Source organism: Dendropsophus ebraccatus, chromosome 8, assembly GCF_027789765.1.
Source record: "Dendropsophus ebraccatus isolate aDenEbr1 chromosome 8, aDenEbr1.pat, whole genome shotgun sequence".
In the NCBI taxonomy this organism is placed as follows: domain Eukaryota; kingdom Metazoa; phylum Chordata; class Amphibia; order Anura; family Hylidae; genus Dendropsophus; species Dendropsophus ebraccatus.
Window position 1 is genome coordinate 40009961 of NC_091461.1, and position 109752 is coordinate 40119712.

General features: G+C 43.6%; 1 protein-coding gene across 7 annotated transcripts; it reads right to left on the minus strand.

Annotated features, from left to right (window-relative positions):
* Positions 1–570: 570 nt before the first annotated feature.
* Positions 571–63751, minus strand: NT5C2 (5'-nucleotidase, cytosolic II). 7 transcript variants are annotated; one of them, XM_069980221.1, is made up of 19 exons: positions 63666–63751; positions 45392–45513; positions 35250–35323; positions 27405–27522; positions 26934–27029; positions 20640–20731; positions 18040–18097; positions 17388–17481; positions 17175–17228; positions 16843–16926; positions 12882–12923; positions 12152–12223; positions 10993–11100; positions 9826–9892; positions 7425–7595; positions 5555–5606; positions 4636–4696; positions 3579–3755; positions 571–3140 (listed from the first exon to the last, which is right to left on the minus strand). In XM_069980221.1, the coding sequence occupies exons 2-19, from the start codon at positions 45490–45492 to the stop codon at positions 2904–2906; spliced, it is 1758 nt and encodes a 585-aa protein (XP_069836322.1). In that variant the 5' UTR covers positions 45493–45513; positions 63666–63751; the 3' UTR covers positions 571–2903. The 7 variants fall into 7 exon arrangements, with proteins under 7 accessions (XP_069836322.1, XP_069836323.1, XP_069836317.1 ...); XM_069980222.1 differs by lacking the exon at positions 63666–63751 and adding an exon at positions 61592–61757; XM_069980216.1 differs by lacking the exon at positions 63666–63751 and adding an exon at positions 55352–55475.
* Positions 63752–109752: the final 46001 nt, after the last annotated feature.

A 109752-nucleotide genomic window follows, 5' to 3' on the forward strand; every position in this document is an offset into this window, starting at 1 on the left:
AATTCCTGATCTTCATTCCCATGCACGGGAGGTCATGCTACATTGTAGTAATGACAGTATGAAATTTGGAAACCGTTTCTCTGTCTCTCTCAGGAAACCATTGTTCTCAGGATAATGCTGTTAAGTGAATCCCCACCTTTCTCTACTACCATCATGTTGTTTTAGGTCCAAAGTTCTGTGCGAAATAATTTCCTAATTAGTGGTATACCAAGAAATGGGGTTAAAACATATGATTTTTGGCTGCCTGTAGTCACCACCAGAGGGAGCTTAGGCGCTTACCCTGTACTATTTACTGTACTAAAACAGTATGTTGTGAGCTTCACCTAGTGGTGGCTGCAGGCGGTTAAATAGCTCTCATATGTATATCTATGCAGGTGATTTGAAACCATGTATCAGAAATACAAAGCTCTGACAGCTATAAAGATATATTAACTTAGTTTTTCACTTTAGATATAAATTTCATTCCCGGGTGGACATGCATATTAGGGTCCCAAGCTATAGAACTGAAGATACATTTCCTGGTTACTTTTGGCTACATCCTGACACAATTATCAGCATAGGAGAATACAGGTCATCGGTATATGGTGTAAGATGAATGGCCGGAGGCGCCTTCTAGCTTCTGATGAGATACAACTCCTATCATACCTAGCCAGTCCTAGTAGGCAAGGAATAAAGATAATCACAGTACCGTCTTTGCTAAATAGCTTAAGGCTTCTTATATCTATTTAAATGTGAATGTTAAATGTGAATTAATTGTAGTAAAAAAAAAAAAAAAAAAAAAAGCACTCTGGGAATATGCACCAGACTTACCATACAGTTAAAGCTCTAAATCAATGGTCTGCTACCTCTGATTCCCAGCTGTTGTGCCAAGCTATGCTGGGAGTTGTAGTTTTAAAACTGTTGAAGGTCCACAGGCTGCAGAGCATTGCTCTAAATAAGTGTTCTTCAAACTGTGGCTCTGCAGCTTTTGAAACAATACAGCTCCCATCATGCCCAGCGCATGATGTAGTTCTAGTTTTGCAAGGGCCAGAGAGAGACAGGTTGGAGAACACTTCTCTAAATGGTAACTCTGAAATAATACGCTATGTTGGTCACTTTCAGTAAACGAAATAATGCAGCAAACCAGATAAGCAAGCCATAAGATGCCCTGTAGGTAAACCATGTCAAGGGCATGGCTTATATTGCAACTGTTAAACACACAAAACCTTACAAAAATGAAAGAATAAAAATAAGCAGGTTATATCTACATTAATACAAGGACAGCGAGATACGTGCAGAGTAGTGTTTTCATGAGATGATTTGGAGACAATTACAGTGGTCCATAACCAGATTATACCATTCATTGACTGCAATAGATTGCCAATGACGGCCATTACTAGAGGGAACTAGAGTCTCCCATGGCCATTGTTTCACAGTGTCTCCCCCAGGCCTCTCATCCAATACACAGAACTCCTGTAAGTACCAATGTTATGGGGGTGCACTACCAGGTCTGGTGAACACACACGTACGGTCATACGCTGCCTCGTATAAAGCTGCTCCAAAAAAAAGTACTAAAGAATTTCTGAATGGTGTCGTAAAACAACTCACAACAGTATATGCATCAACTTGAACTCTTCCAGCAGGAGGATTTTACAAAACTAGTTTTTCAGAACTTATCCAAATAGCTGCTTTGTGTTCATCAAAGCAAAAATCACAGCTTAGAAAAAATAAAAATACAGAATTTACACTGCTAGTTACATCTACAGCAGAGCTGTGTACAGCAAGCGGGGGGAGCCATTTTATGAACAGAAACAACACATCAAGAAGTAAATAGCCTATGAATGTATAAGTAATGTGTAATGCCACACATGTATAATACAGCACATTCCAGAGGATCCATAATATGACACAAGACATGTACCAAATCTAACCATTACAGGGGGCTGGTATACTAGGATGGTTTCCCATCAGTAGAAAGGATAGCATATTCCTTCTTAAATGTTGGGGTCTGATTAAAGGTACATACTCATAATTAAGGGCTATTTAAGAGATAACACTTGTGCATGGTTTTTCCTGCAGAGCAGAACTCCCATCCACCCAGTGTACAGAGGTCCAGATCTCATTATAGGAGGAGAGAGGATAGGACTTGCACTGTGTAGAGGGGATTCTTCATGATCACTGGGAACAAGACTGACAACATGTCATTTTTAAGGCAATATCCCACCTTATTGTTCTGTAGGAAATGCAGTTTTCACTATTTTTGTGAATATCTACGGTAAATGACCCAGAATGTACTGAATTACTCATAAATCCATAGGTTACTTGCTTAGACAATGGCTCCATGTATCAGGCTGATGTTTCTTTCTGGAGCTGAGAAGAGAATACACATGCCGTATTCCTCACAGCAGGTAAGGACTGTCCAACATTATTTGGTCATTGCATGGGTAGGTTACTATGAGAAGTTGGCAGGATACCACCACCAACATCCACACAGAAGCTATTACATAAACAGGAGCTACAAGCAGCAACAAATCTCTTCCTTAGAATTCTGCCTTCAGTACTGGGTATGATAGAATCCACCATACGTAGCATACAGGACATGTGTGCTCATGGCAGGTCTGAGCTTTGTTAGTCTCGGATGACATTAAGCAGGATGGCACTGAAGGTAAAACAATATGAAAACTAATGTGTAAATACTGTGCCATGTCCAAGTATCAGTACACTCTGGCAGAAAATGTACAACCTGGAGTCATCCACTGACTTGCATTCATAGATGATGGACGGGATTAACTAAAAAAACAAAAAGAGGGTGAAAAAAAAAAAAAGAATCTTTTGTGTTCATGGAAATTTGTTCCAAAAGAACAAAAAGGTTTCTTTGTACAATTATTACAGTTAGCTCCACAATATCCTCCGTGGGATAATACTTATTCTTCCTCTTCCTCCTCTTCTTCATCATCATCCTCATCATGGCAGTGTGTGATTTCTTGTGGGGCTTGGGGAAACAGGTTGGGAGGTTTTATTTCACTGATAGAGCGAGTCAGATGGTGCCGCTTGAAATCTGAGTCTTTGAAGTCCAACGAAGAGCGGTTCCTTGTGGCCATCGGTGACTCTGATTCATTGATATCCACATGAATATGTTCCACTGTTGATTCATGGGGCATCTAGAGAAGAAAGAATTTCAATGAAACTTGATAGGGACAGAATCCCCTGGGGAGACATGTCTCACATTACAATTGGTAGAACCAAAGGAAACCCTGGAAACTAAGCTAATTTTTTTTTTGCTAACAGTGTTTTAATAAAGTTATGTTACTTTGTAATATAACTTTATGGAATTTTTTTTTTTTAACATACATACTTCCGTTTAGTGACAGCAGTAAGTGGGCCCCCTCTGCTGCCAACAATGTGTTCTAGTGCTGTTGCACAGTGCAATGCAGAGCAGGGTTCCCGCACCCCCACCCATCCCCTGTTGGGCAGGGATTTGATAGGTGATGATGTCATCCTGTAGTTTCCAGGAGGTCAGTCACATAGGACAGGCTACTTTCTGTAGGAAACAGTTTACGAACAGGACAAGTGAGTGACAAGTAGCAGGTGGTACTCACCAAAACATGAGCGGCTCTAAAGAGGTAGCTGAATGGGTAATACAGGAGATTGATGAATGAAGCAGCATAGAGGTCTGCATAGCGCATCACCTGACTTGCAAAAAGAGTCTGGCGTGATCCACTGCGGAACAAACTTCCCATCATCCCATAGCACATATCCATGTCATGGGTGACTTTCTGCAAGAAACATAGTGTAACAACATTTGTGAATTAATCAGTTTTTTCTCATACTGTCTATTGCTGGTATTAATCTGATCATAGAAACTAGAGCAAGGGGCTCCTATCACTATTACTATACTACTGGTATGCAAAACAGGAGTCCGTGGAGCCTCGGTTACGAGTCTCAAAACACGGGATAGCCAGATATCACTAGTCTGTTGCCACTGGGTGCCTCCATGATAGGGAGAGCACCACACCACCCTGATAAATAGCCCCTTAAGTCCCACTCAGACATTGACAAAAAGGGAAACACCAGGGTGGCCCCTTTTTGTCAATGTCTGAGTGGGACTTAAGGGGCTATTTATCAGGGTGGTGTGGTGCTCTCCCTATCATGCAGGCACCCCGTGGCAACAGGCTAGTGATATCTGGCTATCCCGTGTTTTGAGACTCGCAACTGAGGCTCCACGGACTCCTGTTTTGCATATTTAAATTTTTGGGGGCATCAGTGGAGACTCTAGATTGAGTACTTCATTGGAATTTTTTTCACTGTTCTCCTTGAGTTCAGTGATAACTGTGTTTTGTTGGTCAATATACTACTGGTATGCAGTCACTGTAGAGTTAGACTAACAGAAATTATCTAAATGTCAGGGCTCTAGCTAGTAACATGTATTATTTTCTTTTTCATGTACGGTAATACTAGTGTCTAAATAAAACTCACTATTATCCTTTATAACACAAGGAAAGACGACAATGTAAACAAAACATAATGAACCATTAAACAGTTTCTCCTTGACGTTCGAATAGTTCTTGTATATCAGCAGACGTACAGCAGGTACAGTGACCTGATACTACATTCACTGCAAATCCAATGTTATACACAAAGCTGAAGATGTAATACCTTAATTCTCCTCTGGATGGAGCTAATGTCTGGCCTCTCATTGCTGCTACTGTCCAAATGCCTGCAAATAATAGCAAAGTGTTATTGAAATGTTTAATATAACAGAGTACCCAGAGTACAAGAACAGAGAAAACATTACAAAGTCTGCTGGGTCTGGTCTGGGGCCAAGAATGAATGCATAGGCCAGCCTAATAATGTAAGTAGACCTCATGCATTAAACATTTAGGTCCCATATTTTCCGAGGTGCTTTAATTCCAACTGCTAGGATCCCCAGTGTTCACAAGCCCCTTGCCAACCCCCCCATCTATGAATGGAATAGTGGTGGAACATGCATGCTTCCATTCACCCAATATGGGACTGCATAATACAGCTGGTCTACTTATCAATCCCAGTCAGTCTCATGAAATGCGAACAGAGTGCAGCGCACATGCTGGACCACCACTCTGTTGAGCTGGGGGGACAAGCGACTACTTCTCATTATCATGGGGGTTCCATCGGTTGGAGACACATGGATCAGATACTTATTGGTTGACAGAATAGGTGATAAGTTGTTATGTTAAGGTACCACCTCTGTTGGAAAGAACTGTGTCGCCACAAAGCTGGGCAATAACTAGAGATGAGCGAACCTGCCGAGGTTCGGGTTCTTATGAACCTGAACTCTTGGCTTCTGACTGCCCGGTAAGTAGAGAGGGTGGATACAGCTGGAGGACCGCCTGGAAAACTGGGATACAGCCTATGGCTATGGCTGTATCCCAGTTTTCCAGGTGGTCCTCCGGCTGTATCCACCCTCTCCACGGAGCGGGCAGACAGTGGCAGTCAGAAGCCAAGAGTTCAGGTTCATACGAACCCGAACCTCGGCAGGTTCGCTCATCTCTAGCAATAACCAATGACACATCCATATGCAGCTCATGCTACTTACTTATACAGTTCTGCTAGAAAGATGTCCAAGCTCTGGAGCTCTTCAAAAAGGGCTAAATTAAATAGAATAACAGAAGCATATGAAGCACATGAGGAAGGTTATCAATGGGAACTTAACAAAAAAAATGGTGTCTATTATAGGCAAACACAAAGATGCGGCGGCAAGTATAAAAACAAACAAAAAAAAAAAAAAACACCAAAGCAAGAGCTTTCTAAAGCACAGAAAGGTAGAGACACCAAAACGTGAGACACTATGAGGGAGACAAACTGCCCGATTCACGACAAGCACAGTCTGGATTTAACCCAAACGGCTACCGCTGGGTCTACTACTACTCAAATGGCAGGTCCCTCTGATAGCGAAGGAGTAATGGCTCTGCCATTGTGCAAGCTCAACTGGACATGCTGCATGTCAAATGACAAGTCAGTGAGCATATGAAGCGGTGTCAGGCGACACTCATGACGTGGGGACTAAGGACACTTCAGGGAACAGCCAAGATGGGGAGGAAACAAAGCAGGGTGAGAAAGAGCATAGAAAGTGGAATCGAGAACCAAAGAGCAAGGAGACACCGTACATGTGCGTATTTAAATATATACTGGTAAAAGATACATTTTATTTGAAGCAGCACTCGAGTAGGATTAAGGGGGGAAAAAATTAAATCTTACTTTTGGCATTCAGCAAAAAAGGTGGTGGACTCTTGACGAGGCACCTCATGCACATGTGATGCTGCAATCCTATGTAGGGTTAAAGTTCCTCTGGGTGACATGAAAACATGTCCTGCACAATATAAAGATTTTAACCCTCACCCTGCACTTCACTGGCAGGGCTCATTGTCTGACTGTAACCAATATGCAGATATAGAATCACTTGCTAATCTGCCCCCTCTTCACAGATACATAATATGTATACATACATTGACTAAACTCCTGTAAAATTGTATATGTTTACAGTAAAAAATACAAGCTCTAGGAGGAGGAGGGGCAGTGCTGCATCTTCAGGTAGTAAAACTCCTTATTTCTGCACAAGGACACTGCTGTGCATTGCCATGTTCTGGATTAGGTGGGTTATAGGGTTACCGTCACTTGAAAACTTTTGACAGGTCTGTGTGACATGTCAAAAGCCTTTAAAATCAGTTACAAATTGGATGTTTAAATCCCCACCAATTGCTAGATAGAGGCAAAAGAAGCATGTGGCTGAGCGCTGCTCACCCCATCTTGTTGTGCAGTCATGAGTGAAGTGCTCAGCCCTGCGCTTCTCCCAGTCTGCCTAGTAATTGATTGAGTTCTAAACACAAACACCCCAACTGATGTCTTTGTGACATGTCAAAAGTTTATTAAACTGACAGTAACACTTTAAGGCAAAACCTTAAAGGGGTTGTCTGCTCAAGTCAAGTGAGATTAGCATGTTACCCTATACACAGCCTGCAGAGTCAGCATGCAGAGAAAAGTCTATAGGCCTGCTCCTTTCCTATAAGAGCTTGTCTTAAGTTCTATCAAACATGTGTCTCCTAGTAATATAATATTCTCCTATAACGGAGCATGTAATAAAAGAATGCATTATCTTGTATCTATGCTCGACCCCTTCCCCAAAATACCTTGAATGCTGTAAATGCAAAAATAAACATATTAAATTGTATGTTATAAAACACTACAATTCTGACACATAGGGTTAAATAAAAGTTATCACCCCAATGCCTATAATATAATACTGCCATATATTCCAAGCCTTACATTAAATTGTATTACATATTAAATGCATTAGCTGCTAAGTGATGCTTAGAATTAATTGACAGCTTTGCCGCCTGCACTCTATGGCAGTATAGCCAGCTGATCCAGTATTACTCTAACATTACTATGGTTTTGGGGTTCCTTACAGCTTTTGTCGGTCCAGACGTGAAGCTCCTGTGCCAGCTCGGGAATGACTAGAAAGGTTCTCCACCCCTGACGCTTCTTAGACTTCAAAATGTCTCCAAAGATGTGATCACCAATATACAGTATATCTTTTCCCTTCGCTCCCAGCAGGTCACAGACAATATCAGAAGAACCTATAAAAAAAAAAAAAAAAAAAAAAAGGGTAAATTCATGGAATGACTGATCACTGCAGCGCAGGTATCTATTAGAGTTGAGCAAACCTCCAGCATGCTCGTGTTTGTCTGATCCAGAGCATTTGATTAGTAATGGCTTCTGAAGTTGGATGCAGCCCTAGGAAGTCCTGGAAACATCTAATGTATATAGTGATCATCCAGGAAGAAAGAACAATGTCCTACAGATTTCATCAGTCCCATATTGGGTAACCATAGTTAGAAAAATAGCAGTACTGCAAGTTTTTTTTTTTTTGATCAGCCAGGTTAGGGCCCTATTACACAGTGCAATAATTTGCAGAATCAGGTCGATTTGGCACATTATCGCTCTTTGTAATGACAATCAGCTAAAGAAACCATCATCGGCTGATCGCTGTTGTTTAAACCTGCTTATAAATCATCGGTTGCCAGCCGTGCGTCGCTACATGTAGTGGTGCGTGACCAACGACTGATGGCTGTGTAAACATAAAAAAGGTTATACTTACCTTTTTTCCCCCGGTGGCCTGCAGTCTTTGCAGGTGTTCCCTGCTCACCGCTTTTGGTCTGGTCTCTTCAGTCACAGGCTGCTCAGCCAATGACTAGCTGTGGCGCTGTCCCTTTTCGGCCAGTGATTGGCTGAGCAGCCTGTCACTGAAGAGACCAGGCCAAAAGTGTGAGCGGGGAACACAGGCAAAGGTTGCAGGACACAGGAAGAAAAGCAGTGGCATAGCTACCATAGAGGCAGGGAAGGCGGTTGCTATGGGGCCAGAGGAGGGAGGGGAACCAGGGAAGATAAGAGCCTCCTGTGTCCTTTTGCTTAACCCCTTATGTACTGCAGTGTGTAAGTGACCCAGTGTTCTCTTACATGCTGCGACACAAAAAAGGGTTAATAATTAGCTCTCTGCCTCACTACTCTAATAACCTCTAACCTCTGTTCTCTGAGCTCCTGCAGAAGTCAGGGGTTATCAGTGCAGGAGTAATGAAGGAGAGAGCTAATTGTCTTCTGTATTAACCCTTTGTTTGTGTTGCAGCATGTAAGAACACTGGGTCACTTCTTACACTGCAGTACATAATGAGTTAAGCAGAAGGTAGTCTGCTCCTGCACCTATGTATATAACCATGAGGCTCTAAATATGCTGCTATAGTTAAATACAGTGGATAGACAGAACAAGCAGACATTGGCTTTCTCCTCTGCCACTCTACCAGTCACTGTTGTGGCTGCACGCAGGATTCTGCCTCTTGCCCATGAATCCTAGCTACGCCCCTGGAGAAAAGGTAAGTATAATCTTTATTATTTTTGATGCAAAAAGCAATGGCTTTGGGAGCAAGGCAATGGGAGAAGTACATGGGCTCGATAAGCGAACAGATCGGCACTCGCTTACAATGTGAGGTTGGGCCGTCTAATATAGCCCTTAGGCTGGCATGGTTCCCAAGAATAACTAGAAACCAATTTATGGCAGCTTAAAAGAAAAACTGACATCATAGATATATACATATCTGTGCTCTTAGTTTGCCTTTAAAGGTACCTGGTTTTCCTGTATCTATTAAGGAATCCTGCATTCAGGATCCTCATCTTCTGGCCAAATTGGAGAGCAAATACAAAGTCTATCACTCATTCTGAAGGACTTGTCCAGCTCGACATACAGAGACAATATACTGATTGTAATGAGCATTGAGCACTTAATTTCCCCAGTGGGGGCGCTGCTGGAGAACTGAGCACTCACTGCCAGCTTTCCCCTCTAAAACCACAGCTGATTGTCCCAAGCATAGGATACTTTGTGCTCAGCTTATTGTCAAGAGACCCTTTCAAGTTAAAAGGAGCCTTCACTTCCTGGACAAAATGGTGATGTCACGACCCGACTCCCAGAGCTGTGCGGGCTGTGGCTGCTGGAGATGATTATGCCAGGGGGACACAGGACACTGGAGGGACACTTGAGCATCCCCCTGACATCATCCTCTCCAGCAGCCACAGCCCGCACAGCTCTGGGAGTCGGGTCGTGACATCACCATGTTATCCAGGAAGTGAAGCTTTGATGCAGCAGTAAGTGCAGGGAAAAAAAGCACTTTATAAGCATTTCCCGTAATAAGTGTTTACTGGTGATTTGTATAACTTTTGAGGCGCAATACAATACTTTAATAAAAATTTTCGCCGGACTTCGTGAGATGAGATGTAAAAATACAGGTGAAATGCAAAAATGTAAAATGTGGCTCATACCTCCAGAGTAGACAATTCCATGCTGAAGTGGTCCTGTGTAGGTGCCAATTTTCAGCTTGCCAGTGTTCTGTAGGGTAAAAGCAAATAAAAAAATGACAAACCACAACCACTAAAACATAGCACACTCAGTGCTGGCGTCTTATAAAAGGCGAAGTTACGTGTAAAGTAAATCGTACAAAAGAACACACTGTCCAGAAACAGCACAATTTACTATAGAATATATGGAAGAAATAAAATGTAATCATGTTGCAGTGTCTGTCTGGTATCTTTTGGAACAACCAGAAAAAAACAATAGTGATGTTCTGACATCAGAAAACACAAACCAAGTGCACATCCCCTGTCACATCCTAACGTACGCTGGTGTCATTAAAGAGAAACGGTCACGTCAAAAATGCAGGCATCGTGTTATACAACAGGAGAAACTGAGCAGACTGATATATAGTTTTGTGGTAAGAGATTATGTATACATTTATTTATTTTATTCATTTATTCACTTAAACCAATGCTTAGCCTGGGCTTAGGAGTCCTGCTGTCAATCACCAAGTATGACCACTCAGTGGACTCAACACCCAAGATAAGCAGAGGTTTAAGTGGGGGAAAAGAAACAGAACACTAGTTATACAGTGTTTTCTCACAAACATGTACACCGATCTGCTCAGCTCCACCTACTTTATAACATACAGTTTGTAGATTAGGCTATATTTTCAACATCAAGGATTCCCTTTAACAAATACAAAGCCTTTCCTAGCAGTACCTGATGGACCCAAAATGCTTCTATAGTGGGTTGACTTTCTTCTGCCACACCTGATGGGCCAGTCCCACCTGGCCAGGCTGTCACAAATTGCAAGACAAATCTGTGTGCAACTTACATCAATAGTGCCAGTTCAGCAAAGGTGGTATAATTCCAACAAGCACCAACGTACCCATTGCTGCCCTATTTTCTTTATGCTTTTCCTTCTCCCAGTTAAGGATCAAAGCTTCTTGATATCAGCAGTTTTTTTTTTTTTTTTGTTTTTTTTTTTTACAACTAACTATACATGACAGAATGTTTTTTACGTCTCCGTTGGCTGACAGCTGCCCACATCTGAAGGCCAGTCTAGGGAGATAAGCAGATTTGGTGTATGTCATAAGAAACACAAAGTGAAAAACGACAAGAGAGGCACTTACTGTATCTACTTGTCTCAGCACGGTTCCTTCCCCAAAAAACAGAGGCTTTCTTGCATCTACTAAAATTAAATCAAAATAGGACTGCCAAGGCCGATGGGGGCTCCCGGGCTGCATGAGAAAAAGCCAGACACACAAATTTCTATGACTTATTTCCAGTATAAGCAATAAATAAAAATATCTTGCTGAAACTACCCTGGATTAAAACATGTAGCTTAAAGCAGATTTACACACTTGACTATGAACATACAAGGCAGATATATGTAATTTACACATATATACACAGTGGTACCTTGGTTTAAGAGTAACTTGGTTTGAGAGAATTTTGGTTAAAGAGCTCACAGTTTTTCAAAATTGTGACTTGGTTTAAGAGCATTGCTTTGGTTTAAGAGCTCCCTGTACTGGGTGAGAGGGGGAGTGGAGGAGGGGCATGGTCTGCATAGCGGGGTCTCTATAGCAGTGTATTCTGACCCAGGAAGTCTCCCTCACCTTCCAAATCATAGCAGATCCACTTCAGCCTGGGGCTTACATCAGGGGACAAGACTGTGGAGGTAATCGCTTCAAAGCTGTAACCCCTCTCTCTCGGCAGTCTCTGTCAGTCCTGATTTGTCCATGCTGAACACACACCCCTCCCCATTGCTGTCTTGCTTCACTATTCTAGCCTGTTGTACTACACTACTGCATTATATGGATCTGCAGCTCCATCCTGTATCTACAAACTGCTGCTGTTTTTCAGGTTTATGCAGTTACTATACATTATACTCCACATGCTGATTGCTATACTGTACAGTAACTTATAATATCACATATTCAGCTTTGTCTCATTGTTTCATCTGTCCTACATGTTATTCAGAATATCAAATCATTATTTTGTAGGTGCGGAGCCAATTGTTTGCATATCAGTGATTTCTTATGGGAAAATTTGCTTTGGTTTAAGAGTGGATTTGGATTACAAGCTCGGTCCTGGAACGAATTATGCTCGTAATCCAAGGCACCACTATATATATATATATATATATATATATATATATATATATATATATATATATATATTGCCTGTCTTGCTGTCTTGTCTATTGTGGTTGCATGTAGTTAGATGGACTGTTAGTATAGTGTAACTATTATCCAGTGTTTCATGCCAAATAACAATTGTGGGACATGCCTGAAGAGAACCGCATACAAACACAGCCACCTCATGGGTTTCAATGGGGAAACACTTCTGTTGACTTTGAATCTGTAAATGGAGGTTGCAGGGCAAAAGAAAGAAAGTCAGAATGGGCCCCTTCCCACTAAGAGTTAAAGGGATGGTCTAAAAAAAAAGACAAAACTGTGTCCACATGCCTTATTGCATGTATGGGTGTTATGAGGCTCCTGAACAATGGGACCCCTCAAGGAGTAAGAACCGTGAGGAAGGGCCAATTCCGCTCTGGCAGATTCAACCTGTTTATGTATTACATGGATGATCATTTCTCTGAACAGCTACAAAAGGGGAACTATCAAAATCAGTTGTCTGCCAGTATGCCAAGCTGCTATGGTCACTGATGCACTGCAACCTCTAGGGGGAGCAACGTGCACATGAATTTTAACAGGTAGTGTGCCATTAGACTCTGTATAAGGCTAGGCTCACACCTGCACTATGGCTCAGTTTGCTCATATTGAAGCACAAGAACAAAACACAAACAGAAAAACAACCAATGGAGCCGCTGTATGATAGACCCACTGACTTTAATGGGGTCTGTCAGTTTTCTAGCTGGTGTCCATCACTGTGAACCACTTAAAGTTCAAATCAGAAAAAGTACAATCATATTTTACAGATCCTGTTTACTATGCTGAGCAGGTAATAATGTAAAAATATAGAAAATAAAGCATGATTCTACACCATAAAAACATACCTTTGGTCCATGTGCAAAGTCAAATAGGTAAGTCATAATTTTCTGGAAGAATAAAAAATAGGAAGAAATTTTTAATATTTATTTAATTAAATGTTTACTTATCCTTTAAACATGGCTCCTAGCCCCCTTCTTTCAGTAACAAAGAGCGTAGTTTGCTGGGTGACATAATGTGCGCAACGCCCATTAGAGTCAACCCACCTCACTTAGCTGTCCAAGATGCGAATATACCCCTTTTTTTTAAATTTAGCATGTCTGAGTCGGCATAGTAACATTTTTTTTTTTGTGCAATAATTGGCCCGTGTAAGAGGCTCTTTAGTGATATAATGGAGAAGACTAGCGGACTGCAACTGAATATAAATTACAGATTTTGAATTAGCATCTACTGAACTATATACATGTAAAAGGGCAGACTAGATAGACCAAGTGGTCTTTTTCTGCTGACAGTCTTCTATGTTTCATATTACTGAAGGGTACGTGGTGGTTTGGAGGAGTCCCTAAGGCCGCATAGTCATAAACTATTCTAGGACGTGTTTATAAGAAAGTGCATGTGTGACTTCTCATGGTCAGACCTTCTACACTTGCCTGTCATTTACATAAACAGTGCATGCTTAAAGTGATACTCCAACGAAAATCTTTTTCTTTCAAATCAACTGATATTCTCTGCTGACATCTCTGGCCGAGACATGAACTGTGTCTCGGTTTTCTATGACTCCCCATAGAAAACCTCTCCTGCTCTGGACAGTTCCTGTCTCGGCCAGAGATGTCAGCAGAAAGCACTGTGTCAGGCTGAAAGTAAGACAACATTTCCTGCAAACAATACAGCAGCTGATATTTTAATAGATGTAAATTACAAATCTATATAACTTTCTGACATCAGTTTATTTGAAAGAAAAAGATTTTCGCTTTAACCCCTTCAGGACCAGGCTAATTTTCGTTTTTAAAAGAAAGAAGCCTAGACCTCAAAGCTAGTGTAGGTATGCAGATGGGTAAAAATTGGTATGTGGAATGAAACTGGATAAATGAAAATCCACAAAATGACAAGAGCAAAATAAAAGCAGCTCAGGCAATGGCAACCCTAAGTAAAAAAAAAAAAAAAAGAGAGAGAGGAGCCTGGATGTCCAGGCAATATACCTAATGTCTACTTGATAGTCCAAATAAAAAGCAATTAAATATCGGTAATAAAAGTAAAAATAGTGAAAATCTCAAAGCATGAATCAATGCGTCAGTGTAAAAACCGAGATATAAATATAACTACTAACAAACACACATATTAGAAAAAAATATGCATATACACAGCACTGGCATACATTTTGTTCATCTATACATCCACCGCATGTAGCCAGGGGCCCTGCTACCAACGATCAGATTGAGAACCCACTGGCATTAGGACCCAGCGACTTAGCACCTCAGCTCCCTGCATCTATCTGAGAACAAGGCCATGCTACTGATCAGCTGGTGAGAGTGCTCCCCATGAACTTAAACTAAGCCTAACCTGAACTGAACCGGCCTAACAACATCTCCAAGCCGAGGGACGGGTGAGAGGTGCTGCCGTGCACTGTACCTCTATTTTAACACCAATATCACAATATTGTCTGGATTTCTCCTTTAACATCTCTCCCCTATGCTAATGAGCAGAGAGTCCATGGACTAACCAGGAGTCCAGCACCAGCACTCCATTTACTGCCAGCAATCCCAGGGTGGTTTCATTGCTTATCAGTGTGGTTCTACTCTCACTGCAGTGTAGTCCAGCTGGGACTTGTGGTACTACAGTGCAATATCAGCAATCCCAGGTCCAGTGTGGTTCTACACTCGCTGCAGTGTATTCCAGCTGAGACTTGTGACAGTACAGTGCCATTCCTGCAATCCCAGTGTGGTTTTATTCCAATTCAGTGTGTTTCCATTTTTTTTTTGCAGCACAGTCCAGCTGAGACTTATAGTTCTACAGCGCTTAATATATTCCAATGCACTATTGGTGTGTCTCTTTACCACGGCTGTGACTAGCGTAACACCATAAGGGCCCTATGGTTACATGTCACATTTTACATTTTAAACTATGTATTACTGGGTTTCCCCCCCCCCCCCCTAATATGTGTGTTTGTCAGTGTAAAAACTGAGATATAAATATAACTACTGACGCATTGATTCATGCTTTGAGATTTTCACTATTTTTACTTTTATTACCGATATTAAATTGCTTTTTATTTGGACTATCAAGTAGACATTAGGTATATTGCCTGGACATCCAGGCTCCTCTCTCTCTCTTTTTTTTTTTTTTTTTTTTTTTTTTTTTTTACTTAGGGTTGCCATTGCCTGAGCTGCTTTTATTCTGCTCTTGTCATTTTGTGGATTTTCATTTATCCAGTTTCATTCCACATACCAATTTTTACCCATCTGCATACCTACATTAGCTTTGAGGTCTAGGCATCTTTCTTTTATTCTCTGTTTAATATTTAGTCATCAGGGTAGTCACTGCCTAGTTGTGACCTCGGCCCCAGAGATTATAGTGAACTGCACCCACTGCCTTTACTGTCCTAATTTTCGTTTTTGCGTTTTCGTTTTTTCCTCCTTGTGCTTAAAAGGCCATGGCACTTGCATTTTTACACCTAGAAACCCACATGAGCCCTTATTTTTTGCGTCATTAATTGTACTTTGCAATGACAGGCTGAACTTTTGCATAAAATGCGAATGCTGCGAAACCAGAAAAAAATTATATGCGCAGTGAAATTGAAAAAAACCCCACAATTCTTTTTATTTGGGGGTGTTTCGTTTTTCCGCCGTGTGTCCTATGGAAAAACTGACATGTTATATATGTTCCTCAAGTCGTTACGATAACAATGATATGTAACATGTATAACTTTTATTGTATCTGATGGCCTGTAAAAAATTCAAACCATTGTTAACAAATATATGTTCCTTATAATAGCTCCATTCCCAGGCTTATAGCGCTTTTATCCTTTGGTCTATGGGGCTGTGTGAGGTGTCATTTTTTGCGCCATGATGTTTACTTTCTATCGGTACCTTGATTGCGCATATATGACTTTTTGATCGCTTTTTATTACAATTTTTCTGGATTTGATGCAATCAAAAATGCACAATTTTGCACTTTGGGATTTTTTTGCGCTTACGCCGTTTACCGTGCGAGATCAGGAATGTGATTAATTAATAGGTTGGGCGATTACGCACGCGGCGATAGCAAACATGTTTATTTATTTGTTTATTTTTATTTATAACATGGGAAAAGGGGGGTGATTCAGACTTTTATTAGGGGAGGGTTTTTTTTTTTTATTATTAACATCACTTTTTTTTAAACTCTTACACTTATACTAGAAGCCCCCCTGGGGGACTTCTAGTATAAGTGCACTGATCACTCATTGATCTATGCTGTATATACTTATACAGCATAGATCGATGAGATCAGCACTCGTTTGCTTTCGGCTACTGCAGCCGAAAACAAACGAGTGCCGAGCCAGGATAAGTGCCATCTTGGTGGAGACCCCGGCTGGCACCACACGGAGATCTCCGCCACTAGACACCAGGGAAGCGCTGGATCTGGTAATCGGATGCAGCTGTCCTCTTTGACAGCTGCATCTTATTACCTTATTAGCGGGCACGGCGATCGGACCGTGCCCGCTAATAGCCACGGCCCCGGGCTACATGAGGCACCCGGGACCGCAGCGGTTCAGAGCGGGGTCGCCGTGCAGCACCGCTCTGAACATCGGCACCCGCGGGAGGACGTACAGTTACGTCCTCGTGCGGGAAAGGGTTAAGTTACACCTCTAAGAGAATGGAATACTGATACGTGTCTATTCAGGTGACATGCAGCTGTTTTTGTATAACACTTCCTTTATCCTGTCCCTTTAAGTTCAATAACATTACCACATCAACTGGCATACAGAGGGCGGCAATCTCTAGCCAGTACCCTGGCAACGTAAAGTGATGGGAATGTTTAATTAGTACTTACGTCGGTATATTTATAGTCACTGTTTGTAACCAGAAAAACCTTTCCAACTTCATTCATCCGGCTTAGCAGGAGAGGCAGTTTAGGCTGGAAGTAGAAGAGGAAAAATTAAAAGCTAATATTCAAATATGAAGGAAAAAAAGGTCAAATAACTAAAAGTAATAAAAAAATAATCTATTTACCTATATTTTTCCAAGCTAAATTCTACAACAAAAAGCAGGGAAACAGTAAATCTGGAAGATCATGAGACCTTCTCTGGAATGTGACAACATCATTCCATGTATTTCCTTCCATCCAGAATTGCTGTTCTAAGAGCAAGGAAAAAATGTACTTACATCTTTCACAACATATTTTGGCAAATTCTCCACAGTCTTCTCCTTAAGTGATCCCTTGGGGGGAAAAAAGATGCATAAATTAAGCGTCCTGACAGATAGACATTCATTATAAGGAAGACGTGTCTATTAATATTGGTAATAGCAGTGTGCTGGATCCATCATACAATGTATCTGAACAGTGTGAAAAGGGTTTACTACAAAAATAACATCTACCTTGTAATGAACCCAGTCCACAGCATCCCTGACATCCTGGAACATGCTGCGGAATGACATGAAGAGATCTCCATCTTTAAAGCCCTTTTCGCAACTGCAGTATAAAAGGAAAAGAATGCACCGTGAGACTTAAAAGGGGAAATGTAATATGTAAGTGTTTATGTATACATGTAGCATGAGCCCAGTGCTGGAGAATTAAAGGGGGAAAAAGTGAAACTTGTTCCTGGGCTGGGGTTGTGGAAAAATAATAAACATCATATTACTCACCTACCTCGCTCTCCCCCTAGCTGCTGTGCAACCATTCCTGATGTTTTTCTGGTTTCCAGGTTATGTGCCGCCATGACCCCCCAGGATCTGCCCACTCAGCCGTTTAGTGACTCAGGGACTGACATAGCATGCAATCTCTGTGAAATGCAATATGCAACCAGGAGAAAGTGGAGACCAGAGGATCAGGGGTGTTAATGCAGCAGCTACAGGGGACCAGAGGAGGTGAGTATAGTACTAGATGTTTATTTTTACGCCCCCCAGCACAGCAGGAAAATTTAGCTTTTGCCTTAACAACCGCTTTTAAACTGAAGAATCAGCAAAAGCAAGTTACACTAGTCTTATATAGCACGAGATCACAGGCACTGTTATACAAATGAGTCCTTACCTAGTGTACCGGTCACAGTTAGTGAAGAAGTCAACAAGGCAAGCCAGCAGGTAGGTTTCTATGGGGAAGAGACATACTAAGAGTTAACTTTTACACAGCGGTAAGGTTGGAAAACAAAGCTGTATGTGTATTACTGAATCATGAGGTCACAAAATATACCAAGGAATTATTTTAAGCATTGCTGTCATGTGATAGGGGCAGGACATTTAGAATATCCTCATGAAGGGTAAAACTAATGGTTGTCATAAGTTTCCCCTATAAACCTGCCAGAACTAGAAAGCTAGTAACACTATGCTCTAATGAGGCTGCATAGCAAGCCTGGCATCCAAATGAAAAGGGAGGAGTAGATTCACGTCCTGTTTGTAAGTCAACTAAGCCAATCCGAGAAGTCAGCAGTGTTCTTAAAGGAGAAGTCTGGTGAAAATTTTTATTAAAAGTATTGTATTGTATGGCAATACACAGCGGGCTGTGGCTGTTGGAGAGGATGATGGCAGAGGGATGCTCAGTGTTCCTCCAGTGCCCTGTGTCCCTCGGTGTCCCCCTGCCATCATCCTCTCCAGCAGCCACAGCCCTGGGAGTCGGGTCGTGACATCACCATGTTATCCAGGAAGTGAAGCCTTGATGCAGTAGGAAGTGCAGGGAAAAAAGCACTTTATAAGCATTTCCCGCAATAAGTGTATATTGGTGATTTGTATAACTTTTGTGGGGCAATACAATACTTTAATAAAAATGTGGCTGAGGGAAAAGATGTCCACTCACCTCCCCGGTTCCAGCAGCGGGTCCCGCATCGCGGCGTTCCGGTCCCCGGCCGCTTCCTGGTGTCTGACGCGGGCCCGAGACGATACGTCTCAGGTCCACTCAGCCAGTCAGTGACAGAGGCGGGATCTGAGCGGACTTGAAACGGATCCCACCTCCTTTACTGACTGGCTGAGTGGACCTGAGACGTCACGTCTCGGGCCCGCGTCAGACACCAGGAAGCGGCCGGGAACCGGGCATCAAAGCGTTCCCAGCAAAAAAGTGCCCCCCCCCCCCCACTGGAGTACCCCTTTAAGGCCATGTTCACATGGCGTATGAGACCGGCCGTTCCATGACCCGGACGGGTCACCGAGCGGCCGGTCTCTAAAAAATCATCCCGGCTGGTACTGCAGTACCGGCCAGATGATCTTTATGGCCGTAGAGTTCTGATGTGCGCCCGCATCACAACTTCCCACTGCACAGTATGAAGCAAGCAGCCTGAGCCACTCGCTTCATAGTGTGCACTGACATGGTTTTCTACGGCCGCTATTTAATGATTAGTGGCCGCAGAAAACTGACATGTCAGTTCTTTGCGGCCCCGCTTGGGATCCCATAGAAAAACATGCAGGGTGTCTTGGCGTACAAAGTACGGCCGTTGTTGCCGATTGCAAAAACAGCCGTACTTTTACGCTGTGTGAACATAGCCTAAGGCTGTATTACATGGCATGATGTGAGGAGGAAGCGAGCAACGACCTGTCAGGTCAGTGCTCACTTCCTGCCCATTCCCCGCTTTCTGCATGTGCTATTACACGGACAGACCGTGAGCAGGAGGGGCTTGAGGATCGATCCTTATATTGTCCGAGTGGCCCATTGAAGAGAGCGGTGGCCTGCTGCCACCACTCCTATTACACGGAGCAGCAGACCTTCGCTGTCATTTAAACATGCTACAAGACATTGGTCAGCTGACATTGTGCACATTGGCTGACCGTTGCCTTTTAATGATCATTGGTAAGAACGGCTGGTAATTGGCCAATATTCGTTCGATGTAATATGGCCTTTTCTCTTGTTATATGTACTGAACATGACGGCAGTCATTGGCTCCTCTACAGATGCAGTAATGCCACACAGTATTCTGGGGCAGGCCCTTCCCTCCATAATAAACAAAGATCCCCAGTGCAAATTCTTGCAGTAGGTCACCCTATATCTCTCAAACAGCAGTGAAGAAAGAATACATATCTGGGTCAGACGCTCAACATTACATAACTCCTTGTTTTTCCAGACACAGATGCTGACACAGATTTCTATGTTCTGAAGAGGTTGTTACATGTACACAGAGCTACAGATACAAAGATATGCCTTCAGCCTACTTTTTGGGTCAATGTGTAGACAGAATAAACTACTCACAATTCTAAAGCTACCTTGTCCTTTACATGATCTCCAACATTTCTCATGTTCAATGATTCCTAGCTTTAGTAACAACCCATCACAAGATAGAATGGCATCAGGGGAGATTCTTTTTGGTTCCCAAAAAGTCTGAGAAGCTCTTAAAGGGAATCAATCAGCCCAATCGGAGCACGCAGAGATCGGTGACTAGATACGGGCGGGAAGGCACCCAGATGACCACTTCCCCGCCGCTGCCTGTCACGTGCCCAGGGGATTAAAAACTGCTTTTTTTTCGGTTATACAGCTCCTGCTGCAGACGCGGCTGCTGCAGGAGCTGTACACAGGGGTTCAGGGCACCATATCAGCCCTTTAACATGTGGTTATAAGTAATGCTGAGTACTGAACGGTCGGGCTGTCCACAGCTTTTCTGTTCCTACATGTAACAGTGATAAAAACCGTACAAGGTGTCACTGTATCGTTACCTGGAAGATTAAACAGGGTGTTGAGGATGTAGAACCGATCGGTGTCATCTCTCTGAATGAATTTATTTGGATACTGCTCCCTGGTTTCAGGCCTGTGGAGAAGAAGAATACGTTTACTCAAAAAAAATAAATAAATAAATAAATAAATAAATAAATAAATAATAATTAAAAAAAAAATTATATATATATATATATATATATATATATATATATATTATATAATATATATATATTATATAATATATATATATTATATAATATATATATATATATATATATATATATATATATATATATATATATATATATACACACATACATACACACACACACATACATTATCTAATATTTTTTTTTACCATTTACAAAATCATTTTGTGGAGGCAATACTTCTCTGGAGAAAACAAGCACAGTAGTTCTCCTCCAATGGGAAAAGAGCTAGCTCTCTAAATCCATAAATATAGGGCATGACTGTCTATCAAGGGCAAATCAAGGGCAGAGCACTGATTTCCAAGGAAACTACCTCCAGCAGATAGCACTAGAGAGCTGGCTCCTTTGCAGCATTCCAGAGATATGCTTTACAGCTGCCAAATCCATGTATGAAACCATAGTCAGAAAATGACTCAATGACTTTTAAGGGTAGCTTCACACGTACCATATTGCTGCGTTTTTATCGCTGCGTTTTTATCTCTGCGTGATTGGTGCGATCTTTACATGCGAGTTTGGATTTTCACATGAAAATCATGTGAAAATCAAAACTCGCATGTAAAAATCGCACCAAACACGCAGCGATAAAAACTCAGCGATAAATACGCAGCGATACGGTATGTGTGAAGGCACCCTAAAGGAGAATGTTGTGAACAAGCTCTGACATGTGCAGAGATGCTCTGGGAGGGAGGAGGTGCTGGTTCGACAGAACAGGAAGCATCAACCCACTGCAAATGTCACAGAACAGTGGCAGTGGTAAAACTGCAATATAAAATAATAAATATATAAAAATAATAATAATGATAGATATAGGTGATAGTTATCTGATCTGTAAGATGACCGCTGGTATCCCCAGTCACAAAAACAATGATGTCCGAAGTGAGCGGAGTAGCAGACGTTCACTCACTATGGCACTTCTACAGTATGATGTACTGAGAGTCCTATAGCAAGTGAATGGAGCATCAAACACCTTGCCATACATACATTATCCTATCAAGCCCAAGCACAGCTGCTTCTGAGGAAACACTGCAGTCACGTCTTGCCATTCCCCATCTCGGCCTGCGTCACTTATCAGATTTTTCTAAAAATACATTTAAAGTGAAGAACCTTTTCAACCCCATATCTAAAATTACACATGTCTGATCTCTCTGGCGTTTCCCAGACTTGCTGGATGATGATGACAAAACTGTGTGTTGACTTTCCCTATTAAATAACTAAAAACAGGGATATAATTATTGATTTCCAAGCCTGGGTATTGTGCCAAGTGGAGCCTGGCAGCACTCTTACGTCTTACAAAACCCAGCCTGGTAATGGAGGAGGATTACAGAATAACAGCCACAGATTTCACAAGGTAATTGAACAATACAGCATTGTGCTTCCTGTGTGACAGCTGTATGTGCGGACTATGTACTGTACATATGATGGGAGGAAGGACTACACTCATGTACTGTCCATAATCTAAAGTGCAGCAAAACAGCTAAGTAATAAGAGTGTAACATAAAAACATATGCCTCTGTGTGATGCTGAGCCAGCCCAATCTATGATCATATGCAGAGAGCAAACAATGGCCACAGCAGGTAGAGAGCGCCGTGAACTGTCTGCAAACAAAGGTCCCAACACAAAGGGTGACAGTCACATCAAAAGGAACAGCTGCAGGTTTGTGGTGACATTACTGACTGTCCCCCTCTGTACACAGCCTTTCCAATGAATGCAATGCTGGTTATAGCACTATGTGATTATACATGTATATGGCTGCAATGCTGGTTATAGCACTATGATTATACATGTATATGGCTGCAATGCTGGTTATAGCACTATGTGATTATACATGTATATGGCTGCAATGCTGGTTATAGCACTATGTGATTATACATGTATATGGCTGCAATGCTGGTTATAGCACTATGTGATTATACATGTATATGGCTGCAATGCTGGTTATAGCACTATGTGATTATACATGTATATGGCTGCAATGCTGGTTATAGCACTATGTGATTATACATGTATATGGCTGCAATGCTGGTTATAGCACTATGTGATTATACATGTATATGGCTGCAATGCTGGTTATAGCACTATGTGATTATACACGTATATCTCTGCACTGCACATACTGATGTAAAGTTCTTGATTTGAAACAAGTGGATTAATGTTTCTATGGAAATAACATACACAGACAGTAATAATGATATATTCTAGAACGCAGCATCAGACAGAACAGCTCATGCTACCATTACGAGCCCTGATAAGGCCGCACGCATTCTCCTCGCTGGTGGGGGAGTTGCCTCAGCGATTGTTTTCTTAGAACAACAAGTGGGCAGATTCCGGAGGTGGCATTTATATAGAAATCTAATCTTATCATTTGCAATGAATTTATATAAAGAATAAATGCCAGCTCTGGTACTAAAGGAATAACAATAAGATGACGTGGTTACCTGCAGAGACTATACGCCAACACCACATTACATGTAATAGATTGATAAATGGAATAAATCTATGGTACATGTTAAGTAGATAAAGTGTACAAATAAAATGCAAACTGTAGTAGCAGTAGCTCTTGTGGGTGTCCTGTGAAACGTGGGGGCTATTACATTCTATTCCCATGTCAATGCTAGATCATTACAGTATCACTGGTAATGTCACCTCTTCCAGACAGAGAGGCTCTTATTATTTTTGGCGGGCTCAGCCACATCAATCACCATCAGCCAAACACCTGTATGGTGGCAAGGAATGTTATACTCTCCCTGTCAAGACTAAATGACCTTCTAGCAAAAACAACTGTCTAGATGAGAAAACCCATTTAAGTTTTCGCATTGTGACTGTCATGGATACTGTAATGGCGTCATTGGGATCTTCATTTCATCACAGGGCCATAAAGGACTTGGGTAAAACTGTATTTGCAGATCATGCTCCCCTGTATGTATATGGCCAAAAAAATGTAAGGAACACAGAAAGCAACAATGAATGTATAAAACAATGTGATATGTCAGATAGCCTGGCTTTTACTTAAAGGGGGACTCCAGATAAGAAAAACTTGTTTTCGATTAAAAGTTATATAGATGTGTCTATACAATGTATTACTGTATCTGTGCGGTTCTGCCACACTGGTAGCTGATAGAAATCCAGGAAGTGAAAACAAAAAGGCCCCTGTGCAAATCCACATTGTCTCCTGCTCCCACTGCTCTCCCATCTTAGGAGACAAATCTTCCTCTGTCTCACATTGTGTGTGTTTGCTGAGATCAGGCTGATGATGCAGACAGGTGGCAGGGTGTGATGTCACAGGAGGCTTGGCTGGATCCCCCAATCCCCTGAGTGATTCACCATCTCTGACCGGCCAGAAGCAGCTGCAGCACTGATTTCTCTAATTGTGCAGAAGTGTGCAGTGAAATTAGGGCTGTGTTCACACATGTTGGAGTGTCATTGCAGTACTGCAGTATATTCACAAAAATGATGCAGTAACACAAGTAAATAATGCTAACCGGCAGAGAGGATCAGAGCCTTATTGTGGGGCTCAAGTTCAAAGATAAAAGATGCTTGATCATAATATGTGCGTGGAAATGAAAAAAAAAAATTCTAAAAGTTCTTTACTTTATTCCAATATCAGCGTTACAGGTAGAGAATACAGCATGCTGTGTGGTGTTACAGGTAGAGAATACAGTGTGCTGTGGGTGTTACAGGTAGAGAATACAGTGTGCTGTGTGGTGTTACAGGTAGGGAATACAGTGTGCTGTGTGGTGTTACAGTTAGAGAATACAGTGTGCTGTGTGGTGTTACAGGTAGAGAATACAGCGTGCTGTGTGGTGTTACAGGTAGAGAATACAGCGTGCTGTGTGGTGTTACAGGTAGAGAATACAGTGCTGTGTGGTGTTACAGGTAGAGAATACAGTGTGCTGTGTGGTGTTACAGGTAGAGAATACAGCGCCCTGTGTGATGTTACAGGCAGAGAATACAGCATGCTGTGTGGTGTTACAGGTAGAGAATACAGTGTGCTGTGTGGTGTTACAGGTAGAGAATACAGCATGCTGTATGGTGTTACAGGTAGAGAATACAGTGTGATGTGTGGTGTTACAGGTAGAGAATACAGCATGCTGTGTGGTGTTACAGGTAGAGAATACAGTGTGCTGTGTGGTGTTACAGGTAGAGAATACAGCGCTGTGTGGTGTTACAGGTAGAGAATACAGTGTGCTGTGTGGTGTTACAGGTAGAGAATACAGTGTGCTGTGTGGTGTTACAGGTAGAGAATACAGTGTGCTGTGTGGTGTTACAGGTAGAGAATACAGTGCTGTGTGGTGTTACAGGTAGAGAATACAGTGTGCTGTGTGGTGTTACAGGTAGAGAATACAGTGTGCTGTGTGGTGTTACATGTAGAGAATACAGCGTGCTGTGTGGTGTTACAGGTAGAGAATACAGCGTGCTGTGTGGTGTTACAGGTAGAGAATACAGCGTGCTATGTGGTGTTACAGGTAGAGAATACAGTGTGGGTGGGACCACAATGAAATCATAAATTACTGCAAATAATTCAGTAACTCAGTAATTCATGAAACTGCAATGTGTGAACACAGCCTAGATGTTCTGCAACAGCTTTGGGCTGGGAATAGGCAGGGTGGAAAACTGTGAAGAACAGCTGAGGGAAAGCATTGCATTCTGGAACCTGTAGTACTGTGTACAACTGATAAACCAGGAAGTGCAGAAACACAAAACAGACCCCCCCCCCCCCCCCCCCAAAAAAAAAAAAAAAAAAAAACACAAAAAAAACTAAATGCATTTCCCCTTTAACCCTCTCAAAAAGAAGAGATTAGGCAGAGTTATGTATCTGTAGTCTGAGTGGGTGCTGAGTGGTCAGACACATACAAAAAAAAGTCATGACCATCACCAAGCAGTGTTTGCAGCTTTAGTCTTAGGAAGCAATAGAGCGTGGAGACACAAGAAAGCTTGTGACTACTTACTGAGACGCAGCTGATTTTCCTAAAATAGCCATCATTGTTCTGGGAGTGATAATCATTACAGGTGCCATTATCCCTGGGTAATAGGCAGCACACAGGCACATGTCTGTGTATAGCAGGACAGGTCCTCCAGAACAATACATGATGCTCTTTGTTGACCACCTCCATCTTTGGACAAGAGAAGAATAATCTATACAGGGCACCCCTTACTACAGTATTATGCAGAGATACCCCAATCGGGTAGATGGAAATGGATGTTCTAAACTGGACGGCCTGTTTAAAGTCCATGATCAGTGGAGATTGATCCCAGCATGTGGGTAATTTGTAAGCAGCTTATTGGTAGGAGACCCCTTTAGAAAGTAAGGATTTGGAGAACCCTTTTAAAGGAAACCTGTAAACTTCATCTCCCTCGTATTCTTTAGTTCAGGTGTGGAGACACACATTCCATGTTAGACAGTACAGGTGATGAGGTAACCATACAATGCCCAGCAAGTTCTGCCATTTTCCAATTGATAAGACTTGTGCATCGTATGATGGTCTGGCAACTGTATAGCCTTGGGAGGAACACATCTTTTTACCATCTAAACTCAAGAAAGGGTGACCTTTCTTGAATGAAGCCGCCCATGCAGGTCTTTTGAACACCTAGTATCTACAACAGTTGCTGCAGGATGAATATGAATGTAACCACTGACTCAGAGAGTCATAAGTAAGGGCCAATGAAAAGACACCATCATCCTCGGAAAATGCCTTTAAGGACATCGTATTCTGTAAAGCCATGTTCTGCAGCACTTTCTTAAAGGGTTAAACCAGGAACGCTGAGTGTTCTTTACACAAACCCCCTAAACAACAGTTTTGTCAGCTCAGTGAAGCAATGTAGAGAAAATCAATGCCTTTCTTTCTGCTCTTGGTGGAACAGCATTCTAAAGAGTCCTCTCCCTGTTTATTTTCCAATTCCCCAATCACCTGACAAGCATCTGTATCAAGCCCGAAGGCATGGTGGGATAAAATGTCAGATGAAACCCCCACATGGGTATACTTGCCTACTTGGTTGACCCACACCATCACTTTCCACACAAGCATGTGACAATTGACAATCCTTCATGGTAATAACCCTTGCTGGGGTGGAATATAAATGACTTACCCTCTCATGAAGTTAAAGCCATGAGCACAAACAAGTATATTCCCATAGGCATCCACTTTCAAAAGATTTCCATAAGTCGTATCAAACACCAATCCCCTGAGGAAAGATATTTTTTATATGATTAGCTTGCAAATGTATTCACGTAATGTAAAGCTCAGCTACAAGAGCAGGCACGCCAGCGACTGGCTACAGATCCCTTCACAGAGGTGCACAAATACACAATATATTAAAAAAAGCAAAAAACTGAGATGGGAAAAAAAGAGTGACGGACAGATCATGTGACTGGCATAGGATGCGTTGAGTACCATATCACACAATACATGGTGGCATTAAATAGGTGGTGTACAAATGTAAAGGAAATATAATGCAAATGACTACAACCAGAGAAAGTGCTGAAGAGTATCAGATTTAACTTTTTCCAAGAAGTTCTAGAAGACGGACAGATGCTGTATATCGTGAATAGTAACTCACCGGGTAGGAAATGTTGGGTCATAAACAAAACTTAGAAGCTCCTGTGGATAGCCAATAGACACCAGTCTTTCAACCGTAAGGTCAAAGCCAAGAGATTCATACTCTGGAGACTTATATACTGAGAAAACATAAAATAAATACAGGTATCAGCTATATACTGTAGTGACTAATCTGATAGCAGCATCATTCACCCAACCCAGCATATGATGCACAATGTAAAAGGGAAAATCAAATAAACAGTCTAAATCACTCCAAATCAGAAAATTCATTTACAAGGGATCCAGTAAGCAAAGATCTGTGGTGCTGTTTGCAAAGTAGCTTTACTTTTTTCTATCAGTATTGTGAAAAAAGAAAGCCGTGTAGATTTCCTGTGGAGTGAAGTAAAAAAAAATAATTGTATGTTTTCTGACCCTAGAGAAAGTACAGTGCCGGACATGGCAACAATCTGATGTACAGAGCCTTTCAAACAGCACTACAGATCTCAGCTTCCTGACCTCCAGTGAGGACATCTTTGGGTGCACCATAGTCACCTTAAAAGGTTTATGCTACTTAAACACAATGTATTATTTCCTGAGTTTTTTAAGCTGTTTGCACAATGAATTAGAGGAAAGAGAGAGTTTAATACTTCCGTCCACACGGCGTGGCCCAAGTGTAGTTTCAGCTCAGCCGTGAGGTCTTCCGGATGAGACAATACATTGGAACACATTCAGAAAGCCCTAATATTCCATCCTTACGCTCTTTTTAATAAGTGGTTCCAGGTTAAGCAGCGACATATTTGAGTAAAAAATTGCAGAATTTTACCAATACCCAGGTCATGGCAGTGAACTCATTCAGCAAGATATATAGGGGGACATGTATTAAGCCTAAAAAGCGTATTTTTTGGCGTAAAGGGGCCAGGGGCTGTTTTGCAAATAAAATATTTGCATCTGGCCACTTTCCACCAGGTATGCCAGGGGGGCTCTAAGCTGGCGTAGGTTTCCTGCCGCGCGCACCGGATTTATGTAGAGGCAGTCCTCCTCTACATAAATCTCTGTACCATCAGAGCTGCAGGGACGTTTTTAAGTCCAGCGCAGAAAATGTCAGACTTAATAAATGTCCCCCATAGTGTTACATAAATGCATATTGTGAAAAATAAGAACCCTGTGAACACATTCAGCAAGATATGAAGCGGTGCACAGTGTTACATAGAGGCATATGCCGCCTGCTCTGGTGAAAAATACTGTACAAACCCTATGAACTCATGTAGCAAGCTGTGAGGTTACACATGGTGTTACACAGATACATGTGCTGTGTTTGCTCTTGTGAAATACATTGCATACCTCCAAGGGACTCAACCTAGTTAAATGCTACATAAATCTGGCCGGGGTCCACTAAACACAGAGGTGTATTATTTTTAGTTGGCCCCGCTTTCATAGAGTCAAATTCTTCGGCTGCCATCACAGCACAGGATGTTCTTAGAGTTGGAAAACAGGAACAGTTCAGTATAGAAAGTAGCTACAGTCACAATGATGGGGATAATAGGGACAGGACCGATTCAGGACAAGGTGATACAGACAAAGTAATACACTAGAACCCAGCCACTAGCTTGTTCAGGTGACCCTATAAGTCCTCACTTGTTCTGCATGTACTTATCCTGAACCATCATCACTTTTATGCAGTTCTGTTATACTCCCTGTTGCCCGACTTGAAAGGATCTGAAACCGTTTAGTTTTATTTACACTTGCACCAGACGTCCATTGTGACTGACCCCTCGAACAACAGATTTAGATGGCCCCTGACAGGGTTTCCTGTATTTTTAATGGAAAGAGTACTGCTGCACTCTACGCTTATTATCCTGCCCCTGATATATTTGACATATATTATACAGAGGCTATGAACAGTGGCATCCATCCTTTTTAAGGATCCTGTATCATACAACTTCCCTTCATTTGATAGGGGCTCAGCATTTGCTTCATGCAGTAAGAGAAAGGGAAAAGAGCCTGAGAACGCCTGGGCTAGTCTGCTTACTGAACAGTGCCTGAAAGGTAAATCAAAGCTTCCCTATCATCTCTCACCACCCATAAAGCTCAAGGTAGCGGTCTCTTGCATAAATGCACCAATGCACTTACTGCTGTGTGTTCAGTGCTGACATGTATTCCCCTCCCTTTAGCTTTTCAGTACATAAAACCTTACAACCTTCTCCACAAGTCATCTATAGTAGTGTACTCTGTAAATCTTCAGCCCAGCACAGAGCTAGCTAGTCCAGTGCACTTCTCTCTGCTATACCAAGGCATAATGCTGTTGGGAGGTATGTGTTGTGCTTTGATTGGCCAGACAATTGAGGTGGAGGAAGTCCTGTGGGTGCATTACTGAAAAACAGCCCAACTCTGATCCCATCCCCTACAATGGACACAAGTAGCTGTGGACCATAGAGAGGACTCTCTGGGACTCAATAACAACAGTTAGAGCACTTGAGCCACCTTGTCATCATGCTACAGGGTTAAGCTAATAAAATCATGCAATTTTATTTATTTATTTATTTTTTTAAATATGCTTGCTTTTTTTTTTTTTAGTTTACAGACGCATAACAGCCAAAACAAAACACTCTTGTGGCCTCCTTTGGGCTAATATATTTAGCATGCATGTCTGGAGATTTAACAGCATAGACGCTAAATGTAGATGCAAAACATAATGAAGGCCGTAAGAGAGAGATAGGCAGGGACTCTCTTTACCAGTCCAAATGGGTAGCTGGACACAGTATAAAACCCCCAGAGCTGTGGTTCAGGATGACTGTATATAGTATAGTGAGCTCAGCCCTATGCAGACATCTTTAGTCCAGTAGGATTTCTGTCAGCATTTTCCCAGCTAAAAATTAATTTAAAGATGTCCATAAATCTCCTTTACCAAACACTAAAAAGACCAAACAGCCAGTGCTAAGAGACTAAGCTTTGAGCAACCTTGTCCAGTGTTACCTGTCAGCTCTGACATCTTACTATATTGTGAATGATTTAACCGCAATCTGATTTCTCTCTTATATTCAAAGCAATTGTATTATAAGTGTGGTACAGCCAGCCTCTGCTTCAACGAATGAAGGGGGGGAAAAAAAAAAAAAAAGAAATCCATAAAACCACAAAGGCGCTTTTATCACTAACACTGCAGCTGTTTCTTTCTAAATGGACACCGGATAAGAGAGAAAAAGGTAATCCTAGACATCACTAATGTATTCACTTCAGCATGAAGCAAAGGGCAACCTGCAGAGCTGAATACACCCTGGATTAAAATGTCAGAATGGCCCCTCTCAAACACACCTTTTTTTTTCTTGCAAAAACTTTTTAAAAGACTTAAAGGACAACTCCGGCGCTCGACCAAAAAATTCTAATCACCCACAATGTCTATTTCATACCTCTTCATCATATACATGTGGTCGGCATCTCAAATTACCGCCGTTCCGGGACCCCGCCGCGCGCTGTAACACCGCTCCGTTACCCTCTTACTTCCTGGTTCGGCTGGGATGCGCGCGCAGCCAAACTCCCATGATTCCTTTCGCTCCAGACCCGTCCCTCCTATTCTATATGCCGCCTCTCCGTTCCTCCGGCCCGCCCACTCTGCACTCCCCTAATTTTCTTATTCACGCCCCTATCCTCTGCATACACGCCCCTAGTTATAGCCCCAGCCTTCTGCCAATGACGGCTGAGCAAGGACGTCACTGCCGACGTGAAGCGGTGGGCCGGAACGCTGGAGAAGATGGACAGCAGGCAGGACGGCCTCTTTGCTGTTACTCGTCCGTCACGAAGAGGCAGACCGCCAGGGCAGTGGTGTCGACAGTAATAAGGTAGGCATAGAATTTGATTACTTCCGGGTGTGGGGTCCGGGCCAAATAAGAACGGAACGGCTGAAAATCCAGGCGAGAAGCACAGTACAATGTTATATAACTTTGTACTGTGCTTCTATTGGGACAAAAAAGTTTAGCGCCGGAGTTGTCCTTTAAGTTTTTTGTTTTTGGTTTGCAGCCTTTTTTAAAGGACAGGATAACACAAGTGACCAGAGATACCGGTGTTGTTCTGTGTGGCTCTTGCTGTGTTGAAGCTAAGCAAAATGCCGTTTTTCTGTAAGTTTCACATTTTGGAACAAAAAAACAAAAACATTTTTGCCTGCATCTTACACACACAGTGTCATACTGCCCTGACTGCTTTCCTAGTGATTAAGTGAACCTTTGAATCAGCCCCAGTTCTCTTCCATTTCCTCCCCAGCACCAATATGTGAGATCATTGCCAGGTAGGGCAGGAAGCTGGATATGATGGACACATCACAACCAGCTTCCTACTGTGCAGATAATGCCTCAACAGACCTTACCCAGCACAGAGGTTACAGGACCTTTGATGATGTCATAGGCCAGTGACCAGTCACATGCCTGTGAGGAGACACACCAAGGGCTACAAGAGATACAGCGAACGGAGCTGTGGATGCATTTGTGTGTAGTAAAGTTGTATATGTGTGTAGCATTGTTACGTTTGTGTTAATAAATCAGTGTTCCTTAACTTGCGGCTGTTCAGCTGTTGCAGAGCTACACCTCCCTTCTGCTGTCAATTATAAAGTCATGATGGGAGTTATAGTTTTGCAACAGCTAGAGAGCCACATGTGGGGGACACTGCAGTAAAGATCCTAAACCCAACGCAAATAATAACCAAGCATTGCAGCGCTCTGCACAGTAATATGAGGATTGCAAAACAGGAGGAACATTCAGGCCAGTTTATGGCAAGCATAACGTATTACGGCTGCAGGTCTCTGCCTAACCACAGATCTGAACTAAATGCATCACAAAGAGGTCTCATAGGGACTATAATGCGGTCAGTCGCATCTATTACATGTGAAATTAGGTCAGACAGGACTCTAGACCATAATAAAGACCCAGAGATGCTTAGCTTGCCTAAATGTAAATGATGACACTTAGCTAAGGTCTTACTTAACCTCCTCTTCAATGCTGGACTGAGTTACTGACATTGACCCCTCCACTGCCTTAGCGCCACTTATGGGTTGCAACATAACCCCATTCACTGACATTAGCTGCGACACCGTGCAACCACGGCACAACCTTGTATAGATAAGGCAGGGTTCACACGTAGCAGTTTTATTAGTATTTTTAGCCAAAGCTGGAACCAATACAGAGAAAATCTATAACAAAAGACTTTCACCATTTTCTGTGTTTTGGACTCATTTTTGGTTTTGGCTAAAAAATACTGTGAGAACCCAAACAAAGAGGGAATAAGTTTGCTTGAGACCCCTTCTTCCATCAAAAGTGGAAAGCAGTTACCAAACTCCACTTAGTGTGGCAAACCAAGCATGTATTACATGATCCGCCAGGTATATAAATGGCCAGAATGTAATATTGCTATGTCAGGGTGTCAGCAGTCAGCCAAAGAGAAGACTGTTGTGGTAAAGGCCTCTGATGCCTACAGCAAAGTAGTATAGAGACTTAGTAATAATACCCTACTAAAAGTAGAGTTAGATTTAGCATCAGGAGCAGATAGCTCATCAAACACGGATGCCAAAAGGTTACAATCCGATCCCATTGACTTTGAGTGGAGAATCTGCACACAAAAAAAAACCCGCACTAGAACATATTCCTTTTTTTGGCGGATCAGATTGCGTACTCTCAATCTACTGATGGTGTGAATAGCCCAATTGAAATCAAGAGGCAATAACTCAAGTACATAAACGCGGATTTGCAATTGAGGACACAAATACGGAACGTGTTAATAATTCTCTTACTCTGTACTATGAGCTACGTCAATAGGTGCCAACTAGTAATAATTCTATCAATGGGCTTAAAGGATCTCTGAAAACAATATGTCCATGTGTAACTGGTTCACAGAATCAAAGGTCATGGGATGGCTTGAGCCATTGTTGGTGATGGGGGTGGCCAAGCTTGTTTACAAGTAAGCCCACCTGACTGACAGCTCATTTTCAGCCCGACACATTAATGTTTCCATAAGCTGCCATTTAATACCCCTGCTGGAAATGCAACCACTGTACTATCTCTCTAATGTACTGAATGTCGGAGAGGCGTGAACTTTGACAAGATTAAGTGGATCCAAGTAACTTCATACACAAGTATTGAAATAGAGTCATTGCGAGAGGCCAAAGCTTGACACTAGCTCAGGAGAGAAACGTCCTTGTTGACACTATGGAAAATGCAGAGAGGCTGTATAGGTATCTGGTGACTTAGCATTAAAACGCAACATTCGCCTACACACAATGTCACCAGACATCATGGACTCAATAGTCTGCATCAGTACAAATGTGGTGCATTGCAGCAATATACATTAAAGTTGTTCACTGGGCTGGACACACCATGGAAGCTAAAAGCAAAGATGATCATAGGGGATTTAGCTGTCAGGGGGACGATAATGTCCAAAAAAAAGGAAGAAAACCAAAGGTACTGAGAATAAATGATTGTCTATAGTTTACAGTGGACATGTGAACTCAATGCCTTTCTATTTCATTAACAAGTTTCTATATGGAAAAATAAATATAAGTTGTCTTGGAGCCTCTATCTGGATAATCTATACATACACACAGTATACACACACACACACACACACACACACACACACCCTAACACAGTATATGCAGATGACAGAGGCAAGATGTCCAACTTGTACCGTTCTTCTCTTGGCAAGTCAGTGAAAAGCCACCAGAAACAGTAGCTTGAACATGTAATACATGGTTGCCCATTTATCTGAACAAGCAGCACCTACTACCAATTTACCCTACAGCACCCACTGAAAGAGAGAAAATATCCATCAGCAGCTTCACAGAGTAAAAAGCTGATCATGGGGCTTATAGTAACTTCGTTATTTCTAAGACTGACACCTAAGACACAGTGCTTCAGGCCAGGAACACCTATTGTACAGTGCTTCAGGCCAGGAACACCTATTGTACAGTGCTTCAGGCCAGGAACACCTATTGTACAGTGCTTCAGGCCAGGAACACCTATTGTACAGTGCTTCAGGCCAGGAACACCTATTGTACAGTGCTTCAGGCCAGGAACACCTATTGTACAGTGCTTCAGGCCAGGAACACCTATTGTACAGTGCTTCAGGCCAGGAACAGCTCCAAGTCCCCAGGGTGGCTTCAGCAGCTTCTACCCGCCCTGCCGGCTTTTGTTTATAGGTAGAGATCTATTATTCATGGCCAGTAGGGTAAGAAGAAGCACTAGGAGGCAACTAGGTGAATTGGGATCCTGTTGTCAGCAAAAAGCCAAACTGTTAAGTCTGGTCTCCAGCACTATGTTATAGTATAGCAAAGAGCAGTAAGTGCTATTCTGTGACTGGCCAGAGAACTAAGAGAGAGAAAGTGCAGGTGTGAGTACTGCTAGCAAACAGTCCTACTTAGGTCGTGCCCCAAGATGGAGAGAATGAGAAATAGCTCTGCTCAGTGGTAATGATACAAAATTATAAAAAGGTAAACCTGTCCCTGTTTCCCACTGCCTAAGGTTGGGGCAGCATGAAAGTGATGATAGGTTCCTTTTAATGGCATATTGGCAGATCCTGTGACTATGATGGGAAAAAACTTTTAAAGGTCTTTATGCTTAGCTCTATCACCTCACAAAATTTATCAAAGATCCCATCAGATGTCATTAGATCTATGAGGAATAGTGTATGTTGCGTTTTATGTACTCAGGTGTGCAGTTTTCTTGTTATTGGGCCCACATAATCTAGTGCACTTCTTTACCATTACATTTCCCAGGTATAGTTGACCTAAATAATCATCTGTTCTAAGAAACAGAGACAATATTCTGGGACTAATGGGAAAAAAGTTATAAATAGCAGCTTTGTAAGGCCTTCAAATTCTTTCCATGCTCACCAGCAAGTGTATAATCCATATCAAATCCAAAGCACTTGATCTTTTCCATGGCTAGACTTCTGTTCACAAAGACCCTGCAGGACAAGAAAAGAAAATTACACATGAGAGAAGATTGGGGGCAGAGATATGACCTTAAAGGCTGCCCGCCGAGGCAACTGGCTGCCCGGATATTATTTCCTTCAGAGGTCACATATACCTACAGTAAAGATGCACCCATGTCAGGGACACAACCTTGTAATAAAAGTGTTTCTGCAGAAGGTACACACAAGCCATAACAGAACTGTACAGTGCTGTACAGAGGACATACATTGGCGCCTGTGCCACTGTGCTCACAATCTAACCTCCGTATGGTTTGTGAACCCAACGCTATTGATGACAATGCTTATCACCACTGCTTTCTATTCATAAACTCAACAATTTTATCCTTCTGTGTATTACTAAGCAACTGTGATCTCCAATGGCAGCCCTGTGCATTTAAAGGAAAGTGACAAAAATCTGCTGGAAGTCACAGTCCTTGAAGTGTATCTCCACCGTTTGTTAGAGACATCATCTCATGGACGAGAGTTCAGAAACAGGTTACATGGGTTCACGATTAACCACAATCTCATTAGTTCTCATAATAACGCATACATTTTTAGACCTTAAATAGGACGGTCCTACCTGAACCTAACCTGACATACCTAAACAGGCCAAAATAAGAAAGTGCCTGGCACTTACACAGTCGCATACACACAGGTCCTTTTACACACAGATATTGGACAGATTTTTGAAGCCAAAGACAGGAATGGATTTGAAATGAGGAGAAATCTTACCTTAATGACCTTTTCTCTGTTTTTACTTTGTTCCTGGCTCTGGCTTCAAAAATCTGTCAGATAATTATCGGTTTGTGTAAAAGGACCCTAAAATGCACATCTTGAGATTAAAAGATTTTTTTTCCAACCTGAAAATTTATAAAGGAATTCAGCTCCCCAGCCCCCCCCCCTAAAATTATTGAGGGACAATATTCCTTAAGAGTCCAGCATTATGTTATATATCTTTATATTTTTATAACTTCTCTGCCTGATCTGTATACCTACCAAGATGCATTCCTTCACTTCACCCAAACCAAGTAGGTGAAGACGACACAAGGTTATGGAGTCATTTATACAAAATTAACAAAACATGGAAAGGGCCAATAAAAAAGAAAAAAAATGTATGTATGTATGTATGTATGTGTATATATATATATATATATATATATATATATATATATATATATATATATATATATATATAAACACACACACACAAACACACACACATACAGTATATATATAAAATACATGTGTATACTTGTATGCAGCTTGTCATTGGAAAGCTCAGCTCCATCATTTGCTAACTGTATGCAACTTCTTGGTCACTAGGTGCCTACCCACTGCCAGTCATTAGGGTAATTCAGTCTCTTGCACCAGAGAGACCAAGAAGCAACACAGGAAGTGGGGGCGGGCTTAACTAGTGCTATGTGCAGGAGAAGGCCTCGACCATATGAATACCTATCTGTCTCTTTCAGCAGATTCACACTATGCCTGAAAGGTAAAATCATCGCTTCCCTCTTATCTCTGACCATGCATAAGGTTCTGGGGAACATTCCCATGTGACATTATCAGCAGTTCACTGCTTGGACCGGATTGCTTTTGTGGTATAACCCCTTTCTTACTGTAATCCCATATCCCCTTCTCCATTTAGCTTGTCATCAGCAATTTACAGTTTAGATTCTGTCTGTTCTTGTCCCTTGCTGTGATGCTGTTGCCATTTCCCTTTCTGCTCACATAGCATCTTGCAAAGCCAGTGCATCAATAACCTCCTTCTGTGGCCACATGCCATCTATAGTGCTGTACTGCAAAGAATTACCCTGCAGTGCCATTTTGTGTGCTATGTTATGGTAAAGCAGAGAGGAGTACGTGCTGTACTATGATAAGGAAGTCCAGGTGAGTGCCATACAGGGGACTGTAAGGGGCTTAAAGGGGTTGTCCGGCGAAAAAAAATTATTCACAGAATAACACACATTACAAAGTTATACAACTTTGTAATGTATGTTATGTCTGTGAATGGCCCCCTTCCCCGTGTTTCCCCCCACCCACGCTAGACCCGGAAGTGTGGTGCATTATACTCACCGCATGTCGTGTCGTCCACGGTCTCCGATCGTCAGCAGTGACGTCGCCACGTCATCAGCTGCTCAGCCGCGATTGGCTGAGCACAGTTATGCTCAGCCAATCGCGGCTGAGCTTCGGATGACGCTGCAGAGGGCGGCCGGCACTCGGGAAGATCCGCCAAGCTCCCGAAGAAGACGTCACTGCTGACGATCGGAGACCGTGGTCGGCACGCGACAGGTAATGTATAGCGCACCACACTTCCGGGTACACGGGTGGGGGTGGTGGGACACGGGGAAGGGGGCCATTCACAGACATAACATACATTACAAAGTTGTATAACTTTGTAATGTGTGTTATTCTGTGAATAATTTTTTTTCGCCGGACAACCCCTTTAATAACAGCAGTGAGAGCCCACAAGTTACCTGGTTACTACCCTAAAAGGGTTAATGTAACAAAACCAGACAGGTTTTAAAGTACTTTTTGAAAGTACAGGTATGCTAAATGTTTCTTATTCAATGACTGTAAAAGTAATGAGTTTTCACAAAGCACAAATGGTTTGGCCCAAAGTTAAAATGATAAAATAATCTGTTATAGTTGTACTAAAAGGCCACCCCGCCTATGAGAGTATCTTACTTAGCATCTAACTATCAAAAAGAAAACGTGTATAAAAAAAAAAACCTTTCAACTAGATGCAGAAAAAAGAAGCTTTACCTCCAGCAATGAGAAGAAAAGATACAGAATATGTAATTCATTGGGTGACTATAGATAGAAGGAGCTGAGGATGGCTTTGATGACCCAGGGGAATTGGGCTTCTTTCCATGAGTGCAGCCATTGATTTGTAACAGATATCACAGGCATGCTTGGCACACAGGGTAAATAGGTGCTGGGTGATGCAAGAACTTCAATGTCCTTCAATTTAATCCAAGCCAAATCCTGCAAACATTTGCTAACGGGGGGAGGGTAAGCGTGACATGGCACTTTTAGGAGAAGTGTATAGGTGTCAATGTGGCTGAATCAAAAGTAACTCACAAGCTAAACCAACCAGGATCTTTACTTTTCCCCAAATATGGCTATTCTAATAGAGCACAAGTAGTGCTGACCCTGCGCAGTAACTTTTTGGCAAAAGAGAGTTTTGGCATTCTGACTTCCCTACACAAGTGTAAAAGGTAAATTTAGCAGTTTTCATACCTTATTTTATGTCATATGTCATTGTGCTTGTTCAAGTAAAAAGTCATCTTTTATCAACTGCAGATTGTGCTAAGTGGGCGGGGCTTGACAGCAACAGCGCCACTTAGCCACACCCACAGCACCACAGTTGGCCCCCACCCTTCCTTGACAACATATGTACATAGGCTCTGCCCCCTCGCTGACCCTTGGAACAGGCTGGCCTAAAGGTCTAGGCCCCACCCCCTCTAGGTCGGCCCATTACAATCGGCATTGAGGGGACAGGCCCTATGTGTCCATGACGTCACTGAGGGGCAGGGCCAAAGGTAACACTGTGGGAGGGGCTAAATGGCGCAGCTGAAATGAAGCCCTGTCCACTTAGCACAAATCTGCAGTTGATAAAAGATGACTTTTTACTTGAACAAGCACCATGACGTATGATATAAAATAAGGTATGAAAACTGCTAAATTTATCCATTACACCTGTGTAGAGAAGTCAGAATGCAAAAAGGGGGTGACAGTGTCACTTTAAGTACTCCAGTCCTATTGAAAGATACAGGATATATGCCACATATTCACCCCGGAGCTCAGAGCAACACATCTATTAAAGTGACAGGACCCCTTTAATAGGTATTAACAGAAAAATATCCTGTGAATAGTGACTTCTAAAGCCTGTGGGACTGACCCAAAGAACAAGCTGTGATCATCCAAAAGTAATCCCATAATAAGACCTCAAGGGAGGATTTACTCATGTTCCCGAATTACGGCTTTAAAATGGACGTCAATTTATTGCACTTTTGTCAAAAGCACAGATTACGCTAAACCTCCCGGACGTGCTGATATTACATTGTAGCCGACCCGTGACAAGGCAGATTTGTGGCCACATTTGTGGTTACAGCTGTCACCGGCAGCCACCCTCTGAATACGTGACAGCCTAACACATGCTGGATTGGACGAGTGCAGATGCATGTGATAAATGTATCTTTCCTCCTAACACGTGAGTAAGAGACGTGTACAGGTAAGGGTGGTAGAAGTCAGCAACATGGGTGACTACTTCCCTGCCCTATATACCTGTCATACAATAAAAATCTCTAATGAAGAGTTCAGTGTGACTAAGATGAACCCTAAGAGTTAATCGTAAAGGTTACCAGGAGGGAGCTGTATTCTGTGGTAATCAAATTGGTGAGCTGTGTTACCTGCTGATGCGCCTGCTTGTGACATGGAGGAAGCACTGCTCTCCAGTGAATATCCCCATACCATTAAGGGCTCCATTATGTGGGGGAATTATTGTCCAAACAGGCTGATACTTTGTAATAGGCCCAGCGATCAGACACGGAATGAGTGAACACTTGTTCCTCAGCTAATCGCATTGTCTTACCAGGAAAAAAAAAAAATCAATCATTTTCGGTCAGCCATACACCATTCTGGGTAAACAGGTGACGTGCGGCCAACAATGATGAAAGTGAAGAATCACACAAATGATTGCTGGATGGTTCGTGCGGTCCTGTCTGACCTACAAATGTTTTATTCTTCCATGTCACAGATAGGCACAGCCTGCTCATCACTGTAAGGACTGAACCAGAATAGTCACCAGATCTTGGCTTTCAGACCCAAAATAGTGTGATATTAAGAAAAGAAGGATACTGAGGTTCACTAAAGTTTATACAGAAAAACCTCTTTTAAGAGACCACCAAAAAATATATTAAAAAGTGGTTTTCTATAGGGGAAGTCGTCTCATATTAAATGTACACTATTTGCAGTACCAGACACAGCCACACACATAACGGTGCACTATTCGCTGCTGGCAAAACACTCCAGACTCTCTATGTTGTAATTCAATAGGGGTCCTGGAGCAGAGACCCTCAATTGGCTGTTAAACTGCAGCAGGAAGTAAAGGAAAACAGGAAACCACAAAAATCACCCGTCACTTTCAATAAATACTATATTCCTTATTATTACTCACGTTACAGGAATGCCATTACACACAGAAACTCAATGACCTACCGCAACAATTAAAATATTTTCTCAAGGAAAAAAAAAACAGCTTATATCTTTAGTCACATGACCCGTACAGTGCAGTAAATGGTAATGAGAGGCACGAGCCATTTAAATCTATAAGATAATTCACTGCTCTGGTAGGAAACACCCTGTCATTTTGTTTCTCATACATTTCAGGGTGGTTTGGGCTCACTTACTTCCTAAAGAACCTGTCAGTCGAGTCAGGTGCATGTACGTCATCCCTCGTGTGTCTGTATTCAGTGTCTGTAACATAACTACAAGATGGTTGATGTTTCATCTGACCACATAGCCAGTGACTGAATGGAATTGCCAGTCTTGTAACTAATCCCCATTCAAAAGAAAGGATGAGCTTTAACAGTGCTTCTCAATCCCAGTCCTCATTGCCCACCAACAGGTCATGTATTGAGGATATCCCATACAAAGATCATCTGTGATACTACCTCATGTAATACCCCAAGGATAATTATATCACCTGTGAAATACTAAGGAAATCCTCAAAAACCATGATCTGTTGGTGGCCATGAGGACTGGAATTGGGAAGAACTGATCTACAAAACCAAACATATCCCAGGGAATGGAGCCACACTTAACCCTATCTGTATAAACACAGAAATGGAAACAAAAAAAGCACATGGTAAACAGCCAGGATACCGAAAATTAAGTCCCTTTATGTCAAATTGTGCCAATTTCTGTTTGGTCACTTTAGCCAACGTTACGGCTCACATAGGGGTATCAACAGGTTTTGAAGAGAATGGGGCTGAGCTACATACTAGACACAACCCACAGATAAATGGCGTCACTTCACCCTTTTTCCAAATCTTGGACGACCTCTTTAACAGCTTTTTACTAGAGACAGTCAGGAAACTGATATCTCACCCCTCTCACATTCTCACCATAGAGACATCCATGAACAATGAAGACTGATACAATTCATTGGCTGCAGGTTTTAGGACTATGCTAAAAATATTCCACAAACACATCAATCATGTCATCCACCTGGTTACTGAGAAAGGGTAAGTGCTCCCTACTAAGAGCCCATTCACACTGCGGAAAAAAGGCGGAAATCCTGAGCAGAATCCCCGCTGCCGACTCACTGTCTTAATGTTAAGTATCGGGTGCCTCTGCTCTCCGCTGAAAGAATTGACAAGAATTTCCGCCTGTTTTCCGCAGTGTGAATGGGCCTTAACAACTGTCCACCCAGTGGCTATCCTACCGATGCTCAGTTTGGCAGGAACCGGGGTTGCCGCCACATCTCATTGTATTACTTTATGGTCATATCTTTCTGTATTACAACAGAAAGATATGACCATATACCCATCTTAAGGAGAGGTGCAGGCTCAGACTTTTTTTTTTTTAAGAGCTAGGGAGGAGGTTGTCCTCCGCTCCAGTTCCAAGAGGGGAGATCATGGACTTCTCCTTTAAGGATCCTATGGTTTGGACTAAGACTAAGCAGCCTGTAACACAATCACCAATCCCAGAATGGAGAACTTTCCTGGGTGACATGTATTTCAGGCTAGGACCGGACCATGAAATTCACACCAAAAAAGCAAATGAACAATTTGTTTATCTGGTTCTTTAGTGACTGAAACTACTGAAGTTCTGAAAAATACAAAAAATAAATAAATAAAAAAAGCTAGGATCTATATTCATTTATATTTCCTATAATATTATAATATCCAGGCTACCAGCATAAATCTGGATTTGGTCATAGTTATGCACAAAATAAAAAATAAAAAATAAAAGAAGACGCTGCCTCAAGCTACTTGTAAACTAGGCCACAGTGTAACCAATGGAGCAGAACAGTACTTTAATTCTCGTATCTTTCATCAGAAACTAGAATCTTATTAAAAAACAACAAGATATTATGAAGATTTCCACAATCACAGGATGGGACCCATCGGATTAACTGAATGGTGTTGGGTATAATAATGACACACAGTATAGGATATGTAATAGGATAGATATAGTAGTAGTAATATTGACAATCTGATTGGTCCACAGGATAGAAGTGATACACTGATAGATGATAGAGTTAAATGACACGATACCTGTGAGCTGCATCAAGGTCTTTGCAATCCACGTACATGGAGGGTGGCTGGGACAGCTCCATATTGGACTCTACCCAATCTGTTGGATCTATTAATGTCCTGTCTCCTTAGCTAGACCAACATCAACTGAAGGGGTTAGATGTGATGACATCCGTCAAAAAGTACAAATCCCTTAGTTGACTTCTTCCAAATGGTGATGGCTTTTATACCCGTGACTGACAAACAATACATTTAACAGGACGGACAGCTCATTGTGCCCAAATGAGGGTGGAGCATTTTAGTGTTGAGATATTAATACGTCAGAATTACTCACACGTCCATAACGCATTTGTGTTGTTGTATATGTCACTCCCAACACGCACCGCGGTTTATGTATAACAGGATTTTATACCAGGTGACATAGTGGCACAAGCATCTACCTGATGCTGAGAGCTATATTTACAGATTTGTACTGTGCAGGTGACTAGGCAAGTCCTATAAAACATAGGTGTACTTTTTCTAGGAAACTTCATAGACAGCAATTCCGCTATACACTAGAATTTTTACTACTATTAGTTTTTACTAGAATTGTCCTCTGTAGTCAGGGACATGTATGTAATAAACCTAAAGTGGCTAGGAGAGGGCAATTCTCTTCATGACAGCCCATGTGCCCATATACAGCTGGACTACAGGCTGTTTGATAGATATAAAAACAATAGTCAAGGTTACATTCACATAGTACGGGCTGCCCCAAACAGCACGCTAAATTAGCTGGCAGAATGAGGGGGCAGCTGTAAAGATTTTAAATGGAATGTGTTGGTGGTTTTGAGCCCTTAACACTGCCTACAGCTCCAAAGAAGAGATGAGGAGAGAAGTTATAGAGCTCCGGACACCTATCATAAAGGGTCCAGCTCCTTACAGGACGTCAGAAGATGTTTTTTTTTTTGTCTTGCAACCTGCATAACTGCAATTTTATGTATGCTTTAACTCCCATCTCTATGCTCCACATACAACTAGGGCATCAAAACTGCTGACTTTAAGGCCATTCCAATATTATGACATTAGGGTCCCTTAATGATGTCCTCTAATATACAGTAAAAAGAAAAAAAGAACACTTCACTTCTACAAACTAGCAGAATTACTAATCAATGTACGGTAAATGTAATCCCATAATGCCACTTCTGTGAGCTCATATATGCACACACAGTTCATAGACAGAGTATAGGGTGCTGCACAGGGCTCCTGTATTCTGTTGCATGGAAATGAATAACGGCAGACGAGCTCCACTGTTATAAAGCTGCCATCGCAGGCAATACCCGTAACCGGCGTATATCGGTGGACTGATAAATATGCAATTTCCTGTTGTACATGAGTGGGTTCAGGTAAGGTGAAGCCAGACTAATATGCTACGAGCACATGAGAACTGTTTTTTTTTAGAGGCAAGAAATGTGTAAAAACACCATTGGTATGAGAATGATAAATAACACTTTGATAATTCAAGCCAAAGGCTCAATCTATTTTTAAAGCACATTTAGTCAAGCAAAAGTAGGCTGAGAAACATGGAGAAGATTAACCACAAGATAGCTGTATTAAAAACAGACAGGAAACTTCCATCGATATGGAGAACATTCCTTCAAGTGTCACTAGTTGAAAGTTAAGAAAGTTAAGAAAGTTCACCGGCTTGGGACTATGTTACTGAACTCCTACAGTGAAGAGCAGCTGCAGGGGCTTCACACTGCAGCTTCCCTCCTGAAACTCTCAGCAGAATATGGACGGATTGTAAATGATGTGTTCTCTGTGCAGTTAAAGAAAGCATTTCTGCTATGTGTACACAATGGTCTAGGACCTTATTAAAAGGAGTTGTACAGGCTTATAAAAACATGGTTGCGTTCTTCCAGAAACAGCACCTTTCTTGTCCTCAGTTTGGGTATGGGTTTTGCAGCTCAGTTCTATTGAAGTGAATGGAGCTGAATTGTAATACCACACACAACCTGAGAGCAGGGGTGGTGATGTTTTTACAAGAATCCCGATTACCCCCTTTAAAGAGGCTTTACTGGCAAAACAATCTGATCATCTTCTACAGGATACTGTACAGTTACACATCACCACAACCACTACACAGTAAAAGGCGGCAATTGCTTTCGGTACCATTGACTTTGTATTGCAGGCGTTGAACAACTGATTGAACTGTCCTGTGCTAGTTTTTTAGTGTACAAAAGTCACAAATCAGTCCCCCTCCCCAGCAATCCAATAGCATACTAAAGCTATATTCACACAATGTACTATTTTTTAAAACAACTTCCGTTGTTTTCCATTAACACAACAGCCAGTCTGTTTATACTACAATGAAATGCACTAATGTCAATGGAACAACAGCTGTTGTTTTCACGCAATGCATTGAAAAATTGACGTCGTTTGGCACAAAAACAACAGCAGTTCCGCACATTGTTTGAAAACACAATGTGGTTTTAATAGAAAACAATGTCTGTTCTTTAAAAAAAAAAAAAAAAAAAGTATGTTGTGTGAACATAGCCTAAAAGTGATATTGTGCAACAATAATCACCATATAAAACCTCCACGGCCTTCTACCCTTTCACCAGGTCTAAGTGGCAGAAAACAGTAATGCTATGTGCATACACAGTATTTTGGTCAGTATTTTTACGAAAACCTAGAGCGGGTTCAAAACACAAAAAAAAGAAGCAAATGTAACTTTTTCCAGTTCCTCTCTTGGTTGTGGCTAACAGACAGTGGCCAATGTACTACTTGTGAGACAGCAGCCTGAAACAGCATGGATGCTCACCTGTGATAAGCTTCCCTCCGGTACTTCTTTAAGGCATGGCCATCCATGTTGGCGGGAAGATCTGCCGCATTCTGCAAGCGATCGCTCCACGATGTTGTCATTTTTAAACCGGATCCTCGATACTGTACAAAAATAAAATAACAGAAAATATTAAGAACTGCAGCCTGGCATCTTACCTTATAAACCACATATAAGGCTATGAATCACAATCTGGTTACAGTCTAGAATAGTTCCCTGGTTCCTACACAATTATATTAGTCACGCAAAAATGTACATATAGTCCCCACTCCCGCCCCTTCAGTATCTGTCCAAAAATCAGGCGTATAATATTCTGTAAAAAAAAAATGTGTCAGAGTTGGTAAATAATACATTAATACGTAGGATGGCTTCCAAGACGCGATCAAAAAAACTGAAAAGTATGACCTAGATAAGTAATCCTGTAGTATTGATAGGCCTACGAGGCTCATCTACGCAGTTCTAGAAACAGATCTGCAGCCAACAACTTATTGGCAGCCATTCTACCTGGCACATGTTATTGCTATACTAGGAGAAGTAATGCACAGCCAAAGCTTCCATCAATATACAGCTGACCATAGAGTATAGGGGACAGATCCCCAGTGATCCACCTATTACTAACATTTTATAAATTTTAGTTGTTTAAAAACCTAATTCAAAACCATTATAAGTAAGTCCAAGGAGCCGAGAGCAATGATGTTATTTGGGAGGATTCTTAAGTTGGAAACATGCTATAGTGGTCTATAGCCCAGAGCTAAAACTGCTCAATGGTATTATATATCTGGGAAAGAGAGCACTGATCTCAGCCAGCTCAACCCTATATGACTCAGGTCACTGTAAGGGCCCGTTCACACTACGGAATCAGCGCACAAAGTGGCTTCATACAGGAGACATGGCATTTAGTGTCGAGAAAAGGATTTAGGATGGGAGCTGCATTATGGCCAAATGAATGAAGAAGACAAAAGGCCTACTTTGTCACCTGAAGGCCTCGCTCGCTTTTCAGCAGCAGGGCTGATGGCTGGTACTTTCATCATTTTCCAGTATTAAAAAAAAAGTCAAATTGCTTCCATTCCCAAAGGTGCCCCTCAGATTTCCTAATAATGTAATCTCTCTTGAATCTTTATTAGGATCAGCAAGACCTGATATTACGCAAAGTTGAAAAGTATCACCTATTCCTGAACAGTGTGGAAAGGATTGCATTATCACCATGACTATAAAAATTGCTTGAGCTTACGCTTGGGCCACACTCTGGAAATGACAACTATCCCTGTTTGGTAACACAAGAGTAATAAAAAAAAGAAGCCTAAGGGTACGGTCACATAGTAAAGTGACAGATGGTAAGCCAGTACAGCTTCTCTTGAATGTTCTTGTGGATCCCTAGGAAACCGAGGCCCAGATATATTTTATTATACCTATCCTGTTACAGGTCAGGGCAGTCATATCATCGTATTACCACTACTCGCCCAAGTCAGGAACCGGGATCCAACAACAACAACCACCTCACATACACAAGGAAGAGACAGCTAGAAAGGGGTTCTCTGCCACTATCAACTCTGTATCTTAGCCCCATTTCAGGGTACATCCAAACTCCATGCAGATGTTGGTCCTTGGTGGGATCTGGACCCAAGTGCCGCAAGGCAATAACACTGAGCCACTATTCATAAAATATATCTGTACTGTGCACAAGTGCCAAAGGACAGAGCTGCTCTTTCTGTATCACAAGGACGCGGCTGTGTATGTGACCCATCAGCACAAACTCCTGATGGTTGGGGCCTCCACAAAATGGCATTGCCAGCAGGGGGCAGCACCTGGGCTCTCAATGGTGAACTCCAGGTATAAGGACATGCCCCTATAAATAAATTGACAGCTGGGTGTCACTATTCCACCTAGTCAGCCATTTTCAGAACAAATAATACAGGAACGGTATATAGAAAAACACTCCAGAGTGGTTACAGGTATATAGTAAGTGGCAAATCGGGGGGGGGTGGGGGGGGGGTTATGGGTCCACTTTACAAGGCTTTGTAATATACAACGTTCAGCGATATCACGAATACAGCTTTACATAGAAGTGAGGGTCTCTCAGACCTTGCTCACAGCTACTCTACAATTGCATCACTTAACATTTGCAATAGGTTAAAAAATAAAAAAAGGAAAAAAGTAAGACTAATCCTTAAAGTGCTTTTTACAATTCCTGAACAATATACAAATCGGTATCAAGACATACATTCCGTACATTAGCTATGGAAAACAGAAGGAGACACTTGCACTATTATTCTATTAAAAATACATTACTATAAACACAAAAGAATCAATCAATCAAGTATCAATAGAAAGTGAATGAGTTACCATCTTGACGTGAGAGCCCGAAGTGAATGGATGGAAACGGCACATTCATAAATAACACAGACATTTCCTACCAGACTGGGCAAGCAGTCAATGAGAATGGACTCAAGTGCTGTAACATGAAGCTTCTTCCTTCAATGACAAGCTATTTCTGCTTTGAACCTTAATAAATGGGTGCGCGCAGCAGAACTACATGGTCTCCACCCTGCCGAACGGCGAGCGTGCAAATGATTTACACTCACTGAATGGCTGCGTCTCATCATCTTGATAACCTGGCTGCCAATGTTGTTGTTGGGAGAGTCGCGGCTCTTTATTGCCGGCTATTTATGAAAATAAAGGCCACCTGTCATTCCCCGGCTGGCACCAATGGTGCAAATGAGGCGTTCAAATTAGAAGCTGGCAAGGAGACCTGCGGCCACTTAAAATAGAAGCAATGGTAACCCTATCAATATTCCATTAAAAATAGAAGCAGTGTTAACGGCCTAGACGTAGAGATAGGAAAGAAAACCGGAGCCCCCCATTGTTTGCTATTCAGGAGGCAGAGAAGAAAGCAAAGTCAGGACACAGGACCTGTCAGCTCCTCTATCTTTGGAAAGACTTGCGTTTTATATGAAATAACAATACTGCATGCCATTCCTCTGGTAATCCTCTCACATCTGCATTACCCTACCCTTGTCAGTAGGGGGCGTCTGTGGATTAGCAATAATTGGACACTGACAGACTATGTAGAGACACACCTCAAAGTGGTATTATGGTGAATATTTTTTATTTATTTTTTTATGTTGAGTGGCAACAATAAGGAGCGACAATCACTGACAGTCATCTCTGCTCACCACGGCTGCAGCACTAGTGGCCCAGGCTGCTTCCCCCAAGTCTAATGTCTATTCTGACCCTAAGAAAAAACAAAAAATCTTTTTCTTTAATTCAATTATATTACAAAATTACAAATATAAAAAAAAAAAAGTTAAAAAAGTCACTCCTTTAAAGGGGAATGGTAATACTCAATTGAAGTATTTCCAGAAGGTGTAACAGAGGAATGACACAACACAAAGTATATATGCTGGAGATGAGCAAAACTACAGTACGTTCACCCTGAACGCTTGGTATTTGACTCCATCCTCCATTTGCATCCATCTTCTCCAGCCACCAGGAGTTAAATGCAGAGCGTTATGGTTTCCCTCATCTCTAGGTATTATATAGGGAATACATGTATTTAGTTGAACAACTAGAAGAGATGTCAGGTTTCCAGTTTACCACCCTCACCCTGAGGGTTGCCTATGCCCTTTTCAGCAGGAAATATTATAGTTATAATACATAAGTGTGAATAAATCCAAGCAAAGTAACAGCTAGAGAGAATGGTTATAAGCCAACGGCAACGCAATGCATACTCTAGTGATGGACCAACTACTTCCGTAAATACTAATCTAGTGATTTATTGCACCCGGAGCTTTCTAGTTATTCATACACAGGGAATACTTATACCAAGTTACATTAGGGCCCCTCTAAAGACAACATATCCTACATAAATCATAAAAGGGGAATATAGCTACATCGCCACCACTGTGACAACTCAGCAGAGTATTCTGTGCCCTTGTAATACGCAACAACCTCCTATCATCCAACCTTGAACAGACACACCATGACCTAAATATATATTTTACATACACATTATACATAAAGGTTATATACCTGACACTGTACAGACAGTATTCTTGTAACCAACACATAATACAAGGCGAGTTCACTGACGGAACCCCATATAATACAACTCCTTGCCTGCAGGCTTCTAGCATTTCTACAAAGCCAAGGGATTTGTCCATCTATGTGTTTTCTATTTTAACCGAGCAGCTTCCATTATTGATAACATTATACATAAAAAAAAAAAAAACCATAAAATAAATAAATGTGAAAAAAATATTATATGCTAGAAGCCCAGAAACATCAAATGATAAAGCTGCCAAAAGAGGCTTAATATACAAGTAACATCAAAGACTCTGACAAAAGCCAAGAGGCAGAAAATAACCGGGAAAAGTGAATTTCTTAAGACGTCTACACAGAACATCTCATCTGTAATAATAATAAAAAGTAATCCCCAGTAAACAGGCCGATCATATCCTGTCATAGTGTTCAGGTCTCTTTTCGGTTTTATCTGCGCTGCTTCCTTCCTTTAAGGGGTTTTCCAGTCTTAGGCCTCATGTAGATGGCAGTGGTGCGGGAGGTCTTGTGGTTCATAGAACAGAGTCTCTATGTACTACAATATGGCAGGATTTCTGGTGTGTATTTTACTACTTTTTAACACTGTTTTATTTGTAGATTCTCTCTGTTCAATAAGACTATGAATTCCTGATGTGTTCTCCATACAGAATAGGTGCATGGAAGTGATGTTAATAATATGTTAATAATTTATACATAAATAAAAAAAAATCACCTCCAGGGCCAAGTATTTTCTCATTAAAAACAACGGAGTGCATATTACATGTTTTCCATGTGTATTCCAATGCAAAGTATGCACAAAAATACTCTATATAAACTTACCATGAGGCATTTAAAGGAGAAGTCCAGAGAAAATTTTTATTAAAGTATTGTATTGCCCCCCCAAAAGTTATACAAATTATTCATATACACTTATTACTGGAAATGCTTATAAAGTGCTTTTTTTCCCTGTACTTACTACTGCATCAAGGCTTCACTTCCCTGATAACATGGTGATATCACAACCCGACTCCCAGAGCTGTGCGGGCTGTGGCTGCTGGAGAGGATGATGGCAGGGGGACACTGAGGGACACTGGGCACTGGAGGGACACTGAGCATCTCCCTGCCATCATCCTCTCCAGCAGCCCCAGCCCGCGCAGCTCTGGGAGTTGGGGGGTGACATCACTATGTTATCCAGGAAGTGACATCACTATGTTATCCAGGAAGTGACATCACCATTTTATCCAGGAAGTGAAGCCTTGATGCAGTAGTAAGTGCAGGGAAAAAAGCACTTTATCAGCATTTCCCGTAATAAGTGTATATTGGGGATTTGTATAACTTTTGGGAGGCAATACAATATTTTAATAAAAATTTTCGCCGGACTTCCTTTAATAAAGAGAATTTGCAGCTCACCATATGGACAGGCAAGGAGACCAGTACTACAGAGCCACAAAGGACTTGGCAGTGGACAGCCTCCTGCATATGGTACTCATGTACGACCTGGAGAAACCCTTTAAGGACAGAATCAACTACAAAAATGGAAGCCTCTATATGGCACTTGTATAAAACCAGACAGAAGTATAGTAATGCCCCTCTATTAATTCCCTGCTATAGACCCTCACAATATATCTATGTGCATCAGGCCTAGTTTGGCCTGAATGCTGGAACCAGCACCATGTGTTAGGATGAAGGGGGGCACTGCAGTTCCTTCTGGGTATTTCCCTCTTACGCACCTTAAGAGAAGTGAATGCCAACAATGACTTGGTTAATGTTATCAGCAACTCTAAAGGTCCCCATAGACATTAAGCACTCAGTATAAAGTGTATGGGGTGCTTCCGAGGCTCCACTGGACAAGATGATGTTGGCAAGGCAGGAAGGACAGCTAACATCTCAGCACTGGAATCTATAATAAACTCAAATTCCCCATTCCCCTAGATTATATCCTCAGCCTTGGAATGCAGTTTTTTCTATACAAGGTAAAGCCCCCTGTAAATTCACATCAATACAGATAGAGACTGGACTGGCTCCAATGTTATAAGCTTGTTCTGCTTAAGCCTCTGAAAATGACTTGATGTAGTGGCAGGAGCTTTGTGTGAGGTTTAAAGGCTTTTGTGTTACTCTGCATCCGCGGACCGCCGATCTGTTTACTGCTGTGGCTAGGAGCAAATTCCTCTAAACGTCCATAATGATGGGTGTCCTTAAATCACCACAAAAATACACTACATCGCAGACATGTGTAATATTTCACATCACTTCTGGACTTTACTGATAAGGTGCTGTCTACCGCATATCCGTGTAATGGAATGTAATTTTCTGGGTCGGGCAACTTATTTTTATGATAAACCCCCCCCCCAACAGGTAGGTAACAGAAGCAGGAATAAAAACCTTTGGCGACTTAGGAATTAAATAGACCTGTTTTTCAGAATCAGGGGACTGCAGGGAAAGTTCCCAGGGCACATGGGCAGTATCAGAGGCTTCTAACGTGGTTAGATGCAGGAGCTAGCAAAGCAAAACTGTAATCAATAAACAGCAGCTCTAGAGAGAGTGCACGTGGACCTGGCCCGTCCTCCATGAGTCACTCCTACACCTTCACCTTTATAGCAGGTGGGACTGTTCTTTGACCTGAACAAAAAGAGTGAATCGTGAATGCAGCTGTGACTGAGAGCCTTCCATAATGCAGCCTGTCATGCCTATGGTAAATGAACATACTATAGCCATCTTCTAGCATAACTCCTACACTTCTATCACTACACATGAGCACGTTCCTAAATTGACAGGAGGAATTCCGTTAGACAATGAGCTGACATCGAGTCACGTTGCGGTGGATCTTGCCGGCTGCTTCTATCCTTTCTCCAAATTTCATTAGTATAAATGATTCGGCACTTGCCACTGCCAAGTCTCATTAACACGTATCCATTACGGGTTAAAAGGACGGCCGATGCTATTCTTATACTGAGCCGTGTCAGATTGTGCGGCCACCAAGCACTGTAGGGTACAACAATGACCTCCTACAAATATGACAACCCACTTTTCTCTATATTGAAAAGTAGGTGACAAAGGTGTCCTTTAAAAAGTGTCCCTGTTTGGAAAGACTTTTCATATATCACAAAGACACATCACTGGTCAAAGTCTGGGTACCCAGACCACCATTAGTCAATGGATAGGGAGATGGATAAGAGCTTCACACCCTATCTTACAGCAGACTCCCTACAGAGACCTTCTCCTGCAGAAAGGCAGAGATCGCAGGGAGATGGTGAGTGAATCATTCAGCCGCATGCTTCTCCTGGCTTTATGTAATGATCGGTGGAGATCTAAACACACTCACCCCAACCAATAAAAACTTTTGACAAGTTAAAAGTTTTTTGAAACAACAGGAACACAATAAAGGAGTGCATAATAATATACCATATACAATTCTTATTGGGAATAAATCTTTATATGCAATTTTGGGAGAAATGTCAAACTTTGCAAAATCTGCAACAATATACAGTATTTTATTTTTACCTCCGTGGAACAAAGCCGTAACGTGAGGACAACATAAACGGAGATTCTGCCAAGTTAAAACTCATCCACGTAGCTAAAACTGTAATACACTCGGGATTTCCAAGCCACAAAAGTCAGGTGAAAATCTGCAGTGTTTGCACCCCTTGTAAATGTACCTTAGAGATGCATGTAGGATTACTCATTATTGTAGCCTATGGCTGATTATAAGCACTCATATTCTACATATGCACTAAGCTGCATGAAAACATGCTTAGTAATTCATTGGACATACTGACAAGCAAGAGCAAATGTAAAGAGTCCTTGAAAGCGATAAATGAGCGATATGTATGCTGTCCCTTCCTAATGCACTGGCAGCATCTACTGTGTCTGGGTAGGAAAACAAAGCAACAAAAACCCAACTGGACGGTAACCAAAGAGTGGCCGCCCTTATGTGAACAGCTGACGGAGGTTTTAGACAGCTGGTGAGCTGGAAAAGTAAGGCTCACCTCTGCTGAACCTACAGAAATATACAAGAGGATTGCAGATATGGCAGTATATATCTCATGTACATTTCAGATGACTCAGCTTTGCGATATTGCAGCACAGAGAGGTTTCATCACAGCCTGTAATCTATGTCCTATACGCTTACATCACTATACAGCCTGCTTACTGATATGCAAGGCAGCTGTGAATTATAAGGCTTCATGTACACCACTGTAATACAGCACCCACAATGTATAGTGTATATACTGTATACGCTGTAGTTACATCTCTATATAATGGTGCAGTATAGAAAACATATGGCTCTGCATGATGGAGGTGCAAGGAATTTGGACACATAAGGGGACATTTATGAAGTCTGGCATTTTTTACGCCGAGCTTACAAACGTCCCGCAGGAGCTCAGAGGATTTAAGTAGAGGCGCACTGCCTCTACATAAATCCCGAGAGCAAGGAGCCTGTCCGTGCAAATAAAATAAAACCTACGCCAGCTCAGAGCTGGCGTAGGTTTCACTATCATTTTCCCCCCGGAAAAATAAAAAATGCAGTGCACGCAGAGGCTGAGCCCCCTCTGCATGATGTTTCACCTCCCGTAACTCCTCCTCCCTGGCGCATGAGGCGCAGCGAGGATTGATGAGAACAAAATATTCGCAAATAGACCATTTGTGAATATTTTGTACGCTGATCTGGCCTATCTGCGCCTAAAAAAAGGCATTTTAGCCTTTTAATAAAGTTCCCCCATATATCCTTATAAGGGTGCGTTCACACCTACAGGATCCGCAGCAAATTTGCAGCAGATCCGCAGCAGATTTGATGGTGCAGATTTGATGCTGTGTTCAGTTATTCAAATGAAATCTGCTGCGGATCCGCAGCAGAAAATAAGCTGCGGATCCGGTAAGTGTGAACGTACCCTAAGGGTACAAACACACACACCGTATACGCAGCAGATCTGCAGCAGATTTGATGGTGCAGATTTGATGCTGTGTTCAGTTATTTAGATCTAATCTGCTGCGTATTTGTTGGGTATTTGCTGCGTTTTGCAGCAGTAAATACGCTGTGTATACGGTGTGTGTGTTTATACCCTACCGCTGTATAAGCAGAAGCCTGTGCATATTGGGGCTCAATCACATCTGTTCTCAGCATTTCCATTTTTCTGGAGCAGAATAAGGAAAAAGACAGCCGAATCTGATAAATGACAGAAAGACATGGCATCCGATGGACCCCACTGACTATAATTCTAGGAAAAACAGCAATGTACGTTGCTCTATTCTGTCCAGGATTTTTACGAAATCTGCAGTGTATGCTAACAAAACCTCTGACACAGATGTGAAGGATCCCTTACACTAGTGTGGAGCTGGCCTGTCAGCCATCTGTATTCTCAGGAGTGCTGCTGCAGAGACAGTGCAGTGTTTTAGGAGGCGATTGCGTTATACAACCTCAATTCATTTCTATAGTTTTACTTAAGAGTCCATCCAATAGGCAGTGGCGATCCTCCCTTTGGGATCTTAGGGAGTGCACAGCATGGTGCAGAGCCTGTGTATGGGCACATACACGTCCATACATTACAGCTATAGGCTAGGTTGACACAATGCATGAACAACAGCCGTTGTCAGTGAAAATTGCATTGATATCAATGCACAACGGCCAGAAATAAATAACTGACATGTCAGTTATTTCCATGGCCGCTGTTCAATGCATTGTGTGAACAACGGCCGCTGTTTGCATTGAATTAAATGCTTTATGACAAGAACAGCCGTTGTTTTAAATTGTAAATGAAGGTCATTCTTGTCATAAAAAATATGTGTGAACATAGCCATAAAGTGACTATATATCCAGCATGTGGATTCAACACAGTACAAGTCCTAGTATGGAGTCTCTTGTAGTATTTAGGTATGCTTCATGCTATAGTGTGCTAATCCAATTCCTACCTCTATTTCCCCGTCACTCCATAGCGTATTCTCGTCCAGTAGCTCTGGCAGATTATAGCCCTTGCAATTCATGGTGAGAAACGTGACCATTAAAGGCTCAAGCCTGAAAACCAGAGGAGCCCTTCTGCAAATCTTACAAGTGTCGTCACTTGGGGGAAGGTCGTCGTATTTATCTAGAGTAGTCAGGGTTAAAGATTAACACAAAAGTCTACAGCTACATACTAGACAATGTGCTGAGTGTCCACCACTGAGTAGTGTGGGATCATAGGACAATTATATCCATATAATAAGCCACCTCAGCAGTCAGAGACCATGTGTAGCGCAATGGGGAATTACAGCCTCACATTCACAACTCTAGGGGAGCGTTCCCCTGCAGCTGTGGGTGAAAAGTGTAGATGTATCATCATGGGCCTCAACGGCCGTTCTGCCTCTAGATTTGTTATACAATGATACCCTGACATGGTGAAAGATCTCCAGTGACATCTGTTCTCTCCTACTCTCTTATTTCTGAAAGTACTGACTTGGATCTGGAAGACTCTGGGACTTTCCATAGTAATCCATTATGACATCCAATATCTATGGACTCACTTGTGTCTATACAGAGACTGATCCTGCAACAAGGTGCACTGCTGATGGCGCCAATACTACAGCGGTCATCTGTTTCTGCTATCTGTGCAGAATATTCATGTCACAGTGATTTAAAGGGGTTATCCAGCGCTACAAAAACATGGCCACTTTCCCCCTACTGTTGTCTCCAATTTGGGTGGGGTTTTGAAACTCAGTTCCATTGAAGTAAATGGAGCTCAATTGCAAACCGCACCTGAACTGGAGACAACAGAAGGTGGAAAAGTAGCCATGTTTTTGTAGCCCTGGATAACCCCTTTAAAAAGTAAGGACCGATGGGGAGACTGTGCCGCCATACAAGGCCCATAAATGAATGAGTCCAGCTTCCAACGGAGTGGTTGCAAATGGATTTATTCAAGACCTCCGTCTCTCTACACACATTGCAGCATGCCCCCAACAAGACGGCGTCTTGTTGGGGGCATGCTGCAATGTGTGTACAGGGAAGGAGGTCTTGAATAAATCCATTTGCAACCACTCCGCTGGAAGCTGGACTCATTTACTTATCGGATCATAAGTGGCACCTGTTGAAGTGAGAGTCCGTGCTAGGAGGCGCAGTGGAGAGGGTAAGCTGGCTCTTTTTCTTTTCTACTATACAAGGCCCATGCCTGCAGATCTGCTGTGTTCAACAAGATGAGGCCTAACCACATTCCTGTTCAAGGGGTATTCCCATACCAATACCACTTATGCTTTATGGCGCTTTTATTTAAGGCTACAGCTACATGGCTAAAGACCCACTCTAAGACCCTGATACATTGCAGCTAATTTAAGTGAATGGCTGCAACCACAACCAGAAATCCATCCAGGATAGATTTCTGGAGATAATTACCACATGTGGGGTCACAACCCCAACCCTATTACATAAACTGCAATGCAGCAGAATCTGGAAGTATGAGATGGCCATCTTTAGCCATGTGACCTGAGACATGGATAAAGTCTAAGAGTTGCCCTAGCCTAGAAGAATTGACATGTCCACCACAGTTCCTACCCACACTAAAGGCTGTATGAGACTTTATCCTCTTCTTCTACATAAATCCTCCTAAGGCCAGTTTCACACCAGACTTTTCATTCTGCTGCGAGAATGTAAAGCCCCTTCCCACGTAAGCCACCACATCCGGGCTAATATGTTACCTGCCCGCGCTCCTGCTTGCTTCTCAGGCTCCTAGCTCCCGAACGTCCTGCTCAGCCAATCAATGGCTGTGGCGGGGCAGCACACCGATTGGCTGATCGGGATGTCAGGGAGCCTGAGAAGCGAGCAGGAGCGTAGGCCGGTAGCGTATTAGCTGGGCAGCGGTGGGTTACGTGGGAATGGGGTTAACATTCTCGCAGCTGGATGAAAAATCTGCTGAAAGTATGTAAAGCCATAGAAAATGACAGTATGAAATCCGCTGCTGATCCTGTAGGTGAGAAGTAACTGGGAGGCCGCTGTTTTGTAGGTCAGATGAGACAACATGGGGTTGCTCCTTCCTTGCAGGTAAGCCTGGTGTTTCATGGTTAGCAAAGAAAGATTCCCAGGATGCAGGCCATAACCTCACCTTCTACTGATCTGACACCTGAGCAGACTTGTCACCTGAACACAGGTAACATTTAGTGGGATGAGGTCACATTCAGATCTTTAGTAAATATTAGCTTACAGATAGTAACCAGGCCTCAGGTTTTACTAAGATTGGAGTCAATGGTTCCTAAAGACACTTCAGAAAAACAACAAGATTCCTCCGCTGGGTGTAGCTGAAAGGTTCACCATAAAGGAAATGTGTCATCAGAAAATGTCATGGTGTTTTTATCACGTCATTATGGTAAATATACGATATATGGACAAAAGTATTAAGATGCACCTCTTATAAAATCCAGCCCCTTCCAATACAGTCTGCCTTTCCAAACATTTGTGAAGGTAAATGCCATATTACACACCAATATGAATGGGGAAAGCGAGTGCCGACCTGTCAAGTCAGAGCTCACTTTCTCCTTGTTTCCTGCTCGCTGCTGGCGCTATTACACACACAAACAGCAAGCGGGAGAAGCAGGAGGGGCCGCGGGGAGCGGGGCTGCCTGGACGATCCTCCGATCGTCTGGGCAGCCACTGAAATCAACAGCGGTGCATAGGTTTCCCTGGCAACAACAATGCCAAGTGTCCATGGAGTGGTGTAAAGCATGCCCACTAGGCTCTCATGGATGAGTCTGACTTCATTGTCCCAGCTGTAAGTTTGGTACAGGAGGGATAATGCTATGGGACACTCTCTCATGGGTTTACCTAGGCTCCACAATTTTGACCATTTTATGTTTCCAACTTTGTGGGAACAATTTGGGTTCACTGTGCCCCAGAGCACACATAAAGGTCTATAAAGATATGGTTGGGAGAGTTTGGTGTGAAAGTTGACCCTGACCTGAACATTGTCAGAATAAACCAGATTGTGAGACAGGCCCCCTCCCCCAACATCAGCTCCTGTAGGTGTAATGTGTAGGTGTCACAACAATACCTTTGTCCATTTAATGTAGTTTAGTCGTAGAGGAGATCCAAGAATTGGTTTCACAAAAATAAATGATCAGTCGCGATGAGTAGTAGGAGCAGTCCCGTACATTCTGATGTGGAAAGAAACTGGATATAAAACAGCTAAGAGAAGTGATAAGGAATGGAGACCTAATGAGGCAGCGATAAGCATGTAATTACAATGACGTATGGATGTAATTACCCACAGTTATCAGCCGGCCACAGCCATTACATTATCCCTCCTGACCTCCTGTCATATGTGAGGCCTGGGAAACCTGAGCAGTCCAGACCTATGTATGCTGCAGTGACAACTAAACTTGTGCTAGGCCATGACAGATAAGCGCAGTCATCAGTACGGCCATTGTAAGCAGCATTAATCTCACCGGGCAGTATTGCATAATACTCCAGCAGGGACACCAGTTAACTCTGCAATAAGTCTGCATCTTACATGAAGAAAGAGCTGACTATACCGGGACACGCATGGTATAACAAGACTTCACACACATGTGCAACACAATCGCCAACAAGGCACATGACTATGTGGTAACTACAGTATCTGAAAAGACATTACAGTGTCTATTAATAAAGGCCAAGCCAATAAGGAATAAGTTGTGTTTAACCTGGATCCACACAGGGTCTTTTGGAGTGTATTAGGCAATGTGCATCCAAGGCTTTAATGAGAATAAGTACAGTAGTTACCCAATGTTACCTTTTGCTACGTGTATGGTAGCTGAAAAACCCACCCCTAAAGCCTGGACAATTCCATTAAACCCCCCCCCCCCTCCTCCTATTAACACTATGGGGGGCATTTATTAAGTCCAGCGTTTTTTACGCCGGACTTATAAATGCCCCCACAGCTCCGGCGCTACGGAGATTTATGTAGAGGCGGACTGCCTCTACATAAATCCCGTGCGCGCCGGTGTGCACCGCCGAAAACCTACACCAGCTGAGGACTGGAGTAGGTTTTCGGCGTACATTTGGGCGGAACGGATGGTAAATCGCGCGGACTCTGAGTCCGCGCCCTCCGTTCCGCCCACTACACGCCCCCTTTCCGCCCCCCTGGCGTACTCGGCGGAAAGTGCCGATTTGCAAATATTTTATTCGCAAATCGGCCATTTGCGAATAAAAAAATACGCAAATCGGCACTTTCCGCCGAAAATCATCCGTTCGCCGGATGATACATGTGGCCCTAAGGGTATGTTCCCACTATGGAAAACACACGGAGACGTCAAGTTGATTACGCCATGCAGCCTCTGCTTGAGGTTCTGTCAATCACATGGACTTAATGATATTCACCGAATTGCGCTGTCCGCCCAAAGAATTGACATGGGAACAAACCCTAATGTATTTTCCCCAAGACAGGTGATAAGTGTATGATTGTGAGGGAGGGGTCTGAATGCTGGGTCTTCCCTCCATGACATCAAGAACAGGGCCCTTAGGGTCCTTTTACACACAAATACAGCATATCCAAAGCCAGGAATGGATTTGAAAGTGAATAGATCCCAGTCTTTCCTTTATGATCTGTTCCCTGTTTATAGTCTGTTCCTGGTTTTGGCTTCAAAAATCTGCCAGATAAATTGGTCAGATATCTGTATACTCCATTCATTGTAAATGAGAGCCTGTAGTCTGCAATCTGCAGCAGCTGTCCACTCTGCATCCTGTTCGTGCTCATACAATAAGCCCCTACCTTGTGGATAAGCGATAATGATGAGACAACGTCTTCAAGCATTTTTTGCTTATACAGTTCAGCATAGGCTCATTACAGAATAATGTAGAGGCTCATGTGTATGCCTTGTGCTTACTTGTTTTAGCTCATGTGGCAGACATTACAGCCACCTTGGTTCATATTTGCCCACTTAAAGTCATTTTCTAATTCAGCCTACATTTCCCATAAATCCTCTGGCTTTGAAGAGGGGGCCAAGGGAGTCTCATCACTGCAGTTTCTAATGTGATCTAAATAGATCACCTGGTGGTCTGTGATCTGCTATTTGATGGGTCTGACCCAAGACAGACCACTTTCTCCATGAAACACTGTGAGTCAGACTGCTAATCACATGACCCAGTTAATGCTGCTAAACTTGGACAAAACAAATGGCACAGCAAGCATTACTGAACTCTGTGCATTATATGGGGGAAACAAGAAACCCGGAGGGCTTCTTCATATCCCTATTATACCAAATTCTGAAAAAGCTCAAAAACTGCCACTGTGACCCACATATTGGTGTTCCAATGTCATAATATTGTGATAAATAGCTATAATATGCTGTAAGTGATGACTGGTGGGGATCTAAGCACTAAACACGAATTGATCTAGAGAGGGGCCCACAGAACTGATTCACCAAGTCTGTGCTGCTGTTTCCTGTGCGGCTTGATGGCCAGACACAGTACTGTGCAAGAAAACATGAAGATGATGCAGTACTTCAGCCCCTCAGTCTCAAGATCAGTGGGGGGGTCCCAAAGGTCAGAACCCCACCAATCATAAAGTAATGGCATATAGAACATTATACTGTAGGATGGAACCCATGTGGCAGGATGCTCTGGGACTGTCACAGAAATGTATGACAGGTCAGAACATCATTTCCCTTAACCAGGCATTTTGCTATTCTGGGTTCTGGGAAAGCTGAGTTACACAGTCTACAGGAGATAGAATGGTACTATTGTTAGTTGTCACTTAATAAAGATATAAAAACGTGTTAAATGTATATCTTCCAGCATTATGGATTTTTATGCGGCCTCGATTACATATGGGTTTAGTTTGCTCACTGTGCTTATATAAAGGGCATTGCCCATAAATGAAAATCCAAGTCTAAGCCCTGAGGGGGTAACCAGATCCTGGGAGTGACAGCACAAACAATGGCTGCTCACCACATGATTTTATGTATATATGCCGACACATTTCTGTTCCAGCTTGTGAGTGTAAACGCCACAAAGTTGTAACCCATGTGTGCTGATCTTTACAGCAACTTCTATAGCAACTATATATAACTTCACACTAGACTCTGGCACACATTACTGTGGCATACACATCCCCTGTATCTGCCCTGGTGACAAACTACTTCTAGATCATTGATTTGGTTGGAAAGTACCAAAAGTCCCTGCCCCTGCATACTGTAGTTCTCTGCCCAACTCACCGTCAGGCCGTGTTCAGATGGCCGTGTTATAGATGCAAAACCTAGAGCTCCTGCAGTTTACAAGAACCAGTTAGATGACTATAGGCTTAGGGGTATTCTCTCTGACAGGGGTTGTGTCTCTTCTCATGCAGTGAAGAATTGGTCGGTATTTTTCAGCCTTCCGCTATACGCTTTGTCTCCTGGCTTTGGCTTTAAATAAATAGAGAGAACTAACCAGACCCGCACAGTGTGAAAGGGGGGGAAAGGTTTCTGTCCGGACATTTGTCAGTGAGGGTGCCAGCTTTCTGTGGACCTTTCTGTACGTGGTCCAGCACTACAATCAGTTCTCTGTAGAAGAGTGTGTGATCCTACCTATAACATGGTACCCAGGGATTCCTGTATACTGGTGCCCAGCTCTGTATATATCCCCCTGTATACTGATGCCCAGCTCTGTATACATCCCCCTGTATACTAGTGCCCAGCTCCGTATACATCCCCCCTGTATACTGGTGCCTAGCTCTGTATACATCTCCCCTGTATACTGGTGCCCAGCTCTGTATACATCCCCCCTGTATACTAGTGCCTAGCTCTGTATACATCCCCCTTGTATACCGGTGCCTAGCTCTGTATACATCCCCCTGTATACTAGTGCCAGCTCTGTATACATCCCCCTTGTATACTGGTGCCTAGCTCTGTATACATCTCCCCTGTATACTGGTGCCCAGCTCTGTATACATCCCCCTGTATACTAGTGCCTAGCTCTGTATACATCCACCCTGTATACTAGTGCCTAGCTCTGTATACATCCACCCTGTATACTGGTGCCTAGCTCTGTATACATCCACCCTGTATACTGGTGCCTAGCTCTGTATACATCCCCCCTGTATACTGGTGCCCAGCTCTGTATACATCCCCTGTATACTGGTGCCCAGCTCTGTATACATCCCCTGTATATACTTCCCCCTGTATACTGGTGCCCAGCTCTGTATACATCCCCCTGTATTCTGGTGGCCAGCTCTGTATACATCCCCCCTTGTATACTGGCGCCTAGCTCTGTATACATCCCCCTGTATATACTTCCCCCTGTATACTGGTGCCCAGCTCTGTATACATCCCCTGTATATACTTCCCCCTGTATACTGGTGCCCAGCTCTGTATACTTCCCCCTGTATACTGGTGGCCAGCTCTGTATACATCCCCCTTGTATACTGTTGCCCAACTCTGTATACATCCCCCCCTTGTATACTGGCGCCTAGCTCTGTATACATCCCCCTGTATATACTTCCCCCTGTATACTGGTGCCAAGCTCTGTATACATCCCCCTGTATATTGGTGCCCAGCTCTGTATACATCCCCCCTGTATACTGGTGCCCAGCTCTGTATACATCCCCCTGTATACTGGTGCCCAGCTCTGTATACATCCCCCTGTATACTGGTACCCAGCTCTGTATACATCCCCCTGTATACTAGTGCCTAGCTCTGTATACATCCACCCTGTATACTGGTGCCCAGCTCTGTATACATCCCCCCTGTATACTGGTGCCTAGCTCTGTATACATCCCCCCTGTATACTGGTGCCTAGCTCTGTATACATCCCCCCTGTATACTGGTGCCTAGCTCTGTATACATCCCCCCTGTATACTGGTGCCTAGCTCTGTATACATCCCCCCTGTATACTGGTGGCCAGTTCTGTATACATCCCCCCTGTATACTGGTGGCCAGTTCTGTATACATCCCCCCTGTATACTGGTGGCCAGTTCTGTATACATCCCCCCTGTATACTGGTGGCCAGTTCTGTATACTTCCCCTGTATACTGGTGGCCAGTTCTGTATACTTCCCCCTGTATACTGGTGGCCAGTTCTGTATACTTCCCCTGTATACTGGAGGCAGCAGTGTGATGGGCAGAGGCTGCAGTTCTCTATATGCCGTGTACAGCTGTATACTGTCCAGATGCATCATGCACCGGGCTCGCCAGGTAAAGGACACGTCACCCGCCACTAACACCCTCTATACGAGCCCATGACACCCCAGCATCCCCCCAGCGTCCCGGGCACAGCTTCCCCGGTACACCGAGCCCCGGTCCCCGTCACTCACCTTCCTTTCCTGTCAAGAGACTGCGAACAGAAACCAGAAGCGCAGTGCGCATGCGCAGAACCTATACTCAGGGACCGGAGGCAAAGTTCCAACTCCCACAGCAGCGCAGAGAGCAGATACTTTCTATAGGAACGTCACCGTGTAACGTCAGCGCTACGATCCCTAGAGCCGCCCCCTAACTGCACATGCTGCATCTAAAAACTCCAAACTCCAATAATATCCTGACACTGTAAGAACAATACACATCATAGTACACTGTATGGGAACAAGGACCCAGACTCACATCTCAGGAGAGAATCTGTCTTACTTACTAACAGCAACCAATCAGAGCTCAGCTTTCATTTTTACCAGAACAATCCAGAAATGAAAGCTGAGCTGTGATTGGTTGCCATGAGTAATGGGACCAAACAGTGGACATTAATGAAATAAAACAAAACTATATCCTAAAACATCATCAAAGGGACCAAGGAGGTGCCAGATTATCAAATAGGCTGGATTATCAGACTGTCATAGAAAAGTACATAAACTCACTAGTACTCATACACGGGAAGATGCACAGGAGACTAGCGATGATATTGAAGCGAATGTACCATCAGTACATTCGCTTTAGGTATTGCACATGAACAGAACGGCGCAGACGCAGGGAAGGCGGTGCCACGGTCCTTTTTTTAACCTTGGCCTGGTTCCCACACACAGCGTCGGTCTATTACCGAGCACCAGCCAGGGGAGAAGCTCTAGAGACAGGCCGGCAAACCCCCAGTGGGAGGAAACCCCCGCCCTTCTATGGAGCAGGGGTTTCCTCCAACTGGGGCCGGCCCTCCTCCAGTGCTTTAGCCTGGGCCGGTGCTACACCAGCGCCATGCGGGCGAACCAGGCCGCAGTTTATCATAATAATATCCTAAGGATCCCTTTAGACCGCAAACTACCACCAATCAGCAACATCGACACTCGCTTACAGCGCCTTTACAAGGTACGATAAATCGCACCACCTGGCCACACAAACAATCGCTGTATCGTTCCTACAGCCATTAACATGCATTGTTACTAGCCGCACATCTCCTGTTTACACAGAGAGATGTATGGCCGATAACAAAGTATTTTACTGCGGCACTAAAGATCAGAGCAGGTGGCTGATGTCTGCCACTACTATGGTGCATTTACACGGAGCGATAATTTGCCCAATTGAGCTATTTCGAAGTAACAATGTGTTTTTTTATAACGATCAGCGTTGAGATGGAACAATATATCTTTTGAAAAAATTGTTATTGCGATCATTTTAAGATTGCTTAAGCCCATCTCACACATAGGGTGAATTCCGTGCTGCTCCTCCCCGGGTGCCTGGAAAAGCTGGATCCGGTCCTCGAAAACTGGGAGAAGTTTCCCAGGACTGGATCCAGCTTTTCCAGGCATCTAGAGCTGAGCAGCACAAAGTTCAAAGGTAGCCGACTAATAAGCCATCTGCTGAGCTAACAATATGCTTTGCTTATACTATAAATTTGCTCATCTCTAGTCACATCGGTGCCAGATTATCAGACTGCTATATAGGAATTCAAATTGAAGCCTGTTTCACACAATACCAAGGCTATGTTCACACTTCCATAAGGTAGATGCATTTTTATATTTGTGCTACAGTCCCAGTTCCTGGCGTGACTGCAGATCTGGTGATCCGAGCTGACGCTGTTAGTTTAGGTCACCAGGCCTGCAGTCGGCCAGGGACAGTAATAATATGGGAGAATGTGTCTGTATTACACTAAAGTAAACCCAGCCTTAGTACAGGAAGAGTTTTATTATTGTACTACCTGTGTTTCCCCGAAAAAAGACAGTATCTTATATTCATTTTTTGCTTAATTAATTTTCTCTCCCAAAGATGCCCTATGTCTTACTTTCAGGGGATGCCCTATTTTTCCATGAGGAAGAATTGACACCAAATTTGTTGAACAAAAAAAAAGAACATTTATTATATACTGTCCAGTAGTTGCCATCACAAACTAACATAACCAGACAACCCACCATGTCTCCCTGCAGACAGGTGTCCTGGGATAGACAGGTAAGTAATGCTATATGTTTCTGCAGAAGTTTCATTTTTTTAACCTCTACCTGGAGTTCCCCCTTAAGACTAAAGGGGTTAGCCAGGTTTGGCTACTTTCTTCCAAAAACAGCACTAAACATTAAAACCCAGCTTTATTCATTACGATATAACAGAGCTGCAGTACCACTCTCTTTTTAAATAACTGTCAGCAGATTTTCTGGCAAAGGTAAAGGCAGTGTACAGTATAACTTTTTACCCCGAATCTGTAGATCTGTAATTTTTATTACCATTCTCCGCACCAGCGCTGAGATATATACCTTAGAAGCCTTATGCAAATTAGGAGATAAAGCCCATAGTGGTGTTCCCCTGGGCTACAAAAGCCCAGCAATGTTTACAAAGTGGGTGCATAGGGGCGTTAGTTAGAAGACAAGTCAGTATGGTTCTACATTTTTGTGTAATATAGGGCAATAGATTCTAACAGAAAAAAAAAAAATTGCATGCCTCCCTATGAAATAGGAGCCTTACAGTATGGAGGGATGGTAGAAAGCTTGTTCACTGATATAGACAAAACAAAGGGCGACAGCGCTCCATAGCGAGGATCAACACCTGAACTGGAGACAACAGTAGGGGGAAAAGTGGCCATGTTTTTGTAGCGCTGGATAACCCCTTTAAGTTGGACCTGCGCCTCCGTGTATTTTGGTGTTGGAGGTGTTTCTGTAGTTTGTTCACTGATATGGCAGCCCTACCACTGCACCGTACAAAGTGAAGAGGTAAGCCGAGCCTTCATATTAAAAAATATAGAAGTTTTTTAAAATGCAAAAACTGTCCAGGACCCTATTGTGTGTCCCTTCTTTTATCTTTTACCACAACAGAAGAGATCTGGACATCCACCTTAAAACTTGATGACTGTATAAAGTGTATACATAAGATCCCCACCCAGTACAGTATTTCCTACAGTATTTAGAGTGTGTGGCTCTGATAGTAAGGTTTAGTGATAATACCATCTGAAGAACAGTGATGTCCATCAGAAAATCAGGCACAATATAATGGGGGTTGTGTTTTCTTGTCTGACATGTGGTCACTGTCTCTCAGTAGTCCTAGACACTGTGGTATGTTTAGCCGATGCTATGTCCTGTTTGTAAAGCCCTTATCTGGGTTTCTTTTAAAATTGAGAAGTCATCAATAGATCAGTAGTTGTCCAACATCCAGCTCCTCCTCCGATCAGCCAATATGCTTAGATGAGCTCAGCAACCTCTTCAATGATTACCACTTCTCCACTTGTCTTTACATCACTATACTATTACTAGCAATAGTATAAGGTACAATAGCGTTTTCCAGTTCACGTGTATATGAGTTAGCCACTGCAGCAGCTATCTCTATAATAGACATGCCATGACTGGTGAAAAAAAACAATTTGACAAACAGCAGGCATAGGGGGTTAATAAATTCCCCCCATAGTGTTTAATCATCAATGGAACCAACGATTATTATTATTATTATTATTATTATTATTTATTTATTTATAAAGTGCCCTTGATTCCAGAGTGCTATACAAGCAATAGGGTTACCAAAAAGGAACATTACAAGATCAAAAACACATAACATAAATAAGATAAATGGCAGACTGGTACATGAGGAAAGAGGACCCTGCCCGCGAGGGCTTAAAATCTACAAGTTAAGGGTACCTTCACATGTACCGGATCCGCAGCGGATTTCATGCTGCGAGTTTGCAATGAATCCGCTGCGGATCGATGTACTGTGAAGGTCTATGAGGGTTACATATCCTGAGCGGAATTTTCATTCCACCGCGCATATGTAAGCCGGCCCCTTTAACCCCCCCCCCCCGCCGCCCGCAGCCACTGGCCCGGAGCATACATTATCTGTTTGGCGCTGCGGCTGTGTGTGTGAGGCTCCTGGCTCCCGTTGGTCCCCATCGGCCAATCAGTGCTGCAATGCACTGATTGGCTGATGGGGAGCGAGGGGAGCCGGGAGCTTCACACAGCCGCAGCATCAAACAGGTAATGTATGCTCCGGGCCGGGGGCTGCGGGCCGCGGGGGGGGGGGGGGGGGGGGGGGGTTTAAAGGGGCCGGGTCACATACAGGCAGCAGAATGAAAATTCTGCAGCCGGTATGTGACCCATTCAGCTTCACACTACCAGGATCCGCAGCGGATTTCGCTGCAAACTCGCAGTGTGAAATCCGCTGCGGATCCGGTATGTGTGAAGCTACCCTTAGGGTAGAGAGACAGAAGGTAAAGTGCAGCTGGAGGGAAATGTTATAGGTTGTAGCCTGGTTTGAAGATGGGTTTTCAGGTTACTTTTGAAGGACTTGATGGTGGATGAGAGCTGGATGAGTCAGCGTAGCGAGTTCCAGAGTATGGGGGAGGCTCATGCAAAGTCTTGGAGGTTGTGTCAGGTACGAACAAGGGGGGAGCACAAAAGGAGGTCACTGAAGGATCGAAGGTTGCGTGAAGGACAGTAGCGGGATATCAGGTCATAAATGTATGGAGGGGACAGGTTGTGGATGGCCTTGTATGTCATGGTCAACAATTTAAAATGAATTTTTTGGGCAATGGGGAGCCAGTGAAAGGACTGGCAGAGGGGAGAGAGAGGCAGAGTTAGGGATAGACTGAAGGGGAGCAAAGGTGTTAGATGGAAGGCCAGAGAGGAGGATGTTACAGTAGTCCAAGTGGGAGATAATAAGAGCATGTACCAGAAGTTTTGTTGAGTGAGGGGTGAGAAAAGAGTGGATTAGGCAAATGTTTTTGAGGTGAGGGTGGCAGGAGGTGGTCAGGGATTGAATATGTGGTTTAAAAGAAAGGTTCGAGGCAAACGTGACCAAAGCAGCAGACTTGGGGGATAAGGGACAGAGTGCAGCCATTAATTGTGATTGAGAGATTAGACGGCGGGGTGGAGCGAGATGGGGAAAACATGATTAGTTCTGTTTTGTCCGTGTTGAGCTTCAGAAAATGGGAGAAAAAGAAGGACGATATAGCTGATAGACACTCTGGAATTCTGGATAGCAAAGAAGTGACATCCAGACCAGAAAGATAGATCTGAGTGTTATCGGCATAGAAGTGGTACCTAAAGCCGTGGGATTGTGTCCAAGGCCAAAAGTGTAGTTGTAGCTGGAGAAGAGAAGAGGCCTTAGGACAGAGCTTTGGAGGTAGAAATACGATAGAAAGATTTCAACATTTTCAGACCCAGGTTGTGGCTAAAAATGCATTGAAAGGAATTGTTAGGTATGTGAATATGTGAATTTTAAATAGGCACTGATGTTTAAGTAAACTCTGCATAGATAAATAGTAAATATAAGAAATGTTGTAATATACCTTATAAGAGAAAAATGCTTCTTTATTTGTTATCAAGCACCCCCCACAAACACACACTAGATTGTCATTCACTCTGAAAAATCAGCTCAGTCCTGTTCTGTAGGTAGCTCTGACTTAGGATGGACAAGTTGGATTTACCCGCATCTGACTGTACTGTCTGCCTCTTTGATCTCTGTATATGTAAGAAATAGGCCTCTCTGAGCCTCTGAAAAGTGACAACTGATCTTAGGCCTATATTACATTTCTTTACTTCCCACTTACCACAGCAAGGGGAAGAAGAAAATGATTTCCATACAGTTCAATTGTTTTCAGTGAGAGTGCTGCTACTTTTACTTAGAGACAGAAAAACTTCCCAGTAGCAGAACTAGACATCATTTCAAGGGTGACACTTTAATAGGACCCAGCAGGTTAGGTGTCATCTTTACACAAGTAGCGATTACTGTGCTTAATTGAAGGATTGGTAATAAAAACCAAAGGAAATGAAAGAAAGATATATGTGGTTTCCTACCTTAGCCATTTATGACATATCCAACACGTGCCATAAATATGTTATTGGTAGGTTTCCCGCTCTAGGATCCTCTTCTATTATGGAGGCAGGGGTCCTGCATCCCCCATTTACACTTACAAAGCATCCATTAGTACCAGCATTTCCTCAAAGAGTTAAATGAGCCCCAGAGGTTGCTGTCATGCTTATCAGGCATTGGTGGCATATCCATAGGATTTCCAAGATATCAATATATATTTAAAGAGGTTGTCTGGCCACACAAATGTTTTGTGTTTGGGCTCTGGATAGCATAGAAAAAAAATCTTATACTCACCTGCACCAACACCCTATTCCTACCCAACCCCACCCCAATACCTCTATGTCAACCACAACAGCGCACAGCCCCGACAAAGCTGCCCTTTTTTATTTTGTTTGACTTAAAGGAAATGTTCAGTCAGCTAACCAATGGCCAAGTTTAGCCCCTATTACATGGGGTGACATAGCGCTGTCAGCGCTCGTTTGCTCCTCATTCCCCGCTCGCTGCCAGCGCTATTACATGTGCAGGAAGCAAGCCGGTAAATGCGGGTGAGGCCGAAGGGAGGTGTGGGGGGGTTGCCTGGGTGATCGCTAGATCGTCCGTGCAGCCCATAGAGGATAGCGGCGGTCTGCTGCCGCCACTACTATTCCACACAGCGACGGCAGCAGATCGCTGCTATCACAGTCGTTTATCTTTCAACATGTTGAAAGACAAACAACAGCAACGATCAGCTCGATTATCGGCCATAACGGACGAATTTGGCCGATAATCGTTCCGTGTAATAGGGCCTTTACTTGCTGCTAAAGATTATTTGCTGTATGGCCCCTATGGTTACTTGTTATGTTGTTAATGAGTTTGTTGACTTACATGTCTCCGCAGATAATCTACATACAGAATACATATAACACAATGATCCAGAGATACCTGGAAGTGCACCACGGCCATGCCATGAGCACACAGAGCAGGTGAGTAGTTACGTTTTATACTATCTCTGAGCGTGTGCAGAATCTATTTATGATTACCAACGCAGGTTAATAGCTGCAACTATGGAAACTACATCAGGAATCATTATCACTAAGTAAAAACAACGCTCAGACATTCAGAACAATTTAACCCTAAAGGTAAGAAGCAGTGAAGTATAAGTACTTCCTCTGTTGTGGTACAATTACGCATACAACTTACTGCCAAAACACCAAACTCAGTCATATTCTAGCCTGGACAGGTCTGGCAAGCCGGTCAGTGTTCAGTGCATCCATTGTTTTAGTCAATTTCGGCCTCCTTTCCCACATTGAAATCAATGGCTAAAACATCCCCAAGAATGCAACACCAGTTGCACTTCTATCATAGAGACAGACCCTGCCTGACCTTGTGGCGAGAGAAGACCCTCAATCGCTCCGACTGTTTCCCTTCTCCCAAAAATTCCACTTTTGTAGGCCACTAGGCTATATAGTTGCATTTTAGATCAACAGTAACTGTATAAATCCATGAGATCCATTAGGGTACAAACCCACTTGCCGGATCTGCAGCGAGACTCGCTGCAGATCCCAGCCCTATACTTTCATTAGCAGAGGTCTGCAGCCCTCCCCATTAACCCCCTAGCCGCCGGACATTATACATTACCGGGTCCCCGTTCCTGCTTGCTTCGGGGCTCCCGGTGTCTTCACGGCCCGCAGAACGTGCCGGGAGCCGCCGAAGCAAGCAGGAGCTGGGACCTGGTAATGTATATCCTGCCCGCCCCCCCTGCAGCCCCGATCGCTCCCGGCCGCATGATCACCCCCCGGCCGCATGATCGCCCCCCGCACCCCCCGGCCGTATGATCGCCCCCCGCAGCCCCGATCGCCCCGTGCGGGGGGCAATCGTGCGGCCGGGGGCGATCGGGCCTGCGGGGGGCGATCGGGGCTGCGGGGGGGCTATCGTACTGCCGGGGGGTGCGGGGGGCGATCATGCGGCCGGGGGCGATCGGGGCTGCAGGGGGGGCGGGCAGGATATACATTACCAGGTCCCCGCTCCTGCTTGCTTCGGCGGCTCCCGGCACGCTCCGCCCGGCCAATCAGTGCGCTGCCCCGCCGCAGCGCACTGATTGGCCGGGCGGGCCGTGAAGACACCGGGAGCCCCGAAGCAAGCAGGAACGGGGACCCGGTAATGTATAATGTCCGGTGGCTAGGGGGTTAATGGGGAGGGCTGCAGACAAATGTACAAATGTACATCCCTGCTGCGAGTTTCTCTGCTAATAAAAAAAGTATAGGGCTGGGATCTGCAGCGAGTCTCGCTGCAAAAACGCAGCAAGGAGACTTGCTGCAGATCCGGCAAGTGGGTTTGTACCCTTAGGGTATATTCACACGAACGGGCTCGCAGCGAGATTCTCGCTGCGAGCCCGGCAGGTCCTGGCACTTCCCATACACTACATACTTGCTGCGGTCTAAACGACCACAGCAAGTATGTAATTCTGCCGCCCTTAACCCCTTCTGCTCCCGCCCGGCTCCCCCGCTGTAAGCATACTTTACCTGTCCTTGCTGCACGGGTCCGGCGTCCTGCTCTCCCGTCCGGCCAGTTAGTGTGTTGCCCAGCCGCAGCCACTGATTGGCCGGACGGGAGTTTGAAAAAAAAAAAAAAAGCCTCCTGGGGTTGGAGACTGACGTCAGAAAAAAGGAAATTCAATTCCAATGTAGATATGAAATAAATCAGCACCATACACACTACAGCACATTACTACAGCACATATTTTTCACCTTTTTGTTCCCATTTTGGTGAATGGAGCCTATTGTGTACATTGCAGTGGGTTCCATTACACAGTGCTCTACAGAGATTGTCATCCCTCACATTAGTGTGAGTGGAGTTTACTCCTACTTCAGACACACACTACTTCAGACACACACTAAGGGCCCTATTCCACCGGACGATTATCGTTCAGATTATTGTTAAATCGTTCGAATCTAAACGATAATCGTTCGGTTGAAATGCAGTTAACGATTAACGACCGAACGAGAAATCGTTGATCGCTTTATAAGACCTGGACCTATTTTTATCGTTGCTCGTTCGCAAAACGTTCACATTGAATAAGACGTCGTTCGGTCGTTCGCAGTAGATACGAACGCAATAGCGAAGAAAAAACGATCGCAAATACGATCATAAGTAACGATTATCGTTTGAGATTGTTAATCGTTAACGATTATGCAAGCGATAATTGTCCAGTGGAATAGGGCCCTAAGGCCAATTTCGTAGGAAATACACGAGTGAAGATAAAAGCAGCGACACTCACCTTCCTGGATGCAAATTCAATTAGACTTTATTGGTCATCCATAAGCAAGACACAGCTGTGGTACAAGAACAATGCTTGGGACGCTCCACTGGCCGGCTATGGGTATCCCCACTTCTTCCAGCCCACACCGCTGTGGAGTGTCAGAGAGGAGCGTCACACAGAGTGGTCGTGCGGTTACACATTTGGAGGGGAAACTAAAGTACTGTTTACTTCTGCAGTTAAATTGGTTGAACAGGAACCAGTGTTTCAGAACAACAGTGAACGCCATGGGTCTCCACACTGCTGCCCTCCAGCTGTTGCAAAACCACAATTTCCATCATGCCCAGACAGCTTTGGATTTGGCTGTCCAGGCATGATGGGAAATGTAGTGTTGCAACAGCTGGAGGGCAGCAGTGTGGAGACCCATGAGGCTAACGAGAATTGATAACTTTACACTATGGAGCACTGTTCCGACCCCAACTTATGGCTCTCTAGCTGTTGCAAAGCTACAACTCCCATCATGCCCTGACAGTCTCTGGCTTTGGGGAATACTGTTATAGACTATATGCAGTCCCAGGTTACTTTGTTTTATAAATGTATAGAAGTTATTGTGAAGTAAGTAGATAAAAGATACAGTGTATTGTCCCCCTGACTTCTGTACACTCCTCCCTCACTTGCAGGGAAAAAAAGCAATTTGTCCCTGATCCCCCACACCACAGCGTTGTTCCCTGTGGTTGGGCAAACTGTAATGAAGTCAGAGAAGTTTGACCCTTGAAGAGGAAACAATAACACAACCCTTCCACTTCCCTCCTGGCTCCTGTTTTCTTGGCCTTGGACACAACGCTTAGCTCATCAGTATTCTAAATGCAGATGGATCCTATCCAGAAGTACAAGATATAGCATGTAGAGAGTATTATAATGCAGTGAAGTGGACTAAGTTATATATTGGCTTCATATCAATGTTTTCTGTAAGATAAGCAATTGAGCAACCGTAATGGAAATCTTGCATCAGCCGACGACACCCATAAGTCCTGGTGTAAGCCAGATTCTGTTTGTGCTGCTGCTCTGTCACACTTTTTTTTACCAAGGCTTCCAGTTACGTAATGTTTCTAAATACTATAAAACAGAGTGAAGTCAGCCAAAGATGTGAAGGTGGTCATCATTAAGACGGACATTTATCATTTGTGCAATAATTTTTGCACTTGCGCACCTTTCACGTGCTGCGCAAAAATCTCCGGTCCATGCGGTATCATTAGGAGCACAAGCCTTGATAAATCTTGTGCAATTTTTGAAAATTTTTTTGGGGAGGGGGCTAACAGCTTGTCTAAAAAAAAACTATGCCAGGGTCTGACTGGAGTCATCAAAGCAGTGATTCCCAAACTGAGAACCACATGTTATCAATCAGTGCATTAAAGTGTCCCGGTCATCATAAAAATCTTTTGACATGTCAGTTTTGATTGGTTCGTGTTCACACTCTTACCGATCATGAGAACGAACGAGTCGCACTCCATAGACTTACATCTAAGTGACCCAGAGTTGGGAGAGAAACAGTTTTCTCCCAGCTTGTTTTCACGATAGGTACAGGTCTGATCATTCAGATCATCAATTAAAACTTTTGACATGTGTCTATGACATGTCAAAAGTTTTTTTTATAACGACAGGTACACTTTAAACACTGAGATCAAAGGAGAAAATTCATAAACCTTTGTATGCCAAAACTGTGCAAACTGTGTTGCTCGTGCCATATTTTCAAAAGCAGGTAGGGCTTAGTGAAGGGTTGAATAGCCTCCTGGGCATAAGACATTTACTATGATTCATGCTAGAAAATTGGCACGAATGATAGTAGAAAAAGTTACATAATATTTATTAAAAGGCTTGCAGCTCTTAAAGCGAACGTATCACTGTTATTTAAAAGTGTGAAAAAACGTAATTTTTTCTATTATTTTTTCTGATTTTTTTCCCCTACAGATGAGAAAATATATGTGCCAGTGGCTGCTATGCTCCTTAGTCATGTAGCTTGTAGCCTCGGTACTCTGGATTGGAAATTGAAAAGTGAGTTTGCGCCGCCAGCCAGAGTGTGCTTCTTTCTAGAAGTGTGGACAAGGAAACCTATACTTCTATAACAAAAAAAAAAAAAAAAAACACTTTAGGAAGGCAGGTTAGTAAACTGTTCTCTATCACTTAACCTGCTTGAATAAAGTGGTTAAATGTGAACGGGTTGCACCCTGAGAACTGTCATACTCTTAACCACGTATTGGAAACGTTTTGGATACATAGTTCTGTAATAATCAGCCCAGAAAAGGAAATCTTTTAATGTATGTAAAATTACAAAAGTAGAAATACACGAAAATCAACCACCACCCAACCAGCAAGTCAGCAGGTTACACAGTGGGACACTGCAACTGTACCAAGGCAACAGGTCCTAGCTGACTGTCCATAGCAGTAGAGGGTTCTTGGGCCTTGGAAGCAGCTGACCTAACCTAGTCTAAGTATAGGCTTCTCATAAACATGGGCTACTCGCACCTAATGATACTTAGCTCTGGCTGTCATACAGGGTCTTATAGTGATTCTCCTCTCTAACACAGTAATAACATCCTCAACTACTCAGTTTGCTTTTTTACTATTCACTGGGAAAGCACAAAAACTAGTGTGTGCTTCCATACACGTGATCAAACCAAGGCTCTTGGATGGTATAGGACCTGTCCGTGAACCCGCTGGGTACCATGACAACCAGCCCCTTGAGTGTAAGCCTGGACAGCAGTATAACCTAGAAAATGGCATTAACTCTTGATATACAGCCCCATATAAAATCACACATATACATGGCAGCTTATCACATTCATGGATGTGATGGCTGCTGCATTCAGGATAGACCGGAGAGAAAACATATGGTAAGGGGACGATTGATTAGTAAAGAATTACAATAATCAAGACGGAAATAAATAAGGGGAACAATATAAGAGTTATATAATATGTGTAAAATATAAAAGTCCATGCATTGCTCATTCACAGTCGTAGGAGGATATTCTTTTTTATGTTACGTGATTACAGGCACAGATAGCAGTGCCATAAATATTAAATCGTCAATGTAGCTGTGCCCAGACAATTTGTAACAAGTCATTATGGATGATTGCTAGCTTTTCTTTGCCCTTTCAAGTGTTGAAAAATTCAGCAGTTTCTTATGTAATTGGGACTAGTCGTCATTTTTCTGCAGTTAGATGACCTGCTGTGTATTCTGCTGCTGTAGCCCATTCCCTTCATGGGCTGATGTGCTGTGCATTCAGAAAGGCTCCTTTGCATTGCAATGTTGTACCACACGGTTAGTTGAGTAATGTCACCTTAACCCAGTGTGACCATTCTCTTCTGACATCTATCATTAATTAATATGGCATTTCCCAACCTCATTACTAGTGCTCAATAATCATTCCTGTTTGTTCATCCTACTATCTGTAGACTTTGTTGTAAATGAGAATCCCAGGTGATTAGCAGTTTCTGAGACACTGAAACCACCAGCCGGGCTCCTCTAGATATTCCATGGGGGTCATGTTTCTTCTTCTTGTGTTTTGGTTGAACTATTGACTCTTCCGACCATCTCTGTAGCTTTTATGTATCCAGTTGCAGGAACATGATTGGCTGAATATCTCTGTTAGCAGGTGTACATCAGACTCTTATAGGTTCTCTTAAAGGGGTAGTCCACAAAGAAAAATTCTTTCAAATCAACTGATGCCAGAAAGTGCCAGACATGTGTAATTTACTTCTATTAAAAATTTCAAGTCTTCCAGTACTTATCAGCTGCTGTAGGTCTTGCAGGAAGTGGTGTATTGTTTGCAGTGTGACACAGTGCTCCCTGTTGCCACCTCTGTCCATGTCAGGAACTGTCCAGAGCAGTAGCAAATCACCATAGAAAACCTCTCCCGCTCTCCAGCTGTCCAGACTGGACAGAATATGCAGGACATACAGCAGCTGATAGGTACTGGAAGACAAGATTTTTTAATAGAAGTAAATTACAAATGTCTGGTGTTTTCTGGCACCAGTTTATCTGAAACAAAAAGATTTTTTGTGAACAACCCCTATAATATAAGAGAAGAGCACAACAAGTTACATTAATTGCAAGCATGGTTAAAATCGCTGTCTTTTTTGTGATGGATGTAATTTGCAGCCTTGCAACAATTACAAAAAAAAACTAGATTTGCATTTCCAGGGAAATACATAGTGCTTGAAAAGAGCGCCCCTTTACCAGTGACTTCCAGAGCGCCCCTTTACCAGTGACTTCCTTTTAACTTTAATCCTGGGTGCTGTCCCTTTAAAAACGACTTGGGTCCCATCCCTTTAAGAGCAACTTGGCTCTGGTCCCTTTAGTAGCGACCTGGGTCGCTTTAAGAGCGACGTGGGTCCCTTCGCTCTTAAAGGGACCCAGGTCGCTCTTAACCCATAGCTGCACCAGGACGTTACTGAACGTCCTCGTGCCGCTATGGGAGTTCAGAGGGGGGTCGCGCGGCGACCCCCCTCTGAACTGCCGCGATCCCGGGTGCCGCATGTAGCCCGGGATCGCGGCTATTAGCGGGCACGGTCCGATCGCCGTGCCCGCTAATTAAGTACTTAGAAGCAGCTGTCAAAGTTGACAGCTGCTTCTAAATACTTGCTAATCTCCATACCTGGTGGTCTAGTGGGGGGATCGCCCCCCTGCGGCACGATTGCGGGGGGGGGGGGGCGTTCCCTGCATCCATCCCGGGCCGGGGTCTGCTCCGTAATGGCGCTGATCCCGGCTCGGCATTCTATTGCTTTTGGCTGCAGCAGCCAAAAGCAATAGAACACCGATCTCATGGATTCATGCAGTATAACTATACTTCAGAGAAGGAAACGATACGATAATCCAGCACTTGATGCAGAGAGTTTCTTTTATTTTTCAAAGCCAAATATACAAACAACACCTAAGTGCAGTGACCCCACAGGACGCGTTTCAAGCGCATGCGCGCTCTTGATCACCTAAGTTGCACTTGTGAAACCCTTCCTTAAATCATCACCACTCCAGGTGTAACAAACAGGTGCACAAGTTAACTCTTAAGACCAACCATAACATCAATATGCGGTAACATGTTTAGTTTATAAAAAGTATATACATTCCTAGGACATGCCTAAAACGTGTGTATATATGTATATAACGGCAGGAAAATATTACCTAATACATGCATAATATACTACACTGTATTCCAATAATTATATATAACATAGCACCATAATCCAACAGTTATATTCCCATAGTTGTGCTACTGAATTTAAATAGGTACAAGTGTAGATAAATGCAATATGAGTTCCCCAAGCATAATAAAAAAATAGTTGGTATATGCAACCAAATATTTAATATACTCATAATTTATTTATGTATTCAATATATTCACTTATTTGTTTGTACTTTATTTATCTATGCTTGGAGCAAATATCATAAATTGTATCAGATGGCTATGATTACTGCGTGATATGCTATCTTAGTATGATAATACTGCCTGAAAGCTGGTTAAATCACTAGTAACAGGTAGGGTGAGGAGAATAAAGCAATGCTGGTTCCTTCTCTGAACTGTAGTACCACGCATTTGCCAGATGTGAATCCGGGGCACCAGAGAGTTCTTGGTCGGTGAGCTGACAACTACACATTTTTTGCTTACAAAGTATAACTATACTGCATGGATCTCTATGAGAGATCAGAGTGCATATACTAGAAGTCCCCCAGGGGGGCTTCTAGTATATGTGTAAAGTAAAAGAAAAATTTATTTTTAATAACACAAAATCCCCTCCCCTAATAAAAGTCTGAATCACCCCCCTTTCCCCATTTTATAAATAAAAATAAATTAATTAATTAATAAACAAACATGTTTGCTATCGCCGCGTGCGTAATCGCCCGAACTATTAATTAATCACATTCCTGATCTCACACGGTATACGGCGTCAGCGCAAAAAAATCCCAAAGTGCAAAATTGCGCATTTTTGGTCGCATCAAATCCAGAATAATTGTAATAAAAAGCGATCAAAAAGTCATATATGCGCAATCAAGGTACCGATAGAAAGATCACATCATGGCGCAAAAAATGACACCTCACACAGACCCATAGACCAAAGGATAAAAGCGCTATAAGCCTGGGAATGGAGCGATTTTAAGGAACATATATTTTCTTTAAAAGGTTTTAATTTTTTACAAGCCATCAAATCAAATAAAAGTTATACATGTTACATATCGTTGTAATCGTAACAACTTAAGGAACATATATAACGAGTCAGTTTTACCCCAGGGCGAGCGGAGTAAAAACAACCCCCCCCCCCCCCCCCCCCAAATAAAAAAAAAAACATTTTTTTTTTCAATTTCACCACACATATAATTTTTTTCTGGTTTCCCAGCACATTTTAGACAAAAATTACATCTGCCATAGCAAAGTACAATTAGTTGCGCAAAAAATAAGGGCTCATTTGGGTCTCTAGGTGGAAAAATGCAGGCGCTATGGCCTTATATACACGAGGAGGGAAAAACGAAAACGCAAAAATGAAAACTGGCTGTGTCCCCTAAGGGTTAAAGGGACCCTGGGATATTTCGCTCATAAAGAGCCCCAAGTCGCTCTTAAAGGGCCCCAGCTCGCTCTTAAAGGGACCCATTTCGCTCTTAAAGGGACCCAGGTCGCTTTTAAAGGGACCCATTTCGCTCTTAAAGGGACCTATTTCGCTCTTAAAGGGACCCAGGTTGCTCTTAAAGGGACCCAGGTCGCTTTTAAAGGGACCGAGGTCGCACATAAAGGGACCCATTTCGCTCTTAAAGGGACCCATTTCACTCTTACAGGGACCCAGAGCGCTCTTAAAGGGACCCAGGTCGCTCTTAAAGGGACCCAGGTTGCTCCTAAAGGGGACCATTTTGCTCTTAAAGGGACCCAGGTCGCTATTAAAGAGACCAATTTCACTCTTAAAGGGACCTATTTCGCTCTTAAAGGGATCCAGGTCGCTCTTAAAAGGACCCATTTTGCTCTTAAAGGGACCAATTTCACACTAAAAGGGACCCAGGTCGCTCTTAAAGGGACCAATTTCACTCTTAAAGGGACCAATTTCACGCTTAAAGGGACCCATTTCGCTCTTAAAGGGACCCATTTTGCTCTTAAAGGGACCCAGGTCGCTCTTAAAGGGAACCAGGTTGCTCTTAAAGGGACCCATTTTGCTCTTAAAGGGACATATTTCGCTCTTAAAGGGACATATTTTGCTCTTAAAGGGACCAAGGTAGCTCTTAAAGGGACCCAGGTCGCTCTTAAAGGGACCAAGGTCGCCCTTAAAAGGACCCATTTCACTCTTAAAGGGACCCAATTCGCTCTTAAATGGACCCAGATCGCTCTTAAAGGGACCCAGATCTCTCTTAAAGGGACCCAGATCGCTCTTAAAGGGACCCAGGTCGCTCTTAAAGGGACCCAGGTCGCTTTTAAAGGGACCGATTTCGCTCTTAAAGGGACCCATTTTGCTCTTAAAGGGACATATTTCGCTCTTAAAGGGACCCACGTTGCTCTTAAAGGGACCCATTTCGCTCTTAAAGGGACCCATTTCGCTCTTAACCCCTTAAGGACAGAGCCTGAAATGGCCTTAAGGACAGAAACAAATTTTATGAATATGACCAGTGTCACTTTATTCATTAATAACTTCGGGATGCTTTTACCTATCCGGCTGATTCTGAGATTGTTTTCTCGTGACATATTGTACTTTACATTTCTGGTAAAATGGAGTCAATACTGATAACGAATCTTTATGAAAAACACCAAAATAACGAGAAAAATTTTGAAAAAATGCATTTTTCAAACTTTGAAACTTTTCTGCTTATACAGAAAATGGTTATGCCACATAAATTATATATTTAATAGCATTAGCAACATGTCTACTTTATGTTGGCGGCATTTATTAAACTATATTTCATTTTTTTTAGACAATAGGAAGCTTAAAACATTAGCAGCAATTTTCCAAATTTTCTGTAAAATTTCAAAATCAGATATTTTTAGGGACCTGTTCAGGTTCAAAGATTATTTGCAAAAAACGAAGAATGGTCAGCACTCACAACAAAAAAGTCCCTTTAGATGGAATGTGGTGTTCTTATTATGGCTGTATGCCTCTCCACGAGCACGCGAGAAAAAACCCCCGGACCCAAGGGCATCCAACAAGGTATAAGCACGAAAGTACTCTCCAGCTCGCTTGATTACTTTTAAACCTTTATTGTATAATGTTTAAAAGGCCGACGCGTTTCGGGCTCTCTTGCCCTTATTCATGGCTCTCTGTCAGGAGGTCCCGAGACGACCCATGAATTAAGAAGTCGTCACCCAAAATATAAGGGGGGACTATTCTCTGTCCGGAGGTCCCAAGACGACCCATGAATTAAGAAGTCGTCACCCAAAATATAAGGGGGGACTATTCCCTGTCCATGCCCTACAATGATAAAGGAGAAAGGTGAGCAGAGTGGCGTCAGTAGCCCCGCCACAAGAACACAGTTCTTGTGGCGGGGCTACTGACGCCACTCTGCTCACCTTTCTCCTTTATCATTGTAGGGCATGGACAGGGAATAGTCCCCCCTTATATTTTGGGTGACGACTTCTTAATTCATGGGTCGTCTTGGGACCTCCTGACAGAGAATAGTTCCCCCTTATATTTTGGGTGACGACTTCTTAATTCATGGGTCGTCTCGGGACCTCCTGACAGAGAGCCATGAATAAGGGCAAGAGAGCCCGAAACGCGTCGGCCTTTTAAACATTATACAATAAAGGTTTAAAAGTAATCAAGCGAGCTGGAGAGTACTTTCGTGCTTATACCTTCAAAGATTATTTGAGGGGCCTGTATGTTAGAAAGCCCCACAAAGCAGCCCATTTCAGAAACTGCACCCCCCAAACTCTGCAAAAGCACATCCAGAAAGTTTTTTAACCCTTTAGGGGAGTCACAGAAATAAAAGCGAAGTGTGTAAGAAATTTGAAAATTTTTATTTTCTGTGCAGAGATTTTATTGTAATCCAATATCTTTCATAATGATAAACCTATTAGCAGAGAAATGCACCCCAATATTGATTTCCCCGTTTCTGCAGTTTATAGAAATACCCCATATGTGGCCCTATTGCGCTATTTGACGCAACCACAAGCCTCAGATATAAGGGAGCGCCTAGTGAATTTCAACGTCTCCGTTATATTTGGTCATTTTTGACCGTACCACTTCAGGTTGGCAGAGGCTCTGGGGTGCCAAAACCTAAAAAACACCCCTAAAGGGACACCATTTAGAAATCTGCACCCCTCAAGGAATGTAACAAGGGGTGCGGTGAGCATTTAGACCCCACAGGTGCTTCGCAGATTTTCAGAACAATGTGGTGTAAAAAAGGAAAAATTCTATTTTTTACACTAAAATGTTGTTCTAGCCTTCATTTTTCATTTTTACAAGGGGATAAAAGAAAAAAAAAACACCAAACGTGTAGCGCAGTTTCTCCCGAGTACAGAAATACCCCACATGTGGACATAAAGTGCCAAGCGGGCGCAGGACGAGCCTCCAAAGGGAAGGAGCGCCAATTGGCCTTTGCAAGCTGGATTTTACTGGAATGGATTTCAAGGGCCACGTCGCATTCACAGAGCCCTCGTGCTGCCAAAACACTGGAAACCCCCCACAAGTGACCCCATTCTGGAAACTACACCCCTCAAGGAATCTAACAAGGGGTTCAGTGAGCATATGGACCCCACTGGTGACAGGCACAAATGTGGAACAATGTGACGTGAAAGGGAAAAATTTCATTTTTTCACGGCACAAATGTGCCCATCATCAAGGGGTCCATATCCTCACTGCACCCCTTGTTAGATTCCTTGAGGGGTGCAGTTTCCAGAATGGGTCACTTGTGGGGGGTTTCCAGTGTTTTGGCAGCACGAGGGCTCTGTAAATGCGACATAGCGTTTATCATCCATTCTGGCCAAATCCAACCTCCAAAATCCAAATGGCGCTCCTTCCCTTCGGAGGCTTGCCCTGCACCCACATGGCGCTTTATGTCCACATGTGGGGTATTTACGGGGAATTGCTCTACACATTTTGTGTGTTTTTTTCTCTTTTAACCCCTTGTGAAAATGAAAAATTTAAGGCTAAACCAACATTATAGTGTAAAAAATGTAATATTTCATTTTCACGCCATATTGTTCCACATTTGTGCCAGTCACCAGTGGGGTCCATATGCTCACTACACCCCTTGTTACATTCCCTGAGGGGTGTAGTTTCCATAATGGGGTCACTTGTGGGGGGGTTCAACTGTCTTGGCAACACAGGGGCCTTTTGAATGCAACATGGCCCTCGAAATCCATTCCAGCCAAATCCAGCCTCAAAAAGCCAAATGGCGCTCCTTCCCTTTGGAGGCTTACCCTGCACCCGCATGGCGCTTTATGTCCACATGTCGGGTATTTCCATACTCGGGAAATTGCTGTACACATTTAGTGTTTTTTTTTATCTTTTAACCCCTTGTGAAAATGAAAAAATCAAGACAAGATCAATGATTTAGTGTAAAAATTTAACATTTTTTTACACTAAATGTTGGTCTAGCCTTGATTTTTTCCTTTTCCACAAGGGGTTAAAAAAAAAAGTGAACACAAAACGTGTAAGGTAATTTCCCCTGAGTACGAAAATACCCCACATGTGGATATAATGTGCCATATGGGCAGAGGGCAAGCCACCAAAGGGACAGAGCGCCATTTAGAGGCTGGAATGGAGGATGGAGGCCATGTCGCAATTACAAAGCTCCTGTGCTGCCAGGACAGTAGAAACCCCCCACAAGTGACCCCATTCTGGAAACTACACCCCATAAGGAATCCAACAAGGAGTACAGTGAGCATATGGACCCCACTGGTGACGGGCACATAAGTGGAACATGTGCCATGAAAATAAAAAATACAATTTTTTTCATTTTCACGGCCCAAATGTGCCCGTCACCAGGGGGCCATATCCCCGCTGCCCCCCTCGTTAGATTCCTTATGGGGTGTAGTTTCCAGAATGGGGTCACTTGTGGGGGGTTTCTACTGCCCTGGCATCACAGAGGGTTTATAATTGCATCATGGCATCCTCTAATGGGAATGGCGGCCATACCTATTTAGCTGGGGAAAAGGGACAATTCTAATTTATTTGGGGGTATTAGGCCAATTATTAGTTTATAAGGTTGAAAATGACGGGTGTCCATCAAATTCAACCTGTGTTGATCCAGAGGAAGGCAAAAAAAACCCTCGTAAGGCAGACGACAGTAGCCTCATCACAGGGGAAAAATTCCTTCCCGACTCCATAATGGCGATCAGAATAATCCCTGGATCAACGTGACCCCTGAAATAGGAATAAGGGACAGAATTTAGATAATGTAGAACTCCGATGATGTGTGGTACGCCTTGAAGTGATCCAGTATGCAGAGGCCGGGGTGATCAGGACAGGTGTCACACTGGAAAATGGTGTCCTTCCTGATCCCCCTGTTACCCCACACTCTGCACTTCTTCTGGGGTCTCCTGTTTTCCAGTGTGGGGGACGTCACCTGGAAAATGTTGTCCTGGTGCGATACGGGTTCCTTCATATCCAGTCCGCTCCATGGCTGCTAAATATTAGGGCTCTATTACTGCCTCTGATATGTTCGGATCGTGCCGCAAGCTACAGTAGCTTGGGCAGCGAGGGACCGGAAAAGGGGGTGCTGGTATAAAAGTTATCCCCGTACAGGTGGTGGTAACCTTTATCCAGCAGTGGGAAGATCAGTTCCCGAACGATCTCCCCACTAACTCGGAGGAGGGGGGGGGGAGGGGGCATCTGGGGGCTGGATTTGGGTGTCCCTTCCTTCATACACTGTAATGGTACCTGCACACTGTGGAATGGCGAAGGATAACCCTTTGTGCATTCCGCAGCTGGCACCCGCCGGCGGACTGATGGAGGCGCGCGTCTCCGCTCGTGTCACACTCCATTATATGCACGGGCGGATTCTGCCCTCTGTCCAATGTGTTCATTCTTTGGACGGACGACGAAATCCGCCTGTACATAGAATGGAGTCTATGACACGGGTGGAGACGCTCGCCTCCATCAGTCCGCCGGTGGGTGCCAGCTGCGGAATGCACAAAGTGTTATCCTTCGCCATTCCGCAGTGTGCACGTACCCTGGATCTGTAAGTGTACCCTGAGGTATGCTCGCAGAGTTTGTAGAGTTTCACACCATACCGTGATCTCTTATTGGGACGGTACTGGCGGAAAAGACGTGTCTGGGGGGCAATGTACGCTACGCTACCCCCAGACACGTCACTGGATGATGAGGATGATGAGGATGAATGGAGGAACGAAGGATCCCCCCCATTCATCCTCACTGGCTGTTTCGGTGTCTGAGGCAATAATAGCGTATGCGTCCGACACCGAAAACACCCTGGGGGCCATCTTTATACGGGGATTGGTATATGGGGTATGTAAATGTGTAGTGTAGTGTAAAACTTTATTCCATGTAGTGTAGTGTAGTGTTTTTTACGTGTTTTTTTGACAGTAAGAAAAAATATCCCTTTGCCAAGAAAGGAGCTGCTGATAAATGCCGCACTTATGTGCGGCACTTATCAGCAGCCAGTGGCGGTAGGATATAGGGGGGAAAAACGCCCCTACGCCAAAAAGGAGGAGTTGCTGATCAGCGGCGCACTTACGGGCGATGCTGATCAGCACTCAGCGGCGTTAGGGCGCAAAAAAAGAAAAAAAAATAGGAAAAAAAAAATATATATCTTTTTAACCCAAAGCAACTGATCAGTGAATGATAATCACTGATCAGCCGCTAGGGGGCGGTAGAGCGACGTTGCCGGAGATAACCGAGGCCCGCCGTACACGAGGACCCGAGCGATTACGAAGATTTCCGACGCTGGACGACCGAACCCGGAAGTGACCCGAAGAAGACGCGAGGACGGCACGGACTGCAGATCGTCGCTCCGGACGCCCAGATCAGGTGAGTATGGTACACCTGCACCACACACACCTGTTCTGCACCCCTCAGCTACCTAGCTGAGGGGTGCAGAACGCGACAAAACTGTTTTTTTACAGTATGATCGCCGTGATGGGCCGGCCGGTACTGGCCGGCCTATCACGGCGATCGTGGGGGTGGCATCGGCGCCATCTTTGGTGGGGACACTAATGGCGATTGGTGCTGTCTCGGACAGCACCAATCGCCATTGCTTTCCGGGTCACCGGGTCACCGATGACCCGGAAAGCTGTTTTCAGCTGCTATATGCTGATCTGTATAGATCAGCATATAGCAGCGATCGTCGGCACGGGAGGGGTTAATCACCCCCCGTGCCAACGAGCAGAGATGGCCTGCTATACATTATAGCAGGCCATCTTCCCCGACCGCTGTGTGTGAACACACAGCGATCGGGGAAACATCGTGTTGCGTTAAAGCCCACCCTGCGGGGGCGTATACTTACACCCGATGTCGTTAAGAGGTTATAGGGACCCATTTCGCTCGTAAAGGGACCCAGGTCGCTCTTAAAGGGACCAATTTCACTCTTAAAGGGACCAATTTCACGCTTAAAGGGACCCATTTCGCTCTTAAAGGGACCCAGGTCGCTCTTAAAAGGACCCATTTTGCTCTTAAAGGGACATATTTCACTCTTAAAGGGGCCAATTTCACTCTTAAAGGGACCAATTTCACGCTTAAAGGGACCCATTTCGCTCTTAACCCTTTAAGGACATGGCCCATTTTCGTTTTTACGTTTTCGGTTTTTCCTCCTTGTGTTTAAAAGGTCATAGCACTTGCATTTTTCCACCTAGAAACCCACATGACCCCTTATTTTTTGCGTCACTAATTGTACTTTGCAATTACAGGCTGAATTTTTGCATAAAGTACACTGCGAAACCAGAAAAAAATTCAAAGTGTGGTGAAATTGAAAAAAAAAACGCATTTCTTTTATTTGGGGGAACTGTGTTTTTACGCCATTCGCCCTGGGGTAAAACTGACTTGTTATGCATGTTCCTCAAGTCGTTACGATTAAAACGATATATAACATGTATAACTTATATTGTATCTGATGGCCTGTAAAAAATTCAAACCGTTGTTAACCAATATACGTTCCTTAAAATCGCTCCATTCCCAGGCTTATAGCGCTTTTATCCTTTGGTCTATGGGGCTGTGCGAGGTGTCATTTTTTGCGCCATGATGTGATCTTTCTATCGGTACCTTGATTGCCCATATACGTCTTTTTGATAGCTTTTTATTAAATTTTTTCTGGATTTGATGCGACCAAAAATGCGCAATTTTGCACTTTGGGATTTTTTTGCGCTGACGCCGTTTACCGTACGAGATCAGGAATGTGATTAATTAATAGTTCGGGCGATTACGCACGCGGCGATAGCAAACATGTTTATTTATTTATTTATTTGCTTACTTTTATTTAAAACCTGGGAAAAGGGGGGTGATTCAGACTTTTATTAGGGGAGGGGGCTTTTTACTATTAACAACACTTTTTTTTTTTTTTTTACACATATACTAGAAGCCCCCCTGGGGGACTTCTAGTATATACACTGTGATCTCTCATTGAGATCTCTGCAGCATAGATATGCTGCAGAGATCCATGAGATCGGCACTCGTTTGCTTTCGGCTGCTGCAGCCGAAAACGTACGAGTGCCGAGCCGAGGACGGCGCCATCTTGGACGCGTCCCCGGCCGGCATCAGTAACGGAGATCGCTCCTCCGGGACAAGGTCCCGGAGGAGCGATCTCCCCCACTAGACACCAGGGAAACGTTGCCTCCGGTAATCGGAGGCAGCTGTCAACTTTGACAGCTGCCTCCGATTAGCTAATAAGCGGGCACGGCGATCAGACCGTGCCCGCTAATAGCAGTGGTCCCGGGCTACTCGCGGCACCCGGGATCGCGGCACTTGAAAGCGGGGCCGCCGCGCGGCCCCGCTTTGAAGTGCAAGTGAGGACATAGGACGTACCGGTACGTCCTATGTCCTTAAGAGGTTAAAGGGACCCAGATCGCTCTTAAAGGGACCCATTTTGCTCTTAAAGGGACCCAGGTCGCTCTTAAAGGGTCCAATTTCACTCTTAAAAGGACCCATTTTGCTCTTAAAGGGACATATTTTGCTCTTAAAGGGACCCAGGTTGCTCTTAAAGGGACCCCTTTTTGCTCTTAAAGGGACCTAGGTCGCTCTTAAAGGGACCAATTTCACTCTTAAAGGGACCAATTTCACGCTTAAAGGGACCCACTTTGCTCTTAAAGGGACATATTTCGCTCTTTTAAGGCTACGTTCACACAGAGCAAAAGGAGCGGATTACGCAAGGAAATATTTCCGCCTGAAATCAACTGACGCTGAATTCCGAGCAGAATATAAGCAGAATGTAAGCAGAATCCCTGCGTATTCTGCTAGGAAAGTGTTCAGCTCGTAATCAGCTCTTGACAAATTCAGCGCGGAATACTCGAGGAATCCGCGCTGAATCCGCATGCATTCAGCGCTGAAATTCAGCGAGTATTTGGTGAGTAAACTAGACTATACCAGAACATATACTAGAATCCTCCTCCCCCCCCTTTTCCCCATTTCCGCGCTGATTCAGCGAGTAATTTCCGCTTGTATTACGCTTGTATTCCGCGCTGAATCCGCGCTGAATCCGCACTGAAACAGAAAATCAGAGCCCCATTGATTTGTATAGGCTTCCGCTAGCGGAAGAATGAACATGTTCATTCTACTGGCGGAAAGCGGATTAGTTCAGTGCGGAAATTCCACTGTGTGAACTGCAGAGCAGAATTTCCATTCAACACAATGGAAATTAGCTCTGCACCTATTTTAACGGCTGAAATTTCAGCGCTGATTCAGCGCAGAAATTCAGCTGCTTTTGCTCAGTGGGAACGAGCCCTTAAAGCAACCCATTTTGCTCTTAAAGGGACATATTTCGCTCTTAAAGGGACCCAGGTTGCTCTTAAAGGGACCCATTTCGCTCTTAAAGGGACCCAGGTCGCTCTTAAAGGGACATATTTCGCTCTTAAAGGGACACATTTCACTCTTAAAGGGACCAATTTCACGCTTAAAGGGACCCATTTCGCTCTTAAAGGGACCCAGATCGCTCTTAACGGGACCCAGGTCGCTCTTAAAGGGATCCAGGTTGCTTTTAAAGGGACCAATTTCGCTCTTAAAGGGACCCATTTTGCTCTTAAAGGGACATATTTCGCTCTTAAAGGGACCCAGGTTGCTCTTAAAGAGACCCATTTCGCTCTTAAAGGGACCCATTTCGCTCTTAAAGGGACCCATTTTGCTCTTAAAGGGACCCAGGTCGCTCTTAAAGGGACCAATTTCACTCTTAAAGGGACCAATTTCACGCTTAAAAGGACCCATTTTGCTCTTAAAGGGACCCAGATTGCTCTTAAAGGGACCCAGGTCACTCTTAAATGGACCCATTTCGCTCTTAAAGGGACCCATTTCGCTCTTAAAGGGACCCAGGTCGCTCTTAAAAGGACCCATTTTGCTCTTAAAGGGACATATTTCGCTCTTAAAGGGTCCAATTTCACTCTTAAAGGGACCCATTTTGCTCTTAAAGGGACATATTTCGCTCTTAAAGGGACCCAGGTTGCTCTTAAAGGGACCCATTTCGCTCTTAAAGGGACCCATTTTGCTCTTAAAGGGACCCAGGTCGCTCTTAAAGGGACATATTTCGCTCTTAAAGGGACACATTTCACTCTTAAAGGGACCAATTTCACGCTTAAAGGGACCCATTTCGCTCTTAAAGGGACCCAGATCGCTCTTAACGGGACCCAGGTCGCTCTTAAAGGGATCCAGGTTGCTTTTAAAGGGACCAATTTCGCTCTTAAAGGGACCCATTTTGCTCTTAAAGGGACATATTTCGCTCTTAAAGGGACCCAGGTTGCTCTTAAAGAGACCCATTTCGCTCTTAAAGGGACCCATTTCGCTCTTAAAGGGACCCATTTTGCTCTTAAAGGGACCCAGGTCGCTCTTAAAGGGACCAATTTCACTCTTAAAGGGACCAATTTCACGCTTAAAAGGACCCATTTTGCTCTTAAAGGGACCCAGATTGCTCTTAAAGGGACCCAGGTCACTCTTAAATGGACCCATTTCGCTCTTAAAGGGACCCATTTCGCTCTTAAAGGGACCCAGGTCGCTCTTAAAAGGACCCATTTTGCTCTTAAAGGGACATATTTCGCTCTTAAAGGGTCCAATTTCACTCTTAAAGGGACCCATTTTGCTCTTAAGGGAACATATTTTGATCTTAAAGTGACCCAGATTGCTCTTAAAGGGACCCATTTCGCTCTTAAAGGGACCTAGGTTGCTCTTAAAGGGACCTAGGTCGCTCTTAAAGGGACCTAGGTCGCTCTTAAAGGGACCAATTTCGCTCTTAAAGGGACCCAGGTCGCTCTTAAAGGGACCCAGGTCGCTCTTAAAGGGACCTAGGTCGCTCTCAAAGGGACCAATTTCGCTCTTAAAGGGACCAATTTCACTCTTAACCCTTTAAGGACATGGCCCATTTTCGTTTTTACGTTTTCGGTTTTTCCTCCTTGTGTTTAAAAGGTCATAGCACTTGCATTTTTCCACCTAGAAACCCCCATGACCCCTTATTTTTTGCGTCACTAATTGTACTTTGCAATTACAGGCTGAATTTTTGCATAAAGTACACTGCGAAACCAGAAAAAAATTCGAAGTGTGGTGAAATTGAAAAAAAAAAACGCATTTCTTTTATTTGGGGGAACTGTGTTTTTACGCCATTCACCCTGGGGTAAAACTGACTTGTTATGCATGTTCCTCAAGTCGTTACGATTAAAACGATATATAACATGTATAACTTATATTGTATCTGATGGCCTGTAAAAAATTCAAACCGTTGTTAACCAATATACGTTCCTTAAAATCGCTCCATTCCCAGGCTTATAGCGCTTTTATCCTTTGGTCTATGGGGCTGTGCGAGGTGTCATTTTTTGCGCCATGATTTGATCTTTCTATCGGTACCTTGATTGCCCATATACGTCTTTTTGATCGCTTTTTATTACATTTTTTCTGGATTTGATGCGACCAAAAATGCGCAATTTTGCACTTTGGGATTTTTTTGCGCTGACGCCGTTTACCGTACAAGATCAGGAATGTGATTAATTAATAGTTCGGGCGATTACGCACGCGGCGATAGCAAACATGTTTATTTATTTATTTATTTGTTTACTTTTATTTAAAACCTGGGACTTTCAGACTTTTATTAGGGGAGGGGGCTTTTTACTATTAACAACACTTTTTTTTTTTTTTTTTACACATATACTAGAAGCCCCCCTGGGGGACTTCTAGTATATACACTGTGATCTCTCATTGAGATCTCTGCAGCATAGATATGCTGCAGAGATCCATGAGATCGGCACTCGTTTGCTTTCGGCTGCTGCAGCCGGAAGTAAACGAGTGCCGAGCCGAGGACGGCGCCATCTTGGACGCGTCCCCGGCCGGCATCAGCAACGGAGATCGCTCCTCCGGGACAAGGTCCCGGAGGAGCGATCTCCCCCACTAGACACCAGGGAAACGTTGCCTCCGGTAATCGGAGGCAGCTGTCAACTTTGACAGCTGCCTCCGATTAGCTAATTAGCGGGCACGGCGATCAGGCCCCGCTTTGAAGTGCAAGTGAGGACATAGGACGTACCGGTACGTCCTATGTCCTTAAGAGGTTAAAGGGACCCATTTCTCTCTTAAAGGGACCCAGGTCGCTCTTAAAAGGACCCATTTTGCTCTTAAACGGACATATTTCGCTCTTAAAGGGACCTAGGTCGCTCTTAAAGGGACCCATTTCGCTCTTAAAGGGACCTAGGTCGCTCTTAAAGGGACCCATTTCGCTCTTAAAGGGACCCTGGTCGCTCTTAAAGGGAACATATTTTGATCTTAAAGTGACCCAGATTGCTCTTAAAGGGACCTAGGTCGCTCATAAAGGGACCCAGGTCGCTCTTAAAAGGACCCGAGTCGCTCTTAAAGGGACCCATTTCGCTCTTAAAGGGACTCAGATCGCTCTTAAAGGGACCCAGGTCGCTCTTAAAGGGACCCATGTCGCTCTTAAAGGGACCTAGGTCGCTCTCAAAGGGACCAATTTTGCTCTTAAAGGGACCAATTTCACTCTTAAAGGGACCCATTTCTCTCTTAAAGGGACCCAGGTCGCTCTTAAAAGGACCCATTTTGCTCTTAAACGGACATATTTCGCTCTTAAAGGGACCTAGGTCGCTCTTAAAGGGACCCATTTCGCTCTTAAAGGGACCTAGGTCGCTCTTAAAGGGACCCATTTCGCTCTTAAAGGGACCCAGGTCGCTCTTAAAGGGACCCAGGTCGCTCTTGAAGGGACATATTTTGCTCTTAAAAGGACCCAGGTCGCTCTTAAAGGGACCTAGGTCACTCATAAAGGGACCCAGGTCGCTCTTAAAAGGACCCGAGTCTCTCTTAAAGGGACCCAGGTCGCTCTAGCGACATTGGTCTCTTTAAGAGCGACATGGGTCCCATACCTTTTGGAGTGACTTGGGTCCCTTTAGGAGCAACATGCGTCCCGTCCGTTTAAGAGCAACTTGGGTCCGTCCCTTTAAGAGCGACTTGGATCCCTTTAAGAGCTACATGGGACCCTTTAAGAGCGACTTGGGTCCCGTCCCTTTAAGAGCGACTTGGGTCCCTTTAAGAACGACTTGGGTCCCTTTTAAAAACGACTTGGGTCCCTTTAAGAGCGACATGGCTCCCGTCCCTTTAAGAGCGACTTGGGTCCCTTTAAGAGCGACTTGCGTTCCTTTAAGGGCGACCTGGGTCCCTTTAAGAGCGATCTGGGTACTTGTGGTAATGGTAAAGATTATTGCTCGGTTACCATGACAATCTTACTCATGTCAGTGAGACAAAATCGTTAAGGACCTTCCATGTATTACATCTTCTATTGGCCAATAGTGGACATGTGACTGTGGATGGTGTGATACATTGCCTGACAAGACCTTCGATTTCCTATTGGCTGCTATATCTCAGCTATTTGCATATGTGCTGTGATTGGCTGTTAGCGATTAGAGTGTGGCCATTATTTGCAATGGGCCATTATTTTCTATGGGAAATTTGGGGTCTTTAAACGTAAATTTCTTAAAAACAACAAATCTGATCGAAACGAAAAATAGATAGCACACCTCACACCGCCGAGGGCTTCGAAACGCAGTTTGAACGGAGTCTGTGTGTAAAGCGGTTCGGGCTGTATTACGCGCAGAAAAATAGCTGGAAGAAGAAGAAGAAACGGAAGTAGAAGAAGAAGAAGAATACGGATTACAATATAGGACTTTTCAAGAACTATAATGACAAGGTCATATGAGTCTTATGAGTCTTACCATGGAATCCTCGCCTGTAACCCATCAGGAGGGGATGGACTCTAGAGTTTGTCTTTATGTACCAGAAAAGTAGAATTAAAGAGAACCAATCACCTAAAATTAACTGTCCCTATAATAAAAGATTATCTGTCCCTAAGTCTATTCCTGAAGATACAGACTGCCTGTGCAGTCTGTATCTTATGCTTTTACCTAATCCTGTAAAGCGGAGCAGTAAGGACGGGGGCGGCCATCTTGATGACGTCACAGTGATGCGTTCCAGCGTTGGAACGCAAGGGACGTAATCAAGATGGCGCCCGGCTTTACTGCACCGCTACAGAGGACTGGGTAAAGTATAAGATACAGACTGCAAAGGCAGTCTGTATCTTCATGAAGTTTATTTCTGAAGATATAGACTGCTTGTGCAGTCTGTATCTTATACTTTACCCGGTCCTCTGTAGCGGTGCAGTAAAGCCGGGCGCCATCTTGATTACGTTTCTTGCGTTCCAGCGCTGGAACGCACCAGTGACGTCATCAAGATGGCCGCCCCCGCCCTTACTGCTCCGCTATACAGGATTAGGTAAACGCATAAGATGCAGACTGCACAGGCAGTCTGTATCTTCAGGGACATACTAATAGGCCCAGTTAGAATAGACATACACAGTGATCTCGCGCTGTATAGCGCGGGATCACTGTGTATTTACAGAGCGGCGGCAAAGGCTCATGGGAGCCCTTCCCACCGCTCGGCATGCCGGGAGCTTTCTGTCTCGCGCCGGCTCTTTTAAAAAGAGTCGGCGCGAGACAGGAAAAGAGAATGTGTATATTGTAAAATCACGGGAGTAAAATAAAATAATTCCAATTACAAATATTAATAAAATATTAATTTACAGCTTATTAGCAAAAAAAAAAATTTTAAATTTCGGCCATGATTGGTTCTCTTTAAGGAGGGTTTTATGGACCCAACTCGCTGTCTTTAGAGGTTTTCAGTGATTCTATAAGCACAGAATAGCTCTATTTACACCAGCCATTACTGCCCCCCTGAATAATCATCTGCTGGGATCACTGCAAGGAAATACAGCATCCCTGTACATAGTGCCCATTGTTTTCTGTGTTTGCTCTGATGTAGTAAGCAGCTCCCCTCGACACATCATTGCCTAATAATATATCTTTTGGACTATTTATGGATAAGACCCCTTTTCTGAATAATTAAAAAAAAAATATTTCCATCTCATGAAGTGATGGAAAATTTTAGTCTTTGTTATTTGCAGGGTGTGATAGACAGCGAGTGTGGACCTGCTGTGCCATTCAACTTGTTTGGCTTTGGGCCACACCAGGGAGTCTAAGGGGGGATTATCATCATGCACCCCTGGCATACACCATGAGGAAGAGGCAAATTCGCCCCTTTTCTATGGCGCATGACAGCCAGGGCCCCCGCGTGGTCTCCTACTGCGCCTGATTTATTAAAGCAATTGTACCACCAGTACATCACTTTTCTAATATTTCCATTTATAGACTGGCACCGGTGTGGGGATGCCGATGCCACGCTCCTTTTCTTGGATTCTAATGGAGCCGTGTCATAGTGGGGGTTTCCTCCCACTGGGGGTGAGCCGGCATACCTCCAGAGTTTCACCCAGGGCCAGTACCCGGGAATAGAATGGTGCCTGCCGTACCCCGGAAGCAGGCCTCAATTAAAAAAAGACTGTGGCATTGGCATCCCCACGCCAGTCTATCCATGTATATATCAGAAAAGCGATGTACCGGTGGTACATTCGCTTTAAGGTTTACTCCAGGTTTCCAGCAGGTGTAGATTTTTGTGCAATGCCTGTATTGGGCGCAGGGCCAGCCAGCTGTACTAAGAGGGCCGGGCTTTTTTTAAGACTAATGTATTCATACGCCGGTCTTGATAAGCCAGCCGGTCCCCATAAGTGTCTTCACCCTTTATTCTGCTCCAGGATGTGGAAGCTGGACTTGTGCGGCTAGAGGACATCCGGTCACTCTACAAGCATGGTCTCCGTGTTAGCAGCAGCTGGTCCCTATGGGTCAGACAGAGTTGTGGGAAGCAACATGGAACAGGCCGAGAAATTGAAGCCAGCAGGCCAGGTCGTCAGCAGGAGAGTTAGTGCAGTATCAGGGATGAGACAGGTATCATAGTCTGAGTTGGCAACCGGAGAAGTGACACAGGTCAGGATACACATTATATCTGCAGAATTGCAGAAACCTATAAAGAGGGTGCAGGCAGAGAGACTTTTAATAGGTGCAGGTAGAATTTGATAAGCAGAAGGCAGCAGCAGAGACCGGCTGGCCCTGTAAATCCAGAGCATGTGGCCACGCACAGCCAAGTCGCCAGAGGTGTCATTGCAGCAAGGATCAGAGGAGGCAGAGACACATGGACACTGCTGGAGACCAGCAGTCCCAGGACCAGCATGGAGGCGAGCATAAGGGTCCTTTTAGACTAAGCGATTTTTAACAATTTATTTTTAACAAGTGATTAACGATAAAAGATTGCAAACGAGATTGTCGTAAAATCGTTCACCATATTGCACAGAATGATAGTCGTTACTACGATCGTTTATCTGATCCCATCAAAAGAATAAACGATGTGCAATTACGCTGAAAGATTATTGAACGAATTTGGAACTACAGCGAACAAATGTGGAATTACAGCGTTTATTAACCCCTTAAGGACCAAGCCTGTTTGGGCCTTAATGACCAGGCTCATTTTTCAAAATCTGACCTGTCTCATTTTATGCGCTTATAGCTCAGTGATGCTTTAACGTATGCTAGCGATTCTGAGATTGTTTTTTGGTCACAGGACATCTGGGGTGGTTACGGGCTGTATGGGGTGGTTATGGGCAATCTTGGGGTGTTTACTGGCTATTTGGGGTGGTTATGGGCAATCTTGGGGTGTTTACTGGCTATCTAGGGGTGGTTACTGGCTATCTGGGGTGGTGATGGGCAATCTGGGGGTGTTCACTGGCTATCTGGGGTGGTGACGGGCAATCTGGTGGTGTTCACTGACTATCTGGGGTTGCAACGGGCAATATGGGGTGGTGACGGGAAATCTGGGGTGGTTGCGAGCAATCTGGGGTGGTTGCGAGCAATCTGGGGTGGTTACAGGCAATTTGGGGTAGTTACAGGCAGTCTGTGGCAATCTGGGGTGGTTACGGGCAATCTGTGGTGGTTACGGGCTGTCTGTAGTGGTTATGGGCTATCTGGGGGGGATACGGGCAATCTGGGGAGATTACGGGCAATCTGGGGTAGTGACAGGCAATCTGGGGTGGTGACGGGCAATCTGGGGTGGTGACGGGCAATCTGGTTTGGTGACGGGCAATCTGGGGTGGTTATGGGCTGTCTGGCGTGGTTATGGGCTATCTGGGGTGGATACGGGCAATCTGGCGTGGATAAAGGCAATCTGGGGAGATTACAGGCAATCTAGGGTGGTTATAGGCAATCTTGGGTGGTTACGGGCAATCTGGGGTGGTGACGGGCAATCTGGGTTGGTGACGGGCAATCTGGTGTGGTTACAGGTAATCTGGGGTGGTTACAAGTAATCCATGGTGGTTACGAGTAATCCAGGGCACTTGACTTTGGTGACAGGCGTAAAAAAGTGCCGGCACCATTTGGAACAAGCGATTAGTGGTATATAGTATATACCGCTGATCACTTGTACTGGGACCACACCGGGTGGTCACCGATCATTGCCCCATGCTCTCTGTCACCTCCGGTGGTGGAGAGAATGAAGCTTTGATCATTTTTAGGAATCCATCACCGTGAACAGAGTCTGTTCACAGAGATGGTGGCGGCCATCTTGGATCAGATGGCCGCCCTAGGAGGGGAGGGTCAGTGACCAGGTCACTAGGGTTAATTCTGGGGACAGGGGGGGACATGTTCTCATCTCCTCTCACTGTGGATTCACGGTGAGAAGAGATGAAAGCGTTCAGCTGCGCTGGCAATGTCTGTTACCGGTGGCCGCCGTTATACTGATAATAACGGCGATCGCCGTTGAGGGGACTTGCCGGGACTGACCCCACACTCTGCCCCAACCCAAGGAGGGGGCTGCAGGCATTACCGGCGCCGCTGCACTATTCTGCACCATCGCCATAAAGAGCTGATGGCAGCAGAATAGAGCCCATTAGTGATCGCCGTAAAAATCCATATCGGCGGTCACTAATAACATAATACATGTATTCTCTGAGTCACTACGGTTACGGCGATACCACATTTGTATAGGTTTTTTTTAACTATTATCACTTTGGCGCAATAGAAACTATCTTCCTAGCAAAAACCCACAAAAACTGTCCCTGCATTGCAAGATCCATAGCGTTCTCATCTTTCGCGCGACAGAGCTGTTTTTGGGCTTATTTTTTGAGGGAAGATCTGTAGTTTCTATTGATACCAAGTTTTATATGTATATGACTTTTTAATTTTTTTATGACGTATTTTCTAAAGTGGATTGATAAAATACAGCTATTCTGGTACTTTTTTTAATTTTTTTTTTACAGCGTGTGTAAATTATTGATATAGTTTTATAGATTGGGTCGTTACGGACGTGGCGATACCAAATATGTATAGGATTTGTGTTTTTGATCACTTTTATCTCACGTTTTATTGGGTATAGGGAATGTAATGCATCTTTATTATTGGGGGGGGGCTGTGTTGTGTTTGGTGCACATTTTTTTTCACTTTTTTTTACTTTTACACTACTTACTGTACATTACTGTACACTAGTGTAAAATACTTAGATCACTGATACAATGCACTGCAGTTCCTGATGTACTGCAATGTATTGTATCATGCCTCATGCTAACAGGCAATAGCCACGGCCACCCCTGTCAGCATGAAGCATCTCCATGGTGACCCCGGGGACCTTCATTAGGACCCCGGGATCACCATGGAGACATTGGAGGACCGGACGGCGCCGCGGGACATCGCGATCACGTAAGTGACCCACGGCGCCGTCCAGGATCCACCGGGACCCGTTAGATGCTGCTGTCATGGTTTGACAGCGGCATTTAACGGGTTAAACTGCCCGGAGCGGAGAATCCTCTGCTCCGGGAAGTTACAGGAGGGTGTCAGCGGTCACACTGACCGCTGATCACCCGTTCTGCAGCCGCCGCCGGGCGGTAATTTATTCCGATGTGCCCGCCGTTAAAAGGTGTACGCATCGGAATAAAGCCCATTAGTGGCCGCCGTGAAAAGGCAGCATGGCGGTCACTAAGGGGTTAAAGATGATTTTAAGGTCAGATCTAAATAAACGATCAACGACACACAAACGATTTTTCAATCGTTGCCTGCAATTACACAAATTCGAACAATATCACAATTTTCTGCTTGATAATCTTCCCGTGTAAAAGGGCCCTAGTAGTGATGAGCAAATACTGTTCGATCGAATAGATATTTGATCGAATAGTAAGGTATTCGATCTATCGAATATTATCAAATAGTTCACCGAATATTTGATAAATATTCGATAAGCGTTCAACTCCCCCCAGCTTCCAGTTTTTACCTCCAAGTGGTCGAATAGATGTTTTTCAATAATCGAATACTTGTACCCATTGACTTTAATGGGATCGAATATTCGATCGAATATTCGGGAGATATTCATACGAATAACGAATATTCGAATATTTCACTATTCGCTCATCACTAGGCCCTAGGTATAAATGGAACACAATGCCAGTATAACACTGTGTCCCCTTCACTGTCTTTCCCCTGCACAGGGGTCCTCTGACACCCGGCTGGGCAGGAGATACTGTGCTCCAATTCAAGTAGATGCACCAGCTGCAATTTCCTCCACAGCTGGGCGACCAGTAAAACAATACTACATCCACTTATGATTGATGTAAGCCCAAGAGCTCAGGGCCATCATAAGGTATTGGAATTTTCTAGTAATTTATGAATTAGGATAACCCCTCCAATCATGCACATGTCGTACCCAACACATTTTTTCCCATAAAAACGTAAGTAACCGTATGGCCTCTGTCTGCCATTGACTGTATCGTAACACATAGTCTACTGTTTTGCATGTATGGTATGTAATGTCTTTATAGTACTGATCGGCCAATAGGAAACTTTATTCTGTGCACAAAATAGTGTTCACTTGGTAGTTAAAACCCAACATGCCTCATTCTTCTCTCCCCAAACATCATCTGTCAGCTGCTTCCTGCTGGGTCAACAGTGTGTAATGTATATGGGGTACTGAGTATTTGGATAGAGGGAACTGACAATCTAGGCGTATACCATTGTTCATTGTGGGATGTGTCAATGTTTAGGAGAGAGCCGTGTCCTGAACACAGTGCAATGAGTGTATATTATGAGATGTCAGACAGTATTGTTACATGTAAAAGGTAAAGTTTACAGTAAATATAACAACCTGTTTATTGTAACAAAGATTCTAGTAAAACCTGGACCAGAACCAAAAGCCGAGCAACAATACTGTCGGGAGGTTCCACCAATGTCACTCATCCATCACATGGGGACTGGAAAAATACAGCAGGTCTATAGGGAAGTGGCAGTGCTGACTGCAGTATTCCCAGCACTATACAGAGAAACCCTAACAAATGGCTCATTGATTCCATACTATAGAAATGCTGCACAGCAAACTAGTTGTCTCCCTTATAGTGAACATGTACATTTATTTTACTATCCTCAGTGTATAGTAGAGTTTTGTTACCTACCAAACAGGATCGCTCATAATGCTTGTTTTGGTTGTGTCATCCTGTATAATATAATATTAATTTAAAAAATACTAATAATTTAGCAATATTATAGATGTCCATAGACACAATGGCCACAGTGAGGAGTCCTTATATCAGGTCATATATCAGTCATTTACAGTCAATTATGGAGAACTAGTAGGGTCTAATCGGTGATGGGTACCAAAATATATGGCAGCCAGGAAATCAAAGAGGACACAGGAATAAGGTAGAAATTGAGTCAGGATCCAAAGCCCGAGTGGAGGAATGTAGATGTCCGAGCTGAGACGGTGTAGACTGCTGCTGTATGGGCAGAGTGCATTTCCACATATAACTCCTATTCAGAACAGAATCGTGCTAGATTAACTAAGATTGTGATGCTTTGCTGCATATTCTCTCAAAATTGTTTACCCCAACTTGTTCAAAGATTTGAAAGCATTACTGTCAGTTACAAAAATGTTTGACATGTCACATTGTTTTCATTGGTCAATAGGGGAAGATTTATCAAAGGGTTTTAAAGTAGAATTGGCTTAGTTGCCCCTAGCAACCAATCGGATTACACATTTTTTATTCTTCACAGATTGCTTGGACAATGAAAAGTGGAATCTGATAGGGGTAACTGGGCCAATTCTACACCAGTTTGATAAATCTCCCCCATCTTCAATGACATCATCAATGACATCGTCAATGCCTTCATCAATGACATCACTGATGACAACCATTGACAACAATGATAATTTTATCGACAACATCATCGTTGACATCACTGATGACATAATTAAATACATCATCAATGAAATCATCGAGTTGTGATGACATCACTGATGACATCATCAATGACATTACTGATGACATCATGAATGACATAACTGATGACATAATCAATAACATCAGTTATGACATAATTGTTGACATCATCAATGACATAAACAACATCAATAATAACATCATCAATACTATAATCGAAGACATCATCCTTGACAACAATGATAGCTTTATCGACATCATCGTTGACATCACTAATGACATAATTAATTACATCATCAATAACATCGAGTAGTGATGACTTCAGTGATGACATCATCAATGACATCACTAATAACATAATCGATAACATCTCATATGACATTATTGTCAACATCATCAATGACATAAACAACATAAATGATGACATCATTGATAATATAATGGAAGACATCCTCGACGACATCACTGATGGCAATCATTGACAACAATGATAACTTTATCGAAAACATCATTGTTGACATCACTGATGACATCATTGATTACATCATCGAGTAGTGATGACATCACTGATGACATCATCAATAACAACATCAATGACATCACTGATGACATCATTAATGACATCATCAATGACATGTCTAATGACATCATTGTCGACATAACCGATAAGATAAACAACATCAATAATGACATCATCGATACTATAATCGAAGACATCATCAACAACATCACTGATGACAATCATTGACAACAATAATAGCTTTATCGACAACATCATCATTGACAGCAATGATGACATAATTGATTTCATCATAGATGACATCGAGAAGTGATGATATCAGTGATGACATAATCGGTAACATCTCATATGACATCATTGTTGACATCATCGATCACATAAGCAACATCAATAATAAAATCATTGATACTATAATCGAAGACATCATCCACGACATCACTGATGACAATCGTTGACAACAATTATAACTTTATCGACATCATTATTGACATCACGGATGACATCACTGATTACATAATTGATTACATCATCGATTACATTAAGTATTGATGACATCACTGATGACATAATTAATTACATAATCAATGACATCACTGATGACATCATTAATGACATCAGTGATGACATAATCGATAACATTTCATATGACATCATTGTCAATATCATCGATGGCATATACAACATCAATGATGACAATCGATAATATAATGGAAGACATCATCGACAACATCACTGATGGCAATCATTGACAACAATGAAAACTTTATCTACAACATCTTCGTTGACATCACTGATGACATCATTGATTACATCATCGAGTAGTGATGACATCACTGATGACATCATCGATGACATCATCAATAACATCATCGATGATATCATCAATGACATCACTGATGACAATCAGTGACAACAATGATAGCTTTATCGACAACATCATCGTTGACATCACAGATGACATCATTGATTACATCATCGAGTAGTTATGACATCACTGATGACATCATCAATAACATCATCGATGACATCATCAATGACATCACTGATGACATCATCACTGACATCTCTAATGGCATCATTGTCAACATCATCGATCACATAAGCAACATCAATAATAAAATCATTGATACTATAATCGAAGACATCATCCACGACATCACTGATGACAATCGTTGACAACAATGATAACTTTGTCAACAACATCATCAATTACATTACTGATTACATCATTTGTTACATCGATGACATCATCAAGTAGTAAAGACATCACCAATGACATCACTGATGACATCATCAATGATTTCTCTAATGACATCATTGATGACATAAATAACATCTATAATGATATCATAAATAGAATAATCTCAGACATCATTGACAACATCACTGATGACAATCATTTACAACAATGATAGCTTTATTGACAACATTGTTGACATCACTGATGAGATCATTTATTACATCATCAAGTAGTGATGACATCAATGATGACATCATCGATAACATCATCAATCACATCTCTTATGACATCATTGTTCACATCATCGATGACATAAACAACATCAACAATGACATAATCGATACTATAATCGATAACATCATCCACGACATCACTAATGAACAACTATAGCTTTATCGACAACATCATTGTTGACATCACTGATGACATCATTGATTACATCATTGATAACATAATCGAGTAGTGATGACCTCAATGATGACATCATCGATGACATAACTGATGGCATATTCAATAACATCTTATATGACATCATTGTCGACGTAATCGATGACATAAACAACATCAATGATGACATTATCGATAATATAATTGATTACATCATCCACGACATCACAGATGACAATCATTGACAACAATGATAACTTTATTGACATCATCAATGATATCACTGATGATATCATTGATTACATCATCGAGTAGTGATGACATCACTGATGACATCATCAATGTCATCTCTAATGACATTGTCGATGGCATAAATAACATCTATAATGACATCTTAAATAGTATAATCGTACCATCATTGACGTCATCACTGATGACAATGATTAACAACAATGTCTCCCCCAAACTCCCCGATCTTTGGATATAGCTGGGAGAAGTGAGTATCAGAGTGCTTCACTCCCCAGCTTGCATCTCACTGCAGAAGACTGGCCGGATAAGCACTCTGGGGGGGGGCGGTGCAGTGCTCCAAACAGCCTTACGGGAAAGAGCGCTTTAAGCCTATCTCACACATAGGTGAAATCGTTGAAAGACTGTTTACACTGAACGATCAGCGAATTTTTTGCGAACGATCAACGATGATTTGAGAACATGTTGAAAGATCAAAATGAACGATTTCTCGCTCGTCGTTTGATCGTTCGCTACGTTTACACGTACGATTATCGTTCGAATTCGATCCGTGATCCGTGATAGTTCCGTGTAAAAGGACCATAAGTTCATGACATGTCAGAAACAAACCAGAAAATGGTTAGCACATCTAATACAACAATTTCCACTATGCAGGTCCTCACTGCCATGGTTCAAATAGGGACAAAATAATTTCTTGGCATACTATTTCATCAAATATACCAGCCTCTTCTGGGATTCGTGCACTTCGTCCATCCCAACCCATGGGTGATTTAACCTGAGATTACCCGGATCCTGCTTGCCCAGTGTGTAGACTTAGGGTGGTATTACATGGGCTGAGCAGGGCCCGATAATACCTGTAAACGAGCGCCGATCTGCTAGATCGTCGCTCGTTTACTGGGCCTATTACACAGCCTGATAATCGTTTAGCAAGAGCTGCAAGGACATTGTTACCGATGTCCTTACAGCCCTTGCTAAACTGGCATACATTACCCATCCACGTTCCAGGGCTGCTCCTGGTGTCCGCTTCTCCCGGGGTCCCGCGCGCGCTCTAGCTTCAGCCAATCACAGGCCAGGACTGCCGCTCGTGCACCGCTATTACACGCAGCGGTGCGCGGTCGACGCCCGACAAAAATAGGTTCTAACCTATATCAACGATCAGCCGATGATCGTTGTCATCGGCTGATCGTTGCATTTATTACACGGAGCGATAATCGGCCGAATCGGGCCAATTCGGCCGATTATCGTTCCGTGTAATAGGGCCCTTAGTATAAGCCCAGAAGATGGCTCTTTAGACTTGCATTATGCAGCTATCTCATCACGTGACACCGGAAGAGAAACGTGGACTTCTCCTGGCTTGTTCTCCTGATTGGTTATGGTCTGAACACTCAGACCACGACTGATAAACTGATTGTTTCCTGAGAGTGCCTCTTTAACCCCTTCCCGCATGAGGGCGTAACTGTACGTCCTCAAGTGGGTCGGGGAGTTCAGAGGGGGTCGCGCGACAACCCCGCTCTGAACTGCCGCGGTGCTATCTGTAGCCCGTGCCCGTGGCAATTAGCGGGCACGGTCAGATCGCCGTGCAAAGCTGACAGCTGCATTTAAAATGCTCCTTTGCAGCTTCCCTGGTGTCTAGTGGGGAGGATCGCCCCCACCCCACCCCCACGACATGGTCGTGGACAGGGGCTGGCTGGCAGATTTTAGCCTGGGGGGCAAGCACACGGCACTGGCCCTTGACTGGCAGGCTAGCGGCCCATCCACCACCCTGGCCCTTACCTGGTATTACCCTCCCCAAATAAGTGCGGGAAAGGAAGATTACACATGCGCCACAGAATTATAGTATTGTGGCCAGTGTTCCCAGCCACGAAAAGCCCTTGTGATATACATCTATTGGATTAAAGGGAACCTAGCTCCAGGTGCACAGCATAGTACCTTAGGGTGCCTTTAAACAGAGAGATTTATCTGACCGATGTTTGAAGCCAAAGCCAGGAACAGACTATAAGCAGAGAACAGGTAATAAAGGAAAAACTGAGATTTCTCCTCTTTTCAACTCCATTCCTGGCTTTGGCTTCAAAAATCTGTCAGCTAAATCTGTCTGTGTGAATGCACCCTTAAGGTACCATGCTGTGTACCCGGTGACCCTGTTATCAGTGCTGTAATGCCCTTTTGGTTCTCTTATCATGTTAAAACCATCAGCCCTGAATCTCTGCAGCACCAGCTGTTATCAGAGGATGTACTACAACTCCCAGCATATCCTGAGGGCTGCAGACTGTAAGTAAATGCTGGGAGTTGTAGTGTTTGCAGCTGTTGTACTTGGAGGATTCCTGGTGTATTGTATACTGGAGGCTTTGTGAGAGATCAGTATACAGAGTTCTGTGGGGGATCAGTATGTGGATGTGACCCCAGAACAGAACTAATAGGGGATAGAAGAAATATACCGTTACTGACCAAATCCAATACACCAGTATATAAGAAACATATATTGTCACTGTGACCACAACCATTACCACCCCATACTAACTAATACCACCACACCATAACTGAGATCCAGTATAACAAGACCAATAATACCAGTATAAAAGAAACAAATTTCACAACCCCTTCACCACCACCGCCATTACTAACTAACATCCACTGTACAAATACCAGGATCATCCCCATAGAAGGTTCTCATTATTAAAATGTGTCTGCTGGTTGTGATCTCATGTGTAATCAAAGATACATAATGAACTGCTAGATAGCTATTTCCTACTGGATATCTATCTATCTATCTATCTATCTATCTATCTATCTATCTATCTATCTATCTCCTATGTATCTATCTCCTATCTATCTATCTCCTATCTATCTATCTATCTATCTATCTATCCATCTATCTATCTATCTATCCATCTATCTATCTATCTCCTATCTATCTATCTATCTATCTCCTATCTATCTATCTATCTCCTATCTATCTATCTATCTATCTATCTATCTATCTATCTATCTCCTATCTATCTATCTATCTATCTATCTATCTATCTATCTCCTATCTATCTATCTACTATCTATCTATCTATCTATCTATCTATCTATCTATCTCCTATCTATCTATCTATCTATCTATCTATCTATCTCCTATCTATCTATCTATCTATCTATCTCCTATCTATCTATCTGTCTATCTATCTATCTCCTATCTATCTATCTATCTATCTATCTATCTATCTATCTATCCATTATCTATCTATCTATCTATCTATCTATCTATCTATCTATCTATCTCCTATCTATCTATCTCCTATCTATCTATCTATCTATCTATCTCCTATCTATCTATCTATCTATCTATCTATCTCCTATCTATCTATCTATCTATCTATCTATCTATCTATCTATCTATCTCCTATCTATCTATCTATCTATCTATCTATCTATCTCCTATCTATCTATCTCCTATCTATCTATCTATCTATCTATCTATCTATCTATCTATCTATCTCCTATCTATCTATCTATCTCCTATCTATCTATCTATCTATCTATCTATCTATCTATCTATCTATCTATCTATCACCTATCTATCTCCTATCTATCTCCGGTATAAGAACACTGACAATAGAACACAGTTGTCAAACTCCGTCCCTCCAGTTGTTACAACACTACAAATCCCATCATGACTGGACAGATAAACCATGACGGGAATTGTAGTTTTGCAACATCTGGAGGGACATAGTTTGACACCCCTGATAAGTTATAAGACCTTATAAGTTATTATAGTGCAGTTACATTCAGTGACTCACAGTAGGCGTCTTCTCTGCATGAAGAGACGTCCACTTTTCCTTTTCTTCTCCATCCGGCTCCGGCCATCATGAAGGCTTCTCTGGCCATGACTCCTCTCCACGGGATCTGTCAGACAGACATTTTAGGCTTCTTGCTCCAGCAACATCCTCATCAATACATCCCTCCATATAGAATAGCCCCCCGCTGCACATCTCTCCATATAGAATAGCCCCCCCCCCCCCGCTGCACATCTCTCCATAAAGAAAAGCCCACCTGTGCATCCCCCATATAGGATAGCCCCCCCCTGTGCATCCCCCCATTTAGAATAGCCCCCCCCCCCGTGCATCTCCCCATATAGAATAGCCCCCCGTGCATCCCCCCATATAGAATAGCCCCCTTGTGCAACCCCCCTCGTAGAATAGCCCCCTGTGCATCCCCCCTCATAGCATAGCCCCCTGTGCATCCCCCTTCATAGAATAGCCCCCCTGTGCGTTCTCCTTTATAGAATAGCTCCCCCTGTGCATCCCCCTTATAGAATAGCTCCCCCTGTGCATCCCCCCCTCATAGAATAGCCCCTTGTGCATCCCCCCTCATAGAATAGCCCCCCTGTGCATCCCCCCCAATATAGAATAGCCCCCCTGTGCATCCTCCCATATAGAATAGCCCCCTGTGCACCCCCTCATAGAATAGCCCCCTGTGCATCCCCCTCATAGAATAGCTCCCCCTGTGCATCCCCCTCATAGAATAGCCCCCATGCACCCCCCATATAGAATAGCCCCCATGCACCCCCACATATAGAATAGCCCCCCTGTGCATCCCCCTTCATAGAATAGCCCCCCTGTGCATTCTCCTTTATAGAATAGCCCTCCCTGTGCATCCCCCCTTATAGAATAGCTCCCCCTGTGCATCCCCCCCTCATAGAATAGCTCCCCCTGTGCATCCCCCCTCATAGAATAGCCCCCTGTGCATCCCCCCCTCATAGAATAGCCCCCTGTGCATTCCCCTTCATAGAATAGCCCCCCTGTGCATCCCCCCTCATAGAATAGCCCCCCTGTGCACCCCCCCTTATAGAATAGCTCCCCCTGTGCATCCCCCCCTCATAGAATAGCCCCCTGTGCATCCCCCCCTCATAGAATAGCCCCCTGTGCATCCCCCTTCATAGAATAGCCCCCCTGTGCATCCCCCCCTCATAGAATAGCCCCCATGCACCCCCCCTTATAGAATAGCTCCCCCTGTGCATCCCCCCCTCATAGAATAGCCCCCTGTGCATCCCCCCCTAATAGAATACCCCCCCATGTGCATTCTCCTTTATAGAATAGCCCCCCTGTGCATCCCCCCTAATAGAATACCCCCCCTGTGCATTCTCCTTTATAGAATAGCCCTCTGTGCATCCCCCTAATAGAATATCCCCCTGTGCATCCCCCCTCATAGAATAGCCCCCCATGCACCCCCCCATATAGAATAGCCTCCTTGTCCATCCCCCCTCATAGAATAGCCCCCCTGTGCATCCCCCCTCATAGAATAGCCCCCCTGTGCACCCCCCCTTATAGAATAGCTCCCCCTGTGCATCCCCCCCCTCATAGAATAGCCCCCTGTGCATCCCCCCCTAATAGAATAGCCCCCCTGTGCATCCCCCCCTCATAGAATAGCCCCCCTGTGCACCCCCCCTTATAGAATAGCTCCCCCTGTGCATCCCCCCCTCATAGAATAGCCCCCTGTGCATCCCCCTAATAGAATATCCCCCTGTCCATCCCCCCTCATAGAATAGCCCCCTGTGCATCCCCCCTCATAGAATAGCCTCCTGAGCATCCCCCCCTCATAGAATAGCCCCCTGTGCATCCCCCTTCATAGAATACCCCCCCTGTGCATCCCCCCAATATAGAATAGCCCCCCTGTGCATCCCCCCTCATAGAATAGCCCCCCTGCGCATCCCCCTTCATAGAATAGCCCCCCTGTGCATCCCCCCAATATAGAATAGCCCCCCTGTGCATCCCCCCAATATAGAATAGCCCCCCTGCGCATCCTCCCATATAGAATAGCCCCCTTGTGCACCCCCCCTCATAGAATAGCCCCCCCCCCCCCGGTGTGGCCACATGTTAATGGGTTTAAAAAAAAAGAAAAACAACTCACCTCTCATCGGGCCGGATCTTCAGTGTGCAGCAGCTTCTCCCTGCTGCTGCAGCGCGGCGGCTCCTCTCCTCTCCCTTTCCTATCAGGTCCTCAGCGGTGCGCGTCAGGGAAGTGACGTCACCGCTGGGGACCTGATGTAGGTGCCTGCAGACGTGCCTGCGTACAGCACGTCTGCGGCTCCTGGGGGGATCAGGCGGCCCGGAAGAGACTGAGGGAATAGCGCGGCGGCCGGCCGCGCTATTCTTTCAGTCTCAACTACTGCAGAGAGTCGGCCGCGGGTCGCGGCCCACTCATTGGTGGGGAAGACCGGCCCGGGGGGCACATGCCCTCCTGCCCCCCGGCCCAGCCCGCCCCTGGTCGTGGAGGAGCGATCCCTGCATCTGACCTGGGCCGGGGTCTGCGCCGTAATGGCTCTGATCTCGATTCGGCATTCTAGTGTTTTTGGCTGCAGCAGCCAAAAGCAATATAATGTCTATCTCATGGATCTATGCAGTATTACCATACTGCATAGATCTCTATGAGAGATCAGTGTGCATACACTAGAAGTCCCTCAGGGGGGCTTCTAGTATAAGTGTAAAAAATGTTTTATTATTAATAAAAAAAAATCCCCTCCCCTAATAAAAGTATAAATAAAAATAAATAAATAAACATGTTTGGTATCGCCATGTGCGTTATCGCCCGAACTAGTAAATTATGACATTCCCGATCTCTCACGGTAAACAGCGTAAGTGTAAAGAAATTCCAAGGTGCAAAATTGCGCAATTTAAGGTTGCATCAAATCCAGAAAAATTATAATAAAAAGCGATCAAAAGTCGCATATGCGCAATCAAGGTACTGATAAAAAGTATAGATCATGGCGCAAAAAATGACACCTCACACAGCCCCATAGACCAAAGGATAAAAGCGCTATAAGCCTGGGAATAGAGGGATTTTAAAGGAACATTAAT

Excerpts from the sequence above, each read along its gene's own strand:
- NT5C2 (XM_069980216.1), bottom strand. The coding sequence starts at position 55,441 with ATGGTCACGTTTCTCACCATGAATTGCAAGGGCTATAATCTGCCAGAG. Across the intron at positions 45,514-55,351 it reads GGAGTGACGGGGAAATAGAG|TATCGAGGATCCGGTTTAAA; the intron begins GTAGGAATTGGA and ends ATTTTTGTACAG. Across the intron at positions 11,101-12,151 it reads TTGTATGCGGTTCTCTTCAG|CCCGGGAGCCCCCATCGGCC; the intron begins GCATGTCCCACA and ends TTTCTCATGCAG.